This window comes from Hippopotamus amphibius, chromosome 4 (assembly GCF_030028045.1).
Source record: "Hippopotamus amphibius kiboko isolate mHipAmp2 chromosome 4, mHipAmp2.hap2, whole genome shotgun sequence".
NCBI lineage: Eukaryota > Metazoa > Chordata > Mammalia > Artiodactyla > Hippopotamidae > Hippopotamus > Hippopotamus amphibius.
This window is the reverse complement of record NC_080189.1, coordinates 179,909,650-180,053,828: the sequence shown is the minus strand read 5'-3', so window position 1 is coordinate 180,053,828 and position 144,179 is coordinate 179,909,650. Positions and strand designations below refer to the sequence as shown.

The following is a 144,179-nucleotide window of genomic DNA, read 5'->3' as shown; positions in this document are numbered from 1 at the left end:
AAGAAAGATCAGCCAGTGTCCCCACTAAACACTCCTCGTGGCGGGCAGCTCGGTGATGAAATACACCGCCAGCCAAATGACAGCCGTTCCTGCTGAGAAGGGGAAAGCCATCTACCTAACCACTTTTAAGACTAGGCCTCCCCATACTTGAAATGGCAATTCTTATCATCCTTGTATAATGAAGATTATTTTGAAACAAAAACATTTTTTTCTTATTTTTTTCTTTTACCAACTTCCAAGGAGATTTTTCAGAGGGAGGTGGTTGAGGCTCTGAGACAGTAAATCAGCCTCCATCCTTTACACCCTGATCCTGTGTTTTGGCAAAAGATTCCAGGAGCACGGCAGGAGGGGCAGATGGAGCACCCCAAGTCCTACTGGACGTGACAAGTTGCCCAGGGATGAGGTGACCCTCCAGTGGTCATTCTCCATCTCCCACAGAACTCACAGGGCTGGGCAGTGGCCAAGGCAGTAAGGAAGAAACCCATCTTTGAAAACTGCCCCTCCCGGAGGCCCACCTAAAGGCCCACAAAACAAGAGTGAGATGTGGAATCGACTCCAGCATTGTTTTGTGTCCTGGATCTCAGGGCAAGAGCTGCTGCCTCGTGGGCAGACCTTGCAAATCAATTCCATCTTCTATCGATTGTATGGCCTGTGTTCACCTTTCTGAACTTTCTTTCCACTCTCCCCGTGAGAATTTTCTGCTTCTAGCAATAGCTGAGAACTCCCGCAGGACAGGGGTCATATCCTTTTACTTTCTGTTATGGGTTGAAATGTACCCCTACCCCCCACCCAAAAAAAGATGTATAAGTTCTAACCCTTAGTACCTGTAGCTGTGACCTTATTTGGAGATAGGATCTTTGCAGATGATCAGGTTAAGGGGACGCCATTAGCATGGGCCCTAATCCAAAGTGACCGCATCCTTAACAAAGGGGGATATTTCTTCCTAGAGAAGCACACAGAGAAAATGCCATGTGAAGATGAAGGCAGAGATCGGGGTGATGCTTCTACAGCATCACCAGGAGTCAGGAAAGGGGCTGCAACAGATCTCCCCTTAGCAGCCTCAGGAGGATCTGAGGTGTCAGCCAGCTGACACCTTGATCACAGCTTCCGGCCTCCAAATCAGTCAGACAGTATATTTCTGTCGTTTAAACCTCCCAGTTTGAAGTAGTTTGTTCCTGCAGCGCAGGTAACAATTTCCTATTCAGGGTCCAGCCCAGCACTTGGTATACAGCAATTGTCCAATAAATGCTGCTGACATAAATGAACATACAAATGGCTGAGGCATCCGTACCCAGTTTCCTAACTGAGGTGCTGGCTCTCCTATCCCCACTCACCTGGATTATCAAGGTGAGCTGAGCCTCCTCTGGTCACATGATGACCGCATAACTCCATCCTCAGGTGGTCTTAGGGGACCTGTTCTTTGACATCCCCTTGACTTGGTGGGTCACATCCCTCCTCTGCCATCTCACGGCGGCTCCCCTCCCCACTCTGGAGCTTCCCAGAGATTTGGTCTACCCTGGCATTTCTCTTTGGCCCATCTCACTTCTTAGTTTTCTAGAAAGCAGGAGAGGTAGGCACCACCCAGTCCCCCATCACATCTGTCACCTCCACAGAACCCCATCCCTAAGATGTGTTCACTAAGTTTCAAAGAAGGTGAGCAATCACTTCTCAAAGCTTATCTGAGAAGGAAATTCAAGTCATAAGTCACATTTTAATGGTTCTTTGAAGAAGTGATTTCAATGCTAATACCTCTGTTAGTAGTTGTAGAATCCCCGGAAAGCAGATGCTATGGGTTGAATCGTGTACTCCTCCCCAACCAAATTCATGTGTTGAAGTCCTAACCCCCAGAACCTTAGAATGTGACCTTATTTGTTTCTTTTTTTAAAAAATAAATTTATTTATTTATTTATTTATTTATTTATTTATCTATTGGCTGCATTGGGTCTTCGTTGTTGCACATGAGCTTTCTCTAGTTGCAGCGAGCAGGGGCCACTCTTCGTTGTGGTGCGTGGGCTCCTCATTGTGGTGGCCTCTCTTGTTGCAGACCATGGGCTCTAGGTGCGTGGGCTTCAGTAGTTGTGGCACATGGGCTCAATAGTTGTGGCACATGGGCTTAGCTGCTCCAGGCATGTGGGAATCTTCCTGGAGCAGGGATCGAACCCATACCCCCTGCATTGGCAGGTGGATTCTTAACCACTGTGCCACCTAGGAAGCCCTGGAATGTGACATTATTTGGAAAGAGGGTTGTTGCAGATGTAATTAGTCAAGTTAGGATAAAGTTACACTGAAGCAGGGTGGGCTCCTGGGCCAATATGATTGGTGTTCTTATGAAAAGGAAAAATTTGGATCAGAGACAGAAAGGCACATAGAGAGGGAAGCCTAGAATACATCCTTCCCCGGTGCCTTCAGAGGGAACATGACCCTTCAAACGCCTTGACTGCAGACTCCTATCCTACAGAAAGAGGTGAGATAAGAAGTCTCTGCTGTCTTCGGGCACCCAGCTTGTGGCCCCAGGAAATTCATGCTGTAGATAATGTTACTGGTCTCCATTTTACAGTTTAGAAATAGAGGCTTGAGTAAAGGAGGTTGCCCAGTGCTCGGGGCTGTTAGGAGGCAGAGATGGATGTGAACACACTCAGGCTGACCCTAGGTCCCCAGAAACCTGAGCTGGTGGGAACCTGGTGATTTTGTTTGTGGTTTCCTGGGCAAGGATTGAACAAAGGGCCTTCGAGGCACAGCTCAGAGACCCCCTCCAGCACAGCCCTGGTTAGGGGGGCTGAGGCCAGGAAGCCTATGTAATGAGCTGGTAATTAGCTTCCTAGAGAACCTGCACCTTTCTCAGGCTTTTCTGCCCCTCAGGAAAGTTAAGGCCTGTCTTGTGATTTCTCCTCTCATTAGATCTGCTCCTGGCAGATTCCCGTGGAAAACACAAACCCAAAACAAGGGAGCTTCAGGTCTTTGCAGGATATTTTCTGCGTCTTCTGAGAACCAGCCCCCAAAGGGTTACCTTCTGCAGTCACACAGGCAGGAGTGATGGTAGCAGGACCCGGGGGGGGGGGGGTGGGGGGGGGCAGGCGGGAAGGAGGGGCAGGGCAGGGGGAGGGGGTTCTTGCACGTGGTTGTGAAGCTCTGGGTGAGGCAGACTTACTGGCCCTCCTCCAAGACACAGGGAAGGATGGAGACCCGGCTCCAAGGAGCACAATGTCATCTTTGGGCCCTGGCTCCGACCCTGCTTGCGTCTGAATCATGCACCAACATCTCTGACTTGAAGTTGCCCCCCACACACACACACACACTCACACACACACCAGCTCTACACACTCTCTCCCCTGCTTTTCTTGGTCATCCTGGTGAGGCAGCATCTCAGCCTCTCACGGCTCCTCCCTGCTGGTCCAGGTCACAAGAAGGGAGCTGTGACCTTGTGAGAAGGAAGGAGACCCTGGGTGGGAGGAAACAAGCACAGGCCAAGTGGGGAAATGTGCATTCGCACCCCTGCAGGCCACTCCTGAGCTGCGCATCTGGCCCTGGCTCCACAGCAAACCTCCTTCGGGATTTAGCTCAGACAACACCACCACCCTTCCCAAACCTAACGGGCCCCCGGCCACAGGCATGGCTGGGCTAGGTGTTCGTGGGTTCTGCACCCTCTGCCCATCTACCCCTCTGGGTCATAGACATCTTGGTGCTGTTCTCCCAACAGAACGAAAGCTGCTGTGTGGAGGGCACAGCAAGTTGCCTCTTTTTGCAGGTGTGTTGGAAGTGACCCTAGGAACAGTCTTGGGGGCTGGGGGAGGACTTTGCCTACCTGGTGGCCTGAACCCCATCACTAGTTGCTTGGTGCTTGGGTAGTAATGGCCAGTGCACGGGAAGGTTGCTTAATAGTTGGGGATGTTGGCCTTGGGGCCAGGCTGCCTGGGTTCAAATCTTGGTTCTGCTGCTTAATAGAGTTCAAAACTTGGGTATGTTGCTTAAACTCTCTGCACCTCAGTTTCCTCATCTGTAAAATGGAGAGAATAAGAACAAGTGACTCACAGGAGCATTAGGCAGCTGAAACCCATGTAAATCACCTGGAACAAGGTCAGGGGCGTGGTGACTGCTCAGGAAATGGCAGCTGTTCCTGTCACTGTTAATCCACCGCTCTTTCTGACTCTCCAGCTCTGAATGCCAGGTGCACGGCCCTCAGGCCAAGGATGTCACCTCTGTGGACAATCCCTCTTATTTATAAAACAAGGGGATTATATGACCTGTCCACCAGCCTCTCTTCCATTCTAAATTTTTCAGTTCTGTGGTGGCTTTCAGATCGCCATGTGGACAAAGTCCTCCCCCCTCCCCCCACCCATGAGACTGTCCCCTGAGTCACTCCCAGCATCAGGAACGGAATTTACCAGCATGGAGAGGTAGGGAGGCCACAGGGAGGAAAACTTTGTACTCAGATTTAAAACTCTTCTTAGAAAACCTTCCAGCCAGTTCTGTTTACCACATCCAGGTAAGCACTTGATTTACACCCAGAAAGCTGAGTGGTGAAACAATTAGGACCCAGCTCTGTAACAACGTCCCCTCCGACCAGTGGAGTCCCATCCTCCCTGCTCATTAAGGTGAATCTCTCATTAGTGGCTTTGCAAGTTAGGGACGGAAAATAATCAGAAGCAGGTGGGTGGGTGCCTGCTGGCTCCCTTGTCTCAGACCTGCGAGTGTAGACGGTTCCCCTCCTCCCAAAGCAGCCCCTCGGCACCCCCCCTCCACCTCCCTCCTGCCCGGTTTACCTCCTGTCCCTGGGCAGGTGGGGCAAGGGCTTGTCATCCGCCTAATTGTTCAACAGGATAATATGCTGGATTTCAAAATAATTAGGCTGATGGTAATGAGGGTTTGATGGTTTCTATGCAATTAGACGGATGGACACAAACACTTTGTTTTTAACCTGTGCTGAGGCTAATGACCTCAGGGGGGAATACGGCAGGACTGCATTTTGAAAGGAGGGGAAAAAAATATCCTGGGAACCTCAGAGAAAAATAAATCACAGAGTGGGCTCCTGCCCGCAGATTTGTTGCTCTGGATACCCGACCAGATGTTCCCCAGACATGGGTAATGAGGGGTTTCAGACCAAAGGGAACTCAGCATCACAGGAGGCAGCTTGCTCCAGGTTTAAATTCATTCTGCAGCTTTTATTGGCTCTGACCTGGAGCAAGTCACTTAACCTAGTTGCACTCGGATCTCCATCTGTAAAATGGGGATAATACACTGACTGCACAGGGCTGTGAATTCCTGGCACACAGTAAATTCACAAGAAAGATTTTGGTGGGGGACCTCAGGAGAGGAAAAGCTCGATGTGGAAGTATTTAGAAGCTAGAACATGGCAGAGACTAGACATAGACAGTGAGTCCTTTCCAACCAGCAAAGTAGAATGGGCATCTTCAAAAGTCTGGAGAACAGCAGCTGCTTAGAACTTCCCGTCAAAAGAAAAAAGAAAAGAAAAGAAACCTTCGGCTTAATTGAAGCTGACACGATTCAAGCCACCCTTCCACCGCGGTGAAGCTATGGGGCCTTGGGAAAACTTCCAACCCTTCCACGAGCCTGCTGTGCAGTTTCCTGTGTGGCTGGGCAAAGAGTAGCTTCATCCCACCTGACAGCACATGGGAACCGAGGTCTGCAAGGCCAGGCTACCCACAGGGATCTAGAAACAAGATGAATGGAGCAGGGCGGTCACACAATGTGGTGGCTGTTGGTGGGGCCCCCGGGCTGCTATGTTTAATGCAGGTGTCAGGGTAGATGGAGAGAAAATGACCCCGGGGCCCAGGCAGGTGGACAGTATTCTGAGCCTTTGGTCTGTTCAGGGCCCGGTGCTCATGCTTGGGGCACAGAGATAAATAACATTCAGCCCTGGTAAGTGCATTGTCACAATATAAAGTGATAGCAATTTAAGTGAAACTTGCAAGGAGCATAGGACAGAATGACGGGCTCTGCCTGGACACAGGGAGGGCTCCCTGGGAAGAGTCATTCTGGGCCTCGAAGGAGAAATCAGTGTGGCTGGAGCGAGAGGATCCCACTTCAGGCTGGGGGGTCAAGATAAACACTCGAGTCTACTCTGTGTAGCATGTGGGTGCTCCCAGGAAACGTATTTCCCCTTAATTCCCAGATAAAGAAAAAAAAACATTATCTTGGAAACTGTAGTTACACGAAAGGCAGTTTTCTCGGCCTCATGATTCTTGACTGCTGGGCCACTCCAACAGCCTCTGCCCAGCTGTCTCCCTGTCCTCACCTCTCCTTCACTGCCTGTCCACCAGGCTGGAAATTCCTGGCAAAGTGAGGTCGGGTGTCACCAGCACCAAGAGGGAAGTATTGGAACCCGAGGCCGATCAGGACCCTGGACAGAGACATGGCTGCCCTTCTGTGCCCCGAGGGGTGACCCACAAATGCAGCTTTGTCCTTGAGGCCCACTTGGGCTTCTGTAAACTGTCTTCCTTATCCATGGATAAAAAAGGATGTTCAGAGCCACTTTCTCCTCTTACAGCATTTTGCATCACTACTAGCAAACCAGGTGCCAACTTTTGCCGGAATCCATTCAGATTTGCAAGACTGCACTTGGAGACTTTTTCCAGGTGCCACTTGGATCCAAACTGGCAGAAGCACCATAGATGAAAGGGTATTGTGACATCCTCTGTGAGTGTGGGAGTGGGAGGTGGAGCCTACCAGGACCCTGATCCTGGGGCCAGGGAAGGAAGAGGGCAGATGGTTAATTGAAGGCAAGGATCTCAGGGCTCCCCTGGGCCTCAAGTCTCAAGCTGATGCTGCATGTAACCCCCCATTATAGGACAGAAGCCCAAGGGGCCTTGCTCCAGTGGGCCCTGACTCCTCTCTCTCCCTCGGGAGTCGCCCCTCCCACAGGAAGTTTGAGGTGGCTGCAGAGACAGTCCTGAGCAAGGGCCACACTTAAGGTTAATTCCATGGAAGAATTCAAGTTCATGGCTGCAAACTCAAGGTCAGCCTGAGGAAGTGAGGGCATGAGATGACACCCTGACACACCAAATCAGTCTCTCCTGAGTCAGACACCTGGGTCACAAGTTCTTCTTAGGATAAGCCAACAGGAAATTGTGGAGCTCTGCACTGAAGCTAAGATTTCTTTGGGAACCTTGAGCTCCTGCTTGCAGGCAGGGCTTCCTTCAAGAGTCACCAAGCCAGAAAACAGCCAGACAAGCCAAGCTGATGCTGCAGGAATCTCCAGAAGTCTAGTGCTGCCAGGACTGAGCTAAGGGAAATGGGCCCAGGGTCGTTGAGCTGAGTCCTCCCGGACACAGAGGCTACGGCTTTACAGAGCAGCTGCTGGCCAACAAGTCAGAGGCCCTGGTGCCCGTCCTGTTGGGGCCACTGTCCTGGTAAGCCACTGTCGCTCCAGAAACTACCTTGAGGACTTCTGCTTATGACACTTGCCTGAATCACGAGGTGGTTGGGCAGGTCCTGAAAACTTACTGACCCTACGCTCACAGTGCCCTATCCCCTTTGCCTCTCTAGACAAAGCAGCCATCATCACCTTAAGACACTCCTTTCACACCCATCTGTCTTTAATTTGGACACACTGAATACCGTCCAGTAAAAAGTATTTCACTTAAGGTTGCTTCCAAGTGCCAGGCACTGTTCTAGACATTGAGGTTACACTGGTGAACATGGGAGTCCCATACGGTCATCCACCAAATGTCCATATTTTGTCGTAAGTATCTCGGGACCCATCTGTCTCACCCAGTAGACGGTGGCTGTCCGGTGTTCTAACTCCAGGGCATAGCACCACAGTTAACACGTGGTAGACTCTCCATCTTAGCTAAATGAGTAAAGACAATTAAAATTATTTTGAAAATATTTTAAAGTACTATAAGAATGTAAATTGAGATCAACAACAGAAACAATACTAAATGTCCTAGCCATTCAGCCAGAGGTGTGACAACCAGAAGAAATCACCGAAAGGAAAGATGAAGTACCTGCTTATGGTTCACTCTTAACAGAGTGAAAGGAGTCTTGACAACCATAAAAAGTCTAATCCGATAAGACTTTAAAAGTCTGTGGGGGTTGGGAAAAGGAAGAGGTTCTTTTCAGCTGGGGTGGCCAGAGAGCCCCTCCTGGTGGGGGCAGAGCATTTCAGCTTGGAGATGGGAGATGAGCCCAGGGGTCATGGCACCGGGAAGGCTGAGGGAAGAGATGAGGGACGAGGGCTGGTCAGGTTTGAGCAGAGGAGCAGGTCTAAAGCTCCACCACGTCAGATCACATTGGTTCTTCTTAACATGCAGTTTCCCAGGACCCTCCAGAATCAGGATCTACGAGGAATGGGCTCAGGCATCTCTGACCAAATCACTGCACAAGATTCAGATGCAGAACCAGACTTCTGGAGGAACCCACAAGTTCATAAAGGGATGGGAGAGGGGGTGATAGGCTAGAGACAGACCACGGTGGCCCTTAGTCACTGGACTGTAATCTGAAGGCATGCGGTAGCCACAGGAAGCTTTAGAGGGAGGGGCAGTGCCGTTAGTGCTGTGAATGTAGGGGAAAGGCAGATGTGGGGGAGGGAGAAACTAGAGGCATAAGTCCTCCTGGGGGGCTGTTGCAGTCCATGCATCAAGTAATGACAGCTTAAACCAGGACAAAGGCAGCAGTGATGGAGAGGAGGGAACGGAATGAAGAAATATGGAGTGGAATTGACAAGACTTGACAACTGATCGGATGGGGGAAGGAGGACAAAGATGACTTATTCCAGATGCCTTTAGTGTTTTTAATATAAAATATAAATACAAACACGCACGATCTTATATTCTTGAATACTTATCTGATTTGAAGAAGCAGCCCCCTATCTCTCAGCTCCCAGAGACTTACGATGGCTCAAGACAATATTAATAATGATGTATTTCATAGTATATGAACTTTGCCATCTGTGGTGCAGGCATCAAAAAGTCAATATGAGTAAATTGACAAGCTTGTCAATGAATGAAATTAATTTTCTTTTTCTGCTGCATCACTAAACATAATCTCAGAATGTCATGGTAATATTCACTGTCCATTATCATGGTCGTTTGACAGAGAGACAGCAAAATTAAGATATGGAAAGAAACAGCTCTATCATAGCATCTGATGCACGGGAGTACACATGCCCACTGAACCAGGCATTTGTTCTGGTGGACACACAACCTCCAGTATCTTTTCTCAGAATTTGTCACATTTGCAGCCAAGAGACCTCTGCCCCTTGAGCGTGAGAAAATGGGTTTTAACACATTGCCCAGTTTTCACCTAAACCCAAGTGTTCTCTGGCGGAACAGATGGGCAGGCCTCGGAGAAGACCAGAGAGATCACAAAGTCCAGCCTCCTTGTTCAAAAAAATGGAGAGAAAGAGGCTTGCCAAGGATGCCACACAGCCAAGCCAAGACTGGAACCCAGGGCCTCCAGCTCTGGAATCAGCCGTACCCAGCAGGCCCTGCCAGGGGGATAGGAGGAGATGGGAGAAGCGCCTTAGAGCGGCAGCAGACACCGGCCTTGACAGGGGTGGCCCCTGTTTTGTGGAGAGAAAACAGAGAGGTATGGTCGGTCAAGAACATGCAGAAAGGGCATCCAATGAAGCAGTCGCTGGACAAGTCATCACTGAGCGGTGGCCATGGGCAAACACTGCTGTCCATCCTGGGACCCAGCATAGAATCAAAGACACAAAGCCCCGCCCTGGCAGATCCTACAGCCCAGGATGGAGACGCCAAATGGAAATAAACATGGTGATGAGGGTGGAGGCAGCAGGGGAGGGCGGAGGACCTCCCTAAAGGAGCATCTCCCAGTGTCCAGTCCACTGAGCCATTCTTTCCAAATCAACGAAGAAAGAAGAAGAGCCACCTTTTCCAGGATGCTTCCTGAGTTCCCTTTACGAAACACGAGCCTGTTTAGTGCTTACACAACCCGAAAGGGTGGGTCTTGCTGTCTCCACTGTGCTCATAGAGGAACGGAGACAGTCCACATGGATCCAGGGTCCTCACCTGGTGTGCTTGGCCCCAAAGCCTCTGTCCTTACCCCTGCCTTTGCTCAGCCAATTTTGCTGATAAGTTCACATCTCTTGGAGCTGTGCTTTCCTCCCAACTCTCGACTTTCCAGAACACAGGCTTCCTAAAATGCCACATAGCAGGATTCTCTCCCAAGCCTGTGCAGGTCATCAGAACCATTGTGGACTTCAGGACCTGGCAAAAGCCAGCATCACAGCCTCGTGATGGGAAGGTCCAGGCTGGAGGGTCAAGGCTTCAGTAAATCAGTGGCCCTGGCTGGACCTCACTTCCTTCACCTCTCAAATGGTAATAATAACTCACCCCATGCACATCATGGCCCTTGGGACAAAGGAATGGATGGGAAAGTATACTAAAAGTGTCAGTGTACCCATTGCCTTGACCATGGCACGCTCATGTGTGCATGTGTGTGTGTGTGTGTGTGTGTGTGTAAGTGCCTCAAAGTACCAGGCACTACAAGCACCCCCGTTATGAAGATGAGCACGTGGAGACTCAGGATGGTCCACTGACTTGTCTGAGCTACAGAGAAAGCTACAGTTATGTCTTAGCAAAGTCAAAACCCAGGTTCTACTTCCCTAAGGAGATATATCCCCTTCCTTGGCCAGGCAAGCATCCTTCACAGCATCCCTGCCGGAGCTGGCAGGAGGAGTCACAAGCCTGCCCCAGGTGCCAGCGGGGGCTTCCTTGGGGTGTTTGTGCAGAACGAAGAGCAGGAGCCGTTGACATGTAGATGACATGCCTTGTTGCAAACCTGGGATGCCCAAGCTTCCCACGCCAGACAAAAAGACACCCCGTGCTGAGCCACGCCCACAGACTTTCTCTTTCCTGGTTGAGAGAAGAAATTGCCTCTTAAAAGCGAATGGCCTTTCTGATTTTCTCTAAATGCTTGGAAGGGTTTTTTTGTTTTGTTTTGTTTTGTTTTGTTTTTGCCTTCTGGTTGACAACGTGGATGACAAAGATGGATTTTCGGAGCAAGTATTTGTGTTGTTTGTGACCATGTCTGCCCAGCGGGAGGCAGGCAGCTGGATAATGGGGCCCCTTTGGGAGAGGGGCTGAGGACTGTGTTTTTTGCACCATGGTCCTTTTGGGCCGTGCCACTAATTGGAACTTACTGTCCCATTAATGAGTTCTCTCTCCAGAGATTCGTATGACCATTTCGACTCTAAAGGCCCTGTCTAATGGACTATTGAACGACAGAGAACCCACACAGCTTTGTCTCAGAAGCTCCTTATTAAATATACAGCAGTCCCCAATTAACCCCAGGTTTAAAAAAACAGAGTGGCAAAGCGACTCTCAAGCCAGCTCTTGGAAGGAGGGCTAAATTGGTATGATGTAATTGCTCTCCCTCCCTGGAAAAGGCCAGCATGGCCATCATCTGAGCAGTGGACACCAGGCACCTCAGTGACCAGGAATTAATTTCCATCCTCAAGATGCCACCTGCCCATTCCATTCATTCGGGCCCTGACAGTGACCCCGGAGGGTAAAGCTCATGGAACCAGAGTCTTCAAACCGTTCTCCAGCTACCTGGAAAACGGGTCCGGGACAAATGTAGAGCCAAGCAAAAAAGATCAGTCCCTAGGGATGCCCAAGGGGAGATGCAAATAGCTGAGTTCCTCCCAGCGGGGTTGGGATAAGGATTTCTGCTCTAGAACCTCCTGTCTGGGTACAGCCACAAAGATTCCCAAAACCTCTCGGTCTAATGAAAATGCAAATCTGGTCACAGTCCTTCCCTGCTCACAATCCCCCAATGGCTCGCTAAGTCCCCCTGCCTCAAATCCAAGGTCCTTAGGGGATAACGCAGGGCCTCAGTCTCACCTCCAGTCTCACCTCCCGCCACGGCCTCCTTAAACCGCGTCTCAGGAAATGCGAGCTGCAGTGCTCCTCACACACCCTCTACCTTTTATGCCCTGGGCCTTGGCTCAGCTGCGCCCTCTCCGGATGCCCTTCTGCTCACTCCTTCCCATTCTCCAGGTCTTACTGCAGATTTAACTCCTTTAGGAAAACTTCTCCCATCAAGCCCTCGGTTCCCCCCAACCCAGCTTCAGGCTGGGGTTGAAGTTTCTCTTGCTCTGTTCCCACAAGAGCTTTTATTGACCAAGGAAACTCCTCCATTGCAAGGACTCGACATCATTTGTTTTGGTGTCTCTCTCCAACTCGGCACTATTGACATTTGGGCTCACGTCATTGTTTCCTGGGAGGGAACTTCATGTGCATTACAAAGACCAAAATGTCCCTGTACATTGCCAGATGTCCCCCAAGGGCAGAACGGCCCCCGGCTAAGCACCACGGAGCAAGGGTAGACACGTGTGGGGAAGACCCTCACCGCCCTCCTTACCTGCTGAGTGTGACCCCAAGCAAGCTGCTTCCCCTCCCGAGCCTCAGTTTCCCCACCTGTGAAATGGGATAATGGTGTGTAGCTTGTATTCACAGCTGCTGAGATTTACTGCAATGTTTGATGCTGGCTGTCAATACCATTTGACTGTCTGCCATCCTTTAAAGACAGAAATTTTCGCGTTCGATTCAGAGTCACCTAAGCATCACTGAGCCCTGTCAGGTGCCATCCCACTCAGCTCTCACCTTTATCATCACCTTTCTACAGATGAGGAAACTGAGGCCCCAGCATCAGCTGGCTCACCCAGGATCTATGAAGTTACGTGTTGAAGCTGGGGTTGGAACCCCGTCTTCCAGCTCCAAGATTGTTGGTGTCTCTTTCCTCCCCAGAATTTGGCAGGTCCTCCCCACCTTTACCTACCCAGCTCTCATCCCACCCCTTCATCCTCAGGTGTCAGTTTCATGTCAATGCCTCCAGGAGTTTAGGTGCACAGCACCTGTGTTTCTCATTATGACATCATCACATGTCCCCACTAAGCCATAAATCCAGGTGAGTTAGGGACCAAGGGTCCACCACTTTGTCCAGTGCCTGGCACAGCAATGGCACTGGCTGTGTATCAAATGAATGAATGAATAACAAAGAATGGCTAAGAAAGGTGAGCTGATAGCACTGAAATCCAACCAGGAACATGGCGACCAGCAGGCCAGAGAGAGGCTCCTCAGATCTTGAATGGTCTTTCTGTGCAGGCGACTCCAACTTCTTCTAAAGACACGGTCTCTTTACAACAAACCCGACACACCACATACAATGGGGACAGTCATATACAGGTGATAGCAAAGCCTGTGGTTCTTAGAAGCATGGCTCAAGTCCCTTGATATATGGTCAAGCAGAAGTCAAGGCCCAGCCAGAGGCCGGCCAATGGTCAGCTCCATGGGCAAAGTCATCCTATAGCCCATCAGGTCAGTGATGTGGAGGAACGTCACCTGGTCCCTCTGGCTTCCTCCAGCTCCTCCACTACCCCTGTGTACTCTCAGCAGTCTTGCCTCCTACTGTTCCAGCCTCCCCCAGACATTGCCAGGTATTTTCAAACCCCTGTGCACTTCTCCCCGTGCCTTCAGCCTCTGCCTCGATGCAGTTTCCCTTCTGCTGTGACCAGGCTCCCACTGTGCCTTGCATTTCCCTGGCATCAGTCACCTTCATCTGCACCACTTATCATGACCATCATCTCCTCTGAGTGCTCAGCTCCTTCACTGCAGCATCCCTAGAACCCAACACGCGCAGGCACTAGGTAAAGATATGGTTATGATAGTCAAACGAGTGAATTTTGCACAGGTGCTCACATTGGGCTGTGGTGGCCTGATGCCACTGGACATTGAATTTCTGTAAATCCCTCGCTTGGTTCCCTGGGCACCAAGCAACACTCTGAGGATGACCCCGCATCTCTGGTGAGCTCTGCCTGTGGAGAAAGAAAGCCTCGGTCATCATCCACGAATTCTGATCCACACATTTACAATCCTTGCTATAAACTAGCAAATCGGATCCTGGCTTCATAAAAACAGAACCAAGTACCAAGTGACTCCCTTGCAGGGAACCTACATGTTTGCCTACCACCGCCCTGTCTCCCAGGACCAATACTGAAATGGTTCTCCCTTTATCTCCTCCCATCCCCCAGAAAGGCAGGCAAGGTGGGAAGGAGAGAAAGTCTGCACTAACCTTGCATCTCGTTTTCATCTTTTTGTAAAAGGAAAGCAGCGTTTCCTGGAAAATATTGTACAAAAGAATCTCTTCCCACAGGAAAAAAAAATGTAATGATCTCTTCAGGGGAGGAAAAAGATACAAGTCCTTAAAAACCCAGCCATACCCCGCATATGGTCTGTTTAAATGCATTTTATTAAGATTTATACCATTTAATGATGGCTTAAAGAATCGCTACATAAACAATACTATTTTAGTGTAAGAGGGTTGGAATATTTCTAATTCAAGCCAGTAAAAACTCACTCCTCAGTGATTTAGGAAACTTGAGTACATTGATGTGACAGCATTCAATTAATGTCAGGCCGTATGGATTTCAATCTGGCTTGAAATATATTTAAACAAATGAAGTAGATACAAATGTTGGCTCTTTGGCCAGCCAGAGCTGAAAAACCCATTTTCTATCCCATTTATAATAAGAACTAATTTGAATGTCATTTATCTAAAGCACAATGTTTCCTAATTTTTACACGCAACCATTACTTATAGTTTAAGTAATAGTTATATCCATGGATCTTAGTGCACTTAATTGAAAATGCATGTTATTAAAACACAAGACTTAATCCTTCAAAAATAAAAGCATGATCCTAGAGAATAATTGAATACTCAGAATCAGAGCAAGAGAGAACATGGGGTGGGGGAAAGCTTTAAAAAAAAAAACTCCCGTTTAAATACAGCACTTCTCTCTTTTTACGTGGTATTAGAATTATGTCAGAGTGAAATTAGCCACCCTCGACCCGTTAGTTCAATTCAGATTACGACTGCCTCTCATCCGGGTGTCAGACTTGGCATCGGAGTCAAATCCGTCTGCCGAGGAGTGACATGTCAAGGGTGACAGTGACAAATTGTCACTAAGTGAGGAATAACACATGACAGGGCATGTGTCCGTAATGAGGCATATGCATGCCAGGACGCCTCGGGACGCACGGGCTGAGGACAGAATGCTAGGAGGCTCCTGATGCCGCGTTCTCATTAGGGCTCCGCACCTCCTTGGATGGGGGTTTCCATCATTACAATAAATAAATAATAAATAAGCTCCTAAATGAACAACACACGGACAAAGCTCTTCTCTGTTTGGGTTTTTTTTTTTTTTTTTTTTTTAAAGGCAATCCAAACGTTTGTGGTTTTGGGGTTTTTTTGTTTGTTTGTTTTTTTGAGGGCTTAAAATAAAATAAGACCTTTCTTTGTGACCTCTTCTTCCACATTCATGATGAGTTCCTTTATTTCTTCCTTTAACTTTGCCAAGATCAAAGGAACCCACACTCCAGAATGAAATGCTTCTACCTCTGTGTGTTGGTACAAATATTTCTATGAGCACGTTGAGAGACAGTCCAATTTTCCAAGCAGAGGCCGTCACACAGATGTTTCACAAAAGCACCAAAAGAGCAGATTTCTTACGGGTCTCCCGTGCAAATGACTGTCTTTTGACCCCCAAGCAAAATGCAAACTGTGAGAGGGAGAGAGAGAGAACATGCAGGTAAGAAGTATCATTATGAAAAATTAGATCAAGAGGCCACAAAAATAGGAGGCATTAAGAATGGAAGATAGAATCCCCTATTGTTTTGTTTCTTTTCGTTGTCTTTAATTTCCCACATGGCATCTCTGGAATTGTTTGTCCTAATGCACAGTGATGTTTTTATACCCAAGTCACAGGGAAGCATAAAGAAGTACTGATGGATTTTTTTGGTTGGGTGAATGGAGGAATGGATAGATAGATAGATGGATCTATTGATGGATAGTTGGATGGATGGATGGATGGACAGATGGCTGGGTGGATGGATGAATGGATGGATGGATGGGTGGATAGTTGGATGGATGGATAGGGGAATGGATGGGTGGGTGGATGGATGGGTGGGTGGGCACAGAGGTAAGACAGGACGTGAGGAACCCACAGGTATGGCTGGGGAAGCTCCTTGAGCGAATCAAAGGTCATGGAAAAACATGGACTGACCAAGGTGGTGAATAACTATTGAAGATTTTCAAGATGGGAGTGACTTGGCAAGATCAGTACGGTGGAGAGATCACTCTGGTTTCAGTGTGTACAATCAGTGGGGGTAGATGAGAGTGGAGGCAGGGTGACCAGGGAGGAGGCTGCAGCAATCCTCCAAGTATGAAATAGTGAACCCCAAGATAAAGTGCTGAAAGAGACTGGGAGAAGTAGACAGATATAAGGGATGTTAGAGAGGAATAAACAGGAATTGTTTAACTGGTTGGATTTACAAAATGGAGACAGAAATTCTAGATGATTCCCAGGTTTCTGGTAACATGATGGAACCAGTGACCAAGACAGCAGCACAGAGAAAAAGCAAGTTTTAGAAGGGAGCAATAAACTGACCATTTGGTAAATGTTGAAATCTTAGCAAAAAAATAAAAAATAAAAAACCCATATTGGATGTGAGAGCCCTCAGCACATTGGTGGAAATTGAAGCTGCAGGAGTACAAGAGATAACTGTAATCAAAGACTACATTTCCGCAAAATTGGGAGGGACCCAAAGGGCAACATTTGCACATTTCTATAGCATACATTCTCCACGTACAGACCTATATTTTTTAAGTAGGATCATACTTTGTAATCTGCTTTATTTTTCTCAACAAAGATATCATAGACATTTTCCTTTATCCTTTTTCTTTCATCTCATTGGTAATGGCTATTTCAACTTGTGTCATAAATAACTGAATATATCCCCTCATATTGGGCCTTTAGATTATTTCTGGGTTTTCACAATTATAGACGATCTCCTGTGATTTTTGACTCTAATATACTGATCTTTGCAAGGGTTCCCCAGAGCTCCACTGTGGTAAAAGGAGAGAAGAGAGGCATGGAGAGGTGCAGAAAGCTTGGATGCTCTCAGCAAGGGTGCCTGGGGACAGGGAGTCTGGTGGTGAGAGGAGACTGGAGGATCACAAACCATCAGGAGTGAGGGGAAAGATGCAGATACCAGGGAGGGTCTCCTAGGAATTCTCGCCTGCATCTGCAGCTCCACCAGGTCCATGGAGCCTCTCTAGGAAATTTCTTGATCAACCATTCATTTCAAATCACTTATGATTGGTGATGACTTAGAGGGATGGGATAGGGAAGGTGGGAAGGAGTCGTGGAAGGGAGGTGATATGGGGATATATGTATAAATACAGCTGATTCACTTTGTTGTACAGCAGAAACTGGCACGAGAGTGAAAAGCAATTATACTCCAATAAAGAGCTTAAATTAAAAAAATTTTAAAAAAATAAAGTCACTTATGAAATTCTGTATCCAAATATCTTTGCATTGATTCTCATTGTGAATCAGACAGGCCAAAGTAAACAACCTAAGTGCCTCGTGACTGAATGTCACCAAGTTTACTTTTTGCTCATGCAGAATATCATCATGTCCATCGTGGTTCTTCAGGAGATTCTGCTCCATGCAGTCCCTCAGGGACCCAGGTTGGCAGAGGCTCCACCAGCCTGGAGTTTCACCGTCTGGAACATGCTGCCTCTTCAGTCACGACAGTGAAGGGAGAGAGAGGAGAGAATCCCATGCCGGCTTTCCCCTGGCTGGAAGTCACACAGCTTGTTTCTGTTCACAGTCCCTGGGATAGAACGAGTCACATGACCATGCCTATCAGCAAGGGGGCTGGGACACATGGAAAGAGAAAAGGAATATCACAGGCTTTACCGCCTCTGCCATATCCTACCCTGTGATGACAGAAAAAGGTCACTCTTCCATTAAATGCCCATGGTATCGTGACAAAGGATTCAAGGCAGCCTAAGTGTCCTTCAGTAGGAAACTGATTAAATGAATCTTACACTCCTCAGTAAAATCTATTTTAATTAGAAAAAATGAGAAGCACTATGTACCAATAGGAAATAATCTCAAAATATATTTTGAAGTAAAGAAATTAAAATGCAGAAGAGAATGTACAGAACCATGCCATTAGGTAGAAGGGGGAGATATTTGTATATGGATAATTGTATATGGATAATTGTATATGGATAAAAAGTCTCTGACACAGGCAGCTGGTAACATTGATTGTTTTTAGGAAGAGGATGAATGGTTGAGAAACAGACAAGTAGGACAATTTTCCCTGTTCCCCTTTCCCACCTTTTGAATGTTGAGCCATGTGAATGCACGACCTATTCACAAAACTCCTAAATCATTTTGTAAAAACCTTCATTGAAGTCGACTTCCAGCATCCCCCACTCCTGCAAGAACTTGGACACACACACACCTCATGAGCAGAGCCCGGCATTATGAGAAGCTCCAGGCTGACTTCTCATCCCTCTGTGGGTCTCCTGTGAAGCCACCACATCACAGCTGTGGCTGCCAATAGCCCTAAGGAGGTCACTTTCCTCCCAGCTGACTTTTTCCCACTGCTCACTGCTCACTTGCCCTGCCCTCTGGCCTTGGGGCAGGACTGCTGCCTTGACTCCATCTGACACAGCTGATTCCAGGCTTTCAGCTGTTTCAAGGCATCAGGGAAGCCTTGGGCGTAGCAGAGAACTGAGCATCTGCTTCTAGATTCCAGGGCCTCAGGGCCCACAGACCCTGCCGGATGCTATTTCCACCTCCACGCCCAGGGGCTGCTCAGCCCACACCATGGGGGTATTCCCTGCACCACGGCACCTCCAAGTCCAGGCCCAGCCTCCCAGGAAGCCCAGGGAGGAAACCCCCTCAGTGGGAAGCCCACCGCTCCAGGCCTCACTTCCTCCCTACGGTGGGCCTCCCTACAGGATAACTGACCGTGGGTTTAGCCACTCCCACTGGGCCAGGAACCCTGAAACCACCTGCAGCTCTGCACCTGGCAGGTGTGCAAAGGCATGAAGACCTACCTAGGGGGATCTCCCCAACTCAGCGGAAGTGTGGCAAGGAGAGGGCAGACGCACATGACAGACCAGAGCAGCGGGAGAAACCCTGGGACTCTTGCCGTAGGCTTGCCAAACCCAGCCCTGGCAGGGGTGAGATTCCCACCGAGAGAGTGGCTCTCAAAGGCTCTGGTCCACCTAATTAATTTCAAGTGTTTGGGGAAATTAGAGAAAATTTGCTGAAGACAAATCCCAGGCCTCCCATTGGGCAACTGGTCCCCCTTCCTCATTTCCCCCTTAAGTCTAGTTCTGATGCAAATGTATCCCCCCGCCAGCCCCTCTCCTCCTGTCACCCCCCTGCCAGATGCTCAGTCTCCCCTCCCTGCCAGGAGCACCCCCTGGAGGAGATCTCCCCTGCCAGGCCTCAGACACCAAAAGCATGGTGGCCCCAGGCTGCCAGCCTCCCCGTGGGCCACAAGTGAGTTCCTGTATTTCCATGCTGTGGGATGGGTCTCCTTGGCCTGTGTGACTACAGGGGTCCCAGCTGGGGGAGGCAAATACTGACTACGTGCTGGGCGCAGTTCTGGGCACTGGGAAAAGGGCAGTGAACAGGACAAAACAGTCCCTCATCATGGGGCTGGCAGAGGAGACACCACAGAAAACAGGCCAAAAGGCAAGACTGATTAAGGGAATCACGACAAACCGTAATTCCTTGAACCCTGGAGTCATTTGCGAGGAGGAAGTGGAGGCGATGGGCCAGAGCCGGTTAGGGTGGTGTGAGCAGAGTGGGGGTACTCCCTGGCAGGAGATGACCTGAGGGCAGAGGGAGGGGAGCATGTAAACAGGCCGTAGATGAAAATGAGCTGGAATGTTCCAGAAACTGGAAAAACCCAGAGTGCCTGGGGCAGAGTGAGCCATAAGGAGAGAGGCTCCCAAGAGGCTGGAGAGGTGGGGAGGGGTCAGGGCAGGATTGCACTGTGATGGCAGCAGGGAGGCTGTGCAGGGCGTTTAGTCCAGGGACAACCTGGCCGTCAGGGCAAGTGTGGGCAGAATGAACTCAAACTGCGTTCGAACTTAAAATTTCCAGTCATCAAAGAGTGAAAAGACAAACCACACATATCTGCCAGTCACATAACCAGCCAAGACAGAGCATCGTACACAAAGAAGGTCTGCAAATCAGTAAAAGACAAAACAAAGCAAAACAACGGAAATAATCCAAAGAAAAGACTGTGAACAGGTTTTTCACGAAGGAAGAAACACCAAAAGACCACAAACATGTATAAAGGTGTTCTGCCTTGCAAATAATTGGGAGATGCAAATCTGATGCCCACGGGTCCATAAGTTGTGCAGGACCCAAAGGAAGCACACATCCCTTTAGGAAGCAGTTGTGGTTACTTAGGAATAAAATCAGAATGTATTTTTCCAATTTGTATGTGTTATTTCTTTCAGATGGCTACTAAGACATTAGGACATAAATATGTATTAGGTCATCTGGTCCTGATACTTAATAAACAGAACTGTGAGGTGTTTCTTTTAGTTGAGGGGCATGTGAGAAATTCCTCTCTAGGCGCCCATTGGCCCATGTGCTGGTGGCCTTGCAGAGAAATGAGTTAGCAATTAGACCCTTAAAATCCATCTGTGAAGGACTCTCATCTGTGTCTGTTAGCCACAGACCACCCTGAGTCTTGTCGCCATGGTGATGGCATCTTATCTTTGGGGGAGGCGGGGTGGTTCCTGGATGTATCAGTCAGCTAGGGCTGCTGTAGCAAAGTACCATTCACTGAAGTGAACTGAGATGCATACTCCCACAGCTCTGGAGGCTGGAAGTCCGAGATCAAGGTGTCAGCAGCATTGGTTCCTTCCAAGGATGCGCAGAAAAATCTGTTCCTGCTTCTCTCCCAGATTCTGGAAGGCTCAAGTGTTCCTTGGCTTGTAGATGATTTTCTCCATGGGTCTTCACATCATTCTACTTTTGTAGGTGTCTCTGTGTCCAGATTTCCCCTTTATATCAGGATGAGGACCTCATTTTAACCCAATTACCTCAATAATGACTATCTCCAAAGAAGGCCACACTCTGAGATACTGGGGGTAAGGACTTTCAACATGTCTTTCGAGGGGGCCACAACTCAACCCATAACCCTGAGTCGGCAACAACAACAACGACAAAATGTGTTGATCTAGCTCTTCCTCACATCTAACCACCTAGAAGGTGTGGATCATTCCAGAAGTCAGTCCACCATTTATCACGGGGGAGGTGCGACAGCAGTAAAGAAGAATCAAGGGTGGCATTTGTCGAATCACCATGATGAGCGGTCAAGTGCATGGCCACCCTGCCTGGGTCAGAATTCCCAGCTTCATCCTTTAATAACTTGGCGAATGTGGGCAATTTTTCTAATTTCTAATTTTTCTCATTCTAATTTTTCTAACCTCAGCCTTCTTCTGTCATATGAGAATTAAAGTCGTGGTCCTCGTCCCACAGGGTGACTGTGAGAATCTAGAAGATGCTGTAAGTGCCCAGTGCAGCACCGGCACGTGAAGCCCCCTGGATGAACCGGAACTGTTATTACTGTTTGTCCCCAGTTTCTGGCACACTGTGGGGGTTCCATTTGCATGTGGGGAGTAAGTGCAAGAATCAGAGAATATATAAATATAAACCAATACATTGGCATAATTTTTTAAAGTTAATTTTTATTGGAGGAGTATAGTTGTTTTACAATGTTGTGTTAGTTTCTGCGCTCCAGCAAAGTGAATCAGCTATACATACACCTATATCCCCTCTTGCAGAGGTGTGCATGGACCTAGAGACTGTCATACAGAGTGAAGTAAGTCAGAAAAACAAATATTGTATAATGTCGCTTGTTTGTGGAATCTAGAAAAAGATACAGATGAACTTATTTGCGAAGCAGAAATAGAGACGTTGGCATAATTTTTACAGGCTTAGCAATGACCACTCACCTTCCTTGCTGATGGAACTAACAAAGGTGCCTGGTGAGTTGGAAAGATTGCCAGTTGCCGGTGCATGTTTCCACCAGGGGCGTCTTCCGTGGGAGACGGCAGCTCCGCGGTTTCTCCCACTGTAGAGACTGGTAAATGTTTTACACTTATTTACAAGGCAGAGCAATTATGTGTAATTATTCCATACTGCAAACACATTATGATTACTTACCGAGCCCCTTTCCCCTCCTCCTAAGGAATCTGGCTGAACTGTGTGTGAAAGATATTTTGTGTAATTGAAATTTGGAACAGGTGTAGGAAGGGAAAAAAAGAGCCTTCCTGATGGGGGTGAAGGGAACTACAATAAGATCTCTCATTAAAATCGGAAAGCTATCCTAGGAAGGATCGGGGAGGGTCTCTGCCGTGGAGGAATCCCACATAGGAAAGCATCAAACAGGATGGGCGGAGAAGTCGAGAGCTCTGAGGAAGAGGTCCCCACGTCCTCAGGCACAGCACAGCCACTCCTGAAAGTACCTGCATTCAGTTCCTTGTCCATGGCCTGCCCGCCCCACTGGAAGGGGAGAATTGGGGGTCTTGTTCACCGGTATGTCCCTGTAGCCACAAAACCCCCAAGAGTGCTGGGCACATAGTAGGCACTCAATAAGGGCCTTTTAAATAAGCAAGCAAAGCAATAAATACTCCCTGGAGGGAAACAAAAGGGGGAAGGAATTAGCATTAAACGAGCACTTCCTATGTGGGGCAGTCACATGATCGCGTTCACTCCTCACGCACACTCTTAGGGTCTGGGGTTTGACTCCCAGTGCACTGGGGCTCAGAAACACTAAGATCACACGGGTACAAAGCTGTGGAGATGAGAGTCTCGCTCAGGCCTGGGCTCTGTCCACTGCACCCCCCGACCTGTCTCCTACATCGAATACCAACACCCAGATGAAAAGGGCATTCCCTATGGGTGCCCAGAGCATCATAAATCCCCCAACTGAACGGCACCGTGATCAAAGGAGCCATCAGACACAAAAGCTGTTTTCAAAAAAGAAGAGGGAATCCGAGTAGCTGGGAGAGCCGATCATCCCGGGAGATCATTTTCCCGACAGCTGCGTGGAAACTTGAACTTCAGCCTCTCAACCCGAACTTCGACTTGGCCTAATTCTATATCAAGCAACAACAGTTTGCCATCTGTCCTGGGTCTGGCCCACAGAGGATCTTAAAGGGCAGATCTCATCCCCCCTAGCCTGGCCTTGACATTCAAATCCTGTCTGTTCTTACTTAAGAAACAATAATGGCATTTATGCCCCGGCCTCTCACAGATGGCTGGACAGCCGCCTGCTCCCTCGTCTGCCCCGCCATCTAAGAGAGTCGGGAAGGGACGGTCACTTTCAATTGAGGGTGAAGCCGATAAAAGCCCTAGTAGACAGAGCATTTTAATTAGGTCATGACAGATGAAACTCATGCACATTTGCCCTAAGTGTCAACTGGAGAAGCCCCATGGAGAGAACATGGACTTGAGAATCAGACTATGGTTGGACCCTGGGTCCCTCCATAATAGCTGTGTGACCTTGGACAAGATAATTTACTTCTCTGTTCAGCTGTCTTAGCTACAAAAATAACCCCTTCCCCATGGAGTTACTGAAGATTTAAGTTAATGGGATAATGTATGTAAATCACCTCAGATCTGACACAGAGGGAGCTTCTTAAACAGTAGGTATTATTGTTAGTAGATTACTTAGGCTCTCAGCAAATATGTCTTAAGCCAAGGAAATCTCTGGGAATTCAGCTACAAATCTTTTTCTTTGTTGAACTAAGCTCTTCCCAGAACTCATCCAGAAAATCAGTTCATCATAGGGTTGTAAGAGACCTTAGAAGTCATTTGATCTGCCCACGTTGCAGATGTGGAAACCAAGGACCAGAGAAAAGGGTTGGCCAGGGCCGCCCAGTGAGACATGGCAGAGCCAGGAGTAGAATCCTAGATCCCTGAGTTTTTCCTCTTTGCTTCCTGAGCTCTATATATTCTGTATCAGTTACTGTTGCTGCATAACAAATATTTCCCAAACTTAGTGACTTAAAACAACAACCGTGTTCATATCTGTATTCATTGGCTGGGCTACCAAAGCAAAATACCACAGACTGGGTGGTTTAAACAACAGAGATTTATTTTCTCGTAGTTCTGGAGGCTAGAAGTCCAAGATCAAGGTGTCAGCAAGTTTGGTTTCTCCTGAGGCTCTTTGCTTGGCTTGCAGACAGTCACCTTTTCCCTGTGTCCCCTCACGTTCTTTCCTCTGTGCATGTGCATCCCTGGTGTCTTCCTCTTCTTATAAGGACACCAGTCATATTGGAATTAGGGCCCCACCCTTATGACCTCATTTAACCTTAATCACCTCTTTAAAGGCCTGATCTCCAAATACAGGTACGTATTCTAAGTTATCAGGGCAGGGGGATCAGGACGGGGGCAGGGGGGGTTGGGGCAGAGGTGGTTAGGACTACAGCATCTGCAGCATATAATCTGGAGGAGAGAGAGACATGATTTAGCCCCACATCTCTCACTGTTCCTGCAGGTCAGGAGTAGTTTGTGAGGGCCCAGCGGGCAGTTCTGCTAAGGGTTTCTCATGCTGCAGCAGTCAGATGGTAGCTGAGATGGAAGGGTGGGGGCTGGAGCATGTGGGGGCTGGCAGGCATTTCTTTTTCTTCATGTAGTCTCAGGGCTCCTCCACGGGGTCTCTCCACAAGGGCTGGTTTGAGTTTCCCCAACAGCAGGACGGCTTACACGGAAGCACAGGGCTCCAACCCAAGTGATCAGCCAACAAGCTGGCGGGTGTGCAGTCAGGCAGCCCTCACTTCTGCCCCCTTCTGTGGGTCACAAGTCATGAGCTGTACTGAGTTGGAGAGTGTCCCCCCAAATCCATGTACACCCAGAATCTCAGCATGTCATGTTATTGGGACATAGGGTCTTTGTAGATGTGATTAGTTAAAATGAGGTCCCACTAGCAAGCAAGGGAACACGTTGTTTGTTTGTTCTCACTCCCCACTGCTACAGCAGGGGCCCCAATAAAGCCTTGCCTAAAAACAAATGAGTTCCTACTAGAGTAGGGTGGGCCCTCAGTCCAATATGATGGGTGTTTTTATAAAGAGAGGGGGATTCAGATCCAGACACACGGAGGAGGCTCAAGGGGAGAAGGCCATGTGAAGACAGAGGCAGAGACTGGAAGGAAGCAGCCTCAAGGAATGCCAAGGATGGCCACCAGAAACTAGGAAGAGGCAAAGAAGGAGTCTCCCCTAGAGCCTTCAGAGGGAGCTTGGTCTTGCCAATACCTTGAACCGTTGATGTTCTTGAATAAACAACAGGAGAATAAATTCCTGTTGTTTTCAGTCACCCAGTTTGGGTAATCTGTTACAGTAGCCCCAGGAAACCAAGACACAAGCCCACCCAGATTCAAAGGGAAGGGAATTAGACTCCACCTCTGGAGGGAAAGTGGTGAAGTTCTAGAACGTCACAGGAGATCTTGCAGTGGGCACCTTTCAACAGTACAACCTGCCCCAGACTCTGAATGGATAAGATGACTGTGACTTAAGTCACAGGACTCCAGACCCTCCTGAGCTGATCCAAGCTCCCCAGGGTGGACCACCCCCAGCCTGGGGAGCTCCTGAACCATTAACATGGAGGCAGGAATGGAGGCCAGCTCAGGTGAGCAGAGAAGCTGGGAGGAATGGCCTCTGGACCAGCATGAAGCAAGCCAACTCTCCTTGAAGCCAGGAGTATGTCTGAGCTTAAGGGAGATTTCATCTTTCCAGGGCTGGTTGGGGCTAAAGAGGAGGGTCCTTCTGATTCTCGAGGTGTTCTGCCCACCTGGAACTGCTCCAGGCTGCCAGTCCAAGCTGCCATCCTACCCTCATACCACCATGCCCTTCACTGGGGCCAGAGGGAACTGCATGTTGCATCTCAAATGCTAACCTTGACTCAGAGTGTTAAGGTTCGGGGAGAGGGGGCAGCCTCCAGCTTCCAAGGGCTACATGCTGACGCCAGTGCCCAGAGGTCTCAGCAATAGATCCTAACCACTCAATCAGCTGGGATGCTAAGGGCTGCAATAAAACCAAAACTCTCCCTTGAACTGCCTCAATCTCAAAGGAAAGGTTTTCCTTCCTAAAAGTGTAAGACCAGAAGTAGGGCAAACGTAGCAGGCATCCTGTATTCGTTAAGGAAACCCTAGTGCAAGCAAACACAAACTCACAAGTGATTAATGGCTCCAAGTACAATAGAGGTTTATTTCCCATTCATGCAAAGCACAAAGCAGGGTTCTGACTGGCAGGTGTCTCTTCTCCAAGGTGTGATTCAGGGACCCAAGATCCTTCCATCCCATGGTTTCTGTATCTTCAACATGTGGCCTCCAATATTGCCATGCTCAACAGTATCACTCTTGCAGAAGGGAAAAAACATAAATGATGAGCTCGGGGGTAGGGGGTTGCTTATTTCCTGTCTTTTCAACAAGAATGCAGACTCCAAGAGAGCAGAAAGTTGAGTCTATTTCATGCTCTAATGTATCATCAGTGCCATGCAGTGCTTGGAACATTGCAGACCCTCAATAAGTCTGTGTTGGACAAATAAATAAAAGGGCTGCTAGGGCCATCAGGGCTGCATGTCTCCTGACTCATACCCAGCAGGACAAGGAGAAGGGATTTAAAAAATAATGTTCCTCCAACCATGAAATATAGGCCCTCCTTTTCTGCTCTTGAATCTGACCAGACCAGTCTAGGAGACATGCTACCCCAAGATTAGGATCCACCACCCTCAGTGAGTTGGCTCTTGTTTTCAAGCTGATCCCTCATGGTTGCAAGATGGCTGCCATAGCCCCAAGCATTACATCTTCACACTACAGCATTTGAAGAAAGAAATAAAAAGGAGGACTCTAGGAAAAGGAGCTCCCCTTGTACACCTCTCTCTTCTTGTCAGAGAGGAAAATCTTTTCCAGAAGCTTTCCTGTGCATCTCATAATACAAAATAGGAAGACATGATTTCCCCTAGCAGCAAGAGAGCCAAGCAAAGGGAATATCAGGATTTTTGAGCCTCTGGCAAGGAAAGTGGGCAAGAGTGAAAGGCAGGCAGCTAGTAGTGTTGGCCACACAGTCTTACACAAGACCAGCTCGAAGTGGGGCCCTGTAGAAGCTGCATGGAGGAGGTATCCAAGGTATCTGAGCTAGTCTGCGAGAGGTGCCAGGCAAGGTCAGAATCAGCAAGAGCCTCACAAGGTTCCTAGTTAATTAACTGGGGCAGAGATGGGCTCTGTGCCCAAGTCTCCACCACCTAGCCCAGCATCCTCACCCTAGCTCCAGTAAGCCCCACTCCATGGGGAGTGAGCAGGAAGGTCCTGGGAACAGCCCATGAGCAGGCTCAGAGGTACCCCCCCCCCATAAGAAAAAGCAGAAGGATGGAGATAAAACACTTTGCTGCTTTTGATCAAACCCTGCATTTCTGTATCAGTTCCTCTCCAAAATCAGCAGCACACTGACCAAGGCAGAAACGCCAGACATCACTGTTCACCCACCTCACGGTATCCCTATGTCCTCCTGAAGCTGTTTCCCTCCTATTTAATTTCTCCCTCTTGAGGCCACTATAATATACAGTACAATATATTTTTTCCTGGAGAGGATAGCTATTTTATCAGCATTACAAAGCACCTTCAATTTGAACTCAACTTGTAACCACAGCCGAGGACTATCTCACTTTTAGTCACTATTATGTGGAATGTTATTCATTACGTTTCGTACTTCCAGCAATATGTTTTCTATCAACGTGTATCTTTCGTGACTCTTTTTCTTTTAACACAATTGGATTCTTCTCCACTGCACAATTACGTGAGGAGAACACACGTGCTAAACTCCAGAGTGTCTTTGACTTCTTGGGAAAGAAAAAGCAGAATGGAATTCTCTTCTCCGGGCCCATCCTCAGGACTTGCTGAGACCCCACTTCCTCTACCCCTACCCCTTCGCCCTAATGAGAACAGAGCTTTGTGGGGCCACAGGGCAGGGTTGGTCGTCCTGATGGTCCCAAGCTTTGGGGCTCAGTGAACCATGGAAGCACAAGTCTAAGATAGAGAGGAGTTTGGTGACCCTGGACACAGCCTCATCAAAGGGACAGCCTGCTCCGGCCAAGGGAGCAGTTACAAGCGATGACAAGCCGAAGCAGCATCTGCACATGGGAGAGTCAGGCTCGGAGCAGAGCGGGAAAGTCACTGAGCCTGGGGAGCCCCCATGAGCCCCAGGGCCGATCTCCGTAAAGTGGGCTCATCCTCCACAGTCTCTCCTGATCACCGTGCGTGGCCACCTCTGAAGGGCAGGGCTCTCTACCTGGGTGTCTTGGCTGGTCTTCAGAAGAAGCAGAGCCCCCAACAGGGGATGCTGCTTTCAGCACCTGACATTTTGGGAAGAAAGAAAGGCAAGAAACGCCTCCTAACCTCAAGGCCTGTCCCATGCCACCTCCTCCAGGAAGCCTTCCCCATCCCTGTTGTTCCTCTTACATTATGCTCTGGGGGGTCTGTGCATCTCTACCACAACCAAGTTTCCCTCATTCATCAATGAAAACCCAGAGCCTAATTTCTACTAAATGCTCAGCAAGTGGGTCTGGTGAGCACAGGGCGACAGCTCCCTCAAAACACAGCTCCTTGAAGAACTGGTTTAGAGGAAGGCAAGGCACATCCAAAGGCCAGGTCATGGCCGAGCTGTCGTTTGGAAAGCTGAATCCCATCATTTCCGCATTACATGGAAAGCCTGTAATTATCCAGTTCCCGGAAGGCACGTTGCCATTTACAAAGAGCTCTGGGGGACAGGAAGGAAAAATACATTTGAAACACCTATGCTAGCATTGAGTTAGCATCTAGAATGGACATGAAACTCCTGCAAATTAGTAACAAAAAGAGAACAGACCTAATAGAAAAATGGACAAAAGAATCCGCAATGTCCAGAGGAAGGAAACGAAAGGACCAACAAGTAGGGGAATCGGTGCTCAGGCACGTATCAGGGAGATGCTAGTTAAAACAAAGCTCACAGGGTACACACAGTAGACTGGGAACAGTCAGAAAGCCAAGTTTCACCAAGTGTCGGCAACAATGTGGGCTCTGGCACCACTTACTCCATTTAGATGCCCGAGACTCAAGACAATCCCACTCCTGGATTTACAGCCCCAAGGAATTCTCACCCTGACCCAGAAGGGACCTTGAGGGCTTTCACTGCAGCATTACAACATTATTACGATGTTTCGCTGAAATCAAGTCTCACTCCATTGTGAGAAGCTCCAATGTTTTTCGTATATCCAAGAAGGGGAAGATATCTGCCCGTTAAACCATGACAAAATGCTTTCTTATCACTTAGAGCTTTTATACTCATGAAAAGGCCTCTTTTAGACTTGTTTAGACATAGCTTTTCTTAAAAATTATCGTTCACTCTTAGGCACACATAAAAAGAAAAATAGACATGAAACCAGAAGGATGAAGTCTTCCTAGCCTCCTTCGTGTCCAGAGCTCACCTATGACTCAGAGTTATGGGTACCCATCTTTTTCCAAACTATGTTGCCTTCAGAGAATTAATCACGAAGCATTTCTCAAATGAGTGCTCTGCTATCTTCTCCTGACAGTCTTCCGGCTACAGTTGCCCTTGCACAAGCTCCAGCTCTGGTCCCAAGGATGTTTGTGTGGGATCAGGCAGAGGTATCCACGTCACACTGGCCAAGAGCAAGTGTAACAGACCACCCGATTCCAGAGACTTTAAAATAACTAAAAATGTGCATCTGAGAATCCCTGAAACTTGATGTCTGTGCACTTGGAGGTCATCTGGGAATGACAGGGGAGATGAGGTGGGGATTAGGCAGTGGCTGGAAGCATCGAGCTGGATGCATGCACACGACTGTTTGTGTAAATCAAAACAATTCTCACTAAACATATTGGGATGGCTGTCTATGTGGAGGGAAAAATAAAGAAAGAGCGGGGTGGGAAGAAAGTGGAAGAAGTAACTAAATAATTAACAACAAGAAAAATAGTGACAAAAATGCGAGAGGGATCTTGAAAATATTAAAGGAGGTCACGTGTTCAGTTCATTTAATCCTCACAAAGCTGACCACCTCCAGTTGGTGAAACTGAGACTCTCAAACAATGGGATGGAGAACCAGGTTCAGGAAGGGGAAAACTCCCATTTATTGAGCACCTATTGTATGCCAGGCACTCATTTAGCCTCCTAACAATCTGCCCAGGCAGGCATGATTGTCCACACGCTATAGATGCAGAAACTGAGGTTCAGAGAGGAAAGCTTTTTTTGCCTGGGGACACACAGCTCATAAGAACCAGGCTGAGATTTGAGCATCGAAACTTACGTCTCTCCACAATTTGCCTGTTTCATCGTGTACCCATTGAAGGCTCAGGCCAGGAGTGGGAGCAGAAGACATTCCGAGGAATTGGAGCCCAAGGCCATGCCTGCAGGAAGTAGAAGGGCTCTGCACATTGGGAAAGCATGGGGATGGGGAGCTCCAACCAGTGAAGGAGACCAATCCCATCTCACACCGTGGAACTACGAGGTCAGATGGCTTTACTCACAGGGGTTAAGATGCGGACAGACACACCTGGCCAAGGAAGGCTGCAGCCACAGGGCAGGCTTGGTGGTCAGGCCACCCTGGGCATCTTTACCACACCCATGCTCTGCTCAAACCTCCAGGCAATGCTCAGAGCACCTGAGCCCCGTGTATCCTTCCTTCCAGCCCCCTATAAACAATTTTTCACCCAGTCTCAGAGGTGGGGGAGGGGGGAGATTGATGCCCAAGGGATGGTTCTGATACAGTGGTGTTAGTATTAAATTATGTGCAAGTTGAAATCATCATCCACTTGGATGTCATTTTGTAGATTAACACTGTGTGCTTTTGTATGGAAAAATATATATAATGGAATAGTATAAGAAAAGATATATATCCATTTGCACTCATGCAAAACCAACTTTGCTCTACAGAATTTCATGTTTCTCTGTGATTTAAAGATGCATGTATAGCATGTAAAGGAAAACCATTTCAGTTAATGGTTTATCACACCTTTCTCTTGGTCTGTTTGTAAACTGTGGATTGGGTTTTGTGGGGGTTTTTTCTTGTTGTAGTTGTTGTTTTTAAATCACAGTAGTCTTCTATATACCCTAGATTACTGAACTGGTCTTGCTAACAGTGATTCCCAAGAAATGAGGGGTCTTTTGTTAGGCTTGCTGTCCCTTCCAGGAGATTGCAGGAGAACCTGCACATCATAGGTATGCCTACTATATTACAGCCAGTTTGGAAAGAAAGTTTAGGATGTATTGAAGTTCACGGTATTGCTGTATTTTTGTAGATAGTGAAACCCCTTAATAACTGTTAATCATTAAAAAAATATAAAAAATAATGTGCAATTTGAAAGTCAGGGAGGCTTCTTGGAAGAAGTGATCTTTGAGCTGGTGGGAAAGAAGGGTGTCAGCAGCTCACCAAGGAGAATGAACACCAAACTCACAGGGCTGTGCCAGTGCTGTCCTTGCATGGCCGCCCTGTCCCACAGGCATTGCACTGATGAGAGATTTGAGTTTCAGAGACATACAAAGACTCACTCGGGTCTGTCTATCTCTAAACCCTGCGCCCTTGCCGCTGTATCCCAATGCCCGGCAGATATTCAAGGCAAAATAACCACTGGGGCACAGGTTCCCATCTAAAGGGACACAAGCTGGGGGGACCTCACACAGCTCCCTGTAACTGGAGCTGAAGGCAGAGGGGAGACAGTGGTCATGAGACAGGTGGGGGCAAAGGCTCTGTTCAAAGCTCTGACAAGTCCACCCCGACCCCTGCATGTAACATGAAGCCCCACCCCCATCCTAGCATCCTCATTCCATTTCCAGCCAGGGAAGGGGGTGAATCCCAGCTCATGCCATGCCATCACACGCCAGTCAGGCAGCTTCACTGGCCCTTGGCCTTTCTCGCCTTCCAATCTACTAGTTATTTTACTTATTTACTTGTTCTGTTTCTCTCCCAGGAGGAGGGATTTGGGTCTGCTCTCTTTGCTGCATCCCCTGGATCTAGAACAATGTTTGCATATAGGCAGCCTCAGTCAAAGCTTTGGTGAATGAATGAAATCATGCCCGTCTTACACGCATGCCAAGGCATGTAGTAGCTCCTTTCCCAAAGCACTGGAATGGCCAGGGGAGGGTCTGAGCAGGGCTGGGATATGCTCAGATCTGCAGGGTTGGGTAATCATTAGGAGCCAGGCTGTCAGGGTGTGACTCCTGACCCTGCAACAGGCCAGCCTTGTAGCTTTGTGTAGCTCACTGAATCTTAGCTTCCTCACATGCAAATTGGGGATGACAATAATACATTCTTCATAGTGTTTTGTGAGTAAGAAATGAGTTAACACACATCGTGTTCAGAACAGTGCCTGGCACTTAGTAAATGCTACAGAAGTGCTAGCTGTATATCAGTTAGTGTTTGCTGTGTAACAAACGACCCAAAGTAGTGGCTTAAAATGGCAATCATTTACTTAAGGCATGATTCTGTCCTTTGGCAATTTGGATGTTCCTCAGCTGCAAGGTTCTTCTGCTGGCCTGGCTGGGTTCACTGGTGTGTGTGCTGGCAATCAGTGACCTCATTTACTTATTGTTTGAAGGAGGACCTGGTGTGTGTCTCATCTCCTGGCAGGCTGTCTCAGGCTATTTCACGTGGTGGCAGCCATGGTGTTTCCAAGAGTGAGCATTTTCCAAGCTCCTGTTTGCATCATCTTCCTAATGACCTACTGTCCAAAATATAGTCACCCCAGCTTCAAGGAGTGGAGAAAGTGACTGTACCTCTTGATGGGATGGCAGGAATTTTTGGCTGTTGTTGCAATCAACCACAGCCCTTACTTTTTCAGAAAGTCCAGAGGCAACTAAAGGGAACTCAGAAAGCCTTTGTCAATGGCCAGATCTGACAGAAGACTGGGAGCCCTCCAGCGTATAAGAGGTGGGAAAGCAGCTTGTCCTACCCCTGAATCCTTTTTTAAATTAATTAATTAATTAATTAATTAATTTTATTGGCTCTTTTGGGTCTTCATTGCTGCACATGGGCTTCCTCTAGTTGTGGCAAGCAGGGGCTACTCTTTGTTGTGGTGCACGGGCTCCTCATTGTGGTGGCCTCTCTTGTTGTGAAGCACGGGCTCTAGGCACATGGGCTTCAGTAGTTGCAGCACATGGGCTCAGTAGTTGGGGCTCACGGGCTCTAGAGTGAAGGCTCAATAGTTGTGGCACACGGGCTTAGCTGCTTCACAGCATGTGGGATCTTCCTGGGGCAGGGATTGAACCCATGTCCCCTGCATTGGCAGGCAGATTCTTAACCACAGCACCACCTAGGAAGTCCCTACCCCTTAATCTTATTTCCAAGTCTTCTGTCGTAAAAACCAATTATTTTGAGTGGTAGGTGAGCTTTTGCCAGAAACGGATTTCTGCTCTGTCTCAAATGGTCCTTAAACTTTGGGGGATGGGGAAGGAGTGCTGGCTCAGAGCAGACCCTCTTTCAGGGGGTGGTCCGCCTCGCCTGAGGCAACCGTCTGAGGGTGGCACTCTCATCCTCTGTCTGCACAATCCAGGGTGTAAAAGCCCAATCTCAGCGCCTTCTCAAACAATAATTTGAAATCAACGAATTCTGCTCTAACGCACTCCTCCCCCATGATTACTGAGCTGTAGACATGGGGAAACAGACATTTCTGCACTGAGCCCTCGATCCATGATTACCATTATTGCATAATTGGGGACACCAGAAGCAACAGAAGGCCGCGAGCTGCCAGGCCCGAGCTCCCGCTCAAATGACACCCTGAGTTCAGCTGCTGGGAGACAGGGAAATGTGGGTAATTGAGACTAAAGACTGTTCTGTGTCGCTTTCTAATTTTCTACCGTTAGTTCCTTTTCATTCTGTAGTGGGATCCTTTTGGTAATTGACTTTCAAATACTACTTGTTACATATCACACTTAAACGGGAGTGTTTCTAGCAGGGCTGAGCTGCCCCTGATGGATGTAGAAGTGGATTTCATTAGAGGAGCCAGCTCTGCAGATCTGGGGCACCCCCAACAGTGCCCGCCACACACCAGTGCCCAAGAAACACGAGCCACCAGATACATTCACACAACTATCAGTGGACAGACATTACGGCATGATCCACGTGTGCATATGGGAACCATGCATGCACATGGTCACAGAATCCCCATGTCTTTTCTCTCTTGTAAACAAGATCTGGTGAGCTTAGAAGGACAAGTGATAAGTGAGGAAACTGAGGCTCAAAGTTGGATCAGTCCTTCCCAATGCACTTAATTGCACACCTACTCTATGCCAAGCAGGGGATATAGACAGGAATAAGGAAAGGCGTTCACAGTGTGGAGGTGGGAGTGGGGAGAGAGAAGAAGCAAACAAATTGCAGCAATGCAGTGGGAAAGTCTACATGATAGAGATTTATAGAAATGCAAGATGAGGCAGAGAGGAGAGTAACTCTCCACGGGCACTGAGGAGGTAAAAGTCAAGTTGAATCTTGAAGGATGTCTAGGAACCAAGCTGGTGGAGAGAGGGTTAAGGCACACCAGTTAGGGCACCAACCAATGTGCTGCCTATCGCAGAGAAGGGGAGAAATTCCCCAGGATGCATGTGCCGAGGGCATGGAAGAGTGTGGACTGACCTCAAGTCCCTGGCCTTGACAGCATCCCCAGTTTTTGCAGGTGTGTGCTATCCCACACAACCGTTTTGCAAATACATTGTCCACATATGCTTGCTTGGAACCTTTCATGACACCCTCTTGGGAAGGCACATACTCATTTCATTGGGGCTGTCATTATTCCAACCTCATTTGGGGTCTTGTTTCAAAACTGCCACTGGCGTCCATTTATAAGTCATGTAATAGTTTTGTTTTTGTAGCAATACAAGGTTTTTGATCCCAAGTGCTATATTCCTCAGCGCAACTATCCATTTTGTTGCTAGATTTGGTTCCAAAGAATTGGAACTATCTCCAAACATTGAATCCAGCCTCAGAGGTTGATGATGGCCTCTGCACTGCGTGGGCTCAAAGAAATATGCTCTTGCGGAAGCGTGCACCTCAGTCTGCCGCCTTTTTCACCCCTGCCTGGGGAAAGGAAACTCTGTCTGATCAGTCAGCTACCAGGACACTGATTGGGCCACTTTGGGCAGGGGACCTCGTGCCAAAAGGCTGAGGACCCTGAGTGTCCATAGGTGCATTTGTCCTTCATTTAGTGGGATTATTAAGCTGGTCCTGTCTCCACCCCTACCTTGGGAGCTTAGCCAACTTATTTACCCTCGTCTAAACATACTCACTTTCACTTCCAACTCTTGTAGCTCAAGGTCAGCCAGAGGAGCCTAAGACCCCAAGATTTGGATTGGGAGTTAAAGAACTATGAGAGGCTCTGCTTACTTTGATAGACAACATGCTTATTAAGATACAAACAATACAGAATATGCATTTCCAAAAGTCTGATGAGTAATTAAAAGCCCCGCCTCATATGCAGACAATGCTGGGGGGTGTAGCAAAGTATTTTCCATTAAAAATGTTTGCAAAATCTTTTTCAAGGGAACACGATCCTGAATCCAGATGGATGAAACCAGAGCCCGTTTCTAGACCAGTGTGTGAGTTCACAAGATTCCCCTCCTATTGTCATGCATGGGGTCTCCTTCCCCCACCAGGCTGGTGTGTAAGCTCCCAGCCCAGAACCACCACCCTTAGGAGGATACTGAGGTTCTAGAACACCCACCTCGGCTCTCAGAATTGTATGCTGTGAACTATTGAAAATAAAATCCCAGGACCACACAGGGCATCAGAGAGAAAGACTGGCATTTCCAGGCTGGGAATTCCAGATCGAGGCGCTTGAGTGGGGTCTGCGGTCCCCGCTCCCGAGGACAACTGGTGTGTCTGGCTGCCCTGCCTTCCACGGGTGTTGACGAGCAGGTGACACCGTCATTCACCGGGAAAAGTTCACCTCCCAAAATACCACACACTGCAGGTAAACGGAAGAAAGGTCAGAGTGATGTAGGTGTGCATGTTATAAACCATCTTGTACATAAAAATTGCCTAATTACTGGAAAGATATGGAAGAGCACATATGACTCTGAGCAGCGAACCCTCAGGGCTGTGCAGGAGGGGAGCGCATCTCAGGATGCTGAGAACTTCAGACTTCCTCCAGCTGCAGAGAAAGTGCCAGAATTATTTATGCCCCACCCACTCAACACTTACATATAAAGCAACCTCTGTACCAATAGCAGGGAAACGTCATGTGTATTTGAATCTTTTGTATTCATTTCATACTTAAGTAATGTGACTAATCATTGCTTTTTTACTCTTTGCTCTTGGATTTTCATTATGAAGATTCAAAAGGTATAAATTTCACCCTTTAGGTTTGGAAGCATGCATAGCATGATATTTGAATGAATTACATTTTGTTGATTTCTGTCTATTTCATTCGGATTTTGAAACAAAACGGGTAAGCACAGTATTCCCCACCTCCTTTGATTTTGCCGGGGACCCAATCTCTCTGTGCCCCAACTCTCTGTGCAAATAGGGGTTCTTTAACCATTCAAAGATCAAATCCCTTCTGATGCAATACAATTCTTCTTTTAAAAATAACTTCGTAATTCATTTATCCCACCAAAAAAAATCACTTACTGTCTCTTATGTTTTAGACATTGGGCATCGTTCCAGTATTTCTGTGAGCTTTCTGGAAAAAGACAACGTATAGCTATATAATTATAAAAATAGTTTTTTTATCAGTGTAAAACCAGAAGAAAATAGGCAGGATAATGAAGCCAGGTTGATGGGATCATGGAAGCCTTCCTGGAGGAAGTGAAGCCAGACTCTTAGAGAATTCATGCGAATTAGTTAATTGCACAAGAGGAGAAAGGGCTTTGGGGGCAGCGGGAGTGTCCTGTGCAGACACGGAGGTTTGATGGAGCAGCTCATTTGAAGACCTGCCAGCTATTTCAGACACATGACATCACTGTGAACTCTGAGTGGCAAACCCTTTATTTCCAATTAGCATTTCTGTGCAATAAATAAGAGCTCCTTCTCGAGTCTTCCTTCTTCTTCCCCTCGGGGTATAATGGTGAATCAGTGACAAAAGCCTATACCATTTTTTAGGAAACAGCCACTCTTAGAATACATAAGCCAGGGTAACGGAGATTTCTAAGGAGGTGGATGGGAGTTAGAGGATGGAGGGAAGAGTGAAGTTCTGGGAAGAAGCCCTAGTGAAATGAGGATCCAGAGGCCACAGGAAGCAACTCTCTGACCATCGCAGGAAAAACAGCAGATGCAAAATCAGCCACAAAAAAGGGGCCACGATCTGCAATCTCACCTCCCCATATGCATGTGTAAACAACCCCCCCCCCCCCACACACACACACATCTGGGATGGCTCTTGGATCATTGGTTCTGGTAGAGGGCTGATTAGACCAGCAACAGTGATTGCGTGCCTGGGGGAGGAACCCCACAAATGAGGGCTACTCTGTCAGAAAGGAATATTTGCGAGTGGAGACTGAGTTGTAGTCATGCCAGGACTCACCAGGGTCCTAGTCATGGAACCAAGAGCATCTCCAAGAGCCTATCTGTCCACTCAGGAAAGAAAGTGTCGTGGCTATGGGGGAGGGGGGTGACTTGACCTCTTGATAACGTCCAGGAATGTTGACTCTTTGATGCCCACCCACAAAACGTGTCATGCAAATATCATTCAAGGCTTTCCATTCATTGGAACTCCTTAACCTCATCATGACTTTGGACTTTTTGTTGTTGTTGTTGTTGTTGTTTAATTTTTTATTTTTTGGCCATGCTGTGCAGCATGTGGGATCTCAGTTCTCTGACCAGAGATCAAACTGGTACCCCACAAAGTGGAAGCACATTCTTAACCACTGGACTGCCAGGGAAGTCCCTGGACTGTTTTCTTAATTTCTAATATTCCCATTTTCCCAAAGCAAAGGGAAGTATCCCAGCCAGAAAAGTCAATCGAGCCAAGGGAAATTCCTTATAAAATGCGTTGATTATGCCTACACACCAGTTTCCCCATGCAACCCATTTCTCTCAATGGTGAGCGCTGGTGAAGCTGCCTGCTGTCCGGATCCCAGGAGAGACAGAGGGCCTGGGTCTGGTGCAAATGATCTCATCATCCCAGGTGGGGAAATAGGCTTTCACATAGGAAAGAGCAGCACACACCACAATGTAGCCAAGAGCCTGAAACACGTGCTGAACTGGAGCTGTGGTCAGCGGACCTTTCTGAACGTTCACTCCATCACTGGTTCATCATCTCTCTGGTATCCCGTGTTTGCCAAGCATCTTCCAGGTGTCAAGAACCGTGGGGGATGCAAGCGTGATCAGAGGTGAAGTGCTTCTTGCTGATGAAGAGCAACGCGTGAGAAGACGTGACTGCCCCATAGGATGGGGGTTTGGGAGGGTGCCTCCTCCATGCTGTGGAAACTTAGAGGAAGGAAAGCATCAGCCCACCCCCTAGCATCACACTCTCGCTTCAGAGAGGGGATAGTTTTACCCCCATCTACCTGCCTCCAGCTACGGTTGAGGATTACCTTGGAGTGTGTTTGCTGCTGTGGTTCTCTCCTTTGGAGGGTAATCAAGAGGATTTCTAGTAACCAAAGACGTGGTATCAGGCCTTTCTTGGAAGCAGATGAGAGCCATTTGTCTTTGGCATTCCGTCGTGCACCTCACTGATTCCCAGATGATGTGTTCAGGAAGACGGTGAGACGTTGCTTCCACGTAGCTGTTTGGCAGTGCGCTTTCCTAAGCTCTGTCTCACATTATTTGAAAATTAGCAGCAGTTGCATCTCAGGTGGGGTTTAGCAAGTAGAAACACAGGACACCCAGTTACATTTGAACTTTAGGTAAATAATGAATCATGTTTTTAGGAGAAGCATGTCCCAGGCAATACTGGGGAGATATTTACACTAAGAAGTTATGTTTTCTCTGAAATCCAAATACAACTGGGCATCCTATATTTTGTCTGGCAACCCTATATTAGAGAAATTTCAGAAATCAGAAAGAGTAGAGAAATCTGTGAGGTCCAACTTGATGCAGCTGCAGCTAGTTTCCTGATTCTGGGTTATGGAAGATGTGCGTCACGTCCGCCTTCTCCCCTGGCCAGCGCTAACGCCCTGTAATGTAGTGGCTAGAGGAGGGCCATCTAGGAGCAGGTGGGGCATGACAACATTTTCATGACCTGGAATCGAACTTCCTAGCCTAGAAACATCATGCACTTCAGAGGTATTGCTGGAGTCGTGGGGAGCAAGCAGAGGAAACAGTCACCCCAAACGCCACACATGTTGAACACGGCTTTGGCCACCTGGAATGTCTTCTAAATTGATTTTAATTATTACCCTGTGAGCAAGTCCTGCCACTTTGTCCATCGTTGCCATGTTCTTCTGGAAACCGAGGGGAGCTATGAGTTAAGAACCTCTATCCTTTTCTAAGTTGGGTTATTTCTGGATTTGGTGCTTGATTTCCAAACAAGGGCAGAGTACCACATTATACCCGAGAAGTCAGCAGGGGGTGGGGGGGGGGGGGGGGAAGGGGTAGAGGAAAGTGAGAGCCAGAGCTAGAGAGACGGAGAGAGAGACAGAGAGAGAGAGAAGGATCTGACACTGTGCAGCACAGCACTTGCCTTCAGCTATAGACAGAAGATGCTTGATATATTCCCACCTGTATTCCTGGACCAAATACCAGAAGAAAGAGATGGGGCGGGGGGTGGTATCTAAAAGCTTCTACACTTCTGTTGATGGTAGGAGCAGAGCTATCATGGCTCACTGCTGCCACCAAGGCCTGCACCCAATGGAGTTAATGACTGAGGTCGTTCAGGTTGTTCTTGCAGCCCATTGATAATTACAAAATGACAAGATCGGACTTCCCTGGCGGTCCAGTGGTTAAGACTCTGTGCTTCCACTGCAGGGGGTGCAGGTTCTATCTCTGGTCGGGGAAGTTCCATGTGCCGCATGGTGCGGCCAAAAAAAAAAAAAAACAAAAAACAAAAATCAAGATCACCTTCCATAAACTACAAGGAAATTCAAGTCTCATTACTTAACACTTACCATGTAGGTCATGATCTGACAATAATAATTTATTGTTACTTTCAACTTCTTCCTGCTAAGCTATAAAAGCCATTCATGTTGCTCACCAAGTATTCCCAGTTCTTCCCATTGCAGCCTGGGTCATGGAACCTCGGAAAGAACAAATCCCTGTGGTTTTTAAGCCACTGAGATTTTAGAATTGTTTAGAAATTGAGGGTAAGTTCAATCCATACCCTCAATATGATGGCATTAGGAGGTAGGGCCTTGGAAAGGTGGTTAGGATTAGTTGAAGGCATGAGGATGGAGCCCTCATAAATGAGATTAGTGCCCTTATTAAGAGTCTAAGAAACCTCGCGTCCCCTGTCTGCTCTCCTTGACGTGAGTGAGGATACAAGCAGCTGGCGATCTGCAACCCAGAAGAGGGCCTTCATCAGAACCAGACATGCTGGCACTATGACCTCAGACTTCTGGCTGATTTCTCCAGAACTCTGAGAAATAAGCCACCCAGTCTATGGTGTCTTTGTTATAAGCAGTCCAAACTAAGAGAATGGAGTGCTCTTAACTTTAGCATTCATAATGCAACTCTCTGGGCAAAAGAATCTTCTCTATGGAAATTGATTAGTCCAAGAGGAAACACCTTAGGATAATGACGTGGCAGTGTATCATTTCAGATCCTCTCATTCCAGGCCAAGCTGCAGTGACAGACTCCACACAGGCTTCCACCAGCTCCTGACTGTAACCTGATGGCCCCTTTTATATCTCCTTCTCTGGGATTTATATGAGATGCCTGCCAGGAACACTGGGCTTTCACTTTGTGCAACACAGTAGTGTGGGATACTTCGCACCCAAAGAAAGAGAGATGGGATGGAGACTGTGAGGTGCATTTCATTGGGCTCCCTGGCAGGTCCTACAGGATGTGAGTGCCAGTCACTCTCAGGTGTAGCCAACTCCATGATGCATCCCTGTAACTGCGCTCAGTCCTTCCGTTTCCATTCTCTTGTGCCTCATCTCTGCTCCCTGGGACCACATTTACAAATAAATGACCCCTGCATATAAGCCTTCATCTCAGGAGCAGTTTTCTGAAGGTCCCAGGTTAAGGATGGGGGTTCTTCTAAAAATGGTCCATGCAAGTCACTCTCTAGGGAAGCCCCCAAATGCCAGCTCTAAACCCCTCCCCCTCACACACAGACTCAGAACTTCAAATCACCTTTTAGTGGCTTGTGCTTATATATAAACAGTCAGCCAAGGAAGTGCCAGACATTTGAGGAAACCATCTAAAATAAAGGACAAAGTTCCAAACAGGATGGGGGAGTGGGAACACAATTTGTAGAAACACAGACTACATAGTGACAAAAAAGCTTCCAAATACTATAATGAAAACCCTCAGAGATATAAGAAGATCCACAAGAAAGGACATTTAAAGAGCAAAGAGTGCTTGGAAATTAAAAACACAACAGCAGAAATTTTTAAAAATCATGAGTTAGAAGAAAATATTGAGGAAATCTCCCAGGAAGTAAAGGAAAAAAGACAAAAGAGACAGAAAGTAGGTGTGGGGAGAAGGAAAAAAGCTTAGGAGATCAGTCTATGATTCCCAATATCTGAACAGAAGTTCCAGAGAGAGAGAGAACAGAGTGGCTTCAAGTGGGCTCAACGGCAACTCGAGAACCTAGAAGGTATCTGAGTAGCGCCTTTGAAATGCAGAAGGAAAATGATTTCCAATCCATAATTCTATACGAGCCAAACTATCAGTCAAGAGAAAGGTGGAACGGACATTCTCAGACATGTAAGATCTCAAAAAATTTACCTCCCACACATCTTTTCCCAGAGAATGAACAGAGCACGTGCTCCACCAGATAAGAGGAGTAAGCCAAGGAGGAGGAACACGCTGGGCCAGGTAACAGGTGATCCAACATGGGAGAGATGCAAAGAGGAAACCTGAGGGTGGGGGTAAGGAGCAACCCAGGGCTACCTTGCAGGTGGGTGAGGCTTTAAGAATCTGTGCCCCAGGGCTGCACTGGCCTCTAGAGCCAGCCCTTGCCCCCAGCGCAGACAGGCAAAGCTGGAGTCCCTTCTATGGATGGAATCACTGAGAGATCTTCAAAGATGATAATGTAAAACTAAGACTGAATGATGAGACAGTATACTCTTGAACATCGAACATCCTTGAGTAGTTACATTAAAATGGGTACTTGACCTCATAGCTTGACTAGCGCTTTTATCCCAATAAATTGCAATATAGAAAAAAATAGGAGTTTGCACTCTCTTTCTTCCCTCCCACCCCCCCAAACAAACGGACATGCAGATTGTGGCTTTGGAAGGCTATCCAAACCTATAACACTTGTTATTTCTGGGGAGGAAACCTAGGGCTAGGGAAAAGGAAAGGTTCTTAAATTTTTTGTCATGGATTCTTTCAGTTTTTCATGAGACAAAAACAGGATTATTTTCTATCCAGACTCCTTGGTGGTCCATAATCTTCAATTTAAGACTTCACCATTTACCTTTTTTTAAATGAAAGTATTTTTATATATTGATGCTGAAACAGTTAACTTTTAGCATATATATTTAATATACAACAGGTTCCCAAATATATGGTATGCTATTTTAAAATTTCTCCCAATTATTTTTTCTCATCGTCCTCTATATAGCTTTTTTTTTGCACCCGATATAAAATATTATATGCTATTTACCTTTGTTCCTACTGTTTTTATATCATGTACCATACATGTATTACCTATGAATATTTCCTAAAAATTAGTTTAAAATAAAGTATGGGTAGCTGAGGTCTAACATATATTGCAGACATTCACTTAAAGCCAGCAAATGCTATCCATCAACAGCTAGAAGATCCCCTGAAAAACCACAGTAGGGCTGTTCCTGCCTTCAGTCTTCAAGGGAGAAACCACAACCCTGACCTCTTAGAGTTTGTGACCTGATTTTCAAAGCCAGTTCTATTTTTATCAAAGGCCAATAAGTTACATATACATTGTTAATAGTCTACAGATTTTATTGTATATCATCTAACACTGGATGAAATGAACTTGCCTTCTTCCACCAGCTTCTGGTAGAGGACAAAAGCCACCAGAGAGGGCCTCCAGCATTTCTGGTCCTTCGTTAAGACAGGTGAAGCTCCTCACCTCTGTCAAGACGGCCACACTCATTGGTGGCGCCCCCTCTATTTAGCCAAAGGTTAGAGAAGCAAATCCGGATGAAAGATCACGTGAATGGGGGCTACTAAACATACTTAAAATGGGAACATGATTATAACGAGCGCTTGGGTTTCACTCGAATTTGTCTGCCAGGTGGCCTTCGGTGGGGAGGACAGCACCACCCGAGCTACAGCTCGACAGCAGTTCCGAGCAAGAGAAAAGCTAACCAGAAGAATGGCCAGACCCCGGGGAGTGGAAAGTATTCAAAGCCGGTTACTGCTTTAAAAATTAAGATTAAACTACAGTTCCTAATTATCTTCTGAATGGGGAAATACGAAAAGCCACCATTTGGAGTTTAAAAAAAAAAAAACGCCGTGTACATTTTTGAGGTGGACAAACTATTCATTTCAAAACAGGACATGGGCAAATTTGGCTGGCTGCGGCTGGGAGCGTGCTCCGGAGGCAGCCAGCTGAGTCAGGGTGACAGGACCTATCTGCCTGCTAGTCCGTCTCCACATCTTCACTCCCAGGGTCCTGATGATTCAGAGATGAAATGTCAACTGAATGTGCCTGCACTAGTCTAATTTCTTTCGACAGCCTGCTTCACAAATTCTAAAGAATTCTGAAATGAAGGATTTTCGAAAACGGAAAACAGACCCACTGTCCCAATATGGAGGGAGGCGGCAATTGAGGTAGAAAGTAAAATGGTGGTACCAATTTGCAAAGGGTTGGAGGGGGTGTCCGTGTTAGAAATGGTCTGAATTAAAAAACACGAACAATGGGGACTATCAACTAGGCACCAGGGCTCTGAGCCTATGTGCTGGCTTGTCTACAATTTTTTTTTTTTAAATGTCTGGCAGAATGTTTTACAAACTAAACCCAGCAAGACTACAATTCTACCAGAAGGTGCCTCAGATGGTTTTGCTAATAATTTTGATCAGCTGAAATGGAGAAAAACATCATTTCAATTATTCACTTTTCAAAACCCGTCAATTTTAAGTTGGAATATTAAATGCCCCTTTCCTCCTCCACCACCGTCAACCAAATAAAGTCAAACCCCAAAAGAACCCTCACAGAAAGGAAAAGGGGGTCGGCAGTGACATTTTCAAACATGTTAACGTACTAAAAATCTTGTTGACATTAATTTCTTGCCGCTCGGAAGTTGAGTCCAGCTTACGTGTAACTTTGCTAGGGGAGAGAAGTTCCTTTAGAGAACTCGGGGAGGCTGGCATGGCTCCTGCTGCAAAGATGCAAGTGCGAACCACCATATATTGGCTTTTGTTTTAATAGCCTTTTAACCAACTTTGTTAATGGACTGAATGCAATTTAGATATGGAACTTGGCTAAAACGTAGCTTCAATTGGCTATTAAAATTTAAGAGCCAACTAAGATAGCTAATTACAAAAAAAGCTCCAGTGATAATGCTAAGCAGAATTAGTAACAGCAAATGACAGTCTGTCTGGTCTTATTCCCATAGGGAAAGAAACTCTTAACTGAAGTCAACCAGACACTGTGCAGCCAACCTAATTGCATTACTGGTATTATGGCATACAAATCCGGCAGCTCGCTGGGACAAAACCGGGAGGGAAGTCTGTCAAACTCAAGGCAGAACGCAACTGACCCTTCTTTCCATACCAGTTACAGCAGGTTCCGGGAAATTTTATTCTTATTTGCAGTTGATGGGGAAGTGTTCTTTCCTGAGGAACCTCCCTGTAAAACCCCAGCGAGGGGAGAGGACGAAACGAAACAGACTCCAGAGAGCATTTCAAAAGGAAAAGATCCTTCACCGACACAGAATGAGATTCTCCCGTTAAGATATTTAGGTGTGAAAGGGACAAAAATAAATACCTGACTGCTAAAAAGTTGAGTTTGGGGGGGAGGGGGATGTTCCACCTCTTCGCTTCATTACAGATACCCTCATTATGGCATCAGTGGAAGTGCAGACTCGCTCTCCTGTGAAGATTTATCATGTGTGGTGGCCACTTTGAATCGGAGGTGCCGGAGTCTTTAACATTCCCTAGTCAAGTGTCTCCCTGCTGTGCCTGTAAATGTCAGTCCGGTTTTTTCACGGCTGTGCGCACAGATTAGAAACAGCAGGAGAGCTGGGGAGTATGACTACAATACCAGTCAGGACACTTGTCTTCGTGGCACTGCTCAAGTGATTCTTGGAATGCAGGACCCCGCTGTTTTCTAATATTTACACACAACTGGAGTCATCAAGAGCAGTAAATGCAGTCTAAAGGCAGCTTGCTTCTTTTGTTAGGGACTTTACATTCAAATAGGGATATCAACAATAACACCAAAAAAAAAAAAAAAATCCACCGTTATAAAAAGTTTCATGTCCACCCCCCCCCACCCCAGACCCCAATTTTGCTGCTAAAAGACCAACCAGGTATTATGATGGCTATTCACTTAGCTTGACCCTCCCTTCCGAACATCTTCTGTGTGCATCACACAGTTCATTGGGAACAGCGAGGGGTCCGGATTCTTGACCTTGAATTGTGATTCTGCAGGCTGTGGTTCCTCTGACCTCGACAGGAACAGACGGGGCCTTGGAAACCATTTTGATGTAATTTCAGCCACCTCCGCTTTCTGAACACTTTGCATGACACACCAAAGACTTATTTTGGGTCTGTAGCACCTGAAATACAGACAACTTCTCTTTCAAAAGCCTAGTTAGGAACTTAAAAAAAGGTGGGGGGAGAACCCACTGTGACTGCATGTATATCTTAAGAACTGTCTAAATGATCTTTCTTTAAATTAAATTATAAATTATAGGGTAAGTTACACATTTATCTTAAATTTTTAAACAGCTGCCAAGGATTTTTGGAGGAGAAATTCGAGGGGTGCTATTCACCTTACTAAACTTATACAGTGATATTTATCAATTACTTCTCAATTAAAAAAAAAGAATTTCAGGGGGCTGGTAGGAGGTTGATGGGGTGTTACACAGGGACCACATCACACACCTTTGCAACCAGTGTTAACCAGAATAAGATGTGCACAACACTTCTCCAGCTGGACTGACTCATGGGTCAGCACCAAAATGTTCTACAGGAGTTAATGAAATAAATGAAGACAAAAGAACAAAGCTCTTTTTTGGGGGGTTGGGGGGTGGGGGACTAAAATGCCTAGAAAATGAAAGTCTTCTTAAGGATCCTAAAGACATATCTCTCTATCTAGAAAAGTTCAAGAAGTAAACCATTACTCTCTTGGCCAGGCAATCTAACAGAATCAACATGTACTTCCAATTGTAACCTTCCCTGGGATATCCTGCCCTAGAGTTTTCCAGTGCTCAGGGTTAGCAGACCCTTCAGTTGCTTCACTCTGACTTTTAAGTTCATATCCAACCCTTATGAGGAAAGCTTGAGACATCTCTCACATCTAGAGTTATAGTGAGAAGGCACACCATGAACTTCCGTACTACAATTTTTGCGTCAGGTTCAAAAAAAATATTAAATGCGGCAATTTTTGTTATTAAACAAACCATAGCCCAGGTGTTATAAGCTGTTCGTTTACATAATGAACTTTTCACTTGCTGCTAAAAGATTCCAGAAGCAGAAAGACAAGCTACAGAAAAATGGAAACAGATTTCAGACTACTCTCCCACACGCCCCCCCCCCCTTCCCCCGCCCCCCACCCGGGCTGGATTCATGCCTTTAAAACTCCTTCCTGACTCCGTGCTCCAGGCACACAGATTATCTTATAGATCATCCTCACTGATAACTCAGACCCCTAACCAGCGGTGGACTTAACTAAGGCAAACAGAGGAAAGGGTGTTTCTAAGACCCTCTGCAGTGGTTCATAAACAAAACTGTATTGAACACTTTGCTCAATGGAGAAATTTTACAGGTAACTTCATGACAAGCCAAAATTACAAAAATTCAGGAATACTACTCATAAGCTACAAAATGCTACTGCTATAATAAAACTCACCAATATATGAATAACACATCCTTAGTACAGTGGAAATAGTAAGCATTTTCTTTGTAAAATGACACCCAAGTGAGAGAGAGTTGCCCAAACCATCTGGTCAGCAGTATATACTGCATAGAATCACCAACACAGTGTGTGAGGCTGTATTTATCTAAAGACCCCTTTCCAATATGAATTCTTCAGTGTGTCTTGTATTCTTTATGCCAGCAGAGCTTAATGAATGAAGGGTGTATAAAATAACCTGTGGAACTTTAAAAGACACACACCCAACACTGTACCCATGCAACTATTACAACCAGGAAAAACTACGTAAGCATGAAACAGGACTGAAACATAACACACCCAAAGGACAAGCGTTTGATTTCTGTGGCGGTAGTGAGATCATAAATGGATTTTTTCTTTCATTTTGATTTCTGTTAATGTGGTTTGGGCAGTAAATAAGAATTAATAAGTAAAATGGCACTAATTAAATCAGTGTGGTGCTGGCATAAGAACACACAGACGGATCAATGAAATTGAACTGACTGACAGAAACAGACCCTAGTATAAGAACTTAACGTGTAATAAAGCAGGCAACACAAACCAGGGTGGAAAGGGGGTGGGGAAGAGAATTTACTTAATTAACAAATGGTAGTGGAGCTACTGGTTAGCTATTCAGAAAAAAAATCCACTGTGACCCTTACTTCACAGCATGCATACATCACATTATGTTTCATATGGATTAAAAATTCAGAAGCATTAAAACAAAAAACCTACAAAAAGCCCTGGTAAATATTTCTGATATCAGGATGGGAAATATTTTTAAACAGTGGCAGAAATTACAATGAAAAAGGTCAATAGAATAAAGCCATAAAAATTAAATCGTCAACAAAAAATAAACTGGAAAAAGTCAGCAACAAACATGACAGAGGTTAAGATCATTAATATACAAACAGTACAAACACACACATCAAAAAGCTATAGAATGATTAGTTTACAAATAAAAAATTGCTCAGGTTCGCTAGCAATTTAAAAACAACTTCAAATTATAAAAGTGAGTAGCATTCAAGGATGACAAAACCATAAGTGGAGCACTGATTTCTGGGTAAAGTGTTAACTGATGGAGTTTTGCAAAGCAAGTTGATAATGTGTATCAATACCCTTCCATTTTCATAGGCTTTCACCCAATGGTTCCCTTTTAAAAATCTTAGGAAATATTTATACACGTGGACAGAGGCTTCTGCCCAATTTTATTCAACAATATTGTTTATAATATCCCAATACTGAAAACAACTTAAACATCCAATATTGGGGAAATGGTCATGAAAGTATCACAAATCCATAAGAAAAAATACTGTGGAAACATAAAAACTATATTTACAAAGTATCTGTAATAACATGAAAAGAAAGTAATGTTTGCTTTAAAAAGCAGACTATAAAGCTTTATATAAAGTATAATATTTAAATATAAAAATGCATACAAAAGGCTGGAAAAAATATGTCAAAATATTAACAGTAGTTGCCTGTGGGTGATAGTAATACAGCTAGCTTGTCTTTTGACACTTTTCTGTATGTTCTAAATTTTCCACAATGATCATATATTACTAATACACTTTGATGACAAGAATATAGAGCACTAAAAATAGAATTTTAGAGGATAAACAGCATACACACATTCGCACACAAATAGATATAATGTATTTATATTTCCACCACTAATTTATTGCTATGCAACTTAGCTCTTGACAGGCACATTAAGTTAGTAATTCAAAGAAATAACTGGGGGTTTGTTGCCCTGGCCTATAAACGTTCGTCTTAAAAAAGATCACTATTGAAGAACACCTAGAAGCTATTTTACATCAGGGCCTAGATGGTTACCAAAGACTTGCCAACTGCTGTCTAGAAAATACAGAGCATGTACAGCTCCCGTTGTCTGAAGGACAAGAGCCTGCACAGGTGCGGGTCTTCAACAGACTAGAAACCCTCAGCTCACTAAGGAACTAAGAAAATGGCGGACAAGGCAGGATGTGATGGGGTCAGGAACACGTCCACATGGACCTTGGATTGTGAAGGGAAGATAAAGAAAGGCAAACCCACTGGATGCAGGGGCTAGAAAGACAACAAAGACAACACAAGACAAAAACAGTAAGTATGGAACTGAAAAAGGCAAGGAAAAAAAAGCATAACTCCAAATGACAAGGAGGTTATTTAACCACCTTTTTTAAATAAAGGGGGTAAGAAAAACCAGAGTAAGGTAGGGAACAGAAGAACAGCAGAATAAGGGGGTGCAGCCGATGAATCAAACTGGCTACTACGGCTACTAGTTTTTCATTTCTGCAGCCCTGCCAATAGAGTAACATTCGAGAAAATGCCAGCACTTGTTAAAAACAATATGTGAGGAAATATTTGTTTTCTTAATATTTAACCAACAGGTTTTGCTATGTTTTTGTGTTTTGAAAAATAAAAAAGGCTAAGGCATATACACAAAAACACACCACACACATTTTATCCTATTTTAAGCGTCAATGTGTTTGAAACAGAACTTGAGAGTTGATTTAGGTGCTACAAATAAACTTGGGAGCATAACACTGATGAGCACTGAAACCCAACATTCTCCAGAAAACAGGAGGAGGCTGTGCCCAAACCTAGTTCTCTGTTCTGTAAACACACAGACCCTAGAACTTCAGGAGGCATTTAAAAGATTAACCTTCAAAGGAAAGTCGGCAGATCTGCTTTGCATTTTTCACATCGGACCACTGCAGTGATAAATGCTTCGTGTGAACTAAAAAGCCACATCAGAGAGCCAAAAGGTAAAGTCTCTGTGTTGGATCACAGTTGCTCTAACTTGGTACAACCTTGATAGTTTCTGACATGTCTATATCCACCTGTACTATTACTTACTTAATCTCTGCTTCAAATTAACTTGTTTTTTTAAAAACTGAAATACATACTTTAGGTTTGTCCTAAGCAATAGAGAAATCGCCAGTTCAATGTGTCATTTAAATTCTGAATACATATTAAATAAATGCTTACATATTTAAATAAAAGTGTATCTATATATCATTTTAGAACATTGTACAGGCTACCAATGGTAAATTGTACTACCCCTAGAAAATCCAATCTAATCCCAATTTCTCTAACAAAGTAAGTCTTGAAATTGTTCATATTTAAATTCCAAGCTTTTGTTCCCAGGTCAACTACAAAAAAGTCTACATTTTAAGATTTCTAATCACTAAAACTCAAATGTGCTTGCTTTACTGTACAAATATTATTCCCTACCCCCCCCAAAAAAAAGCTTGTAAGAAAAACAATCTCCTATGAATGAACATATAAGTAAATATGACAGTATTTCCTTAAAGGAAGCCAGCCTATAAAATCTTTGATCTTGTCACCACTTGATAATTGCCTGTATTCTCATCATACAGCTTGCATACTTACATAATTCTCATGTAATCTTTCAAATACATATATTTCATCTCTCACAGATATACTTATTACTCCATTTTTTCTTTCACAATCTTTTCCCTTCTTTGCACCTCTCATTTCCTACAGCAGGTGCTTAATAAATGCTTGTGGAACTGAACAAAATAAATACAAACCAAATCTTGTGCCCACAACAAATGTGTATTTGTATCGAGCAAAAAGAGACCTTTATTTTAAGTTGTGTATTTCCTTAAAAGGATTGTCAAACATTTTATACACTCTAGGAAATATACAACAATTAGAAAAGTGCAAGTCACAGTAATTTTTCTTATATGTACTCCAGAACCTCAAGCACACAGCATGGGACAGCTTAAAGGGTATAACCTTAATACTGTAAGATTTTATAAATTAGGCTTTAATAAATTGTACAAAGTATTTATTTTAATAAAAAAAAAGTCTGCTTTTCAAAGACATAGGTACTACATTGTTATCCACACCCCTCCCCGAAGACTCACATGAAAATAAAACACTTCATACAGAAAAAGAGGAAAAAGTCAAATGAAAGGAGGAAAGAGTCGAATGAAAGGAAGAAAAGCTGGTTCACAGTATTTGATTTACTTCTGGACTCTCTTTCTGGTTTTCGAACCTTGAAGAGAAAACAGAGAGATTTAAAACATTAATCATTAATTTACAAAAGCAAAAGAACAGAAATAGAAGTACTTCCATGTACAGTTATTAATATTTAAAAATCTAATTGACTATGATGATCTGTGGAGATGAAATTCATACACAAAGTTATAACTGTTAATATCCTGAAAATTTTAGGAAATTGTGTTAACTTTTTAGTATGGCAAAAAATATGCTAACAAAGCCTGCCTTCTAGTTTGAAGTTATACAGAATGCATCCTCTGGTAAAACATACCCCATTTACACTGGTCCTAAACTATTTCTCCCCCCAATTTTTATTGTACAATTAAAAACATTTAACTCCTAATGTAAACTATAGCAATAAGCTAGGTATTCCCTAAACAACAAGGAACTACTGTATAGCACAGGGAATTCTGCTCAGGCCTAGGTAATAACATATATGGGAAAAGAATTTAAAAAAGAATAGGTATCTGTATATGTATAACTGAATCGCTTTGCTGTACACCTGAAACTAACACAACATTGTTAATCAATTATACTCCAATATAAAATAAAAAGTTAAGGGACTTCCCTGGTGGCACAGTGGTTGAGAATCCACCTGCCAATGCAGATCTGACATGCTGCAGAGCAACTAAGTCCGTTTGCCACAACTACTGAGCCTGAGCTCTAGACACCATGAGCCACAGCTATTGAGCCTGCGAGCCACAACTACTGAAGCCCATGCACCTAGAGCCTGTGCTTCACAACAAGAGAAGCCCATGCACCACAATGAAGAGTAGCCCCTGCTCTCCACAACTAGAGAAAGCCCGAGCGCAGCAACGAAGACCCAATGCAGCCAAAAATAAAAACAAAACATAAAATAAAATAAATAAAATGAAAGTTAAAAAAAAGAAAGATAGGTGTTCCCTGGGGGGAAGCACTGAAGTTATGCATATTATGAAAAGCAAGGAATTTTTTCCAAATGTGTTGCTTTTTAAGCCTGTTCTCTCTACTCTTTAGGCAGGAGAGCACTGGGCTAATCCAAAATGCAAGGTCTTGTCCACTAGGAATTAAACCGATCCCAACTCAGTCGCCTTCTAGAAAAGTATCACATCTGATACTGGCCTAAGTGCCTCATGACAGTTCCTCTCCAACTATTCCTGGGCTGGAAGAAAGCAGTGCTTCTTTACCAGAAGCAAAGTCTCCTCACCTCACCAAGGAGACTTTGCCCTCCTCCCCCCCCCCCCCCCCCACCGCCACCTCCACCGCGAGCACAGCAGAGGCAGAAGGACAAGCTCAGGCCCCATCACAACTGCCTGTGCTGGCAAGCAGAGTGCGCCTTCCAGGACCTCGGGCTTCCCTCTGCCAGCAGAGCAACGGTACCAGGGTGAGGGCAGCAAAGGGCCCACAATTAATCAATGAACCCACTGTACAACAAAGAGATCAATACTTCTTTACCTGAAACGTGCAAAACATTCTCTGAATCTAGGACAAAATATCTACCACACATGTTTAATCATAAACAGTTTCTAAGGGTTTTCTGATTATAGGTTTATTTAGGTACTTAATTGGAAGATCAATTTGTTTTTTTTATTTTTCCAAGTTCTGGTTTTTATTCAATTGCCACACACTTCAATTCATGCAAAGTTCAAACTTATACTAATATCTTTTTTCTCTGCCACTCATAGTGCATGGCCTATACTATGGTGGGTTTAAACTTCTGAATTTTTTTCTTCAGTTTTTGTGATATAGCCTTCTTTTAAAAATATCCCTTGGTAGATTCTTAGGTTCGTACTTCAACAATTTTGAAATTAATTTTGCATAGAAAACAGAATGCTGTGATTGTCTGAAATTGGCAAAACAGGATAAGACAAAATCAAAGTCAACAATCAATATTACAGTACATCTCCCTTTCAATAAAATCTGAATCTATAGTCACATTACAAAGGACACTAAAGTCAACGATTATTTTCTTAATGTCCTAACTTAACACTTTACTCTTAGATTAAATACCACTGCTGCTTATCCCCATTCAATCTAGATTTAAAGTTTTTCACTGCAACTAAAAATGCCATCACCACCTGGAATTTATTGTATAATCAGTATTATGCAACTTCGGAGATTTTGCTGCAGGTATCAATTCAGTATTTTTCCTAATAATCAATTCTGACTGTTGCAGAAAAAAATCTATTTCTCCTCCCGCCCCTTTAAAATATATACTCATTTTCAATAATATTGTACTACACGGTAAAAGGCCCAATCATAAGACTAATGCATAAAACTTAATATTTGAAAAATAAAATAGAAAATGTTGGGATACTCTTCTATGATTTTATAATGCAGAAGGAAAAAAACAAGTGGGAAATTTCTTTGTAGGGTGTCTTAAAAATATCTCTTTCTTGACTAGACCATAGCTATTCAAGGGGTAAATATGTCATGTTTTCCTCAAAGGATCCTCAAGAATGGTCCAAAATGCAAGATACTTCAAGAATAACACCAACAAGAGTAGGCTGTTGAGTACAGTCCATTGTATGAACAGTAGGGACAAACTATACTAGCCATAAATATCATGGCTATATTAACTAATTTTTAGTACAATTCTGAAATATTGGCATGGTTGTGAAATGCCAGAATACGTGTGGTTTTTAAAGGTTTATCATTTTGTGGGGGAAAAAATTACTTGCAGCAAATTACCAAATTTTCTCAATTGGTAAAAATTATGCCTTGCATAAAAATAAAAGGATTAGAGGCCTCTGTTCTTCTTGAAAACCACCCCGTCACCCCCTCTCTTTCTTTGAGAAAACCTACACAATACACATTTTGAAAGCTTTCAGAATGTGTTCTTACACAATAGACCCCCAGCTAGTCAAAATGAGTTTAGGTGTATCAAGAAAATTATACACGTTTTTAAAATGGTCTAAATAGATATTAAAGGAAAGTTGCTCCCATTTTGCTAGGCACAGCATTCTGAAAGATCACACAGTGAGAAAAATCTCTTACCATATTGTAAACCATAAATTGTGTTTGAAAATAAAATTGTTAATGAAGAAACTGACATTTCTAAAGCAGCTGTTAGAGGTAACCATTCTTGAAACATGTTTCTGACACAAAATCTTGAAGCTCTAAAACACAGAATTCATTGAATTGTATTATATATTTCTTAAAAAAAAATCAAATGTAACAATGTGCCTTCTCCTTCAAGTCACTTTAAATAGATGAATACAAATACATACATTTTCATGACCATTGGACTGCTTTTTTTTCTTTGCTAGAGCAATAATATTTTACTATCTCAGGTAATATTTCTCTCGTTCATGAATATTCAGATAGTAAAATACCTTAACTAGCCTTATATTTGGGGGGGGGGAAGAATTACAGTTGGAAAATAACAGCATTTAATTAAAGCAATTCAGAGTTTATATGAATAAAAGAGAATTTGTCTATTCTTTATCTTCATTTTTAAATATGAAAAAAATCTGGATTATTGTCCTTAAATTAGCGATGGGGTCTATTCTCTTCTTTTGTCATCAATAAATAAAACAAAAATGCTAATATATTTTCTCACAGTAAAAATCATCAGTACAAGGACCTTAAATTAAAATTTTAGGTATAAAAAACATTCTTCATAATTACAGTTGAATTTAAAATCACGTATGTATCAAAACAAATACCTCTGATGCTCATTAAGCAAAGTTCAGGTAACAAATGACCTCCAGGCATGAAGAGAGGCATGAGACGTCTCCATGCACAGCTGGGAACTGGCTTTGGTCTAAATGGGTAACAACCTTAGTATAACAACGTAGGCCCTTTCCTAAACTAAAATCGCCTGTTTTAAAATGTAAGGGATTTTCTTTAAGCAAGAACATTATCTCTATCAATGCTCCTTAATTTCGCTCCCACTCACTGTCATAGCTGCTGCTGCCAGCCTCTGGCTGAGACATGCTTCGATGTACTGCTCCTCGGGACTCCTCACTTCCTAACAACAAAACGAACAAGACAGGGAAGGAAGGGGGGAAAATGCAAAAACAGGAGGGAATAGAAGATGGCAGCAGAAAAGTAAGAGGGGCTATTTCAAAACCTTTAGCTTCCAGAGTGACATTACACACTCCCTCTTCAGATATCCCAAGGATTCTCTTGATAAATTCAGGTAAAACTAAGGATGTGCGATCCATAATATATAATGAAGAAAATATTAATAAAATCAGGGTGAAGACGATTCCCTTTCAATTTCTGCCTTCCACAAACATGCACCAGTGCCACTGTCAAAGGGAAGGTAAAAATACATCACTGGTCTGACTCTACAGGGCACTTACACTTTGATGAAATTCTTACCAAAACTAAGCCTTTTCTATTGGAAATTAGAAATATTTCAGAACCAACAAACTAATAAATAAACAAAAGGCAGACAGACAGGGGAGAAATTTGGAGGAAGAATGGTACTGTAGCCAGCTCTGAATCTCTCTGCGTTGAGGCAAGTAAACTGTCTCTCATGAAACCTGGAACACACTTTTCCCCATTTTTTTTTTGAGCCCCACAGGTGTGCTACACACACACAGGCCATTTATTAACCAGACCAGCGTCCAGCCTAGTCTCGCCCTTTGCAGATGCTGCCTTTGCTGATGCCACTTCTGGAACTACTCCATGCTAGAAGTGCCTTTAGCACCAGGGTATGAGCCACTGAAGAAATGGCTTTACATCTTGCTTTTTGCCTCAAGAGCTTTGAAAAGTGATGATTCGAGAATTTAATTCCTCGCATCCCAACATGTTGAGAGAAAAGAAGCGTTGGCAGACTCTGTGCTAAGCCACATACTAACCACCTGACTCCTGACATCCCCTCTCACACCCAGAGCTCTGCAGGGAAGTGTGGGGAAGCAGACAGAGCGACCTGAGAGGTCAGAGTTCTCGTCTCTACATCTAATCCTTTCATAACAGTTCTGTCATTTAAAGGCTCCGTGTCTTGGGCCCCATATCCGCAAAGTGAGAGTAACCCCTGGTCCCAACTTCATGACTACTGTGGATGTGATTATAGTAAATAACAGTGTGTGAACAGAGGACACAGTGATACATACTGCATAAATACAAGATCTTCGCCTACACTGTTTTAATTATAAAATGAGAATGATAGGACCCAAATAGTGAACACTCCTTATTCAGAGGGAGGAAATGAAATTTGTCTTTAATATATAAGAAAAGAGCAAATAGGCAAGACTGTTCAACTCACGGGTTTGTGTGGCCTCCTCTGTCTGCGTATCTGAGCATTCCATATCTTCAACACTAGATTCTGTGCTTTCCTCAATTCCTTTCTTTCTCTTCTTATATATTAAAAAAAGAAAGAAAGAGATGTGGCATGATGGTCAATTAAGTAAATATACAAACATCATATTAGCATATATATGAATCTATACAAGTGTGGGTGTATCAAAACATATAGGAAGAATACACACAACTTCATGGTGAGGGTCACCTAAGGAAAGGGGTGGGGGATGAAAGAAAATGGGATTAAGAGAAGCTTCAACTATCCAGTTAGTCTGGAAGTGGGTATATTTGATATATCCACTGCTATCATTTTACGTTTCATATTGATATAATTTATCAATGAAAGCCATGTTTTAACCATCACGAATGATTATACAGAAACTCTCTTTGAAAGCAAAGTGTTTTACAAATTTGATACCATGACTTGCTCTGCTCAATGATACTTATTTTCCCCATCTTACGCTGTGTGTGGGGGTGGGGTGGGGGAGGTAAATCTACTTGATAAATAGGAAAATATCACTCTGGCCCATGTATTATATCAGTGGTTATACCCTATAAATTGGTGGGAAAATTCTATTCATGAATCAATAATGGCAAACTTTCAATAAATGTTTTTTAATTTAAAGCTTAAGAGAGCCATAATCCTTACCAAAGGAAGAGTCTTAAAAGTACAAAGTTCTCCTAAAATCTCAAAAACAGGTTGGATTTTCCACCACTCTCTCAGCCCTTTCCTATTTTCTACATTTTTCTCTAGTTGAGTGTTACTTAGGGGTTAATGCCTACATTCTGTCACCATCCATTCTTCCCAAATGTTCACACAATTTCTTTTTTCTTACTTTCTATCACTACAACATTTTCTAACTAGTTCAGTCCTGTGTAAAGTTTTAAAATACTTAACATCTCTATGTGTAGGTATAACTATAGAAGGACATTAGTAATGAACTGAAAATTTTGTATTTTTCATACAACTTTATCCCATGTAGTCTCAAACTTAAATGTGTTAAAATTCACGTCAGGACTTCATAGCTTCTCTAGGTTGCCTAAAATAAGTTTGTAGCATTTAGGAAATCATCTGATACTTTCCAAATTTCACAGATTCATGACACATCAGAATGTCCTCATTTATATTTTCCTAACAATTAATATTAAGTTAAATTTCATCTAAGCATTTTCCTCGCTTTGGGCCATTCTGTGCACAGCTGTAAGAGTATAATGCCTGCTGACAGGACGTTCTTTTTCCTAACGGCCACCATGGGTTCTGTTCCAAAGAGAACTACGTGGGGAAGCACAACTCTATTCAAACCACATTACCTTAAAACCTCCACATGGTCAGAACTGTTATTATTTATGTATTACAATCAAGCCCACTGTTTCAAAATATTCTTAAGGTGACTGTGGAAAGATTAGAACTCAGAGATACCCACCATGGTCCTGAAGAAAATGCTTTGCATCTATAAAAATAACATCTTGACTAAATCTTAAGAAACTTTCAAAGACATTCATCTAGCAGATTTGTATATGGGGGTATTGCTTCTCAAAAATAGCTGGAAGAGTGGCTGTAACTTCATATAGCTGATGAGAGAAGGGGAGAGTGCCTTACATCTTTCTTTTCCAAAGTGTTGCTTCATGATTACCATCTAAACCCTGCTGGGCTGAACAGATTGGTTCGATAATTACATACAATAACTGCAGTGGGCAGGTAACCCTCAGCTGGCACAGGGCAGCTCCCCTGTGAGAACTTCCATATGCAAACTGCACTGATGGAGTGCATTAGGTACATCTTTCCTGCCGGTGCACAGGCCTGATTAACGCCAGCCAAGACTCCAAGGTTAGCATGTCAGCAGATTTGTGATGCATTAGGCAGGAATAAACACAGACACTTTTGTTCGTTCGGACCAAAATTAAGGAGGACTATTTCAGTACAATATTGCTTTCCATACAGGAGAGAATGCATCTTCCAGTTTTAGGAGGGCAGATTTTTAAATGGTCATTATAAAGGGAGCTATCCAATACGTTCTATCCGAGAACCTAGTTCATTCATCTTGTTTTCAAGCTTATTTAATAAAAAGGAGCTTTCTTAATCTCCATGCAGGTAAATTACATAAGGAATGAAAACCAGACAGTATTCAACCAACAAAAGAAACACCTGTGTTTTAGCAGTATGCACTGGGGAAAGCACTCAATTTCATTAATCCACACTTCAGCTGGGTATCTCTTGCCCAACTTTTCTGACAATGTATATAGTTTGGATAGAAAGGACCAACGGTCTACAGACTAAGACCAATTAACAACAACAACAACAACAACAACCTTCAAGTTAAAGACTATCTAAGTCTGTTATTCATTTTATAAGGCAATGAGTAAAAAACAATCTGCTGCCAGCTTCCTTCTCCTGATAGCACCAAACACTTCGTTTTGTCATTTGACAACGTCTTAGGCTTCTGATCATGCATATTTTGGTTTTCTCCCAACAGAAAATGGCTTCACAAAGTGTGCTAATCTCTGATTTTGTCATATTCCATAACAGGTCTCACAGGTGCCTTTCCTTATTACATTTATAAACGAAATCAAAATATTGCATGACACACAAGAATGACCCATAAAGCTAGGATAGAGGTTTCTTTTATTTAAGCATGGCTAAAGCATCTTTAAAAGTCAGGTTTCTTCATAAACAAGACAAGAAGGCAACCCTCAGAGTGGGAGAAAATACTCACCAACGAAGCAACGGACAAAGGATTGATCTCCAAGATATACAAGCAGCTCATGCAGCTTAATACCAAAAAACCAAATAACTCAATCCACAAATGGGCAGAAGACCTAAATAGACATTTCTCCAAAGAACACATACAGATGGCCAACAAACGCCTGAAAAGAGGCTCAACATCACTAATCATTAGAGAAATGCAAGTCAAAGCCACAGTGAGGTATCACCTCACACTGGTCAGAATGGCCATCATCAAAAAATCTAGAAACAATAAATGTTGGAGAGGGTGTGGAGAAAAGGGAACTCTCCTGCACTGTTGGTGGGAACGTAAGCTGGTACAGCCACTATGGAAAAAAGTTTGGAGGTTCCTTAAAAAATTAAAAATAGAACTACCATATGATCCAGTAATCCCACCACTGGGCATATACCCACAGAAAACCATAATCCAAAAAGAAACACGTACCGTAATGCTCACTGCAGCACTATTTACAATAGCCAGGACATGGAAGCAACCTAAATGCCCATCAACAGAGGGATGGATAAAGAAGATGTGACACACACACACACACACACACACACACACATATATATATATAATGGAATATTACTCGGCCATAAAAAGGAATGAAATGGAGCTATATGTAATGAGATGGATAGACCTAGAGACTGTCATACAGAGCGAAGTAAGCCAGAAAGAGAAAAACAAATATTGTATGCTAACTCATATATATGGAATTTAAAAAAAGTACTGATGAACCCAGTGACAGGACAAGAATAAAGATGCAGATGCAGAGAACAGACTGGAGGACATGGGGTTGGGGGGGCGGGGGGCAAAGGCAAAGCTGGGATGAAGTGAGAGAGTAGCATAGACATATATATACTACCAACTATAAAATAGCTAGCTAGTGGGAAGTTGCTGTATAACAAAAGGAGATCAACTTGATGATGGGTGATGCCTTGGAGGGCCAGGACGGGGAGGGTGGGAGAGAGCCATGGGAGGGAGGGGACTGGGGATCTGTGTGTAAAAACAGCTGATTCACTTTGGTGTACCTCAAAAGCTGGTACAAGAGAGTAAAGCAATTATATTCCAATAAAGAGCTTAAAAAAAATTAGGTTTCTTTCAAAGGGCATTAGAGTATATATTACATATTGTATTTTTGAAGTGCTCAGACATGCTAGCCTAAAACTTAGTTAATTAGCAGCTTCTCACTTCCAATTCAGAAACAGGAAGACAAATCAGCTAGACGTATCGGACTGATAATTTACTAACAACCTAAACAATGACTGGAGACCAGTTATAGACTTAAAGCTGTTTTAATGGAAAAGAGAATAAAAGCCTTCAGAGACAAAAACCAAAGACCAATTCTTTGCATCCCAACTCAAACATTCAAAGATCCCCTCTAAATGCTTTCAACAGCATCTAAGAGAAGCCAATCAGATTCATGGTTACGGCAAAGGATGTGAGCACTGAAGAACTGTTGTTGGGTTCCCCCCCCATTACGAAAGTCATACGTGTTTATTATAGAAACTCAGAATGTACAGCCTAAAATGTTTAAATGTTTGGTACTGTGTGTGTGTGTGTGTGTGTGTGTGTCAAAGAACAAAGAACTCTACACACAAATATAAGACTGTAATACATGGTTAATCTTATTGGACTTACTTGATTAAAGCCACTGAAATCATCATGCAAATGTATACACTTTATGAATTACTATTACATTCCTTAACAGTAACCAAAAACAGAATATTTGTCAGTGGTAACTGAAAAGAAAAAGACAGGACATATCTTCTATGAAGGTGAAGAAACACCTGTGCTACACCACGATATTTACAAAACCAGTGGATTTTAAACTTCACTATCTAGACAGAAAACACTGAGGCTGGGGACAGAAGAAAGCTGGGAGAAGCTGCTCAAGTGTTTCTGGCTGGTGGTGGTGAGAAGACGAGAACTCAAAGCTCTTGGTTCTTAATACGACTTTCTTCCACAGAACCACGCTGCCTCCCATGTGACTTTTCAGTGTGAAGTGGCGGGTTCTAGTTGTGGCTAGAAATGTTCACTGTAATGGATCCCTTTCTAGAGAGCTAGTGTGCACATACATACACGTGTACCTGTCAAGCTCATGCCCACACTCTACTTTCCTTCTCTCCCACCCTGGACGCTCCTGGAGGGCAAGGACTGGGGTCTGCCCACGTGCTGTTCCTGCTGTTATATATCTTATACATACACAAACATCTAGGGGTGTGCACTTCTGAGCAACTAGTCCACTACTATTGTAATAATAAAGTCTGCTACTATTGTAATATTGTAACTAGTCCACTACTATTGTAATTTACTATTGTAAACATGAGCTGACCACATATTTTACCACAAACCCCTCAAAAACTGTGTAATGTTTAAATGGACATTAAGTAATTACAGAAATGTTTTGAGGGAAAGCAAGAAAAGGTCAGACACATCTGATAAGATAACAGACGCAAAGATGGGAAGTGGGTCAGGAAATGACTAAGTGACTTAAATCAGGGATGAATTTGAAGAATAGTCTAAAAAACTGTTACGATGCATTAAAGTGATTTATTATTTTAAGTTTCTGTGGTAAAGGCTATAATAAGAATAACGCATACTCCAATTTCCTTCCACAGTAGCCCTGATTCTGTTGGAACAGAGGTAGGAATCCCATGATGTATTTTCTAAGCACCTACTGTGTGCTGGGCACTGTTTCAGGCTTCATTCTCAAGGTGAAAAACAGACACTAACAAATCGTTAAATCAAAAGAGTAATTTTAGCTTTTATAAAAACATTAAGCACACACAAGTTAAATTTCTAAAACTGTATTTATGTAAGCCCTATAAGAAGTCATTTTAGAGTTCCATAAGTAAGTCTTTTTGAGTAAGTGACCAATTTAATCCCACATACGTGGGATTTCACTGAGTATCAATCCATTTGTAAATGTAACACAGGCATGAGTACATGGCTAAACCCTGATTTTGTTTTTTGTTTAAATTTAGATATCTCTCCTGTCCACACTTCTAATTATCCTATTCTGAAGGTAGTTAACAGGGGTTTAGTGAAACAAAAAAGCATGACTAACAAAATCTGGAATATCTATGTTCAAGCTATCCCATTCTTATGCCATGAAGAATGAAGAATTTGCTGTAATTATCTGAAAATGGTGCACCAAAGATGATTGCTAACTCACGAGTTAGCAAATAATACCGAAGCATTTGTAGAGTGTCAGAATAAACAAAGGAAAAAATGGTGTCTAGGTGGCAAGCGGAATTGATTGCTTGCTCCATGGGCAACACATTTTTTAGCAAAAGCACTGTTTCACAAAGTCAGCATATGTGTCTACTTACTTGTCTACAGCAAATGTGTGTCCCTTCTGAAGTTGGGCCTACTGAGAATCTAGAAATGAGCTGCTTTAGAGCCCTACTGTCATCCATCCTCCTAGAAAAAACACAGCCACTGAGCAGATAATGAGCTGAAAAACCAGTTGAACCTGATCACAAGATCTTTAGGAGTACTATATGCCTGACAACTTACCCTCATCAAATTTTCATATAAAAATGGCAAGCACAGCCTGGAAAGGTCTCCCAATAGCATTTCTGAAAACAGTAAATCCATCTTCCAAAGTTGGCAAAAATGGCCTTTCATAACTCTAATAACATTCATATCACAAGGACCATAAAACTTTCAATATGATCAAACTTGTGGTGAGTTAAGAATCGAGAGATGTTTCCAGAAATCCAATAAACAAAGGTCTAAAGACTAATGTGGCACTGTATTCTCTTCTATGCTGGAATTAATATGACCCCTCTTCACTCTTATTTTCTTCTGAGGGTTCCATGACCTGCACCATTAATGTCAAACTCTTTAGCAAAGTTAAGGTATTTCAAGGGCAACTTATGGGGAGAGGCAAATGGGTAGCTAGTTATGGTTTGTCTTTAATGTTTTATACCTAAAATCACTAGGGGAAACAATAAAGAAAATGGTAATAGGAACATACATGTCAATAATCACCTTAAATGTAAATGGATTAAATGCTCCAACCAAAAGACACAGACTGGTTGAATGGATACAAAAACAAGACCCTTACATATGCTGTCTACAAGAAACCCACTTCAGAACAAGGGATACATATAGGCTGAAAGTAAGGGGATGGAAAAAGATATTCCATGCAAATGGAAGTCAAAAGAAAGCTGGAGTAGCAATACTCGTATCAGACAAATTAGACTTTAAAGTAAAGACTGTTACAAGAGACAAGGAAGGACACTACATAATGATCAAGGGATCCATCCAAGAAGAACATATCACAGTGGTAAATATCTATGCACCCAGCATAGGAGCACCTCAATACATAAGGCAAATGCTAACAGCCATAAAAGGGGAAATCAACAGTAACACAATAATAGTAGGAGACTTTAACACCCCACTTACATCAATGGACAGATCATCCAAACAGAAAATAAATAAGGACACACAAGCTTTAAATGACACATTAGACCATCTTGACTTAACTGATATTTATAGGACATTCCATCCAAAAACAACAGAATACACTTTCTTCTCAAGTGCATATGGAACATTCTCCAGGATAGATCACATCTTGGGTCACAAATCAAGACTCAGTAAATTCAAAAAAACTGAAATCATATCAAGCATTTTCTCTGACTCCAATGCCATGAGACTAGATATCAATTACAGGAAAAAAACTGTAAAAAATACAAACACATGGAGACTAAACAATATGCTATTAAACAACCAAGAACTCACTAAAGAAATCAAAGAGGAAACCAAAAAATACCTAGAAACAAATGACAATGAAAACACAACAACCCAAAACCTATGCGACGCAGCAAAAGCAGTTCTAAGAGGGAAGTTCATAGCAATACAGTTCTACCTTAAGAAACAAGAAAAATATCAAATAAACAACCTAAGCTTACAACTAAAACAGAGAAAGAAGAACAAAAAAATCCCAAAGTGAGCAGAAGGAAAGAAATCATAAAGATCAGATCAGAAATAAATGAAAAAGAAACAAAGGAAACAATACCAAAGGTCAATAAAACTAAAAGGTGGTTCTTTGAGAAGGTAAACAAAATTGATAAACCATTACCCAAACTTATCAGGAAAAAAAGGGAGAAGATGCAAATCAACAGAATTAGAAATGAAAAAAGGAGAAGTAACAACTGACACCACAGAAATACAAAAGATCATGAGAGACTACTACAAGCAACTATATGCCAATAAATTGGATAACCTGGAAGAAGTGGATAAATTCTTAGAAAAGTACAATCTTCCAAGACTGAACCAGGAAGAAATAGAAAATATGAACAGACCAATCCCAAGTACGGAGACTGAGACTGTGATTAAAAATCTCCCAACAAACAAAAGCCCAGGGCCAGATAGCTTCACAGGCGAATTCTATCAAACATTTCGAGAAGAGCTAACACCTATCCTTCTCAAACTCTTCCAAAATATTGCAGAAGGAGGAACACTCCCAAACTCATTCTACGAGGCCACCATCACCCCGATACCAAAACCAGGCAAAGATGTCACAAAAAAAGAAAATTACAGGCCAATATCACTGATGAATATAGATGCAAAACTCCTCAACAAAATATTAGCTAACAGAATCCAACAGCACATTACAAAGATCATACACCATGATCAAGTGGGATTTATCCCTGGGATGCAAGGATTCTTCAGTATACGCAAATCAATCAATATGATACATCATATCAACAAATTGAAGGATAAAAACCATATGATCATCTCAATAGATGCAGAAAAAGCTTTTGACAAAATTCGACATCCATTTATGATAAAAACTCTCCAGAAAATGGGTATAGAAGGAAATTACCTCAACATAATAAAAGCCATATATGGCAAACCAACAGCCAACATTGTTCTAAATGGGGAAAAACTGAAAGCATTCCCTCTAAGAACAGGAACAAGACAACAGTGCCCACTCTCACCATTATTATTCAACATAGTTTTGGAAGTTTTAGCCACAGCAATCAGAGAAGAAAATGAAATAAAAGGAATCCAAATTGGAAAAGAAGTAAAATTGTCACTCTTTGCAGATGACATGATATTATACATTAAAAAACCCTAAAGATTCTACCAGAAAACTGCTAGCACTAATCAATGAATTTAGTAAAGTAGCAGGATGTAACATTAATGCACAGAAATCTCTTGCATTCCTATACACTAACAAAGAAAGAGCAGAAAGAGAAATTAAGGAAACTCTCCCATTTACCATTGCAACAAAAAGAATAAAATACCTAGGAATAAACCTGCCTAAGGAGGCAAAAGATCCGTTTGCAGAAAACTATAAGACACTGATGAAAGAAATCAAAGATGACACAAACAGATGGAGGGACATACCATGTTCTTGGATTGGAAGAATCAACATTGTGAAAATGACTATCTTACCCAAAGCAATTTACAGATTCAATGCAATCCCTATCAAATTACCAACAGCATTTTTCACAGAACTAGAACAAGAAATCTTATGATTTGTATGGAAACACAAAAGACTCCAAATAGCCAAAGCAATCTTGAGAAGGAAAGATGGAGCTGAAGGAATCCGGCTTCCTGACTTCAAACTATACTACAAGGCCACAGTGATCAAGACAGTATGGTACTGGCACAAAAATAGAAAGGAATATCAATGGAACAGAATAGAGAACTCAGAGGTAAACCCAAGCACATATGGGCACCTTATCTCTGACAAAGGAGGCAAGAATATACAATGGAAAAAAGACAGCCTCTTCAATAAGTGGTGCTGGGAATATTGGACAACTACATGTGAAAGAATGAAATTAGAACACTTCCTAATACCATACACACAAATAAACTCCAAATGGATTAAAGACCTAAGTGTAAGGCCAGACACTATAAAACTCCTAGAGGAAAACATAGGCAGAACACTCTATGACATCTATCAAAACAAGATCCTTTTTGACCCACCTCCTAGAATAAAGGAAATAAAATCAAGAATAAACAAATGGGACCTAATGAAACTTAAAAGCTTTTGCACAGTGAAAGAAACTATAAACAAGACAAGAAGGCAACCCTCAGAGTGGGAGAAAATACTCACCAACGAAGCAACGGACAAAGGATTGATCTCCAAGATATACAAGCAGCTCATGCAGCTTAATACCAAAAAACCAAATAACTCAATCCACAAATGGGCAGAAGACCTAAATAGACATTTCTCCAAAGAACACATACAGATGGCCAACAAACGCCTGAAAAGAGGCTCAACATCACTAATCATTAGAGAAATGCCAGTCAAAGCCACAGTGAGGTATCACCTCACACTGGTCAGAATGGCCATCATCAAAAAATCTAGAAACAATAAATGTTGGAGAGGGTGTGGAGAAAAGGGAACTCTCCTGCACTGTTGGTGGGAACGTAAGCTGGTACAGCCACTATGGAAAAAAGTTTGGAGGTTCCTTAAAAAATTAAAAATAGAACTACCATATGATCCAGTAATCCCACTACTGGGCATATACCCACAGAAAACCATAATCCAAAAAGAAACACATACTGTAATGTTCACTGCAGCACTATTTACAATAGCCAGGACATGGAAGCAACCTAAATGCCCATCAACAGATGAATGGATAAAGAAGATGTGGCACATATATATATAATGGAATATTACTCAGCCATAAAAGGAATGAAATGGAACTACATGTAATGAGGTGGATAGACCTAGAGACTGTCATACAGAGCGAAGTAAGCCAGAAAGAGAAAAACAAATATTGTATGCTAACTGATATATATGGAATCTGAAGAAACGGTATTGATGAACCCAGTGACGGGGCAAGAGTGGAGATGCAGATGTAGAGAATGGACTGGAGGACACAGGGCTGGGGTGGGGTTCGAAAGGAAGCTGGGACAAAGTGAGACAGTAGCACAGACACATATACACTACCAAATGTTAATTAGATAGCTAGTGGGAAGTTGCTGTATAACAAAGGGAGATCAACTCGATGATGGGTGATGCCTTAGAGGGCCAGGACAGGGAGGGTGGGAGGGAGTCACTGGAGGGAGGGGATATGGGGATAATGTATAAATACAGCTGATTCACTTTGGTGTACCTCAAAAGCTGGTACAAGAGTGTAAAGCAATTATATGCCAATAAAGAGCTTAAAAAAATAAAGTAAAAAATAAAAGCAAAAAAAAAAAAAAAAAAAAAAATCTAGGGGATTTTTAAGTGCCTTGAGCTCCTGTGAGGAAAAAAGGTATAAAATACATAATAATAATTAATGGTTGCATGGCCCTGGACAAGTTATCTAACCTCTTTTGAATTTCACTTTCATCATTTTTAAGCAGATGTATCTCCTATCAGTGCTGTAAAGTATATGTAAAATAATTTTAAAGTATTGACTGACTACAGAATATGTAGTATGTAAATGTTCAATGAAAACCTGAAGCTTAAAGGGCTGACATTCTATTACCAGCACTGAGCACCATCAAGTCCCCTGGGGAATTTTCAAACTAAGAATTAAAAGCACAAGACTCTGAAGCTATAACACTACAAACTAAAGAGGCCAATATTTATACAAATATATATTTCAATGAAAACCCAAACCCTATGTATGTACTGGTGGGAAATTAAATGCTCTCAAGCCATATATGAGCAAGTTTCTTACAAAATAGATCAGGCTACATTAGAGCCCCTATTAAAAACAAACTGCCTGACCTCCCCCTAATAAGGCTATGTCCACAAAATACCTAATTCCTAAACACACACTGACGAACACAGAATTCTCTGGCACTCAGAAGTCCTCTGCTTTATGTCAACTACCTGTGGGCCTTCAGTATTAATCAACAGCTTCAGGGAAAAACAGTTAACTTCAAACTCATTAACTTGATTTACCTATTTTTAATATAAGTAAGTTATGGAGCTGCATTTTGGAACCTTTATTTCATAGTAATCACCATCTTGTCTTTGTTGCAAGATCAGCTTTTACCAATTCTCCATCATTCACTATTCAAAACAATCAACTTGAACGCACATACTCACCAAGTGAATGTAAGCCAATCTTCATTCACATCTGCCCAACATACTCTATTTCATAAACTGAACTTCTAAGGATGTATGATCTTAGTTCAAAGGATGTTAAAAGATTCAAATGAAAATGTTATTTTCTTGAAGTCGGAAAACCAGAAAGACTTGAGAAAATTTAAAGTCAGTGAAACAACAGCATTAACGACACTATCATAGTTGCCATTTATTGATTATGTGTTCAGCACTGTTCTAAGCACTTTCTAAATCTCATTTAACCCACATAAGACTCTTATGAGCAAGGTAGATAGCATTATTATTTCCACAGAAAGACAGCTTTAAAAAAATTCATCCCTTATCAAAAAGAAATTCACACAAGTGTTTAATATAATTCCTAAAAACTAGTCATGATATCAAAGAAAAATGGAATCTTGGCCTAATACTGTCCTTTCAGATCTAAATTTTTGTTATGTCAAAAAATAAATCCCCCCGGGGACCATTCAAGGCATTTATATGATGCCAAATGTCCTTCTATATCTCTTAAACAATAAAGATCAAAACATCCATGTTTTGAATGTATGAATACCTGCCTACATATACAAATTGGTCACATGGCTGATAAGTGCTATTATGTAAAGTCTTTTTAGACCTAAATGCCTAATGTCTGCTTTGTCTATTTGCAAAAGGGTTGTTTTCCACATAGAAGCTACAATTCCAAGATACTGAAATTTTGGTTTGCAGTGGTCCTCAACTATGTCTGCACAATGTAATCACCTAAAAATCCTGAGGCCCAGGTCCACCCACATAGCTTTTGATTTAATTGGTCTAGGGTGCAATCCAGGCAATAGGATTTCTAAAAGCTCCCAGGTGATTTTAATATGCAGCCAAGGATGCCATCTGCCTTTCCTCTGCATTAGAATCACCTGAGGCACTTGTGCTACGGTGCCCTTCCAGATATCATGTGCAAAAAATAGATGAAGACTCCACTCTGAAAGAAAACATAGCCCTCCCCTCAGAAAGAAAATTTTATAAAATTCACTGGAGACTTAAAAAAAAGACTGTAAAAATTGAGGAAATGAGAAATGATAATTTTTTTAAAAACCAGAGGTAACGGGGAAACTGCATAGCTAAAAAACAGAAAAATAAGCATTATAGAACTTATATTAGAAACAACAAAAAACAGCAGAGTTGACAACTAAATGACATGAAGGAAAGGTTAGGGACGATTACAGATGACAAAAAGGAACAGACTAAGAAATAAGCAGTTAGACATGGAAGATGTATATGATCTCTATACAGTCAGAGACGACTACAAACATCACTGAGATGAAAGAACAGCTAAATAAATATAAGGGTATACCATATTCACGGAAAAGAAAAGAATATTGTGAAGATGTCAGTTTTTCCCAAAACGACAGTCAATGCAATCTCAATCAAAATCCCAGAAGTATTTTTGTGGAAATAATAAGCTGATTCTAAAATTTATATGTAAAGTCAAAGAGGCAAAAACATCAAAGACAATCTTCAAGAAGAACAAAGGTGGATAACTTATACTATCAAATATCATTATAAAGCCAGTAGTTCAAACAGTGTGGCATTGACACGAATACAGGTGAGCAGGCCAGTGGCACAGAATACAGTATCCACAAACAGACCCAGGAGGCCGAGATCAAGATGGCGGAGTAGGAGGACGTGCGCTCACTCCCTCTTGCAAGAGCACCAAATTACAACTAACTGCTGAACAATCATCAACAGAAAGACACTGGAACTCACCAAAAAAGACACCCCACATCCAGAGACAAAGGAAAAGCCACAATGAGATGGTAGGAGGGGTGCAATCGCGTCAAAATCAAATCCCATAAATACTGGGTGGGTGACTCACAAGCTAGAGAACAGTTATACCGCATAAGTCCACCCACTAAAGTGAGGGTTCTGAGCCCCACGTCAGGCTTCCCAACCTGGGGGTCCAGCAATGGAAGGAGGAATCCCCAGAGAATCAGATTTTGAAAGCCAGTGGGATTTGATTGCAGAACCTCCACAGGACTGGAGGAAACAGAGGCTCCACTCTTGGAGAGCACACAAAAAAGTATGCTCACCAGGACCCAGGGGGAAGGAGCTGTGACCCCAGAGGAGACTGAACCATACCTACCTGCTGGTGCTGGAGGGTCGCCTGCAGAGGTGGGGGGCAGCTGTGACTCACCGAGTAGACGGGGACACTGGCAGCAGAGGTTCTGGGAAGTACTCATTGGCATGAGCCCTCTCAGAGTCCACCATTAGCCCCACCAAAGAGCCTGTAAGCTCCAGTGCTGGGTAGCCTCAGGCCAAACAACCAACAAGGTGGGAACACAGCCCCACCCATTGGCAGAAAAGCAGATTAAAGTTTTACTGAGCTCTGCCCACCAAATCAGATTAAAGTTTTACTGAGCTCCGCCCATCCAGCCCAACCCACCATCAGTCCCTCCCACCAGGAAGCATGCAGGAGCCTCCTAGATAGCTTCCTCCACAAGAGGGCAGACAGCAGAATCAAGCAGTATCAGCAGTATTTCATCTTGTGGAACTGAAAACCACAGCCACAGAAAGATAGAGAAAATGAAAAGGCAAAAAACTTTGTAACAGATGAAGGAACAAGATAAAACACCAGAAAAACAACTAAATGAAGAGGAGATAGGCACCCTTCCAGAAAAAGAACTCAGAATAATGATGGTGAAGATGTTCTAGGACTTTGAAAAAAGATTGGATGCAAAGATCAAAAAGTTGCAAGAAACGTTTACCAAAGACCTAGAAGAATTAAAGAACAAACAAACCGAGATATGCAACACAATAACTGAAATGAAAAATACACTAGAAGGAACCAATAGCAGATTAACTGAGGCAGAAGGGCGAATAAGTGACCTGGAAGACAGAATGGTGATAATCACTGATGCAGAAAAGAATAAAGAAAAAAGAATGGAAAGAACTGAAGACAGCCTTAGAGACCTCTGGGACAATGTTAAACGCACCAACATTCACATTATAGGGGTCCCAGAAGGAGAAGAGAGAGAGAAAGGACCCGAGAAAATATTGGAAGAGATTATAGTTGAAAACTTCCCTAACATGGGAAAGGAAACAGCCACCTAAGTCCAGGAAGCACAGAAGAGTCCCAGGCAGGATAAACCCAAAGAGAAACAAGCCAAGACACACAGTAGTCAAACTGACAAAAATTAAAGACAGAGAAAAGTTATTAAAAAGAACAAGGGAAAAATGACAAATAACATACACGGGAACTCCCATAAGGTTAACAGCTGATTTCTCAGCAGAAACTCTGCAAGCCAGAAGGGAGTGGCATGATATATTTAAAGTGATGACAGGGAAGAACCTACAACCAAGAATACTCTACCCAGCAAGGATCTCATTCAGATTTGACGGAGAAATCAAAAGCTTTATAGACAAGCAACAGCTAAGAGAATTCAGCACCACCAAATCAGCCCTACAACAAATGCTAAAGGAACTTCTCTAAGCGGGAAACATAAGAGAAGAAAAGGACCTACAAAAACAAACACAAAACAATTAAGAAAATGGTAATAGGAATATACATGTCAATAATCACCTTATATGTAAATGGATTAAATGCTCCAACCAAAAGACAGAGACTGGCTGAACGGATCCAGAAACAAGACCCACATATAAGCTGTCTACAAGAGACCCACTTCAGACCTAGGGACACATACAGACTGAAAGTGAGGGGATGGAAAAAGATATTCCATGCAAATGGAAATCAAAAGAAAGCTGGAGTAGCAATACTCATATCAGATAAAATCGACTTTAAAATAAAAAATGTTACAAGAGACAAGAAAGGACACTACATAAAGATCAAGGGATCAATCCAAGAAGAAGAGATAACAATTATAAATACATATGCACTCAACATAGGAGTACCTCATACATAAGGCAAATGCTAACAACTATAAAAGAGGAAATCGACAGTAACACAACAGTAGTGGGGGACTTTAACACCCCACTTACACCAATGGGCAGATCATCCGGACAGAAAATTAATACGCAAACACAAGCTTTAAATGACACAATAAACCAGCCTGATTTAATAGATATCTATAGGACACTACATCCAAAAACAGCAGATTACATGTTCTTCTCAAGTGCACATGGAACATTCTCCAGGATAGATCACATTTTGGGTCATAAATCAAACCTTGGTAAATTCAAGAAAACTGAAGTCATATCAAGCATCTTTTCCGACCACAATGTTATAAGATTAGAAATCAATTACAGAAACAGACCCAAATACATACAGTTACCTGAAAATCAGCTATATACTGTGGGGACATTATGATCCTTTCAGTAAATGGTTCAGATCAACCAGATATCCACGGGGGGTAAATAAACACCGACTCACACTACACACAAATTCAATTTCTGTTAAATTGTAGACCTAAATAAAAAGATAAAATTTCTTGACAAAGATTGTCTTCATGATCTTGAGGTAGACAAAATTTTCCTAAAATAGAACACACAAAGCACTAACCATAAACAAACAAAAAACCTGATAAATTAGGCTTTATTAAAGTGAAGAACTTCTCTTCATCAACACAATACCATATTAAGAGAGTGAAAAGATAAACTACAGACCATAAAAAAAAAAGTGCAATACATATATTGTATATATACAAAGTACTTAACTCTGAAAATCAAAGGAAAGCAGACAATCCAAATTTTTTTAATGGACAAAAGATTTGAAATGCATCTCACAAAAAAAAAAAGAATAATCAAGACTTCTGGGCATGTGAAAAGGTGTTCAAAATCAATATTCTCAAGCATATTAAATTAAAACCATAAAAAAATACCAGTAAACATCCACCAAAATAGATAAAATTAAACATAATGCAATCGCTAGTGTCAGTGAGCAACTGGAACTCTCATAAGCTGCTGGTGGGAGAGCAGACTGGGCAAACTGCTTGGTGGTATCTACTAAAGCTACCAAGCATATGTAAACCCTATGCCCCAGGAACTCCACTATGTATACACCCAACCTGAAATAATTATATATGTTTCCCAAAAGAATTTATAAGAATGTTCTTAACAGTATTATTGCAATCACCAAAACTGGAAACAATGCGAACAGCTACCAATAGCAGAGGGGATAAATGAATCATGATATAGTTATATAATGGAGTACTACCCAGGAACAAATATATAATGGAGTACTATCCAGGTAGCATCCTTGGTTGCATATTCTGCTACTTGCGACAGCATGGAAATTCAGAGATACAAATGAGTGAAAGACACAAAAGTGTACAAAACACATATATACAATGGAATATTACTCAGCCATAAAAAGCAATGAAATTGAGCTATATGCAAAGAGGTGGATAGACCTAGAGGCTGTCATACAGAGTGAAGTAAGCCAGAAAGAGAAAAACAAATACTGCATGCTAACTCATATATACAGAATCTTAAAAAAAAAAAAAAAAAATGGTACTGATGAATCCAGTGACAGGGCAAGAACAAGGATGCAGATGTAGAGAATGGACTGGAGGACACGGGGCTGGGGGTGGGGGTGGGGGTGCGAAGGGGAAGCTGGGACAAAGTGAGAGATTAGCACAGACATATATACACTACCAAATGTAAAATAGCTAGTGGGAAGTTGCTGTATAACAAAGGGAGATCAACTCGATGATGGGTGATGCCTTAGAGGGCCAGGACAGGGAGGGTGGGAGGGAGTCACGGGAGGGAGGGGATGTGGGGATATTTGTATAAATACAGCTGATTCACTTTGGAGTACCTCAAAAGCTGGTACAAGAGTGTAAAGCAATTATATTCCAATAAACAGCTTAAAAAAAAGTGTACAAAACTTATGGTGCTACCACTGTGTTTTTCTTTAACAGCAAAAATAATTTATAGTGTTAGAAGTCATAATATTGGTTACGCTTAATGAAGGGGTAATGGCTGGGAGTGGGGCACCAGAGAGGTTTCTGGGGTTCTTGCAATGATCGGTATCTTGATTTGGGTGATGTCTAAATGCATATGTTCATTTTGTGAAGTTCAAATTCCACACTTACTTGTGCACTTCTCAGTACACATGTCATAATCTCACTTAAAAATTTAGGGACAAAAGATACTTGACAAAATTGACCAAATAAGATTCAAAATAAAGATCTCAATTAATAGGGTATCTAAGGAAACGAATTCTTAGTAAACACTGAATCCACTGAGACACAGAACTAAGGCTAAACTACCATTAAAAAACAGAAAGAAATGTATCAACTGCAACAATCTCAATTTATATAATTAAAATACAGTTTCTATTATTCTATCATGCAAAACAGCTAGAGAGATCTTCACCAACTTTAGATGGTATATTTGGGGCAATCTGACTTCAACTACAGGCTACATTGTATAAATTTAACACTGCATAAGTTGTGATCACCTCAAAGAGAAAAGAAGTGGTTCACCAGAGCAGCTGCCAGCCACTGATGTGCACTGGAAGACCTTTCTTCGCTCTTGTTCAACTCTTTGTACCATGTTCCAGGCTGAGTCCCAGAAGGAATTTATTTATTTATTTATTTATTTATTTAACACCAGTTAATGATTTTTCAGAAAAACAATGGAAATGCCAACTAGCATAATATACCTTAAAAAAAAAAATTGGGGGAAAAAAAAAACAAAAAATTCGGAGGTGGAAAGAAAGGTACATGTACACTGCCTGAAAATAGAAACAGAAAAATAAAACACAAATTGCAGGGCCATGCTCTAGACCTACTCAGTGGATCTCCAGGGATGAGACCCAAGAGATTCTGACGAACAGCCCTTTTTGTTGGCTTGGGCAAGCAATTAAATCAAAACCTTATAAGAAAATAGCTAATGGAGGTATTAATGTCCTTTTAACTTGCTGAGTTCTTTCCAGTAAATTAAGCTGTTTTTAACCCAGATGGGACAGGGAGAAATTCTTTAAGGATGGAACTCCATGTTATTGATCTTTGTAGCCCGAGGGACCTATCCTAGGCCAGGTACATAAACTAGACCTTACACATAATTGCTGAATGTTGATTTAAGAGTACACACTGAACCCAATAACTGTTAGAACTATACTGAAAGATTCTAAGTGTCTAGTTCTAATCAACCATGAAAATCTTGGCTGCCATACTTTTTAAGGGCACATTGATACTTAGTGTCTCTCTACTTAAGCTTTATGTCATCCCCAAATTCTGTGCTTTAAATAATACTCTTAGGTTATTGAGACCAAAAACAGTTCCAAGTGGATACATTCACATTTCACTATATTTTCCAAATTTACTGTACCATAATCAAGCATGGCTGTAAAAAAAAATGGATAGAAGCCTTGTGTCATTCCACTGTTGATCAATTCTTACAGGTTTTTTACCATATCTCTTAGGAATATAAAGAGAAATATATATTGAATTCATTAAACTATCCCTTTCAGAGATTTGAATGTCCTAAATACAAAGAACAATTTTTTTTCCTTCAGCTTTAAAAAATTATGACAGGGGAAAAGAAGGAGAAAATATGCAATTACAAGGATTAATACAGTTTCTATGATAAAGCATTTTATATTCAGCCCTGAACCTCCTAGCAACCAGAGCAAAAAAAGAATCTCAACTATATACCCCTTCCTAAAAAAAGAGATGGAATACTAATTTCTCAAAAAAAACCTTTCTCTTGTTGGGAGCCCCCTGTCTGAAAAGTCAGATGAAGCCCTGCTTTTATCTGTTTTAGATGTGGAGAATTTACAATTTATTTGAAGAAAATGTTCTGATGCTTAAAAAAAAAAGAAAACAAACTGCTCTGGTCTCTTTCACTTTAAACAAAAAACAAAAGGCCAACAAAATTAGCAACTCCCCTTCAGTCACGTGGCTGTGAAGCAGCTTCATGATCTTACCTAGTCTTAACTCACATTAATTTCTTCTTAATACAAAAACAATCCTGTGTCAGTTCTGAGGGGGGAAAAAAGCAGCAAACTAACAAAGGAAATCTAGTAGTTCAGCTTTTTATTCATCGTTGCCCCCCTAAATGAAGCTTTGTACATGTAGGGGTTGCTCTAACAAGAAATTTCTAGCTTTCTGAACTATCCAAGGACACAAGAGAATTATAAGGTCACAGATGTTAGCTCTGCAGCAGACTGACCTATTCATCTGTAAAGTCAGCCAACCTGCAGAAACCAAATTTTCTCCAGCATGTAGGTACAAACAACAGGGATTTGCAAAGGAAAGGGGAATGGCACTGGACAAGTTCTCACTGCAACAGAGATCTTTACTTTTCAGTTAGCAAAATTTTAGAGAAAAACACTACAGAAGCCAGCTATAAATATTAATGTATGAAAATCTGTCCTGAGCAAGAAGATGCATGCTGTATGTTTATACATGTATGTAAACTGGAAGTTTACCATCTTACTGAAAAATTCCACTCAGCCTTCCATTTATCCTCTTCACTTAAAGCTGGGTATGGCTTTCCGCATGGTTGCTGACCACATAAATGGAGCAGGTGCAATTAAGACAAAATGAAAGCAAAAAGATGTACATATAGATGCATATGTATAATTCCAGATTCTGTGATGAAACTACAGAGACCTACTATTAGCCAGAACAAATTCATGATCCAATTTCAAAATTCCTATCTCCTTTGTAAGTTAAAAAAATTATGAAAATCTTTTAATATGCTGCTTCTTATTTTAAAAAGAGAAAATCTGTTTTTAACTCTTTACCTCATAGTTTGGAATATGAGATTTCCAAAGGAATCTACTGGAATTTACAGAGCTAACAACAATTAAAACAGTCAATAATGTAAAAAAAATTTTTCTTCTAAAAGTAGTTTTCCTTTTCCATATAAAGGCAACTAGTACATTTTAGTAAACAATTTCAGATTACAAAGGAAATTAAGTTGATCAATAATTATTAAAAATAACCAATAAGTTCATGTATACCTGTAAAATCTAAATTTCAAAGTGATATCAGGAGTTATTTACATGCCTGCACAGTACTTCTATCATAAAGTTTATTATTTAACATTTCTTTCCAAAAAATTAATTCCCTTTATGTAATGACATTTCTGTAAAGAGCAAAATAAGGTTCAAATGGGAAAAACACCACAACAACAAACAAGGAAACTTTCAAATGTAATTTTCCAAAGGTAATTTTTCAAAACCAATTTTCAAATGGTAAATACTTGGACCACACAAACAAGGAAAAAGTGAAAGACAAGATCAACCCTGAGGGTGATGTCTGAGAAAAGAACACACAGACTGTGACCTGAGCGCCCCACCCGGATCCCTCTGCCAGTTATCAGCACATGAGTTATCTGCTGCAATTACAGCCACAGGAAACCCAAAGGAATATTCAATAACAAAACTCACCTTTGTCATTGTTTTTGCTCTCAAACCTCCGTTCTCCACAACACTGAGGTCCAACTTGCCATCATCCTTACTTCCTATAGCTTTCAGTCCTTGCAAAAGAATATCCCGTAACTTTTGATAGAGAGGTTTCTCGCCATAATCCAGTAACTTCACTATTTCCATGTACTTAGCAATTTCATCTAAAAGAATAACACAATTACTTTGTAATTTTTTTATCATAAATACAACATATCTCTTCTAAGAAAATGATACATGGTTACAGTAAAATTAGAATGCAAACGCACAGCTTGTTAAATATGTTTTTTTCAACCACTTCCTCAATGAAAAGTATGCTTTTAAACTCAGGAACTGTCACATAAGTCAAATAAAAAACGTATTTTGAGATACAATATAAAAAAATATTTTTAATTATGAGAGACAGTAATATAGAAGATGTGCTTAGAGGTTAAATACATACAAAAAATACCTGCTGTAGTTTTAAAGTTACTTTTTAAAAGGCCTAGAATAAAGATTGAGCAGTAAAATGTACTTAAGTACAATAAATATCATAGCCAGTATTCTTCTTTTGCCACAGAAGCCATTAGTTCTATAGAAGACAGCAGCAAAGACAGCAGCATTCTTTGCATAAATGAGAAATAAAACATTGAAAAAGTTTGAAAAAAAGAAAAAGAAGCAAGGCCTAGTTTTCCCATAAAAGAGAAAAATCAACTTCTGAATGATAAAAGGTTTACTGTACACTGAGGCAGAACCAAACCCATAAACACAAATCTTACTAGTCAAGATCAACACTTTTCAACATCCATCTAAAACTCCATCTTTAGGCTAATGACTCATACAGTATATCCCCAGCCCAGCCTTTCCACTGACCCCCGGACCTGTATACCCACTGATTTCCAATGACTCATATGCTGGCCCCGTAACTCATCTCAAATCCCAGCAAATGCAAATCCAAACTCCTGACCAACCCCTAAAACCTGTTCCCCCGTGGTTTTGTTTTCCCTGTCTCCATTACTGAAAATTTTATCCTTCCAGGTCCTCAAGCCAAGAATCTTCTTCCCACACCCCACATCCAATAAATCATCATGTCAGTGCTCCAAACACACATGTATACACTCATTCTTTCCTTCATTCAGATATCCATTAAGAACCCACCATATATCAGGCATGATTCTAAATACCTGGGTACATGAGAAAAAAGAAACAAAAATCCCTCCCTTCAACTTTCTTAATCTGATAAAGGGATCTATAGAAAACCTAAGGCAAACATCACCAAGTATGGTAAAATGCTGAAAACTTCCCTTCTGAGAGAAGAAGAAAACCCCAAGGAAGTCCCCTTGCACCACTTCTATTCTGCCTAAAAGTCCTGTAGCTTTTAGCCAGTACAGTGAGGCAAGAGTCCTGTAGCTTTTAGCCAGTACGGTGAGGCAAGAAACGAAACAGAGGACTCAAGGGTGGAAAGGAAGATGTAAAACAGTTTATTCACAAACATGACAGTGTATGTAGAAAACCCTAAGGTATCTATAAAAAAACCTTTTAGAACCAATATGTAAATTTAACAAGGTCACAGGATATAAGATAAATATTTAAATATCTATTTTACTTATATATATATACATAGCAACAAGCAATCAGAAAAATTAATTTTAATAAAAACATATCACTTACAATAGCACCAAAAAGCATCAAATATGTAGCAACAAATATAATGAAAGATGGGCAAATTTTTTCCAGTTTAAAACTATAAAACACAGGTGAGAGAAATTGAAACCAAATTAAATGGAAGATATAAAGTATCAATAGTATAAGGATGCCAATTCTCCCAAATTAGTGCATAGAGTTCATGCAATCCCACTCAAAATTCCAGAAAATTGCAGAGGGGGAGGATGCATGTGGAACTGACAAGCTGATTCTAAAACGTACACAGATGTACAAAGGATCAAGCAAAACAGCAAAGTCAAGTTTAAAGCATTTAAATTACCAAGTATCAAGACTTAAGAGAAAGCTACAGAAATTAAGACCGTGTGGCCCAAGAACAGAAAAAAAGAACAATGAAAGCGCCCAGAAACAGACTCACAGATCCACACCGGATTTAACACAAACATGGCATCACCAGGGAAAGGCTGGTCTTTTCAAGAAAGGTTGCTGTTAACTCTGTGAACTATGCAATGTGATAGGTGTGTTCAATTATATCAATCTTGGTAATCGTTCTCCAGTGTATATGTACAGGCATGCCTCAGAGACATTGCAGGTTCAGTTCCAGACCAGCCCGGCAAAGCGAGTATCACAATAAAGGAAGTCCCATTACTTTTTTTGGTTCCTCAGTGCAAATAAAAGTTATGTTTACACTATGCTGTAGTCTATTAAGTGTGGAATATTATGATGTCTAAAAAAATGTACATACCTTAATTAAAAAACACTTTATTGCTAAAAAATTCCAATCATCGTCTGAGTGTTCAGTGAGTCATAGTTTTTTTGCAACAGTAACATCAAAGATCACTGATCACAAATCACCATAACAAACATAATAATAATGAAAAAGTCCAAAATACTGTGAGAATTACTGAAATGTGACACAGACAGGAAATGAGCAAATGCTGTTGGAAAAATGGCACCAACAGACTTGCTTGATGCAGGGTTGCCGCAAACCTTCAATTTGTAAAAAACACAGTATCCACAAAGTGTAATAAAGTGAACCGCGATAAAATGAGGTGTGTCTGTATATCAAATCATCACTTTACACAATTATATTTGTCAATTATTCCTCAATAAAGTCAAAAAATAAAAACATCCAAAAAATGCAACAATGGAAATGAATTTCACAAATGTAATAATGAGTGAAAGACACAGAACTCCAACAGAAACTAGAATGTTAAAAATCCCTGCCCTCATGAAATTATTTTGTTCATGCTATGATTCCATTTCTATATAGTCAAAAACAAATCCTTGGTGTTGGAAGTTAGGCTAGTGATTCATTAGGCCAGAGGGAGAGGCTCGTGACCTATGGTAGGAGGCAGCAGGGGGGTGTTTCTGAAAAGCGTATAACAATTCTATTTCTAGATGTGGTTGGCAGGTTACAAGTTTAAACGGCATAAGGTCAGGGTAGACCTCCCTGAAAAGGAGACAACTAAGCAAAGGTCTGAAAAGACTTCCAAACATATCTAAAGCGACCACTCCTCACTACCTGCACTGCTACTTCCCTTGCTTGGATTATTGCAGTAGCCTCCTAACCAGCTCCTGTTTACACCTGGCCTTGCTTCCTTAGCAGCTGATCTTCAAAACAGGAGCTGGAGAGAGTTCCCTTAAACATAGACAATTCATGTCCCCCTTTCTCCTCCAAACTTCACGTGCTCTTGTTCAAAGTAAAAGCCAAAGTCCTATGATGGCCAAAAAGCAGACATCCCTCAAATACACCAGGCACTCACGTTCCTTCTGCCTGGAAACGCTCTTCCCCAGACTCCCCAGAGCTTGCTCCCTATCTCCTTCCTATACTACTCACATGGCACCTCCTCAATAAGGCCATTCCACTACACTATTTACAATTCCAACCCACCTCCTCACTTCACTCCCCAACTCATCCCCACAACCCCTAATTTCTATTCCCTGCTTTCTTCTTTTTGCCACAGTACTAAGCATGCAATATTCCGTGAAACTCACTCATCTGTTTACTGTCTACCTTTCCCAACTACAGCTTCATGAGGACAGGAATTTTTATTTATTTTGTTCACTGGTGTATCCCTAGTGCCTAGAACAGTCCCTGGCATACAATAAAGCCTCAATTAAAAAAATAGTTGAATTACTGAATGAAATTTGGTTCTTTTATTGAGAGCATTGGATAGTAACTGAATAAGGCCCACCTGTGGAAAGGGAAGTGCTTTCTCATGAGAGCAGACCCCAGTGCAATGAGTAACAATACCTAAGCTCTTACATTAAGGGATATTCCACAGACTTCAAGACTTTTTTCTCCCAGAAAACAAAATCCCTATGAACATTCAAGAAGTCTTTTCTTACCTGGCTTGTTTTTCTCAGGAAAACATTTGTCCATCAAACCTGCAATATTCTCTCTGTATCTGTTAAAAATTAAAGAATGAGTCATTGTTTGAAGACTGATGCCACAAAAAGTTATTAATATTTAATAACAGTAAATAGCACATTAAGCAGCATCGTGCTACATCCTAAATATGCTTACGAACATTCTTCTAAAATAAATTCAACAAAAGACCAAGAACTCTGTTTACCTAGTACTTTCTTATTTCTATGACTAGTATCAGTTAAAACTATAGTCCCTATCAAGAAGTTCTGACTAAATATTTGCCTTATCATAATTTTGCCCCAAATAATTTATTATCTGTTTTCCTTTACCTAATTTTGGAATCTCTAACATAGTTAGGATCTTTCAAATTATCCTCCCAAGGAAGATGACCACTAAGCCACTGGATCATGCAATAGCCAAGGATTTCCAGGTCACCGCGTCTTGATGGGGCTGTGAAACAAAAGAAGCAGATTCAGCAATGAGATGATATTTAAGGTAGAATTTCAGGTATATCTAAAGCAATAAGGTAAGAGTCAACTCTACAGCTTTGTTTTTCATCATCAAATCTTGACTCCACTGAAAAAAAAGCATCAAACACTGGGCAGTATAAAAGAAATAATTTAACCTCCAACTAATAATTTACTTTAAAACCCAAAGTGGCAAACTCTACAGTTTCAAACTGAGACTATTAGTCTAGGAAATAAATTATAAAACAATGACACATTTAATAGTGCCCTTGGAAAATGTGAAGATATTAAAACTGCCATAAGCTATTAAGAGACCCAGAGAACAGAGGGTTTTAGCTCCTCCACAGTGTTGGGCACTGAAAAAAGGAACGACTGCTGAAGAAAAAAGCCAACTTAATAGGTGACAAAATAAAAGTCTAAAACCTGTTACAAAGTTGTAGCTGCATAGGAAACTTACAGACTTTTAGGGGAACCCCCCCCCAACACAACCTTCCAATTAAGCTAAATAAAAGCAAAAGAAAGCCTCACTGCAACTGACTGAACTGCCTCCACTACTGAAACCCTGGTGATCTTTGAAGGGTGGGAGGAAGGCGGGAAGAGGACACAGGTGCCCCTACATTGTACAATCTAGGAGCCTAAGCTCTCCCTTCTTCCCCCATCCTATCCTGCTTGTTCAATTCTGATCTGTATACTTATTTATTGCAGAGGAACCATGGAGGAATTCAGTTGCAGGCGTTAGCGGTGTATCTCTTGTTCAGGTGCCCCTGACGTACCCACACCATTGTGCGCGTCGATGCTGGTGAACTCAATCGTGCCATCGTGACATCTTTTGGGGTCTTCTTTGTATTCCTTATGAATTCCTTCCGGGCAGTACCGATAAGCAAGGCCATAATCTACCAAGTACACCTACAAATGTCCAAGCACCAAGACAAATTTAAGCCAAAATGACTACACACATACTCCTGTAAAGCCCAGAAACAGAATACTGTCACTTGAGGGTAGATTCGTCTACAAGGCCATACTACAGTGCCCCAAACAAGTTAGATCCAACACGCACACAACAGCAGGTACTTAATTCTCAAAGACTTATTTAAAGGAAAACGTTAAATGACCATGTAGCTATAGTGCAGATAATATCACCTGACTTCTTTAGACAAGTATGTGTTATACTTGTAAATAATCTCCTCGATTTGAGCAAAGATTATCAATCTTACTTTTCCTTACAGTATCTAAAACAAAATTGAGCACACAGTAAACCATCAATACTTGTTGCAATACAACTGCCACACACTGAGTGCAAGACTGCTAACTTAGTTGACACATGATATGTTATTGCTCTCTGTCTTCACTTATAAGATAATCAAATATCAATTCACTTCACTAAAATATTTCATAGATTATAAAAATGATCTGAAGAACGTTTAGATGATGCTCTTAGTTACATTTTAATATTCTATATTAAAGTCAAGTCTTCATAATTAAAACTAAAGTTTAATATTATATATACACAGATCTGTGGGCATGGATGTGTATATCTGATTAGCATACAAAGTTCATAAATTTAGCTTTCCTCTACTGCAGAGCCACATATTACCCCTATAATGCCGGGTAACCAGCTCACAGATGTATGCATCTGCTCACAGGAGGGAACTGAAGTAAAAACATGGGGCTGGATCTAGCACATTCATCTAATACTAGAAAAATTATCCCATCCAAAACATATGCCCAAAGGACAACCAAGCTGCAAAAATATTTCATCTAAACAAAAGGCAGCATGTTTTAGTCAAGGGCAAATGAAATAAATTATACTTGTATTTATTATACAAGTCCAGTCTACTTCAATTAATGGAATCCTTACCACTCAGGTTCTTAGCTATGTTTTGTTTGCTTGCTTGTTTTTAACCTAAATGCATCTAAAACAAGTTGCCTGGAAATTCTGATTGCCTTTAGACCTTCTCCATTCGCCTGCTCTGGACCGGCAACTCTCTTCTGCTGTATGGGTGTAGATCCCCTACAGCCACCGTAACAGAGATGGGGAAAGGGAGGCAAATACGTGAAATGATAGGAAAAGAAAGGGGAGCCAAAGGAAGAAGGAAAAACTAAGCAAGAGGAAGTCAAAGACAGGCCTGAGACGAGGAAGAGTAAAGTATGGAGTACTGACACACACACTTAAAATGCTTAAATATTCCTTTCTTATACAAGATCAAGTAAGATGTGAGAACATACATGAAATGGATTAAATACAGTGGCCCAATATGAGTGTCAACTAAACCTTACTTTTACCAAAATCATGGCATCAGCTTCAAGAAAATTATAAATCCCTTTACTCCAACTAAACTGATCCAAATGAAGGTATAACAGTAGCTTTTCTCCTTTCCTTAAAAAGTGAAAATTACAAAGTGAATGTAATAAGCTTAAAAAATGCACATTTGAATTCCAAACCCTACACAAATTTAGACAGCTAAGATATTTCTGTAAACCAATTGATTTCAACAATCAACATGTTAAAGACCAAATTTTCCAAGTAAGAGAGCACTTACATTTGATGGATTTCTTGAACAAAGGAAATAAAAAAAAATGACAAAGCAGATAGACAAACATAATTCATTGGTGCACTATATAATTTTAAGCTTCCACACCCAAATAGCTATTTGAAATTCATTTCGTATCACAAGTACTTCTTCTGAATATTATTTAGGGCAAAATAGCCAACTTGATAAAGTGCCAAAAAATCACATCAAAAATGTAGACTGTTAACTAGATAAAAGTGTCAAGAAGAAATATTATTATTACTGTATCTACTTCAAAAAGTAAAACTTCTGCATGGGGTCAAAAGTTCATAGCAACCATATTTGTTTTCAAACAACAGGTTTTAAACTGTAGAAATTAAAGTTCTAAAGCTACCTGGTCAGGGTTCTTGTAGCTGAGAAGAAGATTTGAGGCCTTGATGTCTCCGTGTACATACTCATGCTCGTGAATATATTCCAGGATATCCAGCTGTGAAAGCATCATATAGAGTAAATTAGTGCAGTACCTAACAGCAACCAGCAGAGGACCGAGCTTCAACACAACTAGCCTTTACTTTACTGGATTAAAACCTAGAAGAATGTAGCTCACATACAATTCTTAAGCTTAGCTGCAAGACAGTTTTCCGAGAAAATCTCTTGGCATTTGCTTCATATATCTTCTGAAGGTCACTCCCAAAGCGATCCATTATCATAAACCTGTAACTAAAAACAAACAAGAAAAGTCAATGAACAAAACGTAACTCAAGAAAACCTACTTTGCAAGGAGTACTCTCCTTTCAAAGTAACTTTTTTCAAGGCAACGTTTAGAAAGAAAGTAGAAAGAAAGACAAGACAAGAAAAGAAAGAAGGAAGGAAGGAAAGAAAGACAAACATCTCAAACAAGTTCTTCCAATTAGAAATTTCAAGAGTTGTGAGAGCTCTCCTGTCCTGACTTTTACCTTAGCAGCCTCCTGGTCTCAGCAAGTTACATGAGACAATATTCAATGTAAGAAAACACCCACAGAGAGATGATAACAGACTCTTCACAGTAAAGATAAAATAATCTGAGTAAGATTGATGTCACTGATTTTTGTCATAGTTAATGCTAATTTATGTTTCTGGATATTAGCTTCCTGCCTGTGACTGTTCTTCTCTATTTTTAAGGCACATTTTAACAGTATTAACATTCTATTAACATCAAGACTGTCAAGAGATGCTGTAACAATAGCTAAATGCAATAAAACTGCTTAAATGGTGTAAAAGAACTGTATATTAAGTACTTAAAAGACAAGATTTGGGGAACAGTAAATGTTCTGGAAAACACGAAGATTTTTGGTTTTGCCACAAACCAACTCTGACACCTTGGCCAAGTCACATTTCTTCTTTGGGCCCCCATTTCCATAGATGTCAAATGAGAGAGCAGAGTCTCATGCTTTCTAAGGTCTTTTCCAGCATCCACATTCTAAGATTCAATAACCATATGTTATATTTCAGTGTGTACTGAAAAGCATCACCTAGTCACAGTAACATGGTTCATCTTTTGCTCTGTGGACCACTTCTATCTTTATAGAGTTTTCCAGATTCTGAGTTGTCTAGTTAAATTATTCAATAAATTAATAAAAACCAAGACCACACTCAAAATGTATCAAAATATCTTCTAATGGGGATAAGTTTAATAATCATCATAACAACAACAGCTGAAGCTTTGGTGTGAGAACGGCACTATTCTAAGCACTGTAGATGTATTAGCGCATTTTTTTTTTTAAAGCTCTTTATTGGAATATAATTGTTTTACACTCTTGTACCAGCTTTTGAGGTACACCAAAGTGAACCAGCTGTATTTATACACATATCCCCATATGTATTAGTGCACTTAAACCTCACAGCACCCTTATGAGGCAGGCGGTCCCAGGAGCCCCATTTTACAGCAGAAGAAAACTGACCATTAGCAATTCGTCCTCTAGGAAGTGGTGGATCCATGCTTTTAACCACCACACTAAACATACAGAAATAAGAAAACATAAGTAGAACACAAAAACCTTATTTATATATTTTAGGTTTCTAAGATAAAAATACAATATGACAAGTTCCACAGGGAAGGAAGAGGTAACATTTAAAAGACAACATGCCAAATAAAAAATTCAAGACTCTACCTATTCTGGAAGTGGAAGAGAATTAGAGATCATCTTTCTAAACAACTTTTAATAAAATAATTCATGTCTATAGAGGTAAACTGATTTGTCCAAAGTCATATAATTTAGTCAGTAGCAAAATGTCTTCATTCTTGTAAGATTTTCAGTACCCTGACCTCTAAAACAGTACTTTTGACTTTCTGATTTCCTCTGTACAACAGGTTTTGAGAGGTTGAGGGATGAGACCAAGGACACATGTTCATGTTTGTTTTTACAAATAAGTGAAGTGATTGTGTAATTATTATAAAATAATATGTAGGTAACAAAAAATACAATCTCTGCTGTCACTCTGAAAGGGAGCTAAAGCACACTTCGTTAATTCAACTGGAGATCTATTAATACATCACATGAGGTAGTCCTTTGTTTTTATTCACAGATCACTCCACCACTGCTCTCAACAACCCCTTAATCGCCTCACCATGCCTAAACTGTACACATCAAGTGAAGCATGATTCTGAATACTGCACAGAAATTTTTACCACATTCTTCCACAAGGAGACGTCTACCACTGAGTAGTAAAAGCAAAGCTATTTTAAAGTAACTCCTCTAAAGTAAAACCATCCATGTATACTTCCCTGGGGACTCGAATAAAACAATGCAAATAATGGGAATGTATAAATCAGTATAGGCGATTTAATAATGATAGCAGCTAACATTTTTACGAGCTAACACTGTTCTAAGCACTATATTCATATCACTTCAGATGAGTTTCAGTGGAAAGGAAGGATTTCTGGCGGGGAGGAGGCTACAAGGGCAATTTTACTGTCCATTTTTTTACTTTTATAAGGACTAAAATGATTATTTTTTAAGAGCTTCAACCGAAAAAGCAAATCAATATCTTATAGGTGATCAATGTTCCTGCTTAGGAGATACTTCTAGCCACTCTATGTTACAGAAAACACAGACTGAGTGGTAACGTTGCCACGAGTCCATGGTGAGTCAACTGTACCTCAAGCGTGTCTGTCCCTTGTTCAAGCACGTGCAGTAGCTTCCAACTACCTACCGCGCACAGCCTCCAAACAGCCCTTTCCTCCCAACTCCCGACTGCATTACCTGCCTCAGCCTCTCTCTCCAAGTGATTTCCTCTTTCGCATGCGCGTGCAAGCACCCCTTTCTTTGTTAAAGAAAGATGGCCAATTATGAATAAAATAATGTCATGTCTGAAAAATAAATTCATTAAAAAAAAAAAAGAAAGATGGTGAAGAGGCCAGCTGGCAGCCCAAAAGCCTACTCTACCCGTGTTCATGTTATTCCCCACTTGAGATGTTATTCCTTCTCTACAGTGATTTTTTAAACCAGCAGTTCTTAATATTTAAGGGATTAAAGACCCCTTTGAGAGCAAAAACTAACACACATATTCTAAAAGCTTTACATTTAATACCCTTATTATGTGGGTAGGTGTTACTCTATTTCACAGATGAGGAAATTAAGGCACAAAGGAGTAAGTAACTTGCCCAGTCACACACATTTTAAGCAGCAAAACACAGATTTGAAACCAAGCGTCTGCCTCTAGAATCCTTACTCTTAACGCAATCCTTGTTCTACACGATTTCTCCAGAAAATTTCACAAAAACCATAGAAATTTGTCCCAGCAAAATCATATACGACAAAATGTTATCGTGTCACTCCAGGGAGATCCCATCCCCCTGAGAGGAGCCTGGGCTCCAGGATAAGAACTTCCCGGTGAGCAACGCCACTGCCCACCCAGCAACTCCTCTTCTCCGACAGAGCACCGCTTGGTTCAGGCTTTTCATCCTCTTCCCCCCACTCATCACTGTGATCTCTCCATCCTTGCCAGTGGCTGGTTTTAGAATGAGCAGCGATTAAACTCCGACCAAGAAAGCATGAGGGGAAGTCTGCCACAAGGCTCCCAGGGAAAGGTTCCCCTGCCCAGAAAGTGAAACTCACAAGAAGCAATCCCGTTTCCTGTGGGGTACTGTGTCTGCATGCAAAGCCTAGAAATGGGCAGCCACCTTGAGACCATGCAAAGGAGAATTAATAGAGAACGAAGCCAAGAGGGTAAAAGGGCAAGATCAAGGACCCTGGGCACTTGATGGTGACTTAAGCAAGCTGAGTCAGTTTTACCTCTACCTGCAGCTGAAAGCATCCTAACCAATATACCCTAGTTCGAACTACATCTACTCTTCAAATCTCAGCTACCAGCATTGCTGAATGATGCTCCATTCAATCATTCAAATATTTTTAAAGTGTCAACTATGCATCAAAAGCATCGGAGGTTTTCTCCAACTCAACTCTGCCAGCAATGTTCTCTCCACTCTGAACTCCTAAGACATGTAAGAGTCAGAACCACACAATTCGGCACTTAACTGGTCTCTGGTTGTTTCATACAGCTTTGTTTTTTCTCATCAGCTAGACTGAAACCTCACAAGGGTGGGCAGATTATGTATCTAACAGGAAATGCCAAATTGAGAAAAGCCAAATTGAGCTCCCTTTTACGTAAATAACATGGAATTTTCTGTTTGCTTATTCACTTTAAAGGGAAAAAAAAAATAATGCAGGCATGTTGGCTTTGTTCCTACTTGTCAGCTGGGTTCCAGGCAGCTGCTACCACTTGGTACAAGTCCCCCAGAAGAGAGAACACCTTGTTCATCTCTGTTGAATACACTCCAAAAAGCCCAGGTAAAGGCCAAGCAGTACTGTAGGTAGATGCTCAGTACATAATTCTTGTCTAAACAAACTGAACAGTGAATGCTCAAAAAGAGAGAAGAAAAACAAAACATGCACATTTTTACCTTTTTCCATTTTTGTCATGTAGACCAGACCCCCAATACTTAGGGACACCCAGGTACTTCAGTTTATGGGTACGAATCCATTTCTGAACTACAAATTAAAACACATGCTTGTGATTTCAATTTTGTTATACATCAATTTTTCTCAAAAAAAATCACTAAGAACAAAATGCATAAGATATACATGAAATAAGATTTCACCTTTATTCATAAAAAAAGGAAGTTTAACAGTACATTATAACCAATAAATGAAAAGTAGTTTACAAGCAAAACATTTTTATCAACCCACAAAATTGTGTTATCCTGCCTTTAAAATGTCTCTAAAATGAAAAATCTGCAAAAAACACTTTTTAAAAAGTCCCACATGCAGTTACAATTAATATCTCCAATTATCTAAATGTTTACTTATTTCCACAGAAAGACTTGCTTTTTACCCCATCTAAAGTTTTTTTTTACCTCATTCTAAAAGTCTTCAACCAGGAAATCAAGCTCAAGGAGAAACAGAAGCCTCTTTGAGAGATTCCCAAGCCTGATACCATCCTACCAGGAGACTCTGGATTTTTTAGAGGGGTTGGAAGGGGAGAAGGAGATTGGATGACAGGAAGGACCGGAGTAGCTAAAAGATGTCCTGCTCTCTCCCTTGATAGTCTGTTCTAGTTCATTAGTGATGGCATCCCTGCAAGTTATGGTCTCCAGAATTTAGAAAAACACTCAAGAAAAGATCTGGAGATCCTTGAGCCATATTCATGGATTCAGGTTAATTCTCAACTTTTTATATTTCCTAAATCATATATTATTTATTAACTCTATATTATCAACGTACGTGAAATCTTATCATAACAAACCCATTAAAAGATCAAAATTCTTTCACACAAATTTCATTTAAATAGAATTTATGTATAAAGTAAAAGACAACAAAACATCATAATATAAGATCCAATGCTCTAGTCTTGGCTTAACCAAACCAAACCAAACCAGTGCTCATTTTAAAGACACAAACATCTGTTTACTGTATTTCTTACTTTGTTCTGGTTTGGCAGCTCGCTGGTAGAACTTTAATTCAGTAAAAAGAGGTCCATTGTCACTGGGTTCCTTAAAACAAAAGAGTTCATTAGTACTAGCAGTAAAGTTACTGAGTAATTTTCAATGAACCTTTAAAAAAGACTAATAAACTGATTTTCTTTCCAAACAATATGATTTTGATACTTCAGTTTATAAACTATATTTAAGATTAAGTAAAACTCTTCAGAAATGTTTCAGATGGTCTCAGAAGGGTCCATAAGTCTTACGTGTCTCTCGAGTTCCATTTCTACACGTGATAAACTATATAAAATCAGATACATAGCTCAGTCTTTGCAGAAGTTTAAGAAAAATCATTAACTTTATTTCCATCATCATTAAGCTGTCTCTTAAGCAAAGATCGGCAACCACGTTAACTGTTTCACCAAGGGGCTACACGATATTTCTCAGATTTGTTGAAAAATAAAACCTTCAATACCTGATTTAATTGATTAGCAGCAAAGTCACATTCCTTTCTTGTTTCTCATTACAGTTATATCTAGTTTATCAAAACTGGCAGAAAACCAACCTTATCACAAAGAAGAGGGTTCTGGAACTCCGGAGCAAAGAGGCACTGTCCATGTAACTGTATCCTTTCCTGATACTGATGCCCACGATTTTCAAACTAGGGAGCCCTACAATTTACTTCCCACATGACGGTTTAAAATCAAGAGGAGGATGAGGCTCAGTAAGAACTGTTTTCCACCAACTTTACTGAACAACACTCGTTTCATATTTTAAGGGATAAGAGCAGTTAAAATTATTTGCAAAGAGGCTTATATTCACAAAAAGGTATTTGACAAATAAGAAATATCTGCCTGTTTGGAGTTTTGCCTTGTTAAATAAATCTGGAGTGGTGGGAAAGATCTTATAATTTGTGGACTTCTTAAATAGTAAATTTTGTCTAAAATTGATTAGTATTTAATTAATGCTTGATATTTTACATTGATAGTACCTTGTTTATTGAGAATCTGAGAAAAAATTTGAGTAGTGAAAACTTCAAATAAGGAAGCTAATATTTCTAAACTAATTTTAGGGCTGCTTTCCTATTAAGTTATTTTGGACAGAATATCTGTGTAACTGGAGTTCCAGGGTCAGTGAAGCATTAGAAGTGATAAATGAGGTCCACTACATTAACTGAGAGAAAATCTGTGAAAATATATAGGTTTCTGTTACTGGAGATGCTTTTTACAAATACTTAAAATATGTTCACTTTTTTTTACTCAAGATACTTTCACAGAAGTTAATTCTGCTCCTTAAGGTTTATACAAAACTACTCTAAACACACAATTCTAATATCTCAGATTTCTTGTAATTCAGAAAAATAGGCATCCCCAGTTAAAGTACTTATAGGAAGATTGACTAGGCAATACACAAAGAGTCAGGCAGCAGCTGGTTAAGAATAAGTACTGGACAGCAAGAGAGCAACATACACTAATAACACTGGGATCCGAACCTGAAAATAAGCTAGCCTATTCGTTACAAGTAAGTATACTTTTCAGCCCTGCCTTGGAAGAGAATGGTATACAAGGGTGTTGGCATGTCATCACCTCTTAGGAAGCAGAAACTACAAGGTACTAAGCTGTGCCAAATCCCTAACTTGTGGACTCATTACCCCGAGTTTCACCATAACCTGTGGTTCCTCTCCTTGCAGCAATGGGAGCTAGACAGACACTTGTGAGTGTTTAGAGCCCACGGCTGAGAACAGGCCCTCAGCAGGAGTAACAGACTCAGTGTAAGAAATGAAAAAAGAAATGGAAATTCAGGAGAGGAACTTTGGTAAAGTTACTCTCCAAACGCTAACTTTTAGAGTAGCTCATTAGTATAATTCAGGTTTGAAACGGGTTTTCCTAAGACAAATCCTGGCTTATTACCATCAGTATAAAATTCTGATTTATTCAGTTTCAACCTATGTCATATCAACTTTAATTTTCAAGCTTTCCTTCAGGCAATAATTTATTAAACTTATAATAATGAGAATCAACCTATATAAATCACGCTATTATATTGAAAGCCCCATTACAATGAAGGCTCTTTGAGCTCATTTCATACTTTTTCTAATCCAATAAGATTCCATTATAACAAAATAAAGGAGCTACTTCCCTGGCATTGCACTCCAGCCAAAGCTAGCTATTTCTGTTGAAGAAAATACCTTAACTCATAACTAAAATTTTATTAACATATTTCAAATCTAAAATACTTTGCCAACTCTATAATAGCCAAGATTTAGAAAAGAAATTGGGACTGACATTTTAACTAGAATATCACTAAACATTTCTTTAAGACTTCTAAGTGTCAAAATGAAGATGACAACAGAAAAAAAATTAAAATGTGATATATTTCAATGGCACCATCTAAAAGCAACTGGCTGCCATTTAAAAATGAAGCTGTATAAAGTTTCTCCTTGCTACCAAAAAATTATGATATATGAATTGAAAATTCAGGTCACTTCTCGTAACATCAGTGAGGGAAATTAAACATCAGTCTGCAAACTTCTTTCCAGAGAACTTTGGAATACAGATTTCTAACAGTACATGCTGAAAGTGGACTATGATATAAAGAACTGTTAGAATATAAGATCCAAAAGCCTGACCTCCACCTCCAGGTCTGCTATTAGCTTACTGACATGACCACAAAGGGTGGACCGAAAGAACTAAGTCATTATACAATCTGTTAACCAGAAATCACAAAAGGAAATTTTTCTCCTTGTGTTACCAAATTTTTAATGATCAATTTACCGCTTCTCTCTGCACATTTGCTTTCCTGAACTAAAACACAAATAGTGTCCCTCAGTTATCCACAGGCAGAGAATACAAGTTTGCTGTCTCTGGTGACCCAGCACCACGACTCCAAGGCTGCCCCCATAGTCAGTAAGGATTAAGGCCCTAATAAAAAGCAGACACAGTCATTTGGGAGCAGAAAAAATACACTTAGTACGTACCTAAACATCTATCTTAAATGTTAGTCAACTTCATTTCAAGACCAAATGTAAGAAATGTGTGGGTTAACATTTGCAGCTCTTTCACAGAGGAGATACCTGTATTAACAGCAACCAAATGTTCTAACAAGTCTTCCACATTAAGATGGAAGCCCTACCAGAAGCACAGCGTACCTGGTGCCGCTACTGAAGAAAAGGCTCCCCACGCAAAGGTAAGTGTGAGTATGAGCACAGGAGTCCACTGAAAATAATTACGGTGCTCTGTGCGCCAGACTCTACCAGCGGTTCTTAACCTTGATGCACAAGAGAATCCCTTGAGGAGACCTTACTAAAAACACCAATAACCAGGCCCTGCACCCAGAGATTCTAATCATCCTGTAGAAAGGGAGCTGAGAACCACTGTTCGATTTGATACGCTATTAAACTAGTAAGTCTAATTTCACATTAAAAATCAATTTGCCTTTGATTATTTCTTAAAGAACATTTGTTGAGTTTTTCTCTTTCTCTAAAGATAAAATACATGCTCACTTTAGAAAATCTGAAAATGTTTTGATATATTTTCTCCATATTAGTACCTATTTTATAAAATTACCTCTATACCATAGTTTTGTATCTTGCTTTTTTTTTGGGTAATTAAGAAATTTCCCCAAAGAGTAGTACTTGCTCTTCGAAAACACGATATTTAATAGCCCCTGAGGTTTAAATGGCAAATGTTTGTAAATAGTTCTGATTTTCATACTGGAAAGAAGTGATAATCATTTTAGATGTTTGTATCTGATGAACCATTGTGACTTGTAACACTACAAAGCTCTGAGAATATAAACCGCAGGATAGTAATGGACAGAGTTACGGCACAAGTGAAGTGCAAATCACGCACAGGCCTAAACTGAAAGGCACAGACTAGAGACAGAAGTGGGTGGCATCAGGAAGTTACAAGGCGGTAAGCAATTATGGCTAAAAAGTCTTCAAAAGAATAAAATAGCCATTTAAAGGTGGCATAAAGAAAACAAAATTTAAAACAAGGTCCTTATCATAGAAAGCTTAAGATCCAGTTAGGGAGATAAAATAAACACTTAAAAAACTAAAACAAGTAGTGGCGTGAGAAGGACATCAGCAAGCGAAATTGTAAAACAAATGGAAATAAAAGGAATGCCACAGAGGTTTAAAGGAGTTCAGAAAAGACAGGTATCAGGGAAGAAACAAGCAAACAGCAGTCACTAAACTGTCCCTTAGAGAGGAAAGAAAAAGTAAACATTGTTTTGTTTATGGCATTCTTCCAGGATCACAGACAAACCATGACTTTGAAAATGTTACTGAAATATTAAATGCAAAAGAGAAATCAACAGAATATTTATCACTGTCCTAATTACAAAGAGAAGGAATAATACAGGCTAATGGGAACAGAACTAAATTAGGAGACAGGAGACAGAGTGCTGAACTAGGGTTGGTAATAAATGGTTTTAAACTTAGAAATGTAATTTGCTACCTTTAGCAGTTAGGAAACACTTGTTTCTATCCATTCTCTTTCAGAACTCTTGAAGTGAAAAAGACAGTAGAAGTAAAGCTACATACACTGTGTAACAACTAAAATACTTAGGATTACTCATAATGAAGAATACTGTCATTCTAAAATAAAACACAGTTTAAGCAGCTCAGGTTATAGAGAAGAAGAAAGACACGGTTACACAGCAGCCTCACCTATAAGACACGGCTCAGGCACACTTTCCTTCCAAGACACAGAAACGACTGTGCAGCTAAGCAGCTGCTGAGTGGTCAGAGGTAACCGTGTTTCCTGAACCTCATGATTATAAGTCATAAGGGGACGTGCTTTCTGCTTTCTCCTTACCATGGAAACTATTTAAAGATCCTAAGAGGAAACTAATCTTATTCATAGATTTTAATATTTTAATCTGTCATATCAAAGACAAATGCAGATAATATTCCATGCAAATTCCATGCAAATGACCCAATTTAATAGTAAGAACTTTTGTTCCTCTGATATAGCAGCAAATTAAATATTTCAAAAGGAAGGTTATTCCACAAAAGAGAAAGAAGAAAAATCCAAAATGAAAAGGCATGAAGAAAAGTGGAACAGTAGGGAAAACAAACCCGTGAGACACACCTTAAAGTTACAAGCATTCCTTCCACCTACAGGCATGACAGAATAGCTGGGACCCAACTAGCCCTCCCGCTGTAAACAAATATAAAAGTTGGACAAAATATAGGAAATTACTAGTCTCAGACATTAGACAAAACACGCAGTACATGACCGTGACTTCTGAAAGACAGGAAACAAGCAAAGTGAGCCCCGTGACAGGACACTTAGGATGCTGCGGGGCCAGAAGGGGAGACTGAACACAGCATGCCAAAACCCTGAACCCAGCACCAGACAACAAGATGAGAAATGTTTTCATTGTAGGAACATTAGAAAAAAATTAAAGACCAATATCCCTCATGAACAAAGACGTAAAAATTCTTAATATTAGGAAATCAATTCCAGCGTTACATAAAAAGCATAATACAACATAACTCAGTGGACTGTATGTTAAGAATACAATGTTCACCGATCAAATATCAATCAATATAACTGCCACATTAACAGAATAAAGGAAGAAAATCCTATGATTCACCTCAAAAGATGCTGGAAAAGGATTCAGAAAGTAAACAGACAAACTACAAACAGGGAGAAAAGATTTACAACACATATACCTAAGAAAGAACTTGTATCCAAAACAGCTCTCTTACTACCAAATTATAAAAAGCAAAACAACCTAGTTATTTAAAAAAAAAAGGTGGGGGAGGGAGGGGTAGACCACAAAAGGCTAAGGAGGCGCTCCACAAATGAAAATATATGATGGCCAATAAGCACAACAAAAAAGTGCCCAAAATCAGCCGTCAAGTAAATATAAATAAAAACTATGAGACACTACTATACTTCTGATATCATGGCCAAAAGAAACAAACAAACCCCCCTCCCCCCCCAACAATTCCAAGTGCTGAAGGGCATGTGGAGCAGCCAGAACTCTCACACAATACTGGTTACTGGAGGCTGTGGAAAATGGCAAAAACCACTTTGGAAATCTGTCTGTTATTTTGTTATAAATTTAAGTATACACCTTCCCTATAAACCAGCAATTCTACTTCTAGGTATTGATCCAAGGAAAACAAAAATATATGTACAAGAATGTTTATAGAAGCTCATAATAGCCCCAAACTGGAAATAACCCAAATGTTTACCAACAGGAAATGGAAAACAAACTCTAACATGGTTACGATATAATACTACTGAGCTAAGACTGAACAAGCACCTGAAACACAACAATCTTTAAAACATTATGTTGAGCATAAGTAGTCAGAGACAAAACAGTATGAACTGTATAAATACCACTTATATGACATTCCAGAAGAGGAGAACTAATCCACAGGAAAACAAAACAAAAAAAACCCTCAGACAAGTGGTTCCTTCCAACGGTGTGAGAAATTAGGGGTTTGACCAGCAAATGACACAAGATCTTTGGGGAGTGACGTAAATGCCCTATATTCTAATAGGCGTAGGGTTATACAGGTATATGCACTTGTCAAAAGTATTCAAATTGTGTTTATTTCCTTGTAAAAACTGTGCCTGAATAAAAACTTGGCAAAAACAATCACTAAAATAACTCAGGCCCCAAAGAGTTACTAACTCATAAGAGATCAAATATATTCTTTTAAAAAACAGAGTAAAATAAAACAAATCAAATCAAAAGACCTTGGTGTAATTCTAATTTCAGAAATCTGTAGTCTTTAGTGAAAAAAAGCAGGGGGAGGGGACTTATGTGATAATCTGCCCAAATTATCTCTGTTACCTCTTCTATTTAACAAAACTATGTTCTTCACATGTATTAAAGAACTTTGAGAGAGGGGAGTTACAAATGTTGGTAAGCAAAAAGATGCATACTACCTTGCATACTAACAAAAAATAGCTAAAATGCCTTTTAGTGCACCAATATATAAACCTACCTGGCTATTCAGAGTATGCCTGTGTTAGACAGGATATTGTCTACCTTCACTCATTACAAACTAATTACAACGTCAGCATAGCAAAAAGAAGTTTCAAGGTGACCACAAATAAATAATTTCATTTACTAAAATGAAAGGGGAAGGAAAGATAATTGGAAATAAACGAAAAGAAAAAATTGACCAAGTGTAAGTTCAGAAGCAAATGCAAGATAAAATACAATAAAATTTCATTAAAGTAGGATAGTCTTGCAGAATATAAATATAAAAAGCATCTCATCTATTGTAAATATAGTTGAAATAAACAGAATCAACTGAATATTTTTACTCTACATCTGCAAAACTCCAGGCTTTCATTCATTTTTTTCCACAAATACTAGTGCCACTCTAACTCTAAAGAAAGGGGAGAATTTTTGAACTCAAATTATTTAAAATTATAAAGCTACTTTTGTGTCTCATTTAATATTGATGAAACATTATTAAAAATATAGTACCTTATGGGTTAATTAATTCTAGTTATCAAAAGGAATGTTTTACAAAGTAAACACTACAACTAAATCAACAGGAAAGAAAAAAAGCAGCTGGAACACGTCCTTACCACTTTTACAACACAGGGTGCATCGCTGCCCACCGATTTCGAAGAATTCATATCAGCTGTTTGAAAAAGTGACATATGTAATATCAGAACAAGAAGTAGCATTATTATAAATAGCCTGTTATTAACCCTTTATTAATATTTAGATCTCTATACCTATTACCTCTTGATAGAATAAATTTCAGTTCCCAAATATGTGTCTCAGGATATCATTACTGTATATCTCATAAATTTTAAGACTTTTTCCCATGATTTAACATGTCTGAAATTGGAAGGCATCTTACAATTGCTGCTGTCTTCAATATGATCATCAATTAAGTATGGAAAACTGAGTTAAAGATTTCTTTAATTCAAAAGTACTCATGGTCTTTCATATGCTAATGTATGCTGTGAATTCCCAAGAGGATGACAACTGATACAATTTCTTAAATTTAACAAACTAGGGAATCCTTTTAAGAAAGAGTATTAGGAAGGTAAGAAAAGAGGGAGCTAAAGCTCTAAAAAGCACTCGTTTAGGAGGAAAAAACTCATCGAGATCAACAGTTCAGGATATTGGCACTAGAACTCTGAACTGCCGTCCAGAATAATTTTAATGTGGCTGTCACTTTATTTCATGCAAATAAGGAAGCACAGTTGCTCTGAAATGCTGAGTTAGGAATATAAGGTTGCCCATATTCATTAAACACACATAATTCTTTACCAGATACCTACTACATGCCAGTTTCTAGGAAACTGATTTAGTAGTGAACAGGCAAACACAGTCTCTACTCTTATAAAGCTAACATTTCAGTGGTAGGACACAGACAACAATTAAAATATCAAGTATGTTTGATGGTAGTGAGTGCTAGAGAGGAAAAATTAAGCAGGAAAGACAGGCACAGTGCTGCAAGTTAGTAAGAGAAACCTCACTGAGGTGTCACTGGAGCTGTGGTCTGGGAGAACATTCCAGGCAGACAAGCACAAAGGCCCTGATGTAGCTGGAGAGACTAAGTGCAGTGGAAAGTAACAGGGGACAGATCAGAAAAGCAGCAGAGAACAAATGCAATGAGCTGGACAGGTGACCTAAAGCTGCAGCTATGAATGAGATGCTGAGCCACTGGAAGGTTTTGAGAGAGGAATGGTAATCTCAGATTTTGATTTCCTAAAGAATTCTCCAGGCAGCTTTGTGGAGAACGGAGGGTAGAGGGCAAGAGCAAAAGTAGGGAGATCAGTTAGGATATTACAATGATTCAGGTGAGAAATGGTGTGGCTTGAACCAGAGCAGTAACAGACAAGGCAGTGATAAGTGGTCAGATTGTGGATGTATTTTTAGAGAAGAGTCAACCAGATTTGCTCTATAGAGGGGTAAGAGGAGGAAAAAGAGATAAGGATGACTCCAGGTTTTTGGCCTGAGCAACTGGAAAGAGGAAGTTGCTACTTACTAAGGCAGAGAAAACTGCAGGTGGAGCTGGTGCTTTAGGGTGTTTTAAGTTTGAGATGCTTATTAAACATCCAAGTTCAGGTGTTAAATAGGCAGCTGACATACAAGTCCTGAGTTCAGAAGAGCGGTCCAAGTTGGAGGAAGAAATTTGAGAGTCAAGATAGAAATGCTATTCATTTAAAGCCATGAAAATGGAAGAGCCCCTGGGGAAGGAGTGCAGACAGAGAAAAGAAGGAATCCTAGGACTGAGCCCTAAGGCATCCTCACCTTAGAAGCTGAAGAGATGAAGAGGGACAGGCAAAGGAAACCACAAAGCCACCAATCAGCTGGGAAGCAGCAGTACAGTGAAAAGACTGCAGCTAAAATGCTTCAGACTAAGAAAGAACACCAAGTCATAAAAATGGCTAAATGGACAAATGAATAAGTCTGAGCTCCTTAAGGAACAGCCCGAAGGAACACATCACTTAGATACTGAATTAATAATAACGCAAGGTTAAAATTTTTTAAATAAGCATTTAGTGCACAAAATATTAAAATGAGGATAGTATCCCAATAATACTACACAATTCGAATGAGGAAAAGGGAAAAAGGGAAGTTCAATAATTCATTCAAACACATACTGCAAAATATGCTAAGGCACTAGGAAAAGAATAAGAAGAAGAGCTGTCTCATTGTCAAGGAGGACATGTTTATTCTGGAAGAAAGAAAAGTAATTTCAGTGCAGCATGGAAAGTACTATGACAGAGTTAACAGAGGGGCATTACACACAGAGAGCACCTGCCCTAAGCTCAGCTTTGGAAAAGGGAAGCAAAAGAAGCATCACAAAGATCAAGAAGCAAAGGGCAGCACAATAGTCAACAAAGAGATTTCGACAGAATAAAAGGAATGAAGAGAAAAGTTACGTAGGGACCAAACTACATGAAGGGTCTGGTATGCCACTCTCAAAGTCTGACACTTTATCCTAAGGGCACTGGGAAGCCATTAAAGAAGTCTAAATAGACTAGATCGCTCAAGCCACAGCGAGAATAACAGGATGCTGAGCAGAGAAAATCCACTGCCGTAGTGAGAATCCAGACAAAACAGGAAAATGACCTGCACTAAGGTAGTATCGGCAAAGACAGAGAGAAATGAATGGATCTGAGAAGTCACACAGTTAAAGCAACAGGACCAGATGAAGCACCAGGAATATTAGTGAAGCAGTATTTGAGAATGCCTTCCCAGTGTGTGGCTTGAGGGGTGTCATTCGTTCAGATATTCCTCTCCTGATCATGAGAGAATCACGAGATGAAAGATGATGTAAATTTTAGACATGCCTGTGGGTCATTCAGAGATTCCTTACAGGCCACTGGCTATGGGCTTGGACTCAGGGGACCAAATCCTTGCCTATGGACAAAAGGTAGGAAAATCAGCAGTAAAGAGACAATAACAGAAGCCAAGAGACTTGATGACATCACTCAGAGAGACTATACGGAAAAGTGAGCCCGAGGAACGGAAGCTAGAGAGCACAGAAGTACCTACAAATATGACTTAGCATATCCAGAGAGGTAGGAGGAAAACTAGGGGTGAAGGCATGTTATCATGAAAGACAATGAAAGCAACTTTTATGCAAAAGAAAAACAGTATCAAATGCTTCGGAAAATATCTAAACAAAATTCAAAAGCCACCTTTTAGCAGAAAATTATCCTCAGAAATTGCCGATGATCTTGAATATGGCTGTTTTGGTGTCAGTGGGCACAGAGAGAGAAAGTGGAGGCAGCAGTATTGAAGCAAATCCCTTCTCCAGACTGATCATCCAGTTTTACAAAAGCAAAGTTTTATTACAGAAATTTGTTAAGCCATTAGATTTTAAAAATACTATTGGATGGCACTTTCTGAACAGCTAGCACACATGCAAAAGCAAGCTGCAAACTGCCAAAGTTTACAAAAGCAAACTAATACCAAATGAAGACTTGACTTGCTTTCAGACAAGTTCCCATCCCTAATATAGGGTGTCCTAAGTCCACACATTCTGCGGTAGAGAGAGCTTATATAATCTGCCATCTCTAAATCACAAGGTCAAAAATACATACCTGGCTAATATAGCTCTAACCTTTCATGATTTATGAGGGCTTTCAGTTAAGTCAGATAGCCTAGTTCACTGGAATTGGTTGGATTCTGAATAAAACTAAACAATCAACACCTATTTCCCCAAAGATAGGTGCCACTAACCTAGAGAGATTATATTTATACTATATAGTAAAGCACTGGGTTTTAAGCTATGTTTCATGAACATACCTCCAGAGACTGGGGCTAACCAACTACAGCCCATTGGTCCTGGCTGAGTCAGACCCCTCGTAAAGGGTAAAGTTAGAAAGAAATACCAAAAGCAATCATGAAATGTACTGTATCACTACTAATATTCTTGGTGAAGCAGACAACTTTAGAAGCAATCAGGTAAAATATTTTTAAAATCAACAGATTAGTTAACTTACAGAACCTCAGGGTTCCACAATGGGTCCCCCCAAATTTCAGGGTAACTATGCTAATTAAATAGCACAATTTCTGGCCTCATCTGCAATTTCTAGGTCATTCTCCTAAATTCCACTATGATGACTATTAGGGTTGTATAAAAAGAAAAAGTTAATCCATACCTATTAAAGATCTGAAAATCTCCAAATTAAACCAAAACAAAGGGAATACATCCTAATTGGGTGGAGGTAGGGAAAGAAAGGTATGGCTTTCTTTGGGTCTCAAAGAAGATTAATAGATGGAGCTATATGTAATGAGGTGGATAGACCTAGAGTCTGTCATACAGAGTGAAGTAAGTCAGAAAGAAAAAGACAAATATTGTATGCTAACTCATATACGGAATCTAAAAATGGTACTGATGAACTCAGTGACAAGAACAAGGACGCAGATACAGAGAATGGGCTGGAGAACTCGAGGTTTGGGAGGGGGCGGGGGGTGAAGGGGAGGCTGAGACGGGGCGAGGAAGTAGCACAGACATATATATAGTACCAACGGTTAAACAGATAGCCAGTGGGAAGTTGTTGTATAACAAAGGGAGTCCAACTCGAGGATGGAAGATGCCTTAGAGGACTGGGATGGGGAGGGTGGGGGGGACTCGAGGGAGGGTGGGGGGGGAGTTGAGGGAGGGAGGGAATATGGGGATATGTGTATAAAAACAGATGATTGAACTTGGTGTACCCCCCAAAAAAATAATAAAAAAAAAATGTGAGTAGAAAAAAAAAAAGACTAATATTATATAGAATATCTTAAAAATCTAAAGCCACATGCTCACTAATGACAATATTACAGATATTTTATCCTCTGTTTCTACTGTGATTAAATCAACTGTCTTCTCCACTACCATGTCAGAGATGCATTTTTGCCTAGTTATACAATATTATATTGACTATAGATCATTAGGAACATCCTGTAAAAAGTTCACAATTAAGAAACTATCAATATTTTGATAACAAAGCATATACATCATTGGACTGACAATTAGAAGCAGTGGTACACTTACCAAGATATATACAACCAAAGCCACCCTGGCCAATGGGAGATCCTAGTTTCCATTCCTTTTTGGTCATGTCAGTGATTATCTCCCCGGCTGCAAAATGTTCTGCAAGACGTCTCTTTGCAGGGCCCTGTCTTCCAGCTTGAGCTGCTTTTACACGAGGCATTTTCACTATAATATAAAACAAAGCAACACTCAAAATTATAATCCTAGAAGTGCTGAAAACCTTTTCGCTTAGGAAAGCTTCGGTGCAACAAAGATGCTATTCAAATTCCTACTTACTCCAAAACTTAAATAAAGGACATCTGTTAATTCTGATTTATAAGTGCTCAATCCTATTTGATTATTTCTTAGGAGATAAACAGTACATAACACGAGCCATGCAATTACGCTCAAGAAAATATTTAAAGTTCCAGTGGTATAATATCATCTATGACTAAAAATGCTATTTAACAACAACAAAAGAGGGGGAAAGGTACATCCGATCAGAATGCACACTTCATACTAATGCAATGAGGAGTGTACAGAGGTCAATGCTGATGGGAGAAGAACACAGTACAAAGACTGAAAACACATGACAGTTAACATGAGAGGAAAGAGAAAGAGTATTTATAGCAAGATAGTAGATGTTTTACACATACCCATCCATCCTCACAACTCCATGAAGATTATGTTATCATTCCCATTTTACACATGAGGAAATTAAGGCTCAGAGAAGTTAAGCAATCTGTCCAAGGTTATAAACCTACTAAGTGGCAGAACAACACAAGTCTGCACTGAGGACTCCCTGGCTCCAAAGCCTCACCAACATGACTCACAATTACAAAAGGCACCATAACGGAGTGACCGGGAGAAACTGCGGCTGTTAAGTCACTTGCATTCACAGAAAAGGCAAAGCTGGTGATATCCAGCATTCCTATGCTTCCCTTCTCACCAATTCTCCTTTTGGAGATGAATTTCTATTTACTTTTCTTACTAACAGACAAGCTTAGCATAACATTCACGGAGAGCAGTGTTTTACTGTGAAAAGAGCACAGGATTACAATGAAAAGACCTAGATTCGAGTGTAGGTGAGGCCAGTTTTGGGTGATTTTGATCTAGTCACTTCTCTCTGGATTTTAAGTGCCCTCAGATTTAACTTACTTCACTGAGGGCGGGGGGGGGGGGGGGGGGGGGGGGCAGGCAGGCAGGGTGGTGACCAGCAAGGCTAGTGACCTGCAGAGTAAGGGCCAAGTTCTTGGGCAAGAGTATGAACTCAGTGGGCCAGAAAAAAAAGGAAGTTAACATATTTAAGACTTAAGGAAAGGACTTGTTAGGTGGCGCAATGGTAAAGAATCCACCTGCCAATGCAGGGGACACGGGTTCGAGCCCTGCCCTGGGACGATTCCACATGCCACGGAGCAACTAAGCCCGTGCACAATTATTGAGCCCGTGCTCTAGAGCCCATGAGCCACAACTACTGAGCCCATGTGTCGCAACTATTGAAGCCTATGCGCCTAAGGGCCCGTTCTCCACAAGAGAAGCCACTACGATGAGGAGCCTGCACACCACTATGAAGAGTAGCCCCCGCTCACAGCAACTAGAGAAAGCCCATGTGCAGCAACGAAGACCCAACACAGCCAATAAATAAATAAAATAAATAAATTTATTAAAAAAAAAAGACTTAAGGAAAGAAAACATGAACCAAAGAGTATGTATGCTGGTGTGGTGTGTGTGATTTCAAACTCTCAGATTAATCTATTTTTATCTATTAATTGAAAAAGATTTAAAACAAGTAGTTTTTAGGATCCTATAGTTCCGGAAAACTGTATTAGAGTTATCGTAAAGAGGGTGATAAGAGTTTTAAGGTAGTCTGCAACATTTGAAACGGCGATTTAGATGAAAGATGTCTGTTAAGATATGACAACTTACATAAGCAGTTTGCTTTTGAGCCTAGATATTCTAAATACATACATACTACATTAGATTTGAAAAATTTTAGCAAATATCTACCATATCACTCCACATACACAAACTCCATTTATGCAATGCTCTTTATTAATTTATTGAGGATTTTTAAACTTAACTTTTTCCTACAGAATACTGATACACCTTCATTGTCTAAATATTCTCTAAATTAACAAAATCTTCAAGAAGAATGTCTGTTATTTCTTCATATCAATTAATTCTCTTAATGTGTTTGTAATCATTATAAAATTTTCCTGAATGGAATTTCAGTTGTAACCATGATAGCCCAGACCCAAAACACCAAAAAAAGGTGACTTTTAAAAACACAGTAGTAGACTGAGTTAAAGAAATAACCAAGACACACAGTACTTTCAAATACTAAAATGAATGCCTTCTAAATTTTATCCAACTTTATCAAATCATCAGAGTAATCTTCTATTTGATGATTTCCTTATAGTAAAGACAGTTAAATGCTTTAATTCAAGATGACTTTCCTGAGCTTAAAAAAAAATGTGAAACCACAAAGTGAGAGATCACACCACATACTAATCAACCCAGGATGACCAACACTAAGACACAGTCTAGTCTAGTAAAATTACTGAATTTAATAGTAAAAGAAAATATTCTGTGTACACTCAGGCCAAAAAAAAAGATATTTTGTAAGGAAAGTAAAATCATATTGTCATGACTTTGACAGCAACACTTTATGCCAGAAAAAAGAGGAAGTAACATATTTAAGACTCAAGGAAAGAAAACATGAACCAGAGTCTATACTCAGTTAAATTTCAAATCGAAGACTTCTAAGTGTTATCAACATGGAAATGGGAAAAGGAAATAAGAATCTACTAGAGAACAAGCCTCCGATATCTAAAATGACTAAAGAAACATCTCTGCGAACTGACAGTGAGCAGTAAATCCCTCTTTGTAGGACTGCGCCTCGACAGGGCCATAGAAGAGGGGACAGAATACACAACGGGTACAAGTTACGACAACGTAGACATAGTACAATTGCAAAAAATGGGAAAATATGCAAAAAAATCAACTTTCCAGTAATCACATTGTGGTATACTTGGTTTTGTTAACTGAAGCTACTGTGGGCACAGATGTGGAACAATGCAAATGAATAATTATGCGATGTGTTAATTCTACCATCACTGTCCTTAAAAATCAGGATTCAAATACGGAATAAAGAGGATTCAGATGAAAAAAAGAGTGAGGATTATATTTGGAAGTATTTTTTAATTCAGAAAGTACTTTATCTTTTACAGAAAGAATACACACACACACACACCTTTGTATTTTCTAGCCCCATTCACAAAAAAAGCTTAGAAACAATAAACAACCCAGTAGCAATGAGTATCCCTAGTACACAAACTATATTACTGAATTAACATTTCCTGTTAAAAGAAACCAGATTCCTTGAAGACATGAACGATTCCAGGGCTGAGGCTGGAAATGTACGAGATAAACTTGGAATACTCATCATTTCTAGATGTCAAGGAAGCTATAAAAAAATAGTAGAATGATGTCAAATATGTCTAAGGAGTCAACTTGAAAGATGTTCCGGCTGACCAAAGATGAGCCAATTTGAGTCAATAAAGATAATAATCATAATGGATTAAAGCACACAAAATGGGTAAATCCAAGAGTTTATAATAGTAAGAAAACTTAAGACGTCACCTCTAGAGGATAACAGGAAAATCACTCAATTTTGAAAACTGGTGAATAAAGGGAAAGGATCGAGCATCTATCTTTTCTTTCTTACATGAATTTTACCACTGGGGAACTAAACAGAAGATGAAGAGAAATTTCTCCTTAGAGAAAAATTTCAGCTAATAAGTGAATAAGAATGGTTTTAGCTTAACACCAATTCTACCTCCTAATGAATTAATGCATCCAGACATTGAGCACTGATAGCTACTAACATCAAAATATGAGAAATACCCAAACATTATATGCCTCCTGATAAAAAAAAAAAAAACAAACACCACTACCCATGAAGTAATCCTGCCAAAAAATAAATAAAAAATAAAGAGACCCTGAATCTGATTCAGCCTATCAATTCATAAGATATGAAGGGAACAGAAGAATATGATAAACTGTAACAGAGAAATGCAATCAGCAAAATTCTAACCGTGGGAAACCCTATGGTGCAAATAATCCCATTTCTTCAACAAAAAAAGGGGGAAAAAGAAGAGATGAGGGAGAAGAAAACTAGGTTTAAAAAGACTTAAAACAACACATCTAACAAACCTGGCAAATCTAAACCACAGTGTTTAGGGATACACATTTGAGCCGTAAGACTATAAAGAAAAGAAAACGATTACCATAAAAGCTAGAAGTTACTTTGGGGAAGCATAAGAAAGTTGTGATTAGGATGGGGCACATGGTGGGTACAGTAATATTTCTTGACACAGGTGGTTGTTATAAAAGTACCTTCTCATTTATTAAGTCTATACTTGCTTAATAAGATTTTCTGTATTGTGAAATATTTTATGGTTTTTAAACATTAAAAGATTACTGTTCCCATAATTAACAATCACCAAGGGATCAAAACTGGAAATCTTTTCATACTCCATGAGCTTGTCCAATCACTCACACACACACACACACAAGAAAGAAAAGACTCCAAAGTAAAATCTGTACTTAACTTCCTGTGAACCACTGGTAGCCTTCTGCTTTTTTATTTATAGGTACTTCTTATATTTTCTATACATATTAAAGAAATTAGCTCTTTACATTACAAACACTTTCCCCAATTTATTTATCTTTTGATACTGTTTATTTTTAGCTTTGGGGTTTTATGCCATCCTTAGAAAGACCTCTCCCAAATTTCTTTTTTCAAACATCTCCCAAGTTCTCCTTCAGTTATTTTATGGTTTCATAAAATTTCTTGGTAAATTTTTTATCTGTCTGCACTTATACTGGTATAAGATATGAGGTCGGAATCCAGCTTTTCCCAAATGGCTATCCAGCTTTTTTTTTTCCCCTTTTAGTCAGTCTTCCATACACATTAGGGAGATCCACAAGTGTTTGAGGAACTTAAATATATCAAACCAACTCAAGTAAACTAAATACAAAAAAAAGTTCATATAAACTTGTACAACATAGGTCCTAGATTACAAGGGAAGGGGAGGGGAGGGAATGTTGGTTTACTAATTAGTAACTGAAACTAACTTTATGCTTGGATTAAAACTTGCCTCACACTTCTATCTACTCCACATGAATGTGAAGAAGTCATTTAAAAATACTCTGCTGCTCTGATAGAAAGGGGTCACTACGAAATTTTCTTTAAAATGCCCCTAAATGAAACTCCCTTCCTCCAATGGCTTCTCGTGGAAAAAAGATGCAGAAGCCTCCCTTCTGCCAGCCCTTCAATCTTAGGCCAGCCACAGGCAACCAACAGCCATGGCAGGGCTCAGAGGCCGGCTTCTGATGGATGCAGTGGGTGGCAACGGCAGCAGATTAATACAGAAGCATTTGGTCAATAACTCACCTTTGAAATTGTGGAGAGACACAAAAGACAAAGAAATGCAGCTGGAACGCCACATAGTTGTGCAGAGCAATTTAACACAATAACCATCCCTTTAAAAAAAGAAACATAATACCTGATTATGGTTATGATTCTTAGAGTGTGTTCCTGGATTTTACTTGCTAATATTTTATTCAGGAATAAAATTGATATTCATAAAACTGGTCTATAGTTTTCTTTTTTCTACCATATTTATTTGTTTTGATATCAATATTATGCTCACTTCATAAAAATACTTTAGAAGTTTTTCTTCTCTTACCACAATATAAAAAATTTAAACAGCATTTGAATTATCTATTCCTTAAAAGTTGTAAAGATCTTAGTTGTGAAAGCTTCACAATACCGAGTGTTGGTACTGCTGTGGAGCAAATGCAGTTCTCATACATGTGCCAATGTTTCAACAGTTCTGAAAGTCTGTTTTGCAGTAGCTGCTACCTGACCCAACAATTCCTCTTCCATGTATATACCTGAGAGCAATGAAAACATGTCCACCAAAAGACACGTCCACCAAAAGAAGGATAACAGCAGCTTTACTCAAAATAGTCAAACACCGGAAACCCACGAAACTCCCAATGCTATGCTGAAAAAAGAAGCCAGGCATAAGACAAGACACTCGTGATTCCATTTCGCTAATCTGCGATGACAGAAGTTAAAGAGCGGGAATCACTGCAGGGAGGAAATGACTAAGAGTTGGAAGCAGAAGGTTTCTGGGGATCTGGTCATGTTCCATACCCCATGTCTGGGTGATACCCAAACGGTATGCTCATGTCATTAAAATTAATCAAGCTATACACTTATGATTTATTTCATCCTATTTTTTCACTTGTGTAAAATTAACACTGTAAATTACACAAACCTTAAGTGTTATAACAGTCAGGGTCCAATAAGGAGAAGAAAAAAAATGCACAAGTAACTTAAGAAAACTTAATATAAAAATAATTAATTTCTAAAAGGTGGCTGACTATTAAAAGAGGTAAAAGAGAACTCTAAGGAATAGCAAAGGCAGGGAGCAGATACTATCCATGAGATTAAGGGAGAGAACACAGAAAGGAACTGTGCACTGCACAGGCTGTAGCTACAGCCCACTGGGTGGCAGAGTTCTCTGGGGTGACACCTGGTCCACCGGAATCCACCCACTGGGGTCCTGTGCTGCCTACCAGGGGCTAAAGGAAGTCACAGAGAGTAAGTACGCTGGCATCCACACCTTAAGAGAGAGAAAAAAAACCAAGCCCACTGCAACAGCAAGAGAAGTCCTTTCCCAGTCTGCCTGGCAGTATCCTTCGCTCACCCTCTACTGACTAAGCTAACACTATGCTGGAGAGGAAAAAATGTCTACAGAGTCTAGTTCAAGTATCACCAACAGAGCAAAGAAAAGTGTATTTGGAGTTGAGAGGCAATAAATTGATAACCTACACAAATGTATACACAGGTTGACAAATGTTCGCACATGCATACACACTTGAGCACCAACCACCCTGATCAGGATATAGAACACTTCATCACACCATCAAGTGTCCTAGGGCCCTTTTCTGCCAACACCCATTCCTGTTTTTCCCAACAAAGGCTACTGGGTGTGCCCTTCGGGCGTGCCACTTCCTTTGGGGAACCCTACTTTGCCAGCTTTGTCTGAAAAGGATCTCAGACCCGAGAGGGCCCCCTTTCAGCATCCTCCCACACCCCTATTTGACCTTCACTGTACTTGGCAACCCCTATTATTTTCTGGTTCAGAGTAAAAGAAGTCTCCGAGTTTCAGAGAATATGAAATCATTGTGTCTCAATTTCCTTGTTCCTTTTCAGAGGATTTCTGAAAAGAAGAAAGGAGAATTATTTAAAACCAGAAGTCCTTGCTCAAAAACTGTAATAAATACCATGACCATAAGCATCTACCTCAGTAAAGAACTTAAGATACTCTCTGGAATTAAACCACTGCTTTAGTATATTTAATAATGAAACCAATACCGACATTAAGCTTTCTATTAAACAATAAACTGGAGGGCACAAACCTCCACCAAATTAAATCTTTCTGCATAATTTCCGCCCACCTGGAGCAAAGCAAATCCACTGTTATGACGGCCAATGCAACAGAGATTTCACAGAAAAGAAACTTTACCGTCACTAACCATTACATAACCCAACCACTTCTGTTCCTACTGATACTAAAATGAAATTCAGATGCAAGTGAGAAGCACATGCAAATGCAAATCAACACTGCCCTTTACTGAGATCACTCGCTGGTATATTCCATATTAGCATATTCACCAAAATTTAATTGTAAACAGAGTAATTATGGTACTAAAGTTATTAAATACACAAAGCAAGCTTGGAACTATACATATTCAAATAGAATTTCAGTGGCAGATCAACTTTTATATCTGAAACAATACCCTAATTAATAGTCAGCTCTGATAATAAAATGGTCCTCTGCTTTTCAGATAACATTCCAAAAAAAGTTCTGCTATGAATATTAAAAGTTTTGTGAAAGGATTCTTAAAATTTCAATAGCTATATTTATCACAATATGGTACTGTATTTAGACAACTGGCATTTTCCAAGTCCTGGATTCAAATTTGGAATTTTTTTTTAAATCTTCTGTTCAAGAGAGAAAAAAAGCTTGAATGAATCAAACAAATACTACTTACACTTAATGAGCTCTATGAATCCATCATACTCAAACTGGGAAATTACAATGCTGCATAAAGCTTGTCATACACTGGATGACTAGTCATAAATTTTCCCAAAACAGGTATACACGTAAGTTCCTTTGAAGGGGTCATATATTTTTATGAAATTTTCTTTAAAGTCATAAGCTTCTCTGATGTTTTTAAACTTTATAGAGACACAGTGATTCAAGGATAATTTTCATCATGCCATTAACATGGTACCAACATATTCTTAGTTGCACTCTTTGCAGTAGAAGGCACTTTCTCGCCCCCTCCTATCTACACTTCCTGAAATCTTTTCCATACGCAAAGATCTAGCTCTCCTGCAGTCAGATATGACCTCTGAAATTTCAGTACTGTTCTTACCTCTCACTGCATTTGATAAATGTTCCCTGTAAGTTTATGAGCTCTCTAGGTACGAGAGCTGTCTTACAATACACTGCACTTGGTAGGATTTCAAAAAATGTGTAAAATTTATACAGCAAAAAGGTTTTTTTCCCTCAAGTACCAGGCATCTAACTTTATGCTTAACATACACCCAAATGCAGTAGATATTGCCACTCCTTTTAAAAGCCCAGCAACTGAAATTCATGTTGAACCCTATTTATTCTCCTCAAAACTGTAATTCCCCTTTCTAACTCATAACTCTCAACAGATGACCTCAATGCCTAGTTCAGAGAAAAGTCAGAAACTTCACATCGGAATTCCTTTCTCTCTCCAAGACTCAAATCGACAACCCACCTGCACCCACTTAAGGCCCAACTCTGCATCCATCCTCCCTCCTCCCCTGATCACAATTTAAGGGAGCCCTTCTCCTCCATCAAACATCAGCTCCTTCTTCACCTGCATCCCATCCCCTCCAACGTCCTGACATAAACTATCAATAACCCTTCTCTCAAATATTCAATATCGCCCTCAACTAGATCCTTCCCATCAGCTTTTAAATATGCTCATGGCTTGCCCACTGGGAAAAAAAAATGTTCTTTATACACCCTCCACTATCATCCTAACTTTCTTCTCCCTTTCAGTACCAAATGTCTTAAATTAGTCTGTACTTACTAAGGTGTCCTTTCTCCCCACTCTCCCCACAACTCACTGCATCTGGGTGCCCCCTTCACGAGTCCACTCTAAATACTCTCACTCAGGGCACTAAACTCGATGACCCAACAATTCCTCTCATTTGCTCCACTCATTACCCAGAAGCACCCAACACTGTGGTCCATTCTTTCTTTCTTGAAACGTTCTCTTCCTTTGGCTTTCACAATATAACAGTCTCCTAGTCTTCACTCTACTGTTTCTGGCCACTCACAGTCTAGGTAATCTGGGAGACACAACAGTAACAGCTCATTCTTTCAAGGAGTTTGTTCCACTTTTTGATGTACAGCTTTCCAGGACTGTATCATGCTAAAAAAGCAGACCATCTACATGGTCTTACACCAAATACACCAAAATACAAATTTTATAAGAATTACATAAAAGAGGGGCTTCTCTGGTGGCACAGTGGTTAAGAATCTGCCTGCCAACGCAGGGGACACGGGTTCGAGCCCTGATCCAGGGAGATCCCACATGCCACAGAGCTACGAAGCCCGTGCACCGCAACTACTGAGCCTGCACTCTAGAGCCCATGAGCCACAACTATGGAGCCCATGTGCCACAACAAGAGAAGCCACGTGCCTATAGCCTGTGCTCCGCAACAAGAGAAGCCACCGCAATGAGAAGCCCACGCACCACAATGAAGAGCAGCCCCCGCTTTCTGCAACTAGAGAAAGTCCTCACACAGCAAAGACCCAATGCAGCCAATAAATAAATTTATTAAAAAAAAAAAGAATTACATAAAAGAAAAGCATGCCATTAAATAAAATTAAGACCTCTGGAAATAAAATTAAGATGGAGGCATATACAGAAAATATAACTGACTGATGTGAATATTACTTTAAGCTAACAGATCTGAAAGGGGCTGAAAGTCTCGAAGAGATACCTGACCACCCATGTTTAGAGCAGCACTATTCACAACCACCAAAATGTAGAAGCAACCTAGGTGTCAGTCCATGGTTGAATGGATAAACAAAATGTGGTCTAGATGTACAAGGCAGTATTACGCAGTCTTAGAAAGAAAGGAAATTCTGACCCATGTTAACATGGAGGTACAAATACAAGTGGTATTATTTCAAAGATTGTTCCCATAGATGCTAATTACATAAATATACCCGTTATCACACCAGTAAATAAAGGTTGACTGTGAATTATGGGAACTTATGAAGAAGAGTAATGATTTGCTCATTCATTCACTCAGCAAACATTTATTGATAACCTGCCACATGCCAAGCACAGTTCTAGGCACTTGGTATACTTGAAGGAACAAAATAAAGGTCCTACCTTTTGAAACATATTCTAGAAGAAAGAGACAGATAATAAAAGCTAACATAAAGGGCATATTGTCTAATATTTTAGAGAATGTAAATGCTATGTTTAAAAAAAGAAGAAAGTAGAGCAGGTTGGCAGAATAGAGGACAGGGAGTGCAAGGCGGCCGGGGCAGTGTGCAGTACTAACGGAGAGGTCATGGTCAGCCCCGCTGAAAAGGTGAGATCTAAGCAAAGATGGGAAGAAGGTGGGAAGTTGGCCATGTGAGTATCTGGGGCAGATATCCTGGGAAGAAGGATGAGTGGTGCAAAGATCCTAAGTTAGCAGCGTGCCACACAACCAGAGAAGAGTAACGATGCCAGTGTGGCTGGTGTGGAGTGAGCAAGGGAAAAGGAAGAGAAGTCAGAGACAGAGCACACAGATCAAATGGAACCCTGGGGGTCACGGTAAGGACTCTGACCTTAGCTAAAAAGCATAAACATAATATTTGGTGTGGGTATTATACCTGCATTTTAACTCACAATCCTTCAAATGAATCAAAATGAAAATCATACTGTGAACACTCGAGAATTCTCCCACTCACCAATTTCTCACCAAAATTTTTCCATTTTTTTCATATTTCTGGCTAACGTGTATTAGTCCATCCTCAAAATCCATTTCATCTATAGGCTGCACTTGATAGAAATCCAAAATCTTAAGTCCCTTTGTCACTAAAGTCACTTCAAGGTACGAATGGTTTTACAATGGATCAAATCCCATTTCTCAAAAGTACAGGATAGGACTAAGCCCTATTCTCCCTTTAACTTAAACATGAGTTATTTGGTAGTGCTACTGAGTAAATGGTTGCAACTTTTTGACAGGAAATATAAAACTTTTACCATGCTACACCTCCTTTTAAATTTAAAATAAAAATAATACTGGATCCCACAGAATTCTATATTATTACAATTAATTCATTTGCTCAACAAATATTTATTGAGCACATACTCTGTGCCAGGAACTGCTCTAGAAGATGGGAATAAAGCAGTGAACAAATCAGACAAAAATCTCTGCCCTCACTGAGCTTATATTTTGTTTAAGAAAGATAGGTAGGGACTTCCTGGATGGCGCAGTGGGTAAGAATCCGCCTCCCAATACAGGGGACACAGGTTCAATCCCTGACCCAGGAAGATACCACATGCCACAGAGCAACTAAGCCTGTGCACCACAACTGTTGAACCCATGTGCCACAACTACTGAAGCCCACGCACCTAGAGCCCGTGCTCTGCAACAAGAGAGGCCACTGCAATGAGAAGCCCATGCACCACAATGAAGAGTAGCCCCCACTCGCCACAACTAGAGAAAGCCTGTGTGCAGCAACGAAGACTCAACAAAGCCAATAAAATAAACAAATAAATTAATAAAAAGAAAAGAAAGATAGATAACTTCTTTCAAAATTAAAACGTGCTACGCCCAATGGTAATAAGTGCTAAGGGAGAAAAAATAATAAAGCAGGGATGGGAGGGGGGGCAATGATAAAAATGAAAAGATGATCTGGCAAAGCCTCACAAGAAAGTGACATTTAAGCAAAGACCTGAAGACAAAGTGAGGGAAGCTAGCCCTGTAGTTATGTAGAGGAAGAGCATCCACACTGAGGGAGCAGCAAGGCCAAAGGCCAAAGACCTAAGGCCAGGGCATGCCCAGCCTGTCCTAGCAGCAGCCAGGAGGCTGGTGCAGCTGGCAGAGAATAAGCCCAGGGAGAGCACTGGCTGATGTCAGAGACGTAAAAGGGCAAGACTTGGTCATCATGTCCAACATGCAGGCCATTGTAAGGACACTGACTTTTAATCTCAGTGAGATGGGAAACCCTGGGAAGGTTTGGAGCAGAGAAGTGGCGTGCTCTGACTTACGTTTTCAAAGGACCACTCTGGCTGATGTGTCAAACAGACTGGAAGGGGGCAAGGCAGAAACCGCTACCAGTAGCAATGGTGTTGCTACTGCAATGACCAGTGACTGCATTCATCCTTACTGAAGAGTAGAATGTCAATTTTTTACAAACTGAACTGATTTTAAGCCGCTAAAGAGAGGGGTACAGAATAACATAAGAGGTTTTTTTTTAATGTTTTTTAACTTCACACAAGCTACCCACCCCCCAAAAAACAAGTCTACAGTGCCAAGTAGAAACAATCAATATTAGTGACAGATGGTCTAGGAAGCATGCTAATCATCTCATACTCTAGATTTTCCAAGTTCTATCTTTATGGCAATTTAGTTCACCAGGAAATTAAACATCTGAACTCATTTATTCCAAAGACATTTATAAAACACTTCCGAGTATGTGCTGGAAAATGTGTTAGGCACTGGAAATATAAACACAAATAAAATGCAACCTTTGGCTTCAAGAAGCTGCACTTAGCTTCATGCAGAAACACCGTCACACAGTTACGATTTAATATTATACCAGCGGCTTCAAAGATCAATAAAAAGCCCTCCAGGTAAAGAATGTTTCTGAATCCTTTGATAAAAACTATTTATTAAAGACAGTGAGCAGCTGTACACAGCTACAAAATCAAGCTCTATTAGTTTCAGGGTAGGGGAAAAAAGTGCCTCTTCCAGTGATGCAAGTTTTTAAGATACTAAGAGCTATGAAAGTCCTGTTTCCCCTTTTTCAGTGAGTACCAGAAAGTTCAGAGCAAAAGCATAAACCTGATTACATAACCACCCCTTGTCAGAGATAGTAATTCTCAACCCTGACTATACATCATGATTACCAGTGGAACTCTGAAACAGTAAAGGCCCTCCTCCATGAGGGCCCCAGTGTCTTCTATTTTAATCCTGCACGGGCGCTGTGATGCACAGAGTAGCCTACTGATCTACATACAGTCATCCCTCAGGATCCTCAGGGGATTGGTTCCTAGACCCCCTTGGACACCAAAATCCACTCAAGTCCCTTATATAAAATGCTGTAGTATTTGCATATATTCTACACACATCCTTCCATATACTTTAAATCATTTCTAGATTACTTATAATAGCTAAACACAATATAAATGCTATGTAAATAATTGTCCACATGGCAAATACAAGTTTTGCTTTTTGGAACTTTCTGGAATTTTTTTTTCAAATATTTTTGATCTGCAGTTAGTTGAATTCACAGTTGATTGAACCCGCAGATGCAGAACCATGGATATAGAGGCCAACTGTATTCTGGTACACCTTCCTTTCTTCATTAAGTCATTCATTTTCAACGTAAGGGCTCTATTACATACAACTCTAATGCTATCATATTAGAGGACTTTAATAAAAGCCCCCTTCATTTTAGAAGTTGGGTAAAAAATATAAAAGAGTGAATGAATGATTCAGAAGCCCGCCCCCCCAAAAAACCACACATCCCATCATATCCCAGACCAAAAACATTCATTTGTATTTCAAACTTATTTGAAATTAAGAAGTAATTACATATTTTGGTGTAAATGGCTTCCTGCCAATCTAGAGTAAGTCAAAGAATAAAATCAAATAGGAGATAATCAGTCAATAAAGAACTTCATCACCTCTTTTGCTAAATTACATTAAGAACAATTTGAAAGCAATACATCTAAAGACAATTCTCTTACAAATGAGCCAGCTAATCAGAAGTTGATTAATGCACTTGATTAGTGCTAAGAAATCATATGAGAAATAAAATACAGAATCTTGAGTTTATATAGCCACTTCCTGACAATACACAGGGTCTTCTTCATATATTTACTTCATTTTGTCCCCACAAATCCTGCAGTTGAGACAGAACTGTAAGGACGACCACAGGAATAAAAGCAGAGTTACCACCAGTACCATTTCACGTAAACAACTGAGACACAGGAAAGTTACCTCTGACCTCCTTATTAGGGACACCCAATCAGTCCTCTGGTTTCACTCAGAGAAGCAGGCATATCAATAAAAGCATGAAAAACATTCACGGCTGTACGGTACCCTTAGTAACACTAGCAAAATAAGAGTCAAAGATAACACCACAAACCATGAGAATTTAGAGGTGAACCTCCAGAGATAATGATGCCATCAGTTAATAGGTTTATTTCTGGAAAACATTAAGCTAAACTCAAACTGTGATACAATCTTTAGAAGCAACTGTCACACTAGCCATGTTTTCACACCTAAGCTGGAAAGAACTAGGTGAAGACTCGAACTTCTAACTTGGAAAAATAAAGTAGATCTCGTCACAGGATAAAAATTTCTTCCTAGTCAGATTTTTTAAACTTGTATTAAAAAAGTGATTAACATTAGGTTATAAAAAGTTTTGGTATAGTGAATAAAATGTTTAAACTACAGTATCAAATGTACTTCTTCAATGTTTATTTGCTTTCAACAATTTCCAAAAGTTCTAAAAGAGAAACACTAACTGCAGAATTAATTTTTAACTGAGATCACGCTGTATGGTAGAATTTCAAACACAAACCCAAGGTACCACCCTGCCACCACTTCCTCCCCAAAAGAAACGATTTCATGAAGTTTCTGCTGTGCGTTTCTCCTTCTGACTTTTGATGTAGTGGGTAAGATCCATCCGTAGAGTCCTAACAGGTCTTCACAAACCAACCATGAAGAAGACACTATAGTAATATTTAGAAAACTTCCTGCTCTGCCCAGGCAATGGCATCAAACCTGAGAGAGGAGCATGCCTGAGGATGCCAATCTCAAAGAGAGGTGGCACTTGGCCCCTTGACCCATAAGCCCTACAAAAAGAGCTTCTTTATGGAAAGCAAACACTGAAATTTTTCTAAAATTAGAAATTTTGAACTATATTGCTAATACTTTTTATAACATTTAGCACACTTTAACAATCTTGTAGATGATTACCCATTACTTCTCCTATTTGGGGGTGGGGAGGGTTCACAGAATTAACTACCAAACTTGTTCATGGTTAATTCTCTGGGTGTTCAATATTAAATCTCCACAAGATAACTACTGAACAACATTCTTCCTTATATATTCTTGCAACAGGGCTCAAAGGAAGACTATTTCTAAGAACTCCAAAGGAAATTAGGATGACCAAATAAAGCAAATCAGAAGAGTACTACAGACGTTAAAAAATTCTGCATGAAAACATAAAAGAACTTTTCAGAATCTCAGAAACGAGAAGGGTTTTCTAAGCAACACAAAATAAAACACACAAGGCCTAAAGAAAACAGATAAATTTGACAAAATAAAAATAAAAATTCTCCACAGTTTAAAAAATACCATAAACAAATTCAAAAGACAAATGAAAAATATCTACATAACATATGACAAAAGGCTAATTTCCTCAGTACATATTAAAGAATCCTTTAAATTATAAGAAAAAAAGACAAAAGCCCAACAGAAAAATGGTAAAGTGACACCGAGAGGCAAATGCATGGAAAAAGAAATACAAATGACCAAAAAAAACCCCACATTATTAGAGGAATTTTCAAAGGCATACAAAGTGGAGAAGTGATATAATGAACTCCCATGTACACATCACTTGGTTTCAATAATTAGCCACATATCGCCAGTTTGTCTCCTCTGTATAATCAGTCCACTAGCCCCTCCCAAGATCATTTTAAAGTGCACCTCAAACATCATATCATTTCACATACAAATACTTCTAACAGAGATTTTTAAAAAACACAGTTATCAGGACTTCCTGGGTGGCGCAGTGGTTAAGAATCCACCTGCCAATGCAGGGGACACAGGTTCAGTGCCTGCTCCAAGAAGATCCCACATGCTGCAGAGCAATGAAGCCTGTGTGCCACAACTGTTGAGCCTGCGCTTTAGAGCCCATGAGCCACAACTACTGAGCCCATGTGCCGCAACTACTGAAGCCCACGTGCCTAGAGCCTGTGCTCCACAAGAAAAGCCACTGCAATGAGAAGCCTGCACACCACAATGTAGAACAGCCCCCGCTCACGGCAATGAGAGAAAGCCCCTGTGCAGTAACAAAGACCTAATGCAGTCAATAAATAAATAAATAAATTTATTTAAAAAAATACAGTCATAATATATCGTCACACCTAATAAAATTAACAATTTCTTAATATCACCTAGTAAGTGTTCAAATCTCCCCAGCTGTCTCAAAAAAAGAAGTCTTCTTATAGCTGACTATTTTAGTCACTGTAATTGGCTGATGTGTCTTTGAATCTCTTTAACAGACAAGTGCCACCTCCCTCTTCTATTTGTTTTCCTTCCCCTTGTCATTCATCCTGTAAAATTTCTTATAAAATTTCTCATACTTTGAATTTTGCTTAGTATCTTAAAACTGTCGCTTACTCTTTTCTCCTGTATTTTTTGTTATTGCAGTTGCTCAAAATGTCCTATCTCTAGTGTCTTGCCTTTCCACAACAGACCACCAGGAACAAACATGTAGTTAAATAAGTTGGGAGAACACACACCACAGGAACAGTGGGGCATCTCAGTAAGAGAATGTTGTGAAGAATCTATGATAGGATCTGGGCTTTGGTTGGGTAATTTGGGGGAGGGTCCAGGGAAGCAGGAGTTTCTCTAAATTGGATGCGGTTAGAAAGTGGGGTATTCTATGTTGGGCATCTCAATGAATCTTATCTGAAGGGAGATGAACGAAGATAAAGCGGTAATTGGTTAAAGAAGCTGCGGTCACTCATTCTAGCCAATTATTTTGTGGATGGTAGCAACCTTGGCTTTGTTTGTGCTTTGTCTCATTTTTCCGTGCTCTCAAAGAAACTTTGTCTGAGGCGTTCTGTGAGACTGTTTATGTTTCACTGGAGAACAGCATGGCCTAGCTGTGACGCCAAGTCAGCTTCTGGGTGCTGGGGTCGGTCTTCTCTCTTTTCTTTTGCACTAGACATGGAACCCCTTCAAGCTGGCCACTGTGTCCCTCTTACTCAGCCCCAATAGTGCTGGATATTTTCCTTGCCTCACAACCATGGACAGGCAAGTTAACAGGGCCAAGATTCAAAAAATATGTATGGCAAATGTAATTTTTACAAAAATACCTTTTTGCTAATTAACAGAAGTACTGAAAGAGTGCATACAGCAGAATCATTTACAAAACAAAAAGTCCTAAGGTGGCAAAATATTTGCTTTAATGACTAAAAATATAAGTGTCATAAAAATAGTGTAAAAGACAAAACAGAAACATATTCACGTTACTATAAATACACAGCCTAGCTATTAAATAAAAAGAAGGATGACTTCCAAAGATCGAGGACAAAAGTAACGAAATAAATAACTGATGTAAAGCTCTTCAGGAAAAAGTTTTAGTTGTTTTAGTAATATAAAATGTTGACAAAAACTTAGTTGAAAAACCTTGATGTGATAAACTACTACAGAATATATGAAAAAATAGTTAAGAAAATAATGTATAAAAATAGTACCAAGATGAGACTATCTTTTACATTCCAATGAAAAGCCCTGAAGATTCTAAACTCAGTTTCTTCTGCAACCTGAGCATCTGGATGGATGATGGCATTTTTGTTACCATTCCTTACTAAGTGGTCCAGATAAAATCAACTACTCAAAAATCTAATTCTACCTACATGCAAAAGAAAGAAAAGTGAAAATCTCAACACTGAGCAGTATTAAGAGCACCAGACTATAAATCCCTGCACACCCCTCACAGCACTTGTGACACTGTATCACCATGAGCTGTATAGATGTCTGTCTTTTTTGACATTTTATGAGAATCTGAAGTCAGGGACTCTATCTTACTCATCCCAGTATCCCTTGAATCTAACGTATCACTTAATGAGAAATCAACAGATATTTCCTAAGACTGGGTTGAACAAAGTCATGGTCCAGGTGCACGTGCTGTGAATTTAGACAAGACCCAACTTCTCCAAATCTTTTTTTCTCACCTGTAAAATGACTTGGATTAAAGTCCAAGCCAGGCTTTCACCTACTGGTTTGTAGGGGAAGAAGCATGATTCATTTTAGAACCAGTATGAACTATAAAAGGATCTATTCCAATAACTAGCAGATGTACATTTTCCCATCTAAGGTATTCCACAGTTATGTATTTTGCCAATGGAAGCTGTTGCCAAGAGAATGCAAAAGGGCTTGAGAACACTCTCAACCCTCCTGCTCATTACAGAAAGAACGAATGGTCCCTGAACAAAACAGACCAAAAAAAGGAAGGGAAACCAAGGAAAAAAATGTTTCTAGTTGAAAATAAATCAAAGTGAACATTAAAAGGTTAATGAACTCAATAATAAAAAGGCAACCCAATTTAAAAACGGACAAAGGATTCAAATAGACACTTCTCCAAAACAGATAAATAACTGGCCAAAAAGCACACAAAAAGATGCTCGACCTCATTAGTCAGTAAGAGAAATAAAAGTCAAAACCGCAATGAGATACCACTTCTCACACACTACCATGGGTATAAACAAAAAGACAGAAAATCATGAGTACTGGTGAAGATTTGGAGAGACCTGAACCATCATACACTGCTAGTGAAAATGTAAAATGGTGCAGTCACTTTGGAAATCAGTTCAGCGGTTCCTAAAAAAAAGTTAAACACAGAATTACCATATGACCTAGCAATGCCACTGGTATGTATATACTCAAGACAAATGAAAACATATGTTCACACAAAAACCTGTGCATAAATGTTCACAGCAACATTACTCATAATAGTCCAAAAGTGGAAATAACTCAAATGTCCTTCAACAGATAAATGGATAAATAAAACGTGACATACCCACATAATGGGATTTTATTCAGCAATGAAAAGAAATAAAGCACTGATGCATGCTACAACATAGATGAACCTTAAAAACATACTAAGTGAAAGAAGCTAGTCACAAAAGACCACATATTGTATGACTCCAATTATGTAAAATTTCAAGAATAGGTAAATTTATAGAGACAAAAGCAGACTGGTAGTTTCTTAGGGCTGGTGGGGGGGGATGGATGAGAGAATGGAGAGTGACTGCTACTTGGTAAGGGAGTTCTCTTTGGGTTGAGGAAACTATTCTAAAATTAGATTATAGTGATGGTTACAGTCCTGTGACTATACTAACACTGAACAATACCCTTTAAATGAGTGAACTGTATGATAAATTAACTATATCTCAATAATGCTTATTTTTTGAAAAAAGGTTAAGAGACGGAAAACATAATATCAAGAATGACAAAGGAAGGAACAATAGCTATACTGGAGTTATGACATTCTGTGTAAAGAAACTATACCTTCCAAAAGAAGGGCAGAAATCACCCCAACACAGACTACTAAGAACCCAGAGGAACCAGCAAAGGGTAGACTTTGTTATGTCACCAGTGTGGCTCCTGACTGCTCCACTAGAGGGCGCAAGTATAGTAATGTAACTATTTGGGGGATAGGCCATTTTCCAGAGCACACATGCAACATGGGAAACAATCCAGAGACTACAACTTATTTGACCATGAATGAATTCTGCTGATTCCTGAAACCCTACATTGTTATCTGTGATTCTCAGAAGTTCAAGCAGGAAACTGAAGGAAAGGACAGTGAAATGATTTAATAGTATATGTATATGTAAATGACATTGAAAAACGGAACTGGTGTCCTGAGCCATGGCTTACCAACACAGAATGATGAGCTCCTAGCATGGGACAGAGAATAACAACAAGATCAGAAGAATATGTGAGGGGCGAGGACTGGCCACCATGATCAAGAAAGCTGTCTTTCATCAGTAGCTTAGATGACAATCTAGATGGCATACTCATCATAACTGGTGATAACATAAAGCTGGGGGATATCAAGAACACATTAAATAACAGAAACCAGATACAAGAACATTCTGATAGGCCTAAATAAAACTGTAAACTAGGTAGAATGATCTAACAAACCAGAGTCAGAATGAAAATCAGAAAACATTTCATTCAAATCCTTCATTTTGCAGGTGAAGCTGAGGCCAGAAGGGTTTAACAACATGCCCAAGTTCAGAAGGTACATTAAAGGCAGATTAAGGCTAAGAATACAGGAACCCTAACTCCCAGGCTGATGTTCACCTGACCCAATGCTACCTGCTAATACTTGTATAGATAAGAATATGGGGGAAAAGGGAAACTTGACCCTTACCTCCCAACACAGAAAAATCAATTCCTGAGACTGAGACCTAAATGAGAAAGGTAAGATGACAAAACTTCTCGAAGATAACATAAGAAGATATCTTCATGACCAAAGAGTAGCAAAAACTTTTTAAACAAGACACAGAAAACACTAGCCATAAAAGAAAAGATGGGTAAACTGAAATTGATTAAAATTTAGAATTGCACTTCATCAAAAGACACAAGAGTGACATGGCAAGCCATAGAATGGAAAAAGATTTTTATAATTCATATTTTCAACAAAGGATTCATATCCAGAACATACAAAACTCCAACATTTCAATAAGAAAAAGAACAAATAACCCAATTTGTTAAAAATGGGCAAAAGACTTGAACAGGCACTTTACAACACAGGATATCTAAAAGGCCAATAGCATTCGAAAAGGTGCTCAAGTCACTAGTTGTCAGGGAAATGCCAATTAAATCACACTGAAATCTTCAACACAACCACGGAATGATTAAAAAAAATTTTTTTAATGTTTAAATGACAGTACCAAGTGGAGGTGAAGCTGCACAGCAATGGGAACTCTCAGTTTGCTGGTAGGAACATGAATTGGTGCAATCACTTTGGAAAACTGTTTGCCAGTAACTCCTATTAACGCTAATAACGCTAAAGATACGTATACACTATGACTAACAACTCTACTCTGAGATCTATACTCAGCTAAAAAGAAGATATGTGTGAACCAAGAAATATGAACAAGAATGATTACAGCAGCATTGTTCATAACTGCTCTAAAGCAGAAACTAGTCAAATATCCATCTACAATAGAATGGATAAATTGTGGTCTACAATTTGTGGTGGCTTTTAAAAACGGTCACAAATTTTTTGACACACCTTCCATAAAGACGTGAGGTCTAAGTTCCCTCCCCTTGAATCCCGGCAGGCTTGTGTCTATTTCAACCAACAGAGTGTAGTGGAAGTGATGCTATGTGACTTCCAAGGATAAGTCACTCTCAGGAAGCTTTCTCTGGGAACCCAGCCAACATGCTTGAAGAGCCACAGCCTCATGGAAAATCTGCAACCAGGGCATAGCCACCTTTATGGCAACCACTATACTAGTGATAAGGTGATAAAACTTAGTCCCAAAACAGATGAGGAAGCATATGCACTGAAGAAAATAAATATAACACCAACCTAAGCCCTTACACATGTGATGTCCAGTTTAAGCTTGGTGTCTTATTACAAGGGCCCAGAATGAGGATGCAGGAGCTCATCTCCAAACTGTTATTTTATCCAATACCAGAGAGACTGTACTCACCAGACATTTCCTAAACCTCCTCTCCTTCTCAAAGGAATCTCTGCTTCTAGATACAGACACTGACCTTCCTCTGGTTATATATGATCACCAACTCCGTTACAGCCTTTTCAGAAGCAATATCTGAACACTATCCAAATAGCCCACCATGGACTCAAAAGTTGCAAAGAAGCAAAGCAAGTTTCAAGTAGAAGTTTCTGACTTCATTCAAACTGTGTTTTAGATATACCACTGGAAAAATAAAATAGCCACTTTCAAAAAAAAATTAGGTGCTCTGATCAACAATCCCTAATGATCCTGATCTTCAAGGCATCCCAGCCAAGTACCACACATGTGAGTGAGGGAACCCTGAAATGATTCTAGACCCAACCATCACAGAGCAGGGCAAGCCATCCTCACCAAATTCCTAACCCACAGAATCCATGAGCATAACATTATGGCTGCTGTTTAACCCCTACTATGTTTGGAGTGGTGTACTACGTAGTAATCAATAACCAAAACTAACGTATTATGCAATTATACACAACCAGAACTATAGAGCTATTTAAAAAAAAAAAAAAAACACATACACAACATACTATATGCAACAGCATGGATGAATCTCAGATACATATGTTAAATAAAGAAGCCTCGTTAAAAGGAGTACATAGGGTATATAATTCCATACACATATGAGTTCAAAACCAGGTAAAACTACATTATACTTATAGAAGTCAGAATGGTGGTTACCAGGGCAAGAATAATTACTAGAAAGGGACGCAATAGAGGCTTCTGGAGTGCTTGAATAGCAAATGTCTTGATCTTGGTGGTGATTATGGTGTGTTCACTATGTTAAAAAAAAATCACTGCTCTAGCTAAGATTTATGCACTCTTTCCAGTATGAATTTTTTTTGAATCAGTAGAACTTGGTAATCTCACAGACTCTTAAATGACTCTAAGTTTTCAGGCATAACTGACTTGATAATGCCATTAACTAAACAGTTAAACCATGGGGCAAATAAAAACAGGAGCAGAAAGCAGAGCCCATGTCCTATTCATTTCATATTCAAGTATCCACCTCAGTACTCAACACACAGGCACTCCAGCTTCCAAGATACTCTTCTCATTTTCATCCTACCGTTGTGCCCACCCCTTCTTGGTCTCCTCTGCTCCCTCATTTGCGTCCAGCTACCTCTTAACATTAGGAGTCCCCAGGCTTCCTTCTCCAAATCCCCTTTCACACAAGTGCATAAACACAGGCACACACATACACCCTTCTTTCTCCTGTATTTTCACTTTCAGCTGACAGCATCATCATCAAAAACCAGAAACTTCAGAGTTGACCAAGAATTGGGATTGCAGTTAGCTAAATTAAAAAAAAAAAATTAACAGGATAAACGTAAGTTCTCATGCTTGAACCCCAAAACCAATGTATAAAACAGGACGAAGAAGGTATGGCTTAAACAGATCTAGGGGTTTTATTCAACTCTAGGTTCAACATATGATGTGGTCATCAAAAGGATATAGCTGATAACAAAAATATAGTATGTAGAAGAAGAAAGGTAATCTTCTTTCCTATCCTAATAGAAGAAAACAAGAGATGCAACTCAATTTTTTACTAATCAAGCCCTGCCTGGAATACTGCATTCAATTTTAAGCACTACAGTTGAAAAAGGGAATTAAAGGAAAGTCACCAGTGTGGTGAAGTGACATGAAATCATGCCTTGTAAGGAACAGGTAATGGACTAGATGGAGATGTTTCAACTCAAAAAGACTGAGAAGACTTGATGACCATCTTCAAATATTTGAAAGGATGTTGTGTGGAACAGGAATTCAGCTTGTCCTGCATGTCTCCAAAAGACAGAACTGGGTAGGAGAAATAAGAAAGTAGACTTCCACTCAATCTAAGAACTTACTAATAGCCAAAACTTTATTAAAAAGAGGATAGAGCGGTGGTTCTCAACCAGAGACAATTCTGCCTCCCTGACCAGGGATGCTGAACACCCAACAATTCAGAGAACAGTCTCCCACAACAATGAACAACCCACCTAAAATGTCACCAGTCACACGGTTGAAAAGTCCTGCTATAGTAATGAGCTCCCTGTCATTGGAGGCATTCCATTATAGACCAGACAATGTGATGATATCCAATACAGGACTTTCAAGAATGGTGGAAAATGAGTGGAAAAAAGATTTTCTGTTTCAGATAACTCCCCAGAGGAAAATAGCCTCGGGTATGTTGCAGCGATGATGATAACGGAGATAATGATAAACGCTTAGTGAACACGCACAGAGGACCAGACATCATACCAATGATTCACTGTACATACTTCACAGGGCATTCTCACAACCACTGTATGAAATAGTTATTATTTTGCCTTGATATGATGGTAAAATTAGGTTGCCCTGAGATTATCATACAGCTGTCAATCTTTGCACTCAGATCTACCTGACTCCAATTAGGTACGTCACTGTTCAAACCATAAATACTAATGACTTCAAAGCTTTCGTACTCTAGAAAACAAATGAAAGAGCACACATTCTAGAAGCATTGGGACAATACTGAACAGGTCTGTACTCACTGCAAACCTAGTTGGCTGGGAGAAAGAGGAAAGGATTATTTGAAGTAGTCCTGTGATGAAGGAGAGAACAATTATCCTGATTGTCCCCAATTGCCTACTTCTGTAAGAGCCAAGAAGCTCTTATATACCCATGGAATCTCAGTCAGAAGCTGAGATTAATGATGACATCCCTTTATCCATAGGCGTGAAAGCTCAGGATGGACAGACGTTTGAACATCCCCGACTGGGAATCCTGCCCTTAACAAATACACTAGATGCAGATACATGGTTTCTTGGCTGCCTCTACGCACGCCCATCTGTCAGGATGGCAGTGTGCCTGCTCACATGTTGGTCAAACTGTCACTAGGGCATAGGTGCCAAGCAATGATAGTTTTAAATGGGCAGCTTGCATAGCACTGTAAGAGCTTGCTCTTCTGCAGAAAAAAGAAAACAAATCTCTTTTAATACTGAAGGATTGCAATCACGAGTGAAACAGTCTTGGTCAATCTAAACATTTCAGTGGAAAAAAGATCTAGACTTGTAGAAAAGAATCAGACTAAGGAAATTAAACAGAAAAAGTGCTTTGAAGGCAAATAAGTGATTGCACTAAAGCTTTTCACACTGCCAATCTTCCATTAATACATGTCATGGTAATCTCTTATGCAGTAAAATCCGTTGCTCAACAAGTCATCATAGATATTTTATAAAAATGGGATGATATGCTTTTCCATATTCTAAATTAAAGAGTTGAAATGCATGAGTATTGAGTAGTTTGACATTAAATAAGTTCTATCTGTTGAGTGGCTATTTTTTAAATGACAGAAATCTAATCTACATCCAAGATAATCTTCTAAATGCACAAAAGAAGGCAGAAACCAAATGAGATTCCCAAAGGTGAACAGAAAAAGAGATATAATTTGTTCTGGGAAAGAAATCAAGAACAGGAAGTGGATGTTAAGAAAACAGAAACTGAGTATTTTGGGTCACAAATTAATAAATTAGGACTCGGGGCTGTCACCTGTCACATCCCCCTGACTGTAAGCAAAATGTCCCTAAACTACATCTAGTTCCTATTCTATCTCTAAAGATCCTTTGGCTCACTGGCATGAGTATCTAATGTTCTTATTGCCTGGAAATTCCTCCCTCAGACTAAAACCCTAATGCTGCAATTTGAACCGTTTGTCCTAGTTCAGTCCTCGGTGATGCTGAAGAACAGCTGGTCATCATCATTCTCCGTGTAGTTCTTCACATACAAGTATCAGGACACACTGACTGAATAACCCCTGAGTCTCCTCTTAGCGATGGTAAATAAAACTGATTCCAATAGCTTTTCCTCACTGGACCAACTGATCAACTCTTTATGTTTTTATCATTTCAGTTGTTCACCTCTTGGACCCTTTTTAGGACTGATACAAAATGTCATCCACATCAACAAAGAGCCAATACATACAATTTACTAACAGAAGGATTAAAATGAAGGAGTTTGAAAATCCAGTAGAGTTCTCAGTATCCATCACTGAGGACAGTGGCAAAAGTCTGAAATCTACCATTATTCTTGTAGGAAATACAAAGGACTTATTGTTATGAAGTGACACCACTGTTTTGGCTTTCTGGTAGAAGTCTGGAACACAAAGTACTAAGTCAAGTTCAGGGTCATGGCTATATCCTGTTCTTCCTACCAACCTATTACTGCCATACGTGCCCCTAAAACAACTTCTCTCGAAGACCATTTCTGCCATATCATTTTTCCTTCTCAAGAACTCACAAATGTGTATAAAAACAGATGATTGAACTTGGTGTACCCCCCCCCCAAAAAAAAAAAAAAAACTAGGAAAAAAAAAAAAACTCACAGAACCTTCTAGTGGCCAGTAGACCGGATTATGTACCATCCAGCAGCTTTCTAGACTCATGAACCAACTATCCTCTCCTTACTCCCTCCTCCCCTTCACTCCCATCACTCCCTGAAACAGCCAGTTCTTATTTTCTCGGGACCTAACTTTGCTCATGCTATCCTCTAAAATGTTTTCCTACTTCCTCTCAAATCTATACATACTTTTTTTCAAGACTGAAAAAATCTGTATTAATTTTCATACTTAATTGCTTACTCATTTCCTCCTGTCTTCATTTTGTATGCAGTTTACAATATACAGCCAGCCAACTTTTGATAAAGGCTAAAAAAATGATTCAATAGAGAAAGGATAATCTTCTCAACAAATGGTTTGGAACAGTTCGACATCCATAGACAAAAGAAAAAAAAAAAACACTTAAATGTCATACCCCATGCAAAAATTAACCCAAAATGGATTCACTGATCTAAATGTAAGACATAAAACTGTAAAATACTTAGAAGCAAACTTGGAACATCTACCTGACCTCGGGTTTGGTAAAGAGTTCTGACACATGCATGACACCAAAACCGACCCATACACTGATACGCTGGGCTTCACCAAAGTTAGAAGCTCTTGTGAGGCAGAAGACACTGCAAGAGAATGAAAAGACAAGCCACAAACTAAGAGAAGGTATTTACACATCACATATCTGGCAAAGGACTTGTGTGCAGAACATATAAAGGATATTCTACACTCAACAATGAGAAAACAAATTAGAAAACAGGCAAAAGATCTGAACAGACAAATCACCAAAGAAGATACGAATGTGTGGGAGACAAAAAAATTGTCCTCTACCCTTCTAGGTTCTTTTGTCTGGTATATTAGGTATGCTAATTAAACTGACATGAGACAAATAGGAGAAAAACAAATTTAATTATACCTCCATTAAAAACACGGGACCTAAGGGCAAGTCATGCAGTTGAGGCAGATATGCCACCCTGAGCTAAGGAAGGGGACAGGGACCTGGGACTTCAAAGGGGAGGAAGGTAATTCACAGACAATAGGATCAGATGTTTTATTACTAGATGCCACAAAGATAGGTCTTTCAGATAAAAGTTATCTCTGGTAATGGCTCTCTCTGAACCAGGCTCCCTATCTAAATTCTTTCAGGCAGTTGAGAGGAAGGTAAAAAGCTCTGGAGCCTTTTGGGTCTCCACTGTCTTTGGCTTAAAGTAATCTGCATGCCATAGTGGCACATTTGGGGGAGGCTTGTTCTGAACCCATTCAAATGGCAAATAAGCACATGTAAAGATGTTCATGTGATGAGCCATTAGGAAAATGCAAATTAAAGCTATTATGAAAAACCACTACACACCTTTAAAATGGCTAACATAAAAAATACTGCTAACACCAAATGCTGGTAAAGGCATGGAGAAACTGATCTATCATATAGTGATGCTAAGACTATAAAATGGTACAACTCTGGGAAAGTTCCCAGTTTCTTCATGGGTAAACATACACTTTCCCCTACAATCCGACAGTTACACTGGAGTATTTATCCTAGAAAATCATAGACATAAATCATATTAAAACCTGTACATAAGTGTTCACAGCAGCTCTACTTGTAATAGCCAAAGTTAGACAACCCACACGTCTTTCAATGGGTGAATATAAAGTGGTAGAGCCATGCAATGGACAAGCATGACACAATCAACAAAACTAGGACACTGGGACTTGTCTGGTGGCACAGTGGTTAAGAATCCACCTGCCAATGCAGGGGACACAGGTTCGATCCCTGGTCTGGGAAGATCCCACATGCCATGGAACAGCTAAACCCGTGAACCACAACTACTGAGCCTGCCCTGTAGTGTCCGGGAGCCACAACTATTGAGCCCACGTGCCACAACTACTGAAGCCCACATGCCACAACCACTGAAGCCTGTGCACCTAGAGCCCATGCTCCACAACACAAGAAGCCACCGCACCGCAACCAAGAGTAGCTCCTGCTCTCCGCAACTAAAGAAAGCCCACGAGCTGCAACGAAGACCCAAGACAGCCATAAAATAATAAAATAAAAAAACTAGGCGACTGACATTGACACAGCATTAGTAATAAAAGTATTTACTCAAACTTCAGTTTTTACATGGGGTGTGTGTGTGTGTGTGTGTGTCTGTGTGTGTGTGGTCCTGTGACATTTCATCATGGGTAAAGACTCTTATAACCACCACAATAACCAGGACATAGAACTGTTCAATCACCCCAAAGAAATTCCCTCACACTACCCCTCTATAATCACACCGTACCCCCCAGCCCTCACCTTGGCAAAATTGATCTCCTCTCCATTTCTATAATTTTATCATTTCAAGAATGCTGTAGAATGGAATTCTAATTACACAAACTTTTGCAATTGGCTTTCTTCACTCAATACTATGCCCTTAAGCTCCATCCAAATTGTTGCTTGTGTCAACAGTTTTGTTCCTTTTTGTTATGAGTGGTGTTCCATTATAGAGCTATACCACATTTTATTTGACCATTTACCCACTGAAGGACTGGTGGGGTTGTCTCTGGTTTTTGGCTGTTATAAACAAAGCCGCTAGGTCTTTGCGTGAACATAAGTTTTTATTTTCCGAGGATAAATGCCCAGGAGTGCAATTACTGGGTCATGTGTCTGATTTGTGTTCAACTTTTTAAGAAACTTGCTAAACAAATTCCCAGAGTGGCTGTATCATTTTACATATACAGCACCATGTGAGGTAATGTAAATTTGAAAGTCACAATTTCTACAATGTTTTCTAAAAGCCTATAAAACCAGAAAGATTAAGCCTCTTAAATGGTATAACCTGACCTTAGTATTTTTAAAAATTAATTTTTAGAATTTTTTTCCTGATTCCCAAGACTTCTTTTTTATTGCTTTTAACAAAGAATGTATAATTAGATATACTTTGTATGCTGATAGCTGTTGCCATATTATATAATAATCTGCAATAAGAAGTGGAACGAAAGCAATACTGCCAGTAGACACAGCAAGTTTGTTTCTCTATGTTCCTGACACTCTATGAAGACTAAAGGCTTAACAGCACTTCCTAGCACACAATGTGATCACAACACATTTATACACAGCATCAACAAACAATGGCATTTGTTCAGCTATGTTACCCAGTACAACTTGAGGAAAGCAACTAATCTGAAATAAAGCTGTAGTTATCTTAGCTATAAGATTTCTAAGTTCATGACTTTTTAAAAATTTTTGGATATAATCGACAATTAGATAATGGAGTCTCTTTGGGATTCCTGAAACAAGGAGCTAGATCGGGAGCAGACATATCTGCCCCAAATGTAAACAGCAGCAAAACTGCCACTCTGCAAAGAGAAAAGGAAATAAATGCAAAAGAAACTATAAAGCTGGAAGTGAGTGGGACAGTGCTGCCCTGGTGCCCACTGATCTTCCGGTTCTCACTCAGCCCCTCTCAGGACCAACTACGTTGTTCTGGATGTTGAGCTCCATAGGACAAACGTGTCCTTACAATATGACAGAACACTGTCAAATCTCAAATCAATAGCCTTGCAAACTTAATTACACGACTTCCATTAGTGTATCTTCCCACTCAATATATATGGCTTATTGATAAACATTTAAGTATGTGTATATGTTTAATATTCACCCTAAATATTGGCCAGTGTAGACAGCATCTATATAACTTTCAAACCTGAGATTACTGGTTTCTATCCCATAGAGAGATAGGAATTATTACAAACAATCATCAAAATCCATGCACCTACAACAAAGACTAAATAAATAATACAGGAACTTCCCTGAAGGTCCAGTGGTTAGGACTTCGCCTTCCAATGCAAGGGGTGCAGGTTTGATCCCTGGTCGGGGAGCTAAGATCCCACATGCCTCTCAGCCAAAAAACCAAAACATAAAACAGAAGCAATATTGTAACAAATTCAATAAAGACTTTAAAAATAGTCCACATCAAAAAAAAAAAAAACCTTTAAAAAATAAATACATAAATAATACGATTCAAACCAAGCTGACAAAAATGTTATGGCTAATAAAATTCTTTTCTTTTTTGGCCACACTGCACGGTATGCAGAATTTCCCCAACCAGGGATCGAACCCATGCCCCCTGTATTGGAAGTGCAGAGTCTTAACCACTGGACCACCAGAGAAGTCCCTAAAATTCTTAATAAATTGACTGATGAGTGTTACTAGTAGTTTCTTGTCATTAGTATTTATTGGGGAATATTAAAAATCAAACTCCAATTATGAGGGAGAGGGCAGACTTCATACCTCTCCAGACTCTCGAGAGAGCTTTTCTTTCTTCAAGAGTTATCCATTTGTCATCCAGAAAGGAAGAGAAGAATGTGCTTGAGTTTGAGTGCTGAGAATATGACATTGGAAGAGATGGAGCAGGAATTACTGGGCAAGCGCATGAAATTACTTCCAACAACAACCGGAGAATGTTAGGTACTATATCATTCAGAAGCTAAGGAGGAGAGATATTAAAGGGCATGACCCTCTTTACATCTTTATAACAGCAAGGAAGAACATGTTCACAGGAATTTGGGTCAAGAAGGCCACACATATTCTAGAGTATACATCTTAGTTCCACCACTTAGCCAAATGCTTCGTCAGGATAGTATCATCTTTCTAAACTAACCTTACACCCTTATTAAAAATTCCTTATTTTCTATACTTTATCACTAGAAGTATAGTTTTTCAAATGTGCCATACACATTTGATGTCTTCTGTGCTGGGTGCTAGACATCCAAAGTCAAAAAGAATGACCTCTAGTAACTTAAAAGAAAACACTACAGTTCCTGACACACAGCAGCCACATGACATCTGGTGAATAAATAAGTCCACTTCTACTCACTCTGAAAAGTAACCTCGGCAAACGTAAAATGTCCTATCAGTATGAAAAACATTCTCCAGGCCTATTCGATTACCCATCCATCCATTTTCCATGAAAACCTCACCCACACACACAAAGAGGCAGCATTTAATTTCCATTAGGTTTGATGCCTGATATATGGAGATATCAGCATTTGCACACTTGCATAAACTCAGTAGTCATCCTTCCTCATTTGATATAAAGTAAATTTTTAAGCTTCGCCTCATTTCCAGTAAGTTTTCTTTATCAAATCAAAAATACTTTCAAAGTTTTATTTTTTAAATCAAAATTCTATTCATAGCACATGACACCTTCTTAGGGATGGCTTTAAGGAAAAAAAAAACATGTAGCTGTCAAAATAAAAATCTTGTTTTTCTTAGACATCTGGGACATTCACTTATTTATTTATTATTATCTCACATTAGTTCCTAGATTTAAAAAAAAACAAGCTGACCTACTTAAGAAATTTAATTTTAGGGTCTGTCAACATTTTGAATGCACTACTGTTATTTTTAAAATATACACTTGCATCCTGGAATAAAACTTAATATAAGCTTTCCATATAACCATTTCCTGGGCATTTATTAACTTACTATATGCCAGGTTCTGTGCTTGACACAGTCCTCCATTTTCTCACTTGTTTAATAAATATCCTCTCCCAATTTTTGCAACACTGAACATAAGAGGCCATTACACTCTAAACTTGATATATGCACTAGATACAAGTACTAAATGGACAGTAATACTTAACATAAGTTTACTGTCCTTGGATTCAAGTTGTGTTACTGTATTAACTCAGAATCTGATCAGCAATGTTGAGATGCACACAGAATAGCAACTGCCGTAGCTTCAGCAGAGAAAGCTAGTGCTAGGTGATGACTTAAATTGCATTTCCTTCTGCAGGAAGCAGACGAACATCACCTTAACTACCCAGAAATTTAATCCCAATTACTACAGGCCATTTGGGACAGCACAAACAATAATTTGAATAAGATGACTATATCAAGAACCCCTGCCTCCCTCTGAAACTACTTTAAAATTGTAGATTAAATTCTCCTCAAAAGTATCAAAGTACCACACTCGGCATGTCATGAAAAGTAAGCTGCCTTTATTCTGAACTCTTAAAAACAAATGCTGCCTTTTTTTTTTACACTCTTTCAAATTTCAGACTCCACAGATGGACAACTGCAGTTTAAAAAAGAAAAAATAATAATAATAATTAATGAGGCTCTTCGACAGTTCCCTCCCAACAGCAAAACCGGTATTTCCAAGTTGTTCCAAGAAGGGCAGATGGGGGCGGGAAAGGAAGAGTCAATACAAAGCAAGGGGGAAAACGGGGGGGGGGGGGGGGTGACTTGATAGAAAAGAAGTTAGAAAAATGGGTGGCCTCCATAGGAACCTAGTGTCTGCTTCCCCTTCGTCTCTCTCTCTCTCTCTCTCTCTCTCTCTCTCTCTCTCAAAGCAGCAACTCTGGTGCTGTCTGTCGAATTTAAATAAATCACCTATGAGTTTCAAGACCAGAGCCAAAAATTATTTCGACACAAGAAAAAACTATCTGTTGCCCTTGAATACAGCTGCATCAGCAAAGGGTGCCACCCTGCAGCTACGGAGGGCAACATAAGACAACTGTCAGAGGGATGCGGAAATCCCGTGTACAGCTGGCCCACGGAGCTCCACCGCCTTGAACCTGCGCGTTTAAGTGCAAGTTCTCACCGGCTGACAGCTTAGAAAGGCCTGGAACGCTAAGCTCCCGGGAGCAGGCTCCTTCCCCCATCTCAGGCCTCAAGACCAACGTCACCTCCTCTGAGATGCCCTCCCTCACCGCCACCACTGCGCCCCACAGTCGCCTGTCCTCATTTTCAGGGAGCTTTTCAGCATCTGCAGGTTATCAGATCTGCTTCCATTCTACTTCCCTGCAGACGGCGGAGGGACCCCGGCGGTCCAGGCTGGCCTCCAGAGGCCGTCTCCCAGACCCGGCCCGAGCAACCAGGATGCGGTGCAAGTCTGACCAGCCTGCGTGCCGTCCGGAAACGGGAACTGAGCCCGGGGGACCGGCCCGGCCAGCGCAGGACGCCCAGGGCCGGAGCGGGGCCTGAGGGAGCCCAGGCGGGAGAGGACGCCAGCGCCGCGCCGTCCGCAGCCCCCGGAGCCGCCCGCGGTCGCGGCTGCCCGGCCGCCCCAGTCCCCGGCCGCCCCCTCCGCGGCCCCCGCTCGGCGCCGGCGCTCTCGGACCGCTCGGCGCGCGGCCGCCCTACCCAGAGCCGCAGACCCGTCGCCTTCTGCCCAGTACGAACTTCCCGCCGCTTTCGCCGACTCGCAACTCTTCTGCTGCGCCGACCCCGTCACACCCCGCAGTATGCGGCCTTCCCATTGGCTCGGGCGAGAGGGGGAGGCCGGGCGAGCGGGAACACGAGGAGCGGGGCGGAGCCCGCGCTGGCCCCAGCCACCTCCCCACGAACGCCGGGAGCCGCGGGCCGGCGCTCCCGCTGCATGCTGGGAAATGGAGTCTTTTACCGGCAAAGAGCGATCCTGGTCCCTCTGCGCCCGTGGGCTTCTGGGAAATGTGGTCTACAGCCGCAGAGTCAGTCCTTCTGGGTGGATGCTGTACCCGTCAATGCTGTAGGAACCGAAATAAATATTGCAAGTATTCGCAGTAGCTTGATTTATTAAATAAGTGTGTTGACAAAGAATTGGTTGTAAGATAAGTCCTATGCTCCCGTTTGGCCGAGTGTCTCCTCTGCCTACTGGCTCTTGTGTTTTCCCATCTTCTGGTCCATACCCTGATGCTCATCCCACAGCAGCTTGGTTCAGTATGCTGTGGCCTGGCTCTGGAAGCAAACAGCTCGCGATCAAATCCTAGCTCTTCCACTCTGTAGCTTTGTGACCTACGTGACTTAACCTCTGTAAGTCTGTTTCCTATTTCTGTCAGGATTAAATGAGATAATCTAGAGACAGTACTTTGTACGTAGTTCATGCTCAATAAATAGTGGAGAGTATTCATATTATTCTGTCCACTCATAGCTGTGAGTCTAAATCCTGTCTGTCAAAGCCTATGTCAATGCCTATCTAACCTTCTGTAGTATTCCATCTGTAATTCTCTTATGCCACGGTTTGCTTTGAAATTCTAATCAGTTGTCTACGTGTCCATTACCCATGAGACTGTAAGCTTATTCCGGGCTGGGATGCTGCTGTAGGTCAAAATCACCAAAGCCATAGGCAGAGGGAAATTTACAATGAAACTACAATAATGAAGCTTAAGCACAGGTCTCTTCCAGAGCCTCCCGTTAACAGTTTTAGGGTTCTTTTTATTTGCCAAGGTAAGATAGTTTTGTATGATTTTCTTCAGGTGGACCCCCCAAATTGTGTGAACTTCGGTCCTCACAAAACCTGGAATCACTCTGTCCATTGGGCAGTGCAGTATTGTGCCTGATGACCCACAGTGGCCCCTCCAGATACCCTCATGTGCTCCAGATGCTCCTCCAGCCTGCCCTCAATACCAGAAGACTGAGCTGTACAAACCACTTGCAGGTTCCTGTGCCCCTAGCTGCTGGTGGATTTGGTCAGTAGAGAACCCCGCAGAGGAGTGGAAGGGAAGAGAGATGTTGCTGAAAGTAAAGATTCCCCTGGATCCTTGTTGACAAAGTCACCTCCAGTCGGCTGGGGCTCTCAGCTGAAGGCCACTGGTGCCGGGCCCTCCCCTCCAGCTTGCAGAGACAGCCCCCTCCCTCTGTGCCTCTCTGCTGCTGAGCCAAGGTTACTGCTCCATCCCCATGGTTCCCACCCTCTCACTTTTGCCAATAGTCTCATTGCAAATAAACTCTCTTCAAATAAACCCCGTCTCAAACATGTCATCTGCTTCTTGTTGAGACCCTGATGGAAACACATGCACAAGGTGAGCCCTCGATGAATATTTGTCAGTAAAGAGGTCTCAAGATTCACACATCCCAAGGGTGTGGAATTCCACAGCAAGAATCTGTGGCCAGAATCCATTGAGAGGAAGATATTCTACACACACATACACACACACACACACACACACACACACACACACACACATACGCTAAGAAGACTTGGAACAAGACTTATCTGTCACATCACGACCACGTTCTCCTAACCTCACCATACACGTGCAGAAGAAACGTCCCTGCGTCCACGCTGGGTTGACAATTGGCTGGCCTTGAAAGACACTTAAGTCAGCAACAGTGTCTGGAGTTTTCCAAGGTGAGAATGGAAAGTATTTATTCTGGAGCTCGTGGCTCCCTCACCCTCACTCAGATGACTTACTGTTAAATGATGCTTAAACACAACCATGTTCCAAGGCAACTGCCAACATCTCTGACACCACCCACACGTGCTGAGATGTCCTACCAGTGCAGAGCATGGCAGGACAGCATTCCAAGCTGCTGTCACAGAGACTGTGTGTCTGAGGTGCTGTAGGTGGGGATACAGCCTCGGGGACATAGGAGGCCCTTGGTGGATGTTTATAAGTTGATAGCTTGGTATCAACATCAGGGTTCCGCAGAAGATTGACCCATGAGGACTTATTGGGGCTGGGCTTTAGAATTTAAGAATTGAACTTAGGAGGTAAGGTTCATGAGTATAGTCCCGCCATATATTCAAAAATATCTATACCATCCAAACAAGCACTTACTGTGAGCCAGGGATAGGGCTAACCTCTGGGAAATCTGATAGGGCTAACCTCTGGGAAATCTAATGTTATGTTTAAAGAGGCCTTACTATGTATTAGGTACTGTGCTTTTTCACATATACTATCGCAGTTCTTAAAGAAGAAAAAAACATTCAAAAAGTTTAAATGATTCCAGGCCCCCTGAATTTACTTCCGAGTATTTTTTTTCTGCACCTTTATGCACAGCCTCAGTACATGAGGATACTTCTTATAGGGAAATAATTTCAATGCTGCGATAGAGATTTGTGCAAGATGCTGGCATGGTCAGGTAGAGGGATTCTTGCACAAAGGATCATCGTGGATAAAGCAGGGTGACCCATGAATGGGTTCAGCCCAGTGAGTAAATTTTTTTCTCCCGCTGCCTAGCAAGGGCAGACCAACTGAAAATCTATGCATGGGATCTGCATTGATTAACCACATGGTCAGGCCCCAGAGTGCCATCTTTTATTTCCAGAAACCCTCCCACCCTGGTAACCCCAGCATAAAGGCACAGAAAGAGAACAATAATACAGGGTACTTTGGCAAAGGGAAAGGAGGTTGGTAGTAGCTAGAACACGGCAGAAACTCAGTCTGTGAAATTCAAACAAGCATGATAGTCACTAGCAAACAGCACTACCCTGGCAGCCTTCAGCAGGCACTGGATCTACCAATGAGTCAGTTCACGAGTCCTTGTCCTTGTTGTTTTCATCTATAGAATGGGCACAATCATCCCGGACCAACCGTTCTGTGCCTCCCGAGGCTGATGGGAGATAGATGAGGTCGTGTCTGAGAAGGGCTTTGATCTTCCTGGAACAAAGCTGGTAGGGTGTCGTTGCTCAGTGTAAGCATCCTAACAACAACTCAAGGAATTATTACCTCCTGGAGGAGGGGAAAGAGAGCAGGATGAGGAACAGAATATGTTCAGAAGTCTTCTGAGTATCCTGGCCCTGGTTCCTACTCCTCCATCCCCTTTTCATGTCTCATCTCATCCCAGGGGCCCAGAGCCCCTATTTGCACTTCCCTGCGTCCTTACAGATTTATAATCCAATGGGAAAGCCAGACATGTTCACAAATTCTAGTAACTATGATTTCTATGAGCATTTATTATGTGCTGGGAAAACCATCTCATGTAACCCCTGAGAAGTGGGTAAGATGTCCAGATGAGGATACAAAATCCCAGAGAAATGAAATGATTTGCTCGAGGTCGTACTGCTACTGCTAGTGGTGACTGATAGAACTGGCCAACTCCGAATCCATCCTGATATCAATCACAGCTGCTGACTCTTGGGAAATGTGATGAGATGATATGGTGGCACTTAGACTCCACGCAGTTAGAATGTAGGAAGAACAGATTGTTCTGCCAGGCCTCATAGACAAGGTAACACTGACCTAGTTCCTCCGCTGACCTAAAGTAGTGACTTCCGCAATAGTAGAGATAGGTTCTTTGGATTTAATGATGCAATAATTAATGATTATAGATTATTCTGAGGTCAGAAGTGGATGAATGATGGGACTTCCTTGATGGTGCAGTGGTTAAGAATCCGCCTGCCAATGCAGGACACGTGGGTTCAATCCCCGGTCCAGGAGGATCCCACGTGCCACGAAGCAACTAAACCCAGGCACCACAACTACTGACCCTGCACTCTAGAGCCTGCAAGCCACAACTACTGAAGCCCACGTGTCTAGAGCCCGTGTTTCACAACAAGAGAAGCCACCGCAATGAGAAGCCTGTGCCACCGACAATGAAAAGTAGCCCCCACTCCCCTCAGCTAGAGAAAACCTGTGTGCAGCAATGAAGACCCAACGCAGCCAATAAATAAATAAATAAATAGTGGATGAATGAGGTTTTAAAGTCCTAAGAAAATGTTTCCTGCTTGTCCTTTTCTTCATCCTGATAAAGACATTGATGATGATGAGGGAGGCTTCCATCTATTAAGTTTTAAGCACGTTTCAGGAATTGTACTAATAATTTACAAATAACATTTCAAGGCATCTTCACAATAACCCTTGACGCTTGATATTGTCCCTCCCCTGACTACAGAGATAAGGAAATTGAAGCTCAGAGAAGGAAAGTAACTGACTCAAGGTCACATCGCTAGTAAGTGATACATTTGGGCTTTAAGTCAAGGTTTAGGCTGATTCAGAAGACCAAACACTTAACCACTCTCCATGTGATGCACCAACCATTCATCATCTCATGTGTTTATATCTCCTGAGCAGGTTTTCAAGATGCCATAGTTACTTGTCTTCCCCGAGTTGTGCGGGATTAATGGTACAGAAAAATGTAATGTATAGGCCTCCAAGAATGACTGAAATGTTTCACAGAGTGCTGGTGAAACTCCCTAAGCTGAGGGTGACGTGAGCTGCCAGTGGATGGGTTGCTTTCTGCCCACTTGTCAGGAGGAGTGGCAGATATGGTCTGCCAACACTCACCCACATTTCTACTGCCTTCTAACTATCATTTCCTGCTGCAGAGCCTGCAAAGCTAAAACCTGCATTTCCCAGGCACCCTAGTGCTTAGGACTCTGGATGCAAATTAAGTTCCACCAGTGAGATTCCTCAAGGAAGATTTGGAGGCAAAGTGAGGTGTCAACACAGTCATGGAGTCTTGGGATTTTTCTGCAGAAGTGTTCCAGTGCCATGTGTCTAGCGCTATGAGTGTCAGAAGGCAGTTGTGTTGGTGGCAGTAGGAGCTTCCTAATCCCTAGGGGGCGGGTACAGTTGTGAGTTTGTGTAGTAAAGAATTTAACCATGCCTAAAAAGAGCTCCGGTCTTTGTCCTCAGCAAGGTGATCTCCAAGAACTTGGAATGTCAGATATGAGTGTCTTTGTTTCCAACAACATGACACAAGGTGGTGGCTGGCCATGCTGGAAGGACCAACAATGCAATTTATGGTGGGTGCTTTGGGTCATCTGGTATCAGTCAACCTCCAGAGGGACTGGAGACTGAAATCAGCATATGGGCAATAAATGATACTTTTGTGATGAAGCCCCAGTAAAAACTCTGGGCACTGAGGCTCAGGTGACTGGTTGGTAGAACTCCATGCGTATTGTCACACACTGATGCTGGGAAAGCAGCACTGTCCTAACTCCATGGGCAGAGGAACTCTACATCTAGAACCCTCCTGGCCTCTGCTTCCGCCCTTGCAATTTTAATCTGCATCCTTTCCCCGCAATAAAACGTATCCATGAGAATAAGAGCTTTCGGTGAGTTCTATGAGTTCTTCCAGCAAATTATCAAAACTGAGGGTGGTGTGGGGAACCCTCCACCAAACTTGCAATTGGTGTCACAAGCGGGAGTCATAGGCTGTGTTCCCTCTAACCGTGCAAGTGGCTAGAACTCTCGCAGAGTTCCTAACTCTCTAGCTCCAGTGGCAGTCTCCTTCTTCCTCTATTCGATTGTGGCAGAGCTAGTGGCTTCGCAGGTAGGGCAGTTCTGCAGTGCTCTCACTAGTGCCTGCCAGTCCAGCCCTTCAGTGGTTTTATAAGTACCTAACTCCCTATATTAAATCCCTTTGTGCTTAAAACACCTAGAATGGTCATTAAACTTCAGCTAATACAGGAGAAGGGCTGACCCTGATAACAGCATCTTGCATCAATTCTAACACGCAAGCTTTTCACATTTTAATGTCTCTGAAATCAGAGCATGTCTTACAACCAATGCCAGTTGTAATTGGTGGTAATTTTATTGTTTCTTTATTAGTAGCATATAAAATAATGGAGCATCTTAGAACTGATGGAGTTTTAGAATTTATTAAATTCTAGGATACCTGGTGCTTTATTGCTCAGAACTTCTCTCTGGATCATCTCTCCCCTTCATTCCACTCCCCACATTGCACACTGGATCTGACACTCTCATACTCCCAAGGACATGGAGCTTTCCTCTTTTATCCCACTCCACAAAACATCCTTAGAGAAAGAGGGAAGCGGTGTGGAAATGTGATAGGAGTGTGGCTTTTATGAAAGAGACAGACCCGAGTCTGGAACCTCCCTCTGCCATTTAATTGCTGTGTGACCTCGGGGATAAATTATTAACCTCACTGAGCTTCCTCCCTCATCTGTAAATGCTAGCAGTTGTTGGGATTAAGTGAGATAGCATGTGTAAAATTCCTGGCTCCTGGTGGGCACTCAGTAAAGGTTTTGCCTCCTCCTGCTCATCCCTCTCTTGTTTTCCTCCTTCCAAACATCATGAAGTCCACCTCTCACATCGCTACATCTCCAAGAGCCAAGCTACAAGCAGCTGTCATCATGTATTGTCAGCGGTTTGCCATAGACCCAGGTCAAATACACATACATGTTCACATCCAGCTGCCAAGTTGCAGACTAGGAAAAGAAGGAGAGTTTTTCCAAGAACAAAAGCAAATTGTTGCTTTTATCTTTGCGACCATCCAACTCATGTTATGTTTTGATTTCAGGTCTGCTCCAAGATTCTAGGACAAAAGGCACTATATATAAGCATTATTATGAGACTCAAAGGGGCTCTGAGCAAAACAAAATCCTTTTATCACGAGAGAATTGGAGAGACTTGTTGCCAAATACAGTCACTGCGTGGAAAACGCATTTTTCCTTTATTCCACACATCATCACCATCACCACCTCCTTGCTTTAGCTAAACCCACAGCCTATCAGTTAGTCTACAGGCAAATATGTTTAAATAATAGCAACCAACATATTTTGGCAGTTACCATGGGCCAGACATGGTCCCAAGGGCTTTACATCTAATATCTCCCTTGGTTTTCCCCAGCTCTATGAGGTAGGTACCATTATTAGCCCATTTTACAGGTGAGGAAATTAAGTCCCAGGGAACTTAGGCAATTTGCCCAAAGGCATGCAGCCAATATGTGGTGGAGGCAGAATCTGAACTCAGCTGTATGATGTCAATGACTATGCTCTTCCTTGATGTCAAAAGGAATGTGGGGTTACACAATGAATACACGTGGCACCAGATTTTCAGAAATCTGGGATCTGATCATTGAGATAAATGTCAAGCTCAGGTGTAGATGAACAGAATTCCTAGAAAATAGCAAAAGGGGACAGGAATGAAAAAGCATTGCACATCTATCATGAGAAGCCTTGAGAGGATGCTGACTTAGTTAATCTTTATTATCGACCCTGAAAGGCAGGTCTGATTATCATTACCCAACAGGTGAGAACAGGATATTTAACTGTGGTTGTGCCTCATTAGTGACAGAACGGGCTTTTATACCCAGGACTGTCTGACCCCAAAGCCATGATAACTCCACACTGCCTGCAAAAACTCGATCAGTAGACTTTTCCCTCCTCTTTTTCTGCCTATTTGTCTCTGGCGAATACCTTGAGAGAGAATGAATAATCAGGCTGTTGATAAATTATATGCACATCAAGCAAACAAGTCAATTGCTGTTTTGCCTCTAACAGGTGTGCCTTGATTGCAGGCCATTAGTGACCATTAATAAAAGAAACCCAGGTTGTAATTTCCCAGGATTTGCATTTCACACCAGGGAGCTGAGCTCAGCCAATATTTTCATAAGCTAACACCTGCAGCAGAGGCAGAAAGCATGACCTAACTGAGGGAACATTTATCTTTGAGAATTAAAATATAAGCCACCAGACAATTCGTGAACTTGATCATTCTTTCCCTTGATGGTCATTGGTCTTAGCT

At 41.2% G+C, this 144,179-nt stretch overlaps 1 protein-coding gene across 7 annotated transcripts; it reads right to left on the bottom strand.

The window, feature by feature from the left end:
- Positions 1-50,782: 50,782 nt before the first annotated feature.
- Positions 50,783-136,230, bottom strand: VRK1 (VRK serine/threonine kinase 1). 7 transcript variants are annotated; one of them, XM_057733271.1, is made up of 14 exons: positions 136,129-136,230; positions 102,797-102,961; positions 97,872-97,927; positions 90,303-90,372; positions 89,284-89,371; positions 84,953-85,061; positions 84,736-84,828; positions 82,605-82,737; positions 81,694-81,814; positions 81,343-81,401; positions 77,335-77,513; positions 56,212-56,302; positions 54,895-54,966; positions 50,783-51,009 (listed from the first exon to the last, which is right to left on the bottom strand). In XM_057733271.1, the coding sequence occupies exons 2-14, from the start codon at positions 102,954-102,956 to the stop codon at positions 50,978-50,980; spliced, it is 1,263 nt and encodes a 420-aa protein (XP_057589254.1). In that variant the 5' UTR covers positions 102,957-102,961; positions 136,129-136,230; the 3' UTR covers positions 50,783-50,977. The 7 variants fall into 7 exon arrangements, with proteins under 7 accessions (XP_057589254.1, XP_057589252.1, XP_057589253.1 ...); XM_057733269.1 differs by lacking the exon at positions 136,129-136,230 and adding an exon at positions 108,234-108,322; XM_057733270.1 differs by lacking the exon at positions 136,129-136,230 and adding an exon at positions 108,234-108,322 and having other exon boundaries at positions 56,212-56,299.
- Positions 136,231-144,179: the final 7,949 nt, after the last annotated feature.

Excerpts from the sequence above, each read along its gene's own strand:
- VRK1 (XM_057733269.1), bottom strand. The coding sequence starts at position 108,288 with ATGTGGCGTTCCAGCTGCATTTCTTTGTCTTTTGTGTCTCTCCACAAT. Across the intron at positions 56,303-77,334 it reads GAGCAAAAACAATGACAAAG|AAGAGAAAGAAAGGAATTGA; the intron begins GTGAGTTTTGTT and ends TTAATATATAAG. Across the intron at positions 54,967-56,211 it reads AGAGGAGGCCACACAAACCC|GAAGTGAGGAGTCCCGAGGA; the intron begins GTGAGTTGAACA and ends TTTTGTTGTTAG.